Genomic DNA, 134,193 nt, shown 5'->3' on the forward strand with positions numbered 1-134,193 from the left:
AAATAAAACATCGCGGCAATTTAACAAAAATACCACGGCAACTTAAAAATGAAACACCACGGCAAATTAGTATTGAAACACCACGGCAAATTAATAATGGAACACCACGGCAAATTACAGAATGCCACGGCGGAAGTGAGTTACCACGGCGGAAGTGAAACCTTTGGAATCTTCGATTTTTTCTGAGGTAAGTAATTATTTGTGCATTGATGTAAATATTATATTTATTTATTTAACTGCAGCAGTTTACGTGTTTATTGCACTCTTCTTGAACTTTCTAGCGGGCTAGACCATAGGCCTTATTACAAGGTAGGCCTAGGCCCTATAACATTCTACAATGTTTTAATATATTTACAGTAATCTGTTTTTTATATAACAAGTTTTTTTTACAGTAGACCTAGCTACTACTGTAGGCCTAAGGCTTAGGCCTTAGGCTAGTAGTGGGCATAGCTAGGCCTAGTGCAATAAACACGTAAATGCTGCAGTTAAATAAATTAATATAATAATATTTACTTCAATGCACAAATAATTACTTACCTCAGAAAAAATCGAAGATTCCAAAGGTTTCACTTCCGCCGTGGTAACTCACTTCCGCCGTGGCATTCTGTAATTTGCCGTGGTGTTTCATTACTAATTTGCCGTGGTGTTTCAATACTAATTTGCCGTGGTGTTTTATTTTTAAGTTGCCGTGGTATTTTTGTTAAATTGCCGCGATGTTTTATTTTTAATTTGCCGTGATGTTTTATTTTTAATTTGCCGTGGCTTTTTTCAAATTGCCGTGGCTTTTTTCAAATTGCCGTGGCTTTTTTTGAAAGTTGCCGTGATATTTTTTGAAAGTTGCCGTGACACTTATAGGCCACCGTAGTTCTACCTATATTTATTTACAGCAATTTGTTGAGGAAATTAAATATATCAATAGAAATATGTGATATTGATACAGTTGAGTAGCCTACGTATCGGCTGGTAGCCCTAGAAAAAAATAATAATCAGATGCTATAATGTAAACCACAGTACATACCATAGATATTATAGTGTAATATATTAATATATTCACTATAATCCTCTATGATGATGACCACTAGCCTATACTTCATAGCCACACATAAATACTGTAGGTAACCGCAGCGTTCCATTTTTTATGTACGTCGGAAGGCTATATACTTTATGCATGCTGACTGCCGTGATCTATAAACAATATAGGTACGCGGTTGTCTGGCGGTGTCCTTTGTATACGAATCGCTGTATGAGTACGGTACACGCGTCAATATCATGTTAAATCATGTAAATCAATTTAAAGTATCCTGTAACTATCTTTAATGTTCTACTTCAATCAATTTTAAATCATATTATTGCTGCCAAAGCAAAGTTAGTTTATGTAGTTACATTTATTCTTGTTTTAGAACAATTTATTCATGCAAATATAATAATCACAATTGGGTTCGCGTTTTCCACTTGTTTTGGTCATTCAATTGGTTCTCTCTGTTGAGGAAATTAAATATATCAATAGAAATATGTGATATTGATACAGTTGAGTAGGTAGCGCACAGTGGTAAACTAAATCCTATTTATTATCACTGTGCGCGAGTGCAATAAAAATGGGTATGGTAGCGCACAGTGGTAAACTAAATCCTATTTATTATCACTGTGCGCGAGTGCAACCAAAATGGGTATGGCAGCGCACAGTGGTAAACTAAATCCTATTTATTATCACTGTGCGCGAGTGCAATCAAAATGGGTATGGTAGCGCACAGTGGTAAACTAAATCATATTTATTATCACTGTGCGCGAGTGCAACCAAAATGGGTATCGTAGTGCACAGTGCTGACAATGACAATGACAATGATTCTTTATTTCTTTATCGACCCTTTTTCAGGGTATGAAAGAACATTCTTTCAATGTTATACAGAAACAAACTAAACACTTCCAGACATAAATATTTGGTCTTAATAAATAATTGATATATCGAAAAACCAACATCTAACTAAAACAAATACAAAATGTTATGAATAAATTTAGCTAAGTTTGATAGTTTTTTTTTTTGATCTGGTATTAAGTAATTGGTGCATTTTGGTTCTATTTGGACGGGTGATATAATACTTTTGAATGTAAATTTGGCGCATGGGAACAAGTAAGGGGCAAATAAATAAATAGTGGTATTCGTCTCCAGTCTCGTTTAGGTTACATAAAGTACATTTTGTTTCGTGTTCATTACTGTATCTTTTAGAGATTGGAAGTCGATGATTCCCACATCTGAACCTGCAGAGATCAATCCTTTCATTATCTTTTAGTAAAATTAATGACTGTTCGAATACTAAAACATCCTTAAAATATCTATAATTATCACACACTGAATTAGAAAAAACATCATGACGCCATTCCTGTTTTGAGATGTCACTCAATCGGAGATTAATACTCTTTGCTAACCATTTTTTATTAAAATTATCGAAATCATTCCACATTTGGGGCATACCACAATTGTTGAGTACATTTTGAATTTTGCTAGTCCATTGTGAGAGATAAATACCTTGATCATGTAATTTTTTTAGCAACCCCGAACATAATATTTGACAATTTGCTTTGTTTGCTACTTATGATGCGTACCCAAAACTGTAACATTCTTTTATCAATTACTAATTTAATATTTACTCTACCGACTTCACCAAAAACCATGCAATTTGCAGTGGATTTATTAAGTTTGAGAATATGCTTTAAAAATGTTCTGTAAAAGACCTCGATCTAATCAAGCTTTTGGAATCCCCAAACTTCGCAACCATATACCAAAATTGGCAAAACAAGCTGGTCAAACAGTTCACACACAATGTCTAACGGAAGATTTAATTGTTTGGCTTTTGTTAACATACTGTACATTGCTCTTTTGGCTTGTGTTACTTGCTTGTCAATAGCTTTATTAAATTTGCCATTAAAATTAAAGGTTGTCCCTAAATAAATGTAATCATCTACAATCTCAATTTGTTCATCACCAAACATAAACATGGGTTTATTTCTAACTTTACTTCTAGAAAAAATAATAATTTTTGATTTTGTCGTGTTAACTGTGAGGTTCCACATACCACAATAGTTATGAATAGCTTTTAATGCTTTCTGAAGTTCTGTGGGACTTTCTGCCATAACAATTCTATCATCCGCATACAATAAAACATACAATTTGAGGAAAACTTCTACATCATCATCACTTAAAACCTTGTTGAATTCTTTTGATAGGTAATCTAGACCTTTATAGTAACGACTGACAAAAAATTCGAAATCATTAAGGTAAATCGCAAACAAAAGTGGTGACAAGTTTTCCCCTTGTCGTACTCCAATATTACATGGGAAACAATCGGAAATTAAACCATTCAATTTGACACAAGACTTGGCCGTTGCATACATATTATAAATAACAGTAATACTTTACCGTTTATGCCACATGAAATTAATTTGCTCCACAAAAACGATCTGTCAACTAAATCCTATTTATTATCACTGTGCGCGAGAGCAACCGAAATGGGTATGATAGCGCACAGTGCTAAACTAAATCATTTTTATTATCACTGTGTGCGAGTGCAACCAAAATGGGTATGGTAGCGCACAGTGCTAAACTAAATCATATTTATTATCACTGTGCGCGAGTGCAACCAAAATGGGTATGGTAGCGCACAGTGCTAAACTAAATCCTATTTATTATCACTGTGCGCGAGTGCAACCAAAATAGGTATGATAGCGCACAGTGCTAAACTAAATCATTCTTATTATCACTGTGCGCGAGTGCAACCAAAATGGGTATGGTAGCGCACAGTGGTAAACTAAATCATATTCATTATCACTGTGCGCGAGTGCAACCAAAATGGGTATGGTAGCGCACAGTGCTAAACTAAATCATATTTATTATCACTGTGCGCGAGTGCAATCAAAATGGGTATGATAGCGCACAGTGCTAAACTAAATCCTATTTATTATCACTGTGCGCGAGTGCAACCAAAATGGGTATGGTAGCGCACAGTGCTAAACTAAATCATAATTATTATCACTGTGCGCGAGTGCAACCAAAATGGGTATGGTAGCGCACAGTGGTAAACTAAATCATATTTATTATCACTGTGCGCGAGTGCAACCAAAATGGGTATGGTAGCTCACAGTGCTAAACTAAATCCTATTTATTATCACTGTGCGCGAGTGCAACCAAAATGGGTATTTTAGCGCACAGTGCTAACCTAAATCATTTTTATTATCACTGTGTGCGAGTGCAACCAAAATGGGTATGGTAGCGCACAGTGGTAAACTAAATCATATTTATTATCATTATGCGCGAGTGCAACCAAAATGGGTATGGTAGCGCACAGTGCTAAACTAAATGCTATTTATTATCACTGTGCGCGAGTGCAACCAAAATAGGTATGGCAGCGCACAGTGGTAAACTAAATCCTATTTATTATCACTGTGCGCGAGTGCAATCAAAATGGGTATGGTAGCGCACAGTGCTAAATTAAATCATATTTATTATCACTGTGCGCGAGTGCAACCAATATGGGTATTTTAGCGCACAGTGCTAAACTAAATCATTTTTATTATCACTGTGTGCGAGTGCAACCAAAATGGGTATGGTAGCGCACAGTGCTAAACTAAATCATATTTATTATCACTGTGCGCGAGTGCAACCAAAATGGGTATGGTAGCGCACAGTGCTAAACTAAATCATATTTATTATCACTGTGCGCGAGTGCAACCAAAATGGGTATGATAGCGCACAGTGCTAAACTAAATCATATTTATTATCACTGTGCGCGAGTGCAACCAAAATGGGTATGGTAGCGCACAGTGGTAAACTAAATCATATTTATTATCACTGTGCGCGAGTGCAACCAAAATGGGTATGGTAGCGCACAGTGGTAAACTAAATCATATTTATTATCACTGTGCGCGAGTGCAACCAAAATGCGTATGGTAGCGCACAGTGCTAAACTAAATCCTATTTATTATCACTGTGCGCGAGTGCAACCAAAATGGGAATAGTAGCGCACAGTGCTAAACTAAATCATATTTATTATTACTGTGCGCTAGTGCAACCAATATGGGTATGGTAGCGCACAGTGCTAAACTAAATCCTATTTATTATCACTGTGCGCGAGTGCAACCAAAATGAGTATGATAGCGCACAGTGCAAAACTAAATCTATGATGCGTACCCAAAACTGTAACATTCTTTTATCACTTACTAATTTAATATTTACTCTACCGACTTCACCAAAAACCATGCAATTTGCAGTGGATTTATTAAGTTTGAGAATATGTTTTAAAAATGTTCTGTAAAAGACCTCGATCTGATCAAGCTTTTGGAATCCCCAAACTTCGCAACCATATACCAAAATTGGCAAAACGAGCTGGTCAAACAGTTCACACACAATGTCTAACGGAAGATTTAATTGTTTGGCCTTTGTTAACATACTGTACATTGCTCTTTTGGCTTGTGTTACTTGCTTGTCAATAGCTTTATTAAATTTGCCATTAAAATTAAAGGTTGTCCCTAAATAAATGTAATCATCTACAATCTCAATTTGTTCATCACCAAACATAAACATGGGTTTATTTCTAACTTTACTTCTAGAAAAAATAATAATTTTTGATTTTGTCGTGTTAACTGTGAGGTTCCACATACCACAATAGTTATGAATAGCTTTTAATGCTTTCTGAAGTTCTGTGGGACTTTCTGCCATAACAATTGTATCATCCGCATACAATAAAACATACAATTTGAGGAAAACTTCTACATCATCATCACTTAAAACCTTGTTGAATTCTTTTGATAGGTAATCTAGACCTTTATAGTAACGACTGACAAAAAATTCGAAATCATTAAGGTAAATCGCAAACAAAAGTGGTGACAAGTTTTCCCCTTGTCGTACTCCAATATTACATTGGAAACAATCGGAAATTAAACCATTCAATTTGACACAAGACTTGGCCGTTGCATACATATTATAAATAACAGTAATACTTTACCGTTTATGCCACATGAAATTAATTTGCTCCACAAAAACGATCTGTCAACTAAATCATATTTATTATCACTGTGCGCGAGTGCAACCAAAATGGGTATGGTAGCGCACAGTGCTAAACTAAATGCTATTTATTATCACTGTGCGAGAGTGCAACCAAAATGGGTATTTTAGCGCACGGTGCTAAACTAAATCCTATTTATTATCACTGTGCGCGAGTGCAACCAAAATGGGAATAGTAGCGCACAGTGCTAAACTAAATCCTATTTATTATCACTGTGCGCGAGTGCAACCAAAATGTGTGTGATAGCGCACAGTGCTAAACTAAATCATATTTATTATCACTGTGCGCGAGTGCAACCAAAATGGGTATGGGAGCGCACAGTGGTAAACTAAATCATATTTATTATCACTGTGCGCGAGTGCAACCAAAATAGGTATGGCAGCGCACAGTGGTAAACTAAATCCTATTTATTATCACTGTGCGCGAGTGCAATCAAAATGGGTATGGTAGCGCACAGTGCTAAATTAAATCATATTTATTATCACTGTGCGCGAGTGCAACCAAAATGGGTATTTTAGCGCACAGTGCTAAACTAAATCATTTTTATTATCACTGTGTGCGAGTGCAACCAAAATGGGTATAGTAGCGCACAGTGGTAAACTAAATCATATTTATTATCATTATGCGCGAGTGCAACCAAAATGGGTATGGTAGCGCACAGTGCTAAACTAAATGCTATTTATTATCACTGTGTGAGAGTGCAACCAAAATGGGTATTTTAGCGCACGGTGCTAAACTAAATTATATTTATTATCACTGTGCGCGAGTGCAACCAAAATAGGTATGGTAGCGCACAGTGCTAAACTAAATCATATTTATTATCACTGTGCGCGAGTGCAACCAAAATGGGTATGGTAGCGCACAGTGGTAAACTAAATCATATTTATTATCACTGTGCGCGAGTGCAACCAAAATGGGTATGGTAGCGCACAGTGCTAAACTAAATCCTATTAATTATCACTGTGCGCGAGTGCAACCAAAATGGGTATTTTAGCGCACAGTGCTAAACTAAATCATATTTATTATCACTATGCGCGAGTGCAACCAAAATAGGTATGGCAGCGCACAGTGGTAAACTAAATCCTATTTATTATCACTGTGCGCGAGTGCAATCAAAATGGGTATGGTAGCGCACAGTGCTAAATTAAATCATATTTATTATCACTGTGCGCGAGTGCAACCAAAATGGGTATTTTAGCGCACAGTGCTAAACTAAATCATTTTTATTATCACTGTGTGCGAGTGCAACCAAAATGGGTATGGTAGCGCACAGTGCAAAACTAAATCATATTTATTATCACTGTGCGCGAGTGCAACCAAAATGGGTATGGTAGCGCACAGTGCTAAACTAAATCCTATTTATTATCACTGTGCGCGAGTGCAACCAAAATGGGTAGGATAGCGCACAGTGCTAAACTAAATCATATTTATTATCACTGTGCGCGAGTGCAATCAAAATGGGTATGGTAGCGCACAGTGGTAAACTAAATCATATTTATTATCACTGTGCGCGAGTGCAACCAAAATGCGTATGGTAGCGCACAGTGCTAAACTAAATCCTATTTATTATCACTGTGCGCGAGTGCAACCAAAATGGAATAGTAGCGCACAGTGCTAAACTAAATCATATTTATTATTACTGTGCGCTAGTGCAACCAATATGGGTATGGTAGCGCACAGTGCTAAACGAAATCCTATTTATTATCACTGTGCGCGAGTGCAACCAAAATGGGTATGATAGCGCACAGTGCAAAACTAAATCCTATTTATTATCACTATTCGCGAGTGCAACCAAAATGGGTATGGTAGCGCACAGTGCTAAACTAAATCCTATTTATTATCACTGTGCGCGAGTGCAACCAAAATGGGTATGGTAGCGCACAGTGCTAAACTAAATCATATTTATTATCACTGTGCGCAAGTGCAACCAAAATAGGTATGGTAGCGCACAGTGGTAAACTAAATCCTATTTATTATCACTGTGCGCGAGTGCAAACAAAATGGGTATGGTAGCGCACAGTGCTAAACTAAATCCTATTTATTATTACTGTGCGCGAGTGCAACCAAAATGAGTATGGTAGCGCACAGTGGTAAACTAAATCCTATTTATTATCACTGTGCGAGAGTGCAAACAAAATGGGTATGGTAGCGCACAGTGCTAAACTAAATCCTATTTATTATCACTGTGCGCGAGTGCAACCAAAATGATTATGGTAGCGTACAGCGCTAAACTAAATCCTATTTATTATCACTGTGTGCGAGTGCAACCAAAATGGGTATGATAGCGAACAGTGGTAAACTAAATCATATTTATTATCACTGTGCGCGAGTGCAACCAAAATGGGTATGATAGCGCACAGTGCTAAACTAAATCATTTTTATTATCACTGTGTGCGAGTGCAACCAAAATGGGTATGGTAGCGCACAGTGCTAAACTAAATCATATTTATTATCACTGTGCGCGAGTGCAACCAAAATGGGTATGGTAGCGCACAGTGCTAAACTAAATCATATTTATTATCACTGTGCGCGAGTGCAACCAAAATGGGTATGATAGCGCAAAGTGCTAAACTAAATCATTTTTATTATAACTGTGTGCGAGTGCAACCAAAATGGGTATGGTAGCGCACAGTGCTAAACTAAATCATATTTATTATCACTGTGCGCGAGTGCAACCAAAATGGGTATGGTAGCGCACAGTGCTAAACTAAATCCTATATATTATCACTGTGCGCGAGTGCAACCAAAATGGGTATGATAGCGCACAGTGCTAAACTAAATCGTATTTATTATCACTGTGCGCGAGTGCAACCAAAATGGGTATTTTAGCGCACAGTGCTAAACTAAAGCATTTTTATTATCACTGTGCGCGAGTGCAACCAAAATGGGTATGGTAGCGCACAGTGCTTAACTAAATCCTATTTATTATCACTGTGCGCGAGTGCAACCAAAATGGGTATTTTAGCGCACAGTGGTAAACTAAATCATATTTATTGTCACTGTGCGCGAGTGCAACCAAAATGGGTATGATAGCGCACAGTGCTAAACTAAATCATTTTTATTATCACTGTGTGCGAGTGCAACCAAAATGGGTATGGTAGCGCACAGTGCTAAACTAAATCATATTTATTATCACTGTGCGCGAGTGCAACCAAAATGGGTATGGTAGCGCACAGTGCTAAACTAAATCATATTTATTATCACTGTGCGCGAGTGCAACCAAAATGGGTATGATAGCGCACAGTGCTAAACTAAATCATATTTATTATCACTGTGCGCGAGTGCAACCAAAATGGGTATGGTAGCGCACAGTGGTAAACTAAATCATATTTATTATCACTGTGTGCGAGTGCAACCAAAATGGGTATGGTAGCGCACAGTGCTAAACTAAATCATATTTATTATCACTGTGCGCGAGTGCAACCAAAATGGGTATGGTAGCGCACAGTGCTAAACTAAATCCTATATATTATCACTGTGCGCGAGTGCAACCAAAATGGGTATGATAGCGCACAGTGCTAAACTAAATCGTATTTATTATCACTGTGCGCGAGTGCAACCAAAATGGGTATTTTAGCGCACAGTGCTAAACTAAAGCATTTTTATTATCACTGTGCGCGAGTGCAACCAAAATGGGTATGGTAGCGCACAGTGCTTAACTAAATCCTATTTATTATCACTGTGCGCGAGTGCAACCAAAATGGGTATTTTAGCGCACAGTGGTAAACTAAATCATATTTATTATCACTGTGCGCGAGTGCAACCAAAATGGGTATGATAGCGCACAGTGCTAAACTAAATCATTTTTATTATCACTGTGTGCGAGTGCAACCAAAATGGGTATGGTAGCGCACAGTGCTAAACTAAATCATATTTATTATCACTGTGCGCGAGTGCAACCAAAATGGGTATGGTAGCGCACAGTGCTAAACTAAATCATATTTATTATCACTGTGCGCGAGTGCAACCAAAATGGGTATGATAGCGCACAGTGCTAAACTAAATCATATTTATTATCACTGTGCGCGAGTGCAACCAAAATGGGTATGGTAGCGCACAGTGGTAAACTAAATCATATTTATTATCACTGTGCGCGAGTGCAACCAAAATGGGTATGGTAGCGCACAGTGGTAACTAAATCATATTTATTATCACTGTGCGCGAGTGCAACCAAAATGGGTATGATAGCGCACAGTGCTAAACTAAATCCTATTTATTATCACTGTGCGCGAGTGCAACCAAAATGGGTATGGTAGCGCACAGTGCTAAACTAAATAATAATTATTATCACTGTGCGCGAGTGCAACCAAAATGGGTATGGTAGCGCACAGTGGTAAACTAAATCATATTTATTATCACTGTGCGCGAGTGCAACCAAAATGGGTATGATAGCGCACAGTGCTAAACTAAATCATTTTTATTATCACTGTGTGCGAGTGCAACAAAAATGGGTATGGTAGCGCACAGTGCTAAACTAAATCATATTTATTATCACTGTGCGCGAGTGCAACCAAAATGGGTATGGTAGCGCACAGTGCTAAACTAAATCATATTTATTATCACTGTGCGCGAGTGCAACCAAAATGGGTATGATAGCGCACAGTGCTAAACTAAATCATATTTATTATCACTGTGCGCGAGTGCAACCAAAATGGGTATGGTAGCGCACAGTGGTAAACTAAATAATATTTATTATCACTGTGCGCGAGTGCAACCAAAATGGGTATGGTAGCGCACAGTGGTAACTAAATCATATTTATTATCACTGTGCGCGAGTGCAACCAAAATGGGTATGGTAGCGCACAGTGCTAAACTAAATCGTATTTATTATCACTGTGCGCGAGTGCAACCAAAATGGGTATTTTAGCGCACAGTTCTAAACTAAAGCATTTTTATTATCACTGTGCGCGAGTGCAACCAAAATGGGTATTTTAGCGCACAGTGCTAAACTAAATCATATTTATTATCACTATGCGCGAGTGCAACCAAAATAGGTATGGCAGCGCACAGTGGTAAACTAAATCCTATTTATTATCACTGTGCGCGAGTGCAATCAAAATGGGTATGGTAGCGCACAGTGCTAAATTAAATCATATTTATTATCACTGTGCGCGAGTGCAACCAAAATGGGTATTTTAGCGCACAGTGCTAAACTAAATCATTTTTATTATCACTATGTGCGAGTGCAACCAAAATGGGTATGGTAGCGCACAGTGCAAAACTAAATCATATTTATTATCACTGTGCGCGAGTGCAACCAAAATGGGTATGGTAGCGCACAGTGCTAAACTAAATCCTATTTATTATCACTGTGCGCGAGTGCAACCAAAATGGGTATGATAGCGCACAGTGCTAAACTAAATCATATTTATTATCACTGTGCGCGAGTGCAATCAAAATGGGTATGGTAGCGCACAGTGGTAAACTAAATCATATTTATTATCACTGTGCGCGAGTGCAACCAAAATGCGTATGGTAGCGCACAGTGCTAAACTAAATCCTATTTATTATCACTGTGCGCGAGTGCAACCAAAATGGAATAGTAGCGCACAGTGCTAAACTAAATCATATTTATTATTACTGTGCGCTAGTGCAACCAATATGGGTATGGTAGCGCACAGTGCTAAACGAAATCCTATTTATTATCACTGTGCGCGAGTGCAACCAAAATGGGTATGATAGCGCACAGTGCAAAACTAAATCCTATTTATTATCACTATTCGCGAGTGCAACCAAAATGGGTATGGTAGCGCACAGTGCTAAACTAAATCCTATTTATTATCACTGTGCGCGAGTGCAACCAAAATGGGTATGGTAGCGCACAGTGCTAAACTAAATCATATTTATTATCACTGTGCGCGAGTGCAACCAAAATAGGTATGGTAGGGCACAGTGGTAAACTAAATCCTATTTATTATCACTGTGCGCGAGTGCAAAAAAATGGGTATGGTAGCGCACAGTGCTAAACTAAATCCTATTTATTATTACTGTGCGCGAGTGCAACCAAAATGAGTATGGTAGCGCACAGTGGTAAACTAAATCCTATTTATTATCACTGTGCGAGAGTGCAAACAAAATGGGTATGGTAGCGCACAGTGCTAAACTAAATCCTATTTATTATCACTGTGCGCGAGTGCAACCAAAATGATTATGGTAGCGTACAGCGCTAAACTAAATCCTATTTATTATCACTGTGTGCGAGTGCAACCAAAATGGGTATGATAGCGAACAGTGGTAAACTAAATCATATTTATTATCACTGTGCGCGAGTGCAACCAAAATGGGTATGATAGCGCACAGTGCTAAACTAAATCATTTTTATTATCACTGTGTGCGAGTGCAACCAAAATGGGTATGGTAGCGCACAGTGCTAAACTAAATCATATTTATTATCACTGTGCGCGAGTGCAACCAAAATGGGTATGGTAGCGCACAGTGCTAAACTAAATCATATTTATTATCACTGTGCGCGAGTGCAACCAAAATGGATATGATAGCGCAAAGTGCTAAACTAAATCATTTTTATTATCACTGTGTGCGAGTGCAACCAAAATGGGTTTGGTAGCGCACAGTGCTAAACTAAATCATATTTATTATCACTGTGCGCGAGTGCAACCAAAATGGGTATGGTAGCGCACAGTGCTAAACTAAATCCTATATATTATCACTGTGCGCGAGTGCAACCAAAATGGGTATGATAGCGCACAGTGCTAAACTAAATCGTATTTATTATCACTGTGCGCGAGTGCAACCAAAATGGGTATTTTAGCGCACAGTGCTAAACTAAAGCATTTTTATTATCACTGTGCGCGAGTGCAACCAAAATGGGTATGGTAGCGCACAGTGCTTAACTAAATCCTATTTATTATCACTGTGCGCGAGTGCAACCAAAATGGGTATTTTCGCGCACAGTGGTAAACTAAATCATATTTATTATCACTGTGCGCGAGTGCAACCAAAATGGGTATGATAGCGCACAGTGCTAAACTAAATCATTTTTATTATCACTGTGTGCGAGTGCAACCAAAATGGGTATGGTAGCGCACAGTGCTAAACTAAATCATATTTATTATCACTGTGCGCGAGTGCAACCAAAATGGGTATGGTAGCGCACAGTGCTAAACTAAATCATATTTATTATCACTGTGCGCGAGTGCAACCAAAATGGGTATGATAGCGCACAGTGCTAAACTAAATCATATTTATTATCACTGTGCGCGAGTGCAACCAAAATGGGTATGGTAGCGCACAGTGGTAAACTAAATCATATTTATTATCACTGTGCGCGAGTGCAACCAAAATGGGTATGGTAGCGCACAGTGGTAACTAAATCATATTTATTATCACTGTGCGCGAGTGCAACCAAAATGGGTATGATAGCGCACAGTGCTAAACTAAATCCTATTTATTATCACTGTGCGCGAGTGCAACCAAAATGGGTATGGTAGCGCACAGTGCTAAACTAAATAATAATTATTATCACTGTGCGCGAGTGCAACCAAAATGGGTATGGTAGCGCACAGTGGTAAACTAAATCATATTTATTATCACTGTGCGCGAGTGCAACCAAAATGGGTATGATAGCTCACAGTGCTAAACTAAATCATTTTTATTATCACTGTGTGCGAGTGCAACAAAAATGGGTATGGTAGCGCACAGTGCTAAACTAAATCATATTTATTATCACTGTGCGCGAGTGCAACCAAAATGGGTATGGTAGCGCACAGTGCTAAACTAAATCATATTTATTATCACTGTGCGCGAGTGCAACCAAAATGGGTATGATAGCGCACAGTGCTAAACTAAATCATATTTATTATCACTGTGCGCGAGTGCAACCAAAATGGGTATGGTAGCGCACAGTGGTAAACTAAATAATATTTATTATCACTGTGCGCGAGTGCAACCAAAATGGGTATGGTAGCGCACAGTGGTAACTAAATCATATTTATTATCACTGTGCGCGAGTGCAACCAAAATGGGTATGGTAGCGCACAGTGCTAAACTAAATCGTATTTATTATCACTGTGCGCGAGTGCAACCAAAATGGGTATTTTAGCGCACAGTTCTAAACTAAAGCATTTTTATTATCACTGTGCGCGAGTGCAACCAAAATGGGTATGATAGCGCACAGTGCAAAACTAAATCCTATTTATTATCACTATTCGCGAGTGCAACCAAAATGGGTATGGTAGCGCACAGTGCTAAACCAAATCCTATTTATTATCACTGTGCGCGAGTGCAACCAAAATGGGTATGGTAGCACACAGTGCTAAACTAAATCCTATTTATTATCACTGTGCGCGAGTGCAAACAAAATGGGTATGGTAGCGCACAGTGCTAAACTAAATCCTATTTATTATTACTGTGCGCGAGTGCAACCAAACTGAGTATGGTAGCGCACAGTGGTAAACTAAATCCTATTTATTATCACTGTGCGTGACTGCAACCAAAATGAGTATGGTAGCGTACAGTGCTAAACTAAATCCTATTTATTATCACTGTGCGCGAGTGCAACCAAAATGGGTATGATAGCGTACAGTGCTAAACTAAATCCTATTTATTATCACTTTGCGCGAGTGCAACCAAAATGGGTATGATAGCGAACAGTGGTAAACTAAATCATATTTATTATCACTGTGCGCGAGTGCAACCAAAATGGGTATGGTAGCGCACAGTGGTAAACTAAATCATATTTATTATCACTGTGCGCGAGTGCAACCAAAATGGGTATGGTAGCGCACAGTGGTAAACTAAATCCTATTTATTATCACTGTGCGCGAGTGCAACCAAAATGGGTATAGTAGCGCACAGTGCTAAACTAAATCATTTTTATTATCACTGTGCGCGAGTGCAACCAAAATGGGTATGGTAGCGCACAGTGCTAAACTAAATCATATTTATTATCACTGTGCGCGAGTGCAACCAAAATAGGTATGGTAGCGCACAGTGCTAAACTAAATCATATTTATTATCACTGTGCGCGAGTGCAATCAAAATGGGTATGGTAGCGCACAGTGCTAAACTAATTCATATTTATTATCACTGTGCGCGAGTGCAACCAAAATGGGTATGGCAGCGCACAGTGGTAAACTAAATCCTAATTATTATCACTGTGCGCGAGTGCAATCAAAATGGGTATGGTAGCGCACAGTGGTAAACTAAATCATATTTATTATCACTGTGCGCGAGTGCAATCAAAATGGGTATGGCAGCGCACAGTGCAAAACTAATTCATATTTATTATCACTGTGCGCGAGTGCAATCAAAATGGGTATGGTAGCGCACAGTGCTAAACTAATTCATATTTATTATCACTGTGCGCGAGTGCAACCAAAATAGGTATGGCAGCGCACAGTGGTAAACTAAATCCTATTTATTATCACTGTGCGCGAGTGCAATCAAAATGGGTATGGTAGCGCACAGTGCTAAATTAAATCATATTTATTATCACTGTGCCCGAGTGCAACCAAAATGGGTATTTTAGCGCACAGTGCTAAACTAAATCATTTTTATTATCACTGTGTGCGAGTGCAACCAAAATGGGTATGGTAGCGCACAGTGCTAAACTAAATCATATTTATTATCACTGTGCGCGAGTGCAACCAAAATGGGTATGGTAGCGCACAGTGCTAAACTAAATCCTATTTATTATCACTGTGCGCGAGTGCAACCAAAATGGGTATGATAGCGCACAGTGCTAAACTAAATCATATTTATTATCACTGTGCGCGAGTGCAACCAAAATGGGTATGGTAGCGCACAGTGCTACACTAAATCATATTTATTATCACTGTGCGCGAGTGCAACCAAAATGGGTATGGTAGCGCACAGTGCTAAACTAAATCCTATTTATTATCACTGTGCGCGAGTGCAACCAAAATGGGTATGATAGCGCACAGTGCTAAACTAAATCATATTTATTATCACTGTGCGCGAGTGCAACCAAAATGGGTATGGTAGCGCACAGTGCTAAACTAAATCCTATTTATTATCACTGTGCGCGAGTGCAACCAAAATGGGAATAGTAGCGCACAGTGGTAAACTAAATCATATTTATTATTACTGTGCGCTAGTGCAACCAATATGGGTATGGTAGCGCACTGTGCAAAACTAAATCATTTTTATTATCACTGTGCGCGAGTGCAACCAAAATGGGTATGGTAGCGCACAGTGCTAAACTAAATCATATTTATTATCACTGTGCGCGAGTGCAACCAAAATGGGTATGGTAGCGCACAGTGGTAAACTAAATCATATTTATTATCACTATGCGCGAGTGCAACCAAAATGGGTATGGTAGCGCACAGTGCTAAACTAAATGCTATTTATTATCACTGTGCGAGAGTGCAACCAAAATGGGTATTTTAGCGTACGGTGCTAAACTAAATCATATTTATTATCACTGTGCGCGAGTGCAACCAAAATGGGTATGGTAGCGCACAGTGCTAAACTAAATGCTATTTATTATCACTGTGCGAGAGTGCAACCAAAATGGGTATTTTAGCGCACGGTGCTAAACTAAATCCTATTTATTATCACTGTGCGCGAGTGCAACCAAAATGGGAATAGTAGCGCACAGTGCTAAACTAAATCCTATTTATTATCACTGTGCGCGAGTGCAACCAAAATGTGTGTGATAGCGCACAGTGCTAAACTAAATCATATTTATTATCACTGTGTGCGAGTGCAATCAAAATGGGTATGGTAGCGCACAGTGCTAAACTAAATCATATTTATTATCACTGTGCGCGAGTGCAACCAAAATGGGTATGGTAGCGCACAGTGGTAAACTAAATCATATTTATTATCACTGTGCGCGAGTGCAACTTAAATGGGTATGGCAGCGCACAGTGGTAAACTAAATCCTATTAATTATCACTGTGCGCGAGTGCAACCAAAATGGGTATTTTAGCGCACAGTTTTAAACTAAATCCTATTTATTATCACTGTGCGCGAGTGCAATCAAAATGGGTATGGTAGCGCACAGTGCTAAATTAAATCATATTTATTATCACTGTGCGCGAGTGCAACCAAAATGGGTATTTTAGCGCACAGTGCTAAACTAAATCATTTTTATTATCACTGTGTGCGAGTGCAACCAAAATGGGTATAGTAGCGCACAGTGGTAAACTAAATCATATTTATTATCATTATGCGCGAGTGCAACCAAAATGGGTATGGTAGCGCACAGTGCTAAACTAAATGCTATTTATTATCACTGTGTGAGAGTGCAACCAAAATGGGTATTTTAGCGCACGGTGCTAAACTAAATTATATTTATTATCACTGTGCGCGAGTGCAACCAAAATAGGTATGGTAGCGCACAGTGCTAAACTAAATCATATTTATTATCACTGTGCGCGAGTGCAACCAAAATGGGTATGGTAGCGCACAGTGGTAAACTAAATCATATTTATTATCACTGTGCGCGAGTGCAACCAAAATGGGTATGGTAGCGCACAGTGGTAAACTAAATCCTATTAATTATCACTGTGCGCGAGTGCAACCAAAATGGGTATTTTAGCGCACAGTGCTAAACTAAATCATATTTATTATCACTATGCGCGAGTGCAACCAAAATAGGTATGGCAGCACACAGTGGTAAACTAAATCCTATTTATTATCACTGTGCGCGAGTGCAATCAAAATGGGTATGGTAGCGCACAGTGCTAAACTAAATCATATTTATTATCACTGTGCGCGAGTGCAACCAAAATGGAATAGTAGCGCACAGTGCTAAACTAAATCATATTTATTATTACTGTGCGCTAGTGCAACCAATATGGGTATGGTAGCGCACAGTGCTAAACAAAATCATATTTATTATTACTGTGCGCTAGTGCAACCAATATGGGTATGGTAGCGCACAGTGCTAAACGAAATCCTTTTTATTATCACTGTGCGCGAGTGCAACCAAAATGGGTATGATAGCGCACAGTGCAAAACTAAATCCTATTTATTATCACTATTCGCGAGTGCAACCAAAATGGGTATGGTAGCGCACAGTGCTAAACTAAATCCTATTTATTATCACTGTGCGCGAGTGCAACCAAAATGGGTATGGTAGCGCACAGTGCTAAACTAAATCATATTTATTATCACTGTGCGCGAGTGCAACCAAAATAGGTATGGTAGCGCACAGTGGTAAACTAAATCCTATTTATTATCACTGTGCGCGAGTGCAAACAAAATGGGTATGGTAGCGCACAGTGCTAAACTAAATCCTATTTATTATTACTGTGCGCGAGTGCAACCAAAATGAGTATGGTAGCGCACAGTGGTAAACTAAATCCTATTTATTATCACTGTGCGAGAGTGCAAACAAAATGGGTATGGTAGCGCACAGTGCTAAACTAAATCCTATTTATTATCACTGTGCGCGAGTGCAACCAAAATGATTATGGTAGCGTACAGCGCTAAACTAAATCCTATTTATTATCACTGTGTGCGAGTGCAACCAAAATGGGTATGATAGCGAACAGTGGTAAACTAAATCATATTTATTATCACTGTGCGCGAGTGCAACCAAAATGGGTATGGTAGCGCACAGTGGTAAACTAAATCATATTTATTATCACTGTGCGCGAGTGCAACCAAAATGGGTATGGTAGCGCACAGTGCTAAACTAAATCCTATTTATTATCACTGTGCGTGAGTGCAACCAAAATGGGTATGGTAGCGCACAGTGCTAAACTAAATCATTTTTATTATCACTGTGCGCGAGTGCAACCAAAATGGATATGGTAGCGCACAGTGCTAAACTAAATCATATTTATTATCACTGTGCGCGAGTGCAACCAAAATAGGTACGGCAGCGCACAGTGGTAAATTAAATCCTAATTATTATCACTGTGCGCGAGTGCAATCAAAATGGGTATGGTAGAGCACAGTGCTAAACTAAATCATATTTATTATCACTGTGCGCGAGTGCAACCAAAATAGGTATGGCAGCGCACAGTGGTAAACTAAATCCTATTTATTATCACTGTGCGCGAGTGCAATCAAAATGGGTATGGTAGCGCACAGAGCTAAATTAAATCATATTTATTATCACTGTGCGCGAGTGCAACCAAAATGGGTATTTTAGCGCACAGTGCTAAACTAAATCATTTTTATTATCACTGTGTGCGAGTGCAACCAAAATGGGTATGGTAGCGCACAGTGCTAAAATAAATCATATTTATTATCACTGTGCGCGAGTGCAACCAAAATGGATATTTTAGCGCACAGTGCTAAACTAAATCATATTTATTATCACTGTGCGCGAGTGCAACCATAATAGGTATGACAGCGCACAGTGGTAAACTAAATCCTATTTATTATCACTGTGCGCGAGTGCAACCAAAATGGGTATTTTAGCGCACAGTGCTAAACTAAATCATTTTTATTATCACTGTGTGCGAGTGCAACCAAAATGGGTATAGTAGCGCACAGTGGTAAACTAAATCATATTTATTATCATTATGCGCGAGTGCAACCAAAATGGGTATGGTAGCGCACAGTGCTAAACTAAATCCTATTTATTATCACTGTGCGTGAGTGCAACCAAAATGGGTATGGTAGCGCACAGTGCTAAACTAAATCATTTTTATTATCACTGTGCGCGAGTGCAACCAAAATGGATATGGTAGCGCACAGTGCTAAACTAAATCATATTTATTATCACTGTGCGCGAGTGCAACCAAAATAGGTACGGCAGCGCACAGTGGTAAATTAAATCCTAATTATTATCACTGTGCGCGAGTGCAATCAAAATGGGTATGGTAGAGCACAGTGCTAAACTAAATCATATTTATTATCACTGTGCGCGAGTGCAACCAAAATAGGTATGGCAGCGCACAGTGGTAAACTAAATCCTATTTATTATCACTGTGCGCGAGTGCAATCAAAATGGGTATGGTAGCGCACAGAGCTAAATTAAATCATATTTATTATCACTGTGCGCGAGTGCAACCAAAATGGGTATTTTAGCGCACAGTGCTAAACTAAATCATTTTTATTATCACTGTGTGCGAGTGCAACCAAAATGGGTATGGTAGCGCACAGTGCTAAAATAAATCATATTTATTATCACTGTGCGCGAGTGCAACCAAAATGGATATTTTAGCGCACAGTGCTAAACTAAATCATATTTATTATCACTGTGCGCGAGTGCAACCATAATAGGTATGACAGCGCACAGTGGTAAACTAAATCCTATTTATTATCACTGTGCGCGAGTGCAACCAAAATGGGTATTTTAGCGCACAGTGCTAAACTAAATCATTTTTATTATCACTGTGTGCGAGTGCAACCAAAATGGGTATAGTAGCGCACAGTGGTAAACTAAATCATATTTATTATCATTATGCGCGAGTGCAACCAAAATGGGTATGGTAGCGCACAGTGCTAAACTAAATGCTATTTATTATCACTGTGTGAGAGTGCAACCAAAATGGGTATTTTAGCGCACGGTGCTAAACTAAATTATATTTATTATCACTGTGCGCGAGTGCAACCAAAATAGGTATGGTAGCGCACAGTGCTAAACTAAATCATATTTATTTTCACTGTGCGCGAGTGCAACCAAAATGGGTATGGTAGCGCACAGTGGTAAACTAAATCATATTTATTATCACTGTGCGCGAGTGCAACCAAAATGGGTATGGTAGCGCACAGTGGTAAACTAAATCCTATTAATTATCACTGTGCGCGAGTGCAACCAAAATGGGTATTTTAGCGCACAGTGCTAAACTAAATCATATTTATTATCACTATGCGCGAGTGCAACCAAAATAGGTATGGCAGCACACAGTGGTAAACTAAATCCTATTTATTATCACTGTGCGCGAGTGCAATCAAAATGGGTATGGTAGCGCACAGTGCTAAACTAAATCATATTTATTATCACTGTGCGCGAGTGCAACCAAAATGGAATAGTAGCGCACAGTGCTAAACTAAATCATATTTATTATTACTGTGCGCTAGTGCAACCAATATGGGTATGGTAGCGCACAGTGCTAAACAAAATCATATTTATTATTACTGTGCGCTAGTGCAACCAATATGGGTATGGTGTCGCACAGTGCTAAACGAAATCCTATTTATTATCACTGTGCGCGAGTGCAACCAAAATGGGTATGATAGCGCACAGTGCAAAACTAAATCCTATTTATTATCACTATTCGCGAGTGCAACCAAAATGGGTATGGTAGCGCACAGTGCTAAACTAAATCCTATTTATTATCACTGTGCGCGAGTGCAACCAAAATGGGTATGGTAGCGCACATTGCTAAACTAAATCATATTTATTATCACTGTGCGCGAGTGCAACCAAAATAGGTATGGTAGCGCACAGTGGTAAACTAAATCCTATTTATTATCACTGTGCGCGAGTGCAAACAAAATGGGTATGGTAGCGCACAGTGCTAAACTAAATCCTATTTATTATTACTGTGCGCGAGTGCAACCAAAATGAGTATGGTAGCGCACAGTGGTAAACTAAATCCTATTTATTATCACTGTGCGAGAGTGCAAACAAAATGGGTATGGTAGCGCACAGTGCTAAACTAAATCCTATTTATTATCACTGTGCGCGAGTGCAACCAAAATGATTATGGTAGCGTACAGCGCTAAACTAAATCCTATTTATTATCACTGTATGCGAGTGCAACCAAAATGGGTATGATAGCGAACAGTGGTAAACTAAATCATATTTATTATTACTGTGCGCGAGTGCAACCAAAATGGGTATGGTAGCGCACAGTGGTAAACTAAATCATATTTATTATCACTGTGCGCGAGTGCAACCAAAATGGGTATGGTAGCGCACAGTGCTAAACTAAATCCTATTTATTATCACTGTGCGTGAGTGCAACCAAATTGGGTATGGTAGCGCACAGTGCTAAACTAAATCATTTTTATTATCACTGTGCGCGAGTGCAACCAAAATGGGTATGGTAGCGCACAGTGCTAAACTAAATCATATTTATTATCACTGTGCGCGAGTGCAACCAAAATAGGTACGGCAGCGCACAGTGGTAAATTAAATCCTAATTATTATCACTGTGCGCGAGTGCAATCAAAATGGGTATGGTAGAGCACAGTGCTAAACTAAATCATATTTATTATCACTGTGCGCGAGTGCAACCAAAATAGGTATGGCAGCGCACAGTGGTAAACTAAATCCTATTTATTATCACTGTGCGCGAGTGCAATCAAAATGGGTATGGTAGCGCACAGAGCTAAATTAAATCATATTTATTATCACTGTGCGCGAGTGCAACCAAAATGGGTATTTTAGCGCACAGTGCTAAACTAAATCATTTTTATTATCACTGTGTGCGAGTGCAACCAAAATGGGTATGGTAGCGCACAGTGCTAAAATAAATCATATTTATTATCCCTGTGCGCGAGTGCAACCAAAATGGATATTTTAGCGCACAGTGCTAAACTAAATCATATTTATTATCACTGTGCGCGAGTGCAACCATAATAAGTATGACAGTGCACAGTGGTAAACTAAATCCTATTTATTATCACTGTGCGCGAGTGCAATCAAAATGGGTATGGTACCGCACAGTGCTAAATTAAATCATATTTATTATCACTGTGCGCGAGTGCAACCAAAATGGGTATTTTAGCGCACAGTGCTAAACTAAATCATTTTTATTATCACTGTGTGCGAGTGCAACCAAAATGGGTATGGTAGCGCACAGTGCTAAACTAAATCATATTTATTATCACTGTGCGCGAGTGCAACCAAAATGGGTATGGTAGCGCACAGTGCTAAACTAAATCCTATTTATTATCACTGTGCGCGAGTGCAACCAAAATGGGTATGGTAGCACACAGTGGTAAACTAAATCATATTTATTATCACTGTGCGCGAGTGCAACCAAAATGGGTATGGTAGCGCACAGTGGTAAACTAAATCATATTTATTATCACTGTGCGCGAGTGCAACCAAAATGGGTATGGTAGCGCACAGTGCTAAACTAAATCATATTTATTATCACTGTGCGCGAGTGCAACCAAAATAGGTATGGTAGCGCACAGTGGTAAACTAAATCCTATTTATTATCACTGTGCGCGAGTGCAAACAAAATGGGTATGGTAGCGCACAGTGCTAAACTAAATCCTATTTATTATTACTGTGCGCGAGTGCAACCAAAATGAGTATGGTAGCGCACAGTGGTAAACTAAATCCTATTTATTATCACTGTGCGAGAGTGCAAACAAAATGGGTATAGTAGCGCACAGTGCTAAACTAAATCCTATTTATTATCACTGTGCGCGAGTGCAACCAAAATGATTATGGTAGCGTACAGCGCTAAACTAAATCCTATTTATTATCACTGTGTGCGAGTGCAACCAAAATGGGTATGATAGCGAACAGTGGTAAACTAAATCATATTTATTATCACTGTGCGCGAGTGCAACCAAAATGGGTATGGTAGCGCACAGTGGTAAACTAAATCATATTTATTATCACTGTGCGCGAGTGCAACCAAAATGGGTATGGTAGCGCACAGTGCTAAACTAAATCCTATTTATTATCACTGTGCGTGAGTGCAACCAAAATGGGTATGGTAGCGCACAGTGCTAAACTAAATCATTTTTATTATCACTGTGCGCGAGTGCAACCAAAATGGGTATGGTAGCGCACAGTGCTAAACTAAATCATATTTATTATCACTGTGCGCGAGTGCAACCAAAATAGGTATGGCAGCGCACAGTGGTAAATTAAATCCTAATTATTATCACTGTGCGCGAGTGCAATCAAAATGGGTATGGTAGAGCACAGTGCTAAACTAAATCATATTTATTATCACTGTGCGCGAGTGCAACCAAAATAGGTATGGCAGCGCACAGTGGTAAACTAAATCCTATTTATTATCACTTTGCGCGAGTGCAATCAAAATGGGTATGGTAGCGCACAGAGCTAAATTAAATCATATTTATTATCACTGTGCGCGAGTGCAACCAAAATGGGTATTTTAGCGCACAGTGCTAAACTAAATCATTTTTATTATCACTGTGTGCGAGTGCAACCAAAATGGGTATGGTAGCGCACAGTGCTAAAATAAATCATATTTATTATCACTGTGCGCGAGTGCAACCAAAATGGATAATTTAGCGCACAGTGCTAAACTAAATCATATTTATTATCACTGTGCGCGAGTGCAACCATAATAGGTATGACAGCGCATAGTGGTAAACTAAATCCTATTTATTATCACTGTGCGCGAGTGCAATCAAAATGGGTATGGTACCGCACTGTGCTAAATTAAATCATATTTATTATCACTGTGCGCGAGTGCAACCAAAATGGGTATTTTAGCGCACAGTGCTAAACTAAATCATTTTTATTATCACTGTGTGCGAGTGCAACCAAAATGGGTATGGTAGCGCACAGTGCTAAACTAAATCATATTTATTATCACTGTGCGCGAGTGCAACCAAAATGGGTATGGTAGCGCACAGTGCTAAACTAAATCCTATTTATTATCACTGTGCGCGAGTGCAACCAAAATGGGTATGGTAGCGCACAGTGGTAAACTAAATCATATTTATTATCACTGTGCGCGAGTGCAACCAAAATGGGTATGGTAGCGCACAGTGGTAAACTAAATCATATTTATTATCACTGTGCGCGAGTGCAACCAAAATGGGTATGGTAGCGCACAGTGCTAAACTAAATCCTATTTATTATCACTGTGCGCGAGTGCAACCAAAATTGAAATAGTAGCGCACAGTGCTAAACTAAATCCTATTTATTATCACTGTGCGCGAGTGCAATCAAAATGGGTATGGTAGCGCACAGTGCTAAACTAAATGCTATTTATTATCACTGTGCGAGAGTGCAACCAAAATGGGTATTTTAGCGCACGGTGCTAAACTAAATCCTATTTATTATCACTGTGCGCGAGTGCAACCAAAATGGGAATAGTAGCGCACAGTGCTAAACTAAATCCTATTTATTATCACTGTGCGCGAGTGCAACCAAAATGGGTGTGATAGCGCACAGTGCTAAACTAAATCATATTTATTATCACTGTGCGCGAGTGCAACCAAAATGGGTATGGGAGCGCACAGTGGTAAACTAAATCATATTTATTATCACTGTGCGCGAGTGCAACCAAAATGGGTATGGTAGCGCTCAGTGCTAAACTAAATCCTATTTATTATCACTGAGCGCGAGTGCAACCAAAATAAGTATGGTAGCGTACAGTGCTAAACTAAATCCTATTTATTATCACTGTGCGCGAGTGCAACCAAAATGGGTAAGATAGCGCACAGTGGTAAACTAAATCATATTTATTATCACTGTGCGCGAGTGCAACCAAAATGGGTATGGTAGCGCACAGTGGTAAACTAAATCATATTTATTATCACTGTGCGCGAGTGCAACCAAAATGGGTATGGTAGCGCACAGTGCTAAACTAAATCATATTTATTATCACTGTGCGCGAGTGCAACCAAAATGGGTATGGTAGCGCATAGTGCTAAACTAAATACTATTTATTATCACTGTGCGCGAGTGCAACCAAAATGGATATTTTAGCGCACAGTGCTAAACTAAATCATATTTATTATCACTGTGCGCGAGTGCAACCATAATAGGTATGACAGCGCACAGTGGTAAACTAAATCCTATTTATTATCACTGTGCGCGAGTGCAATCAAAATGGGTATGGTACCGCACAGTGCTAAATTAAATCATATTTATTATCACTGTGCGCGAGTGCAACCAAAATGGGTATTTTAGCGCACAGTGCTAAACTAAATCATTTTTATTATCACTGTGTGCGAGTGCAACCAAAATGGGTATGGTAGCGCACAGTGCTAAACTAAATCATATTTATTATCACTGTGCGCGAGTGCAACCAAAATGGGTATGGTAGCGCACAGTGCTAAACTAAATCCTATTTATTATCACTGTGCGCGAGTGCAACCAAAATGGGTATGATAGCGCACAGTGCTAAACTAAATAATATTTATTATCACTGTGCGCGAGTGCAACCAAAATGGGTATGGTAGCGCACAGTGGTAAACTAAATCATATTTATTATCACTGTGCGCGAGTGCAACCAAAATGGGTATGGTAGCGCACAGTGGTAAACTAAATCATATTTATTATCACTGTGCGCGAGTGCAACCAAAATGGGTATGGTAGCGCACAGTGCTAAACTAAATCCTATTTATTATCACTGTGCGCGAGTGCAACCAAAATGGGAATAGTAGCGCACAGTGCTAAACTAAATCCTATTTATTATCACTGTGCGCGAGTGCAATCAAAATGGGTATGGTAGCGCACAGTGCTAAACTAAATCATATTTATTATCACTGTGCGCGAGTGCAACCAAAATGGGTATGATAGCGCACAGTGCTAAACTAAATCCTATTTATTATCACAGTGCGCGAGTGCAACCAAAATAGGTATGGTAGCGCACAGTGGTAAACTAAATCCTATTTATTATCACTGTGCGCGAGTGCAAACAAAATGGGTATGGTAGCGCACAGTGCTAAACTAAATCCTATTTATTATCACTGTGCGCGAGTGCAACCAAAATGGGAATAGTAGCGCACAGTGTTAAACTAAATCATATTTATTATTACTGTGCGCTAGTGCAACCAAAATGGGTATTGTAGCGCACAGTGCTAAACTAAATCCTATTTATTATCACTGTGCGCGAGTGCAACCAAATGGGTTTAATAGCGCACAGTGCAAAACTAAATCCTATTTATTATCACTGTGCGCGGTGCAACCAAAATGAGTATGGTAGCGTACAGTGCTAAAACTAAATCATATTTATTACCATACCCATTTTGGTTGCACTCTCGCACAGTGATAATAAATGCAATCAAAATGGGTATGGTAGCGCACTGTGCTAAACTAAATCATATTTATTATCACTGTGCGCGAGTGCAACCATAATAGGTATGACAGCGCACAGTGGTAAACTAAATCCTATTTATTATCACTGTGCGCGAGTGCAATCAAAATGGGTATGGTACTGCACAGTGCTAAATTAAATCATATTTATTATCACTGTGCGCGAGTGCAACCAAAATGGGTATTTTAGCGCACAGTGCTAAACTAAATCATTTTTATTATCACTGTGTGCGAGTGCAACCAAAATGGGTATGGTAGCGCACAGTGCTAAACTAAATCATATTTATTATCACTGTGCGCGAGTGCAACCAAAATGGGTATGGTAGCGCACAGTGCTAAACTAAATCCTATTTATTATCACTGTGCGCGAGTGCAACCAAAATGGGTATGATAGCGCACAGTGCTAAACTAAATAATATTTATTATCACTGTGCGCGAGTGCAACCAAAATGGGTATGGTAGCGCACAGTGGTAAACTAAATCATATTTATTATCACTGTGCGCGAGTGCAACCAAAATGGGTATGGTAGCGCACAGTGGTAAACTAAATCACATTTATTATCACTGTGCGCGAGTGCAACCAAAATGGGTATGGTAGCGCACAGTGCTAAACTAAATCCTATTTATTATCACTGTGCGCGAGTGCAACCAAAATGGGAATAGTAGCGCACAGTGCTAAACTAAATCCTATTTATTATCACTGTGCGCGAGTGCAATCAAAATGGGTATGGTAGCGCACAGTGCTAAACTAAATCATATTTATTATCACTGTGCGCGAGTGCAACCAAAATGGGTATGATAGCGCACAGTGCTAAACTAAATCCTATTTATTATCACAGTGCGCGAGTGCAACCAAAATAGGTATGGTAGGGCACAGTGGTAAACTAAATCCTATTTATTATCACTGTGCGCGAGTGCAAACAAAATGGGTATGGTAGCGCACAGTGCTAAACTAAATCCTATTTATTATCACTGTGCGCGAGTGCAACCAAAATGGGAATAGTAGCGCACAGTGTTAAACTAAATCATATTTATTATTACTGTGCGCTAGTGCAACCAAAATGGGTATTGTAGCGCACAGTGCTAAACTAAATCCTATTTATTATCACTGTGCGCGAGTGCAACCAAATGGGTTTAATAGCGCACAGTGCAAAACTAAATCCTATTTATTATCACTGTGCGCGGTGCAACCAAAATGAGTATGGTAGCGTACAGTGCCAAAACTAAATCATATTTATTACCATACCTTTTTTGGTTGCATTCGCGCAAAGTGATAATAAATAGGATTTAGTTTAGCACTGTGCGCTACCATACCCATTTTGGTTGCATTCGAGCACAGTGATAATACATATGATTTAGTTTAGCACTGTGCGCTACAATACCCATTTTGATTGCACTCGCGCACAGTGATAATAAATATGATATAGTTTAGCACAGTGCGCTACCATACCCATTTTGATTGCATTTATTATCACTGTGCGAGAGTGCAACCAAAATGGGTATTTTAGCGCACGGTGCTAAACTAAATCATATTTATTATCACTGTGCGCGAGTGCAACCAAAATAGGTATGGTAGAGCACAGTGGTAAACTAAATCCTATTTATTATCACTGTGCGCGAGTGCAATCAAAATGGGCATTGTAGCGCACAGTGCTAAACTAAATCATATTTATTATCACTGTGCGCGGTGCAACCAAAATAGGTATGACAGCGCACAGTGGTAAACTAAATCTTATTTATTATCACTGTGCGCGAGTGCAATCAAAATGGCTACCGCACAGTGCTAAACTAAATCCTATTTATTATCACTGTGCGCGAGTGCAACCAAAATGGGTTTGATAGCGCACAGTGCAAAACTAAATCCTATTTATTATCACTGTGCGCGAGTGCAACCAAAATGGGTATGATAGCGCACAGTGGTAAACTAAATCCTCTTTATTATAACTGTGCGTGAGTGCAATCAAAATGGGTATGGTAGCGCACAGTGCTAAACTAAATCATATTTATTATCACTGTGCGCGAGTGCAACCAAAATGGGCATGGTAGCGCACAGTGCTAAACTAAATCCTATTTATTATCACTGTGCGCGAGTGCAACCAAAATGGGTATGGTAGCGCACAGTGCTAAACTAAATCATATTTATTATCACTGTGCGCGAGTGCAACCAAAATGGGTATGGTAGAGCACAGTGCTAAACAAAATCATATCTATTATTACTGTGCGCGAGTGCAACCAAAATGGGTATGGTAGCGCACAGTGGTAAACTGAATCATATTTATTATCACTGTGCGCGAGGGCAACCAAAATAGGTATGGTAGGGCACAGTGGTAAACTAAATCCTATTTATTATCACTGTGCGCGAGTGCAATCAAAATGGGAAAAGTAGCGCATAGTGCTAAACTAAATCATATTTATTATCACTGTGCTCGAATGCAACCAAAATGGGTATGGTAGCGCACAGTGCTAAACTAAATCCTATTTATTATCACTTTGCGCGAATGCAACCAAAATAGGTATGGTAGCGCACAGTGCTAAACTAAATCATATTTATTATCACTGTGCGCGAGTGCAACCAAAATGGGTATGGTAGCGCACAGTGCTAAACTAAATCATATTTATTATCACACTGTGCGCGAGTGCAACAAAAATGGGTATGGTAGCGCACAGTGCTAAACTAAATCCTATTTATTATCACTTTGCGCGAATGCAACCAAAATAGGTATGGTAGCGCACAGTGCTAAACTAAATCATATTTATTATCACTGTGCGCGAGTGCAACCAAAATGGGTATGGTAGCGCACAGTGCTAAACTAAATCATATTTATTATCACACTGTGCGCGAGTGCAACAAAAATGGGTATGATAGCGCACAGTGGTAAACTAAATCATATTTATTATCACTATGCGCGAGTGCAACCAAAATGTATATGGTAGCGCACAGTGCTAAACTAAATCCTATTTATTATCACTGTGCGCGAGTGCAACCAAAATGGGTATGGTAGCGCACAGTGCTAAACTAAATCATATTTATTGTCACTGTGCGCGAGTGCAACCAAAATGGGTATTTTAGCGCACAGTGGTAAACTATATCATATTTATTATCACTGTGCGCGAGTGCAACCAAAATGGGTATGGTAGAGCACAGTGCTAAACTAAATCATATTTATTATCACTGTGCTCGAGTGCAACCAAAATGGGTATGATAGCGCACAGTGCTAAACTAAATCCTATTTATTATCACAGTGCGCGAGTGCAACCAAAATAGGTATGGTAGCGCACAGTGGTAAACTAAATCCTATTTATTATCACTATGCGCGAATGCAACCAAAATGGGTTTGATAGCGCACAGTGCAAAACTAAATCCTATTTATTATCACTGTGCGCGACTGCAACCAAAATGGGTATGATAGCGCACAGTGGTAAACTAAATCCTATTTATTATAACTGTGCGCGAGTGCAATCAAAATGGGTATGGTAGCGGACAGTGCTAAACTAAATCATATTTATTATCACTGTGCGCGAGTGCAACCAAAATGGGCATGGTAGCGCACAGTGCTAAAATAAATCCTATTTATTATCACTGTGCGCGAGTGCAACCAAAATGGGTATGGTAGCGCACAGTGCTAAACTAAATCATATTTATTATCACTGTGCGCGAGTTCAACCAAAATGGGTATGGTAGAGCACAGTGCTAAACTAAATCATATTTATTATCACTGTGCGCGAGTGCAACCAAAATGGGTATGATAGCGCACAGTGCTAAACTAAATCATATTTATTATCACTGTGCGCGAGTGCAACCAAAATGGGTATGGTAGCGCACAGTGCTAAACTAAATCCTATTTATTATCACTGTGCGCGAGTGCAATCAAAATGGGAATAGTAGCGCTCAGTGCTAAACTAAATCATATTTATTATTACTGTGCGCTAGTGCAACCAAAATGGGTATGGTAGCGCACAGTGCTAAACTAAATCCTATTTATTATCACTGTGCGCGAGTGCAACCAAAATGGGTTTGATAGCGAACAGTGTAAAACTAAATCCTATTTATTATCACTGTGCGCGAGTGCAACCAAAATGGGTATGATAGCGCACAGTGGTAAACTAAATCCTATTTATTATAACTGTGCGCGAGTGCAATCAAAATGGGTATGGTAGCGCACAGTGCTAAACTAAATCATATTTATTATCACTGTGCGCGAGTGCAACCAAAATGGGCATGGTAGCGCACAGTGCTAAACTAAATCATATCTATTATCACTGTGCGCGAGTGCAACCAAAATGGGTATGGTAGCGCACAGTGGTAAACTGAATCATATTTATTATCACTGTGCGCGAGGGCAACCAAAATAGGTATGGTAGCGCACAGTGGTAAACTAAATCCTATTTATTATCACAGTGCGCGAGTGCAACCAAAATAGGTATGGTAGCGCACAGTGGTAAACTAAATCCTATTTATTATCACTGTGCGCGAGTGCAACCAAAATGGGTTTGATAGCGCACAGTGCAAAACTAAATCCTATTTATTATCACTGTGCGCGAGTGTAACCAAAATGGGTATGATAGCGCACAGTGGTAAACTAAATCCTATTTATTATAACTGTGCGCGAGTGCAATCAAAAATGGGTATGGTAGCGCACAGTGCTAAACTAAATCATATTTATTATCACTGTGCGCGAGTGCAACCAAAATGGCCATGGTAGCGCACAGTGGTAAACTAAATCCTATTTATTATCACAGTGCGCGAGTGCAATCAAAATGGGTATGGTAGCGCACAGTGCTAAACTAAATCATATTTATTATCAATGTGCGCGAGTGCAACCAAAATGGGAATAGTAGCGCACAGTGCTAAACTAAATCATATTTATTATCACTGTGCTCGAATGCAACCAAAATGGGTATGGTAGCTCACAGTGCTAAACTAAATCCTATTTATTATCACTTTGCGCGAATGCAACCAAAATAGGTATGGTAGCGCACAGTGCTAAACTAAATCATATTTATTATCACTGTGCGCGAGTGCAACCAAAATGGGTATGGTAGCGCACAGTGCTAAACTAAATCATATTTATTATCACTGTGCGCGAGTGCAACCAAAATGGGTATGATAGCGCACAGTGGTAAACTAAATCATATTTATTATCACTATGCGCGAGTGCAACCAAAATGGATATGGTAGCGCACAGTGCTAAACTAAATCCTATTTATTATCACTGTGTGCAAGTGCAACCAAAATGGGTATGGTAGCGCAAAGTGCTAAACTAAATCATATTTATTGTCACTGTGCGCGAGTGCAACCAAAATGGGTATTTTAGCGCACAGTGGTAAACTATATCATATTTATTATCACTGTGCGCGAGTGCAACCAAAATGGGTATGGTAGAGCACAGTGCTAAACTAAATCATATTTATTATTACTGTGCGCGAGTGCAACCAAAATGGGTATGATAGCGCACAGTGCTAAACTAAATCCTATTTATTATCACAGTGCGCGAGTGCAACCAAAATAGGTATGGTAGCGCACAGTGGTAAACTAAATCCTATTTATTATCACTGTGCGCGAGTGCAACCAAAATGGGTATGGTAGAGCACAGTGCAAAACTAAATCATATTTATTATTACTTTGCGCGAGTGCAACCAAAATGGGTATGATAGCGCACAGTGCAAAACTAAATCCTATTTATTATCACTGTGCGCGAGTGTAACCAAAATGGGTATGATAGCGCACAGTGGTAAACTAAATCCTATTTATTATAACTGTGCGCGAGTGCAATCAAAAATGGGTATGGTAGCGCACAGTGCTAAACTAAATCATATTTATTATCACTGTGCGCGAGTGCAACCAAAATGGCCATGGTAGCGCACAGTGGTAAACTAAATCATATTTATTATCACTGTGCGCGAGTGCAACCAAAATGGGTATGATAGCGCACAGTGCTAAACTAAATCATATTTATTATCACTGTGCGCGAGTGCAACCAAAATGGGTATGGTAGCGCACAGTGCTAAACTAAATCCTATTTATTATCACTGTGCGCGAGTGCAATCAAAATGGGAATAGTAGCGCACAGTGCTAAACTAAATCATATTTATTATTACTGTGCGCTAGTGCAACCAAAATGGGTATGGTAGCGCACAGTGCTAAACTAAATCCTATTTATTATCACTGTGCGCGAGTGCAACCAAAATGGGTTTGATAGCGAACAGTGCAAAACTAAATCCTATTTATTATCACTGTGCGCGAGTGCAACCAAAATGGGTATGATAGCGCACAGTGGTAAACTAAATCCTATTTATTATAACTGTGCGCGAGTGTAATCAAAATGGGTATGGTAGCGCACAGTGCTAAACTAAATCATATTTATTATCACTGTGCGCGAGTGCAACCAAAATGGGCATGGTAGCGCACAGTGCTAAACTAAATAATATCTATTATCACTGTGCGCGAGTGCAACCAAAATGGGTATGGTAGCGCACAGTGGTAAACTGAATCATATTTATTATCACTGTGCGCGAGGGCAACCAAAATAGGTATGGTAGTGCACAGTGGTAAACTAAATCCTATTTATTATCACAGTGCGCGAGTGCAACCAAAATAGGTATGGTAGCGCACAGTGGTAAACTAAATCCTATTTATTATCACTGTGCGCGAGTGCAACCAAAATGGGTTTGATAGCGCACAGTGCAAAACTAAATCCTATTTATTATCACTGTGCGCGAGTGTAACCAAAATGGGTATGATAGCGCACAGTGGTAAACTAAATCATATTTATTATCACTGTGCGTGAGTGCAACCAAAATGGGTATGATAGCGCACAGTGCTAAACTAAATCATATTTATTATCACTGTGCGCGAGTGCAACCAAAATGGGTATGGTAGCGCACAGTGCTAAACTAAATCCTATTTATTATCACTGTGCGCGAGTGCAATCAAAATGGGAATAGTAGCGCACAGTGCTAAACTAAATCATATTTATTATTACTGTGCGCTAGTGCAACCAAAATGGGTATGGTAGCGCACAGTGCTAAACTAAATCCTATTTATTATCACTGTGCGCGAGTGCAACCAAAATGGGTTTGATAGCGAACAGTGCAAAACTAAATCCTATTTATTATCACTGTGCGCGAGTGCAACCAAAATGGGTATGATAGCGCACAGTGGTAAACTAAATCCTATTTATTATAACTGTGCGCGAGTGCAATCAAAATGGGTATGGTAGCGCACAGTGCTAAACTAAATCATATTTATTATCACTGTGCGCGAGTGCAACCAAAATGGGCATGGTAGCACACAGTGCTAAACTAAATCATATCTATTATCACTGTGCGCGAGTGCAACCAAAATGGGTATGGTAGCGCACAGTGGTAAACTGAATCATATTTATTATCACTGTGCGCGAGGGCAACCAAAATAGGTATGGTAGCGCACAGTGGTAAACTAAATCCTATTTATTATCACAGTGCGCGAGTGCAACCAAAATAGGTATGGTAGCGCACAGTGGTAAACTAAATCCTATTTATTATCACTGTGCGCGAGTGCAACCAAAATGGGTTTGATAGCGCACAGTGCAAAACTAAATCCTATTTATTATCACTGTGCGCGAGTGTAACCAAAATGGGTATGATAGCGCACAGTGGTAAACTAAATCCTATTTATTATAACTGTGCGCGAGTGCAATCAAAAATGGGTATGGTAGCGCACAGTGCTAAACTAAATCATATTTATTATCACTGTGCGCGAGTGCAACCAAAATGGCCATGGTAGCGCACAGTGGTAAACTAAATCCTATTTATTATCACAGTGCGCGAGTGCAATCAAAATGGGTATGGTAGCGCACAGTGCTAAACTAAATCATATTTATTATCAATGTGCGCGAGTGCAACCAAAATGGGAATAGTAGCGCACAGTGCTAAACTAAATCATATTTATTATCACTTTGCGCGAATGCAACCAAAATAGGTATGGTAGCGCACAGTGCTAAACTAAATCATATTTATTATCACTGTGCGCGAGTGCAACCAAAATGGGTATGGTAGCGCACAGTGCTAAACTAAATCATATTTATTATCACTGTGCGCGAGTGCAACCAAAATGGGTATGATAGCGCACAGTGGTAAACTAAATCATATTTATTATCACTATGCGCGAGTGCAACCAAAATGGATATGGTAGCGCACAGTGCTAAACTAAATCCTATTTATTATCACTGTGTGCGAGTGCAACCAAAATGGGTATGGTAGCGCAAAGTGCTAAACTAAATCATATTTATTGTCACTGTGCGCGAGTGCAACCAAAATGGGTATTTTAGCGCACAGTGGTAAACTATATCATATTTATTATCACTGTGCGCGAGTGCAACCAAAATGGGTATAGTAGAGCACAGTGCTAAACTAAATCATATTTATTATTACTGTGCGCGAGTGCAACCAAAATGGGTATGATAGCGCACAGTGCTAAACTAAATCCTATTTATTATCACAGTGCGCGAGTGCAACCAAAATAGGTATGGTAGCGCACAGTGGTAAACTAAATCCTATTTATTATCACTGTGCGCGAGTGCAACCAAAATGGGTATGGTAGAGCACAGTGCTAAACTAAATCATATTTATTATTACTTTGCGCGAGTGCAACCAAAATGGGTATGATAGCGCACAGTGCAAAACTAAATCCTATTTATTATCACTGTGCGCGAGTGTAACCAAAATGGGTATGATAGCGCACAGTGGTAAACTAAATCCTATTTATTATAACTGTGCGCGAGTGCAATCAAAAATGGGTATGGTAGCGCACAGTGCTAAACTAAATCATATTTATTATCACTGTGCGCGAGTGCAACCAAAATGGCCATGGTAGCGCACAGTGGTAAACTAAATCATATTTATTATCACTGTGCGCGAGTGCAACCAAAATGGGTATGATAGCGCACAGTGCTAAACTAAATCATATTTATTATCACTGTGCGCGAGTGCAACCAAAATGGGTATGGTAGCGCACAGTGCTAAACTAAATCCTATTTATTATCACTGTGCGCGAGTGCAATCAAAATGGGAATAGTAGCGCACAGTGCTAAACTAAATCATATTTATTATTACTGTGCGCTAGTGCAACCAAAATGGGTATGGTAGCGCACAGTGCTAAACTAAATCCTATTTATCATCACTGTGCGCGAGTGCAACCAAAATGGGTTTGATAGCGAACAGTGCAAAACTAAATCCTATTTATTATCACTGTGCGCGAGTGCAACCAAAATGGGTATGATAGCGCACAGTGGTAAACTAAATCCTATTTATTATAACTGTGCGCGAGTGCAATCAAAATGGGTATGGTAGCGCACAGTGCTAAACTAAATCATATTTATTATCACTGTGCGCGAGTGCAACCAAAATGGGCATGGTAGCGCACAGTGCTAAACTAAATAATATCTATTATCACTGTGCGCGAGTGCAACCAAAATGGGTATGGTAGCGCACAGTGGTAAACTGAATCATATTTATTATCACTGTGCGCGAGGGCAACCAAAATAGGTATGGTAGTGCACAGTGGTAAACTAAATCCTATTTATTATCACAGTGCGCGAGTGCAACCAAAATAGGTATGGTAGCGCACAGTGGTAAACTAAATCCTATTTATTATCACTGTGCGCGAGTGCAACCAAAATGGGTTTGATAGCGCACAGTGCAAAACTAAATCCTATTTATTATCACTGTGCGCGAGTGTAACCAAAATGGGTATGATAGCGCACAGTGGTAAACTAAATCCTATTTATTATAACTGTGCGCGAGTGCAATCAAAAATGGGTATGGTAGCGCACAGTGCTAAACTAAATCATTTTTATTATCACTGTGCGCGAGTGTAACCAAAATGGGTATGATAGCGCACAGTGGTAAACTAAATCCTATTTATTATAACTGTGCGCGAGAGCAATCAAAAATGGGTATGGTAGCGCACAGTGCTAAACTAAATCATATTTATTATCACTGTGCGCGAGTGCAACCAAAATGGCCATGGTAGCGCACAGTGGTAAACTAAATCCTATTTATTATCACAGTGCGCGAGTGCAATCAAAATGGGTATGGTAGCGCACAGTGCTAAACTAAATCATATTTATTATCAATGTGCGCGAGTGCAACCAAAATGGGAATAGTAGCGCACAGTGCTAAACTAAATCATATTTATTATCACTGTGCTCGAATGCAACCAAAATGGGTATGGTAGCTCACAGTGCTAAACTAAATCCTAATTATTATCACTTTGCGCGAATGCAACCAAAATAGGTATGGTAGCGCACAGTGCTAAACTAAATCATATTTATTATCACTGTGCGCGAGTGCAACCAAAATGGGTATGGTAGCGCACAGTGCTAAACTAAATCATATTTATTATCACTGTGCGCGAGTGCAACCAAAATGGGTATGATAGCGCACAGTGGTAAACTAAATCATATTTATTATCACTATGCGCGAGTGCAACCAAAATGGATATGGTAGCGCACAGTGCTAAACTAAATCCTATTTATTATCACTGTGTGCGAGTGCAACCAAAATGGGTATGGTAGCGCACAGTGCTAAACTAAATCATATTTATTGTCACTGTACGCGAGTGCAACCAAAATGGGTATTTTAGCGCACAGTGGTAAACTATATCATATTTATTATCACTGTGCGCGAGTGCAACCAAAATGGGTATGGTAGAGCACAGTGCTAAACTAAATCATATTTATTATTACTGTGCGCGAGTGCAACCAAAATGGGTATGATAGCGCACAGTGCTAAACTAAATCCTATTTATTATCACAGTGCGCGAGTGCAACCAAAATAGGTATGGTAGCGCACAGTGGTAAACTAAATCCTATTTATTATCACTGTGCGCGAGTGCAACCAAAATGGGTATGGTAGAGCACAGTGCTAAACTAAATCATATTTATTATTACTTTGCGCGAGTGCAACCAAAATTGGTATGATAGCGCACAGTGCTAAACTAAATCATATTTATTGTCACTGTGCGCGAGTGCAACCAAAATGGGTATTTTAGCGCACAGTGGTAAACTATATCATATTTATTATCACTGTGCGCGAGTGCAACCAAAATGGGTATGGTAGAGCACAGTGCTAAACTAAATCATATTTATTATTACTGTGCGCGAGTGCAACCAAAATGGGTATGGTAGCACACAGTGCTAAACTAAATCATATTTATTGTCACTGTGCGCGAGTGGAACCAAAATGGGTATTTTAGCGCACAGTGGTAAACTATATCATATTTATTATCACTGTGCGCGAGTGCAACCAAAATGGGTATGGTAGAGCACAGTGCTAAACTAAATCATATTTATTATTACTTTGCGCGAGTGCAACCAAAATGGGTATGATAGCGCACAGTGCTAAACTAAATCCTATTTATTATCACAGTGCGCGAGTGCAACCAAAATAGGTATGGTAGCGCACAGTGGTAAACTAAATCCTATTTATTATCACTGTGCGCGAGTGCAACCAAAATGGGTTTGATAGCGCACAGTGCAAAACTAAATCCTATTTATTATCACTGTGCGCGAGTGCAACCAAAATGGGTATGATAGCGCACAGTGGTAAACTAAATCGTTCGTTCGTTCGTTCGTTTTTATTTCACAATGCATCAAACTTAATATTTTTACATAATAAGTATTAAATAAAAAAAATGCAAAGCCTGGAAAAGACCAAATAAGCTCAATATAGAGCTTTAAGCCTGGTTTCATCAGTACAAAATACACTAATAATTGTATCAATTACAATAGACAATAATTAAAATATTAATTAAAGTAGTAGAAATAATATTATATATATATATATATATATATATATATATATTTGTTTTTAATACACAATTACGCTACAGGACAATACAAACACAACAAGAGGACAAACGTAAAGGGTATAGTATATGTACTATCATATATACTTGCAGGAGGTGAGACGACAAAAAAAATCCTATTTATTATAACTGTGCGCGAGTGCAATCAAAATGGGTATGGTAGCGCACAGTGCTAAACTAAATCATATTTATTATCACTGTGCGCGAGTGCAACCAAAATGGGCATGGTAGCGCACAGTGGTAAACTAAATCCTATTTATTATCACTGTGCGCGGGTGCAATCAAAATGGGTATGGTAGCGCACAGTGCTAAACTAAATCATATTTATTATCAATGTGCGCGAGTGCAACCAAAATGGGAATAGTAGCGCACAGTGCGAAACTAAATCATATTTATTATCACTGTGCGCGAGTGCAACCAAAATGGGTATGATAGCGCACAGTGGTAAACTAAATCCTCTTTATTATAACTGTGCGCGAGTGCAATCAAAATGGGTATGGTAGCGCACAGTGCTAAACTAAATCATATTTATTATTACTGTGCGCGAGTGCAACCAAAATGGGCATGGTAGCGCACAGTGCTAAACTAAATCCTATTTATTATCACTGTGCGCGAGTGCAACCAAAATGGGTATGGTAGCGCACAGTGCTAAACTAAATCATATTTATTATCACTGTGCGCGAGTGCAACCAAAATGGGTATGGTAGAGCACAGTGCTAAACTAAATCATATCTATTATTACTGTGCGCGAGTGCAACCAAAATGGGTATGGTAGCGCACAGTGGTAAACTGAATCATATTTATTATCACTGTGCGCGAGGGCAACCAAAATAGGTATGGTAGGGCACAGTGGTAAACTAAATCCTATTTATTATCACTGTGCGCGAGTGCAATCAAAATGGGTATGGTAGCGCACAGTGCTAAACTAAATCATATTTATTATCAATGTGCGCGAGTGCAACCAAAATGGGAATAGTAGCGCATAGTGCTAAACTAAATCATATTTATTATCACTGTGCTCGAATGCAACCAAAATGGGTATGGTAGCGCACAGTGCTAAACTAAATCCTATTTATTATCACATTGCGCGAATGCAACCAAAATAGGTATGGTAGCGCACAGTGCTAAACTAAATCATATTTATTATCACTGTGCGCGAGTGCAACCAAAATGGGTATGGTAGCGCACAGTGCTAAACTAAATCATATTTATTATCACTGTGCGCGAGTGCAACCAAAATGGGTATGATAGCGCACAGTGGTAAACTAAATCATATTTATTATCACTATGCGCGAGTGCAACCAAAATGGATATGGTAGCGCACAGTGCTAAACTAAATCCTATTTATTATCACTGTGCGCGAGTGCAACCAAAATGGGTATGGTAGCGCACAGTGCTAAACTAAATCATATTTATTGTCACTGTGCGCGAGTGCAACCAAAATGGGTATTTTAGCGCACAGTGGTAAACTATATCATATTTATTATCACTGTGCGCGAGTGCAACCAAAATGGGTATGGTAGAGCACAGTGCTAAACTAAAACATATTTATTATCACTGTGCGCGAGTGCAACCAAAATGGGTATGATAGCGCACAGTGCTAAACTAAATCCTATTTATTATCACAGTGCGCGAGTGCAACCAAAATAGGTATGGTAGCGCACAGTGGTAAACTAAATCCTATTTATTATCACTGTGCGCGAATGCAACCAAAATGGGTTTGATAGCGCACAGTGCAAAACTAAATCCTATTTATTATCACTGTGCGCGACTGCAACCAAAATGGGTATGATAGCGCACAGTGGTAAACTAAATCCTATTTATTATAACTGTGCGCGAGTGCAATCAAAATGGGTATGGTAGCGGACAGTGCTAAACTAAATCATATTTATTATCACTGTGCGCGAGTGCAACCAAAATGGGCATGGTAGCGCACAGTGCTAAACTAAATCCTATTTATTATCACTGTGCGCGAGTGCAACCAAAATGGGTATGGTAGCGCACAGTGCTAAACAAAATCATATTTATTATCACTGTGCGCGAGTTCAACCAAAATGGGTATGGTAGAGCACAGTGCTAAACTAAATCATATTTATTATCACTGTGCGCGAGTGCAACCAAAATGGGTATGATAGCGCACAGTGCTAAACTAAATCCTATTTATTATCACAGTGCGCGAGTGCAACCAAAATAGGTATGGTAGCGCACAGTGGTAAACTAAATCCTATTTATTATCACTGTGCGCGAGTGCAACCAAAATGGGTTTGATAGCGCACAGTGCAAAACTAAATCCTATTTATTATCACTGTGCGCGAGTGTAACCAAAATGGGTATGATAGCGCACAGTGGTAAACTAAATCCTATTTATTATAACTGTGCGCGAGTGCAATCAAAAATGGGTATGGTAGCGCACAGTGCTAAACTAAATCATTTTTATTATCACTGTGCGCGAGTGTAACCAAAATGGGTATGATAGCGCACAGTGGTAAACTAAATCCTATTTATTATAACTGTGCGCGAGAGCAATCAAAAATGGGTATGGTAGCGCACAGTGCTAAACTAAATCATATTTATTATCACTGTGCGCGAGTGCAACCAAAATGGCCATGGTAGCGCACAGTGGTAAACTAAATCCTATTTATTATCACAGTGCGCGAGTGCAATCAAAATGGGTATGGTAGCGCACAGTGCTAAACTAAATCATATTTATTATCAATGTGCGCGAGTGCAACCAAAATGGGAATAGTAGCGCACAGTGCTAAACTAAATCATATTTATTATCACTGTGCTCGAATGCAACCAAAATGGGTATGGTAGCTCACAGTGCTAAACTAAATCCTATTTATTATCACTTTGCGCGAATGCAACCAAAATAGGTATGGTAGCGCACAGTGCTAAACTAAATCATATTTATTATCACTGTGCGTGAGTGCAACCAAAATGGGTATGGTAGCGCACAGTGCTAAACTAAATCATATTTATTATCACTGTGCGCGAGTGCAACCAAAATGGGTATGATAGCGCACAGTGGTAAACTAAATCATATTTATTATCACTATGCACGAGTGCAACCAAAATGGATATGGTAGCGCACAGTGCTAAACTAAATCCTATTTATTATCACTGTGTGCGAGTGCAACCAAAATGGGTATGGTAGCGCACAGTGCTAAACTAAATCATATTTATTGTCACTGTGCGCGAGTGCAACCAAAATGGGTATTTTAGCGCACAGTGGTAAACTATATCATATTTATTATCACTGTGCGCGAGTGCAACCAAAATGGGTATGGTAGAGCACAGTGCTAAACTAAATCATATTTATTATTACTGTGCGCGAGTGCAACCAAAATGGGTATGATAGCGCACAGTGCTAAACTAAATCCTATTTATTATCACAGTGCGCGAGTGCAACCAAAATAGGTATGGTAGCGCACAGTGGTAAACTAAATCCTATTTATTATCACTGTGCGCGAGTGCAACCAAAATGGGTATGGTAGAGCACAGTGCTAAACTAAATCATATTTATTATTACTTTGCGCGAGTGCAACCAAAATGGGTATGATAGCGCACAGTGCTAAACTAAATCATATTTATTGTCACTGTGCGCGAGTGCAACCAAAATGGGTATTTTAGCGCACAGTGGTAAACTATATCATATTTATTATCACTGTGCGCGAGTGCAACCAAAATGGGTATGGTAGAGCACAGTGCTAAACTAAATCATATTTATTATTACTGTGCGCGAGTGCAACCAAAATGGATATGGTAGCACACAGTGCTAAACTAAATCATATTTATTGTCACTGTGCGCGAGTGGAACCAAAATGGGTATTTTAGCGCACAGTGGTAAACTATATCATATTTATTATCACTGTGCGCGAGTGCAACCAAAATGGGTATGGTAGAGCACAGTGCTAAACTAAATCATATTTATTATTACTTTGCGCGAGTGCAACCAAAATGGGTATGATAGCGCACAGTGCTAAACTAAATCCTATTTATTATCACAGTGCGCGAGTGCAACCAAAATAGGTATGGTAGCGCACAGTGGTAAACTAAATCCTATTTATTATCACTGTGCGCGAGTGCAACCAAAATGGGTTTGATAGCGCACAGTGCAAAACTAAATCCTATTTATTATCACTGTGCGCGAGTGCAACCAAAATGGGTATGATAGCGCACAGTGGTAAACTAAATCGTTCGTTCGTTCGTTCGTTTTTATTTCACAATGCATCAAACTTAATATTTTTACATAATAAGTATTAAATAAAAAAAATGCAAAGCCTGGAAAAGACCAAATAAGCTCAATATAGAGCTTTAAGCCTGGTTTCACCAGTACAAAATACACTAATAATTGTATCAATTACAATAGACAATAATTAAAATATTAATTAAAGTAGTAGAAATAATATTATATATATATATATATATATATATTTTTTTTAATACACAATTACGCTACAGGACAATACAAACACAACAAGAGGACAAACGTAAAGGGTATAGTATATGTACTATCATATATACTTGCAGGAGGTGAGACGACAAAAAAAATCCTATTTATTATAACTGTGCGCGAGTGCAATCAAAATGGGTATGGTAGCGCACAGTGCTAAACTAAATCATATTTATTATCACTGTGCGCGAGTGCAACCAAAATGGGCATGGTAGCGCACAGTGGTAAACTAAATCCTATTTATTATCACTGTGCGCGAGTGCAATCAAAATGGGTATGGTAGCGCACAGTGCTAAACTAAATCATATTTATTATCAATGTGCACGAGTGCAACCAAAATGGGAATAGTAGCGCACAGTGCGAAACTAAATCATATTTATTATCACTGTGCGCGAGTGCAACCAAAATGGGTATGATAGCGCACAGTGGTAAACTAAATCCTCTTTATTATAACTGTGCGCGAGTGCAATCAAAATGGGTATGGTAGCGCACAGTGCTAAACTAAATCATATTTATTATCACTGTGCGCGAGTGCAACCAAAATGGGCATGGTAGCGCACAGTGCTAAACTAAATCCTATTTATTATCACTGTGCGCGAGTGCAACCAAAATGGGTATGGTAGCGCACAGTGCTAAACTAAATCATATTTATTATCACTGTGCGCGAGTGCAACCAAAATGGGTATGGTAGAGCACAGTACAGTGCTAAACTAAATCATATCTATTATTACTGTGCGCGAGTGCAACCAAAATGGGTATGGTAGCGCACAGTGGTAAACTGAATCATATTTATTATCACTGTGCGCGAGGGCAACCAAAATAGGTATGGTAGGGCACAGTGGTAAACTAAATCCTATTTATTATCACTGTGCGCGAGTGCAATCAAAATGGGTATGGTAGCGCACAGTGCTAAACTAAATCATATTTATTATCAATGTGCGCGAGTGCAACCAAAATGGGAATAGTAGCGCATAGTGCTAAACTAAATCATATTTATTATCACTGTGCTCGAATGCAACCAAAATGGGTATGGTAGCGCACAGTGCTAAACTAAATCCTATTTATTATCACATTGCGCGAATGCAACCAAAATAGGTATGGTAGCGCACAGTGCTAAACTAAATCATATTTATTATCACTGTGCGCGAGTGCAACCAAAATGGGTATGGTAGCGCACAGTGCTAAACTAAATCATATTTATTATCACTGTGCGCGAGTGCAACCAAAATGGGTATGATAGCGCACAGTGGTAAACTAAATCATATTTATTATCACTATGCGCGAGTGCAACCAAAATGGATATGGTAGCGCACAGTGCTAAACTAAATCCTATTTATTATCACTGTGCGCGAGTGCAACCAAAATGGGTATGGTAGCGCACAGTGCTAAACTAAATCATATTTATTGTCACTGTGCGCGAGTGCAACCAAAATGGGTATTTTAGCGCACAGTGGTAAACTATATCATATTTATTATCACTGTGCGCGAGTGCAACCAAAATGGGTATGGTAGAGCACAGTGCTAAACTAAAACATATTTATTATCACTGTGCGCGAGTGCAACCAAAATGGGTATGATAGCGCACAGTGCTAAACTAAATCCTATTTATTATCACAGTGCGCGAGTGCAACCAAAATAGGTATGGTAGCGCACAGTGGTAAACTAAATCCTATTTATTATCACTGTGCGCGAATGCAACCAAAATGGGTTTGATAGCGCACAGTGCAAAACTAAATCCTATTTATTATCACTGTGCGCGACTGCAACCAAAATGGGTATGATAGCGCACAGTGGTAAACTAAATCCTATTTATTATAACTGTGCGCGAGTGCAATCAAAATGGGTATGGTAGCGGACAGTGCTAAACTAAATCATATTTATTATCACTGTGCGCGAGTGCAACCAAAATGGGCATGGTAGCGCACAGTGCTAAACTAAATCCTATTTATTATCACTGTGCGCGAGTGCAACCAAAATGGGTATGGTAGCGCACAGTGCTAAACTAAATCATATTTATTATCACTGTGCGCGAGTTCAACCAAAATGGGTATGGTAGAGCACAGTGCTAAACTAAATCATATTTATTATCACTGTGCGCGAGTGCAACCAAAATGGGTATGATAGCGCACAGTGCTAAACTAAATCATATTTATTATCACTGTGCGCGAGTGCAACCAAAATGGGTATGGTAGCGCACAGTGCTAAACTAAATCCTATTTATTATCACTGTGCGCGAGTGCAATCAAAATGGGAATAGTAGCGCACAGTGCTAAACTAAATCATATTTATTATTACTGTGCGCTAGTGCAACCAAAATGGGTATGGTAGCGCACAGTGCTAAACTAAATCCTATTTATTATCACTGTGCGCGAGTGCAACCAAAATGGGTTTGATAGCGAACAGTGCAAAACTAAATCCTATTTATTATCACTGTGCGCGAGTGCAACCAAAATGGGTATGATAGCGCACAGTGGTAAACTAAATCCTATTTATTATAACTGTGCGCGAGTGCAATCAAAATGGGTATGGTAGCGCACAGTGCTAAACTAAATCATATTTATTATCACTGTGCGCGAGTGCAACCAAAATGGGCATGGTAGCGCACAGTGCTAAACTAAATCATATCTATTATCACTGTGCGCGAGTGCAACCAAAATGGGTATGGTAGCGCACAGTGGTAAACTGAATCATATTTATTATCACTGTGCGCGAGGGCAACCAAAATAGGTATGGTAGCGCACAGTGGTAAACTAAATCCTATTTATTATCACAGTGCGCGAGTGCAACCAAAATAGGTATGGTAGCGCACAGTGGTAAACTAAATCCTATTTATTATCACTGTGCGCGAGTGCAACCAAAATGGGTTTGATCGCGCACAGTGCAAAACTAAATCCTATTTATTATCACTGTGCGCGAGTGTAACCAAAATGGGTATGATAGCGCACAGTGGTAAACTAAATCCTATTTATTATAACTGTGCGCGAGTGCAATCAAAAATGGGTATGGTAGCGCACAGTGCTAAACTAAATCATATTTATTATCACTGTGCGCGAGTGCAACCAAAATGGCCATGGTAGCGCACAGTGGTAAACTAAATCCTATTTATTATCACAGTGCGCGAGTGCAATCAAAATGGGTATGGTAGCGCACAGTGCTAAACTAAATCATATTTATTATCAATGTGCGCGAGTGCAACCAAAATGGGAATAGTAGCGCACAGTGCTAAACTAAATCATATTTATTATCACTGTGCTCGAATGCAACCAAAATGGGTATGGTAGCTCACAGTGCTAAACTAAATCCTATTTATTATCACTTTGCGCGAATGCAACCAAAATAGGTATGGTAGCGCACAGTGCTAAACTAAATCATATTTATTATCACTGTGCGCGAGTGCAACCAAAATGGGTATGGTAGCGCACAGTGCTAAACTAAATCATATTTATTATCACTGTGCGCGAGTGCAACCAAAATGGGTATGATAGCGCACAGTGGTAAACTAAATCATATTTATTATCACTATGCGTGAGTGCAACCAAAATGGATATGGTAGCGCACAGTGCTAAACTAAATCCTATTTATTATCACTGTGTGCGAGTGCAACCAAAATGGGTATGGTAGCGCACAGTGCTAAACTAAATCATATTTATTGTCACTGTGCGCGAGTGCAACCAAAATGGGTATTTTAGCGCACAGTGGTAAACTATATCATATTTATTATCACTGTGCGCGAGTGCAACCAAAATGGGTATGGTAGAGCACAGTGCTAAACTAAATCATATTTATTATTACTGTGCGCGAGTGCAACCAAAATGGGTATGATAGCGCACAGTGCTAAACTAAATCCTATTTATTATCACAGTGCGCGAGTGCAACCAAAATAGGTATGGTAGCGCACAGTGGTAAACTAAATCCTATTTATTATCACTGTGCGCGAGTGCAACCAAAATGGGTATGGTAGAGCACAGTGCTAAACTAAATCATATTTATTATTACTTTGCGCGAGTGCAACCAAAATGGGTATGATAGCGCACAGTGCAAAACTAAATCCTATTTATTATCACTGTGCGCGAGTGCAACCAAAATGGCCATGGTAGCGCACAGTGGTAAACTAAATCATATTTATTATCACTGTGCGCGAGTGCAACCAAAATGGGTATGATAGCGCACAGTGCTAAACTAAATCATATTTATTATCACTGTGCGCGAGTGCAACCAAAATGGGTATGGTAGCGCACAGTGCTAAACTAAATCCTATTTATTATCACTGTGCGCGAGTGCAATCAAAATGGGAATAGTAGCGCACAGTGCTAAACTATATCATATTTATTATCACTGTGCGCTAGTGCAACCAAAATGGGTATGGTAGAGCACAGTGCTAAACTAAATCATATTTATTATTACTGTGCGCGAGTGCAACCAAAATGGGTATGATAGCGCACAGTGCTAAACTAAATCCTATTTATTATCACAGTGCGCGAGTGCAACCAAAATAGGTATGGTAGCGCACAGTGGTAAACTAAATCCTATTTATTATCACTGTGCGCGAGTGCAACCAAAATGGGTATGGTAGAGCACAGTGCTAAACTAAATCATATTTATTATTACTTTGCGCGAGTGCAACCAAAATGGGTATGATAGCGCACAGTGCAAAACTAAATCCTATTTATTATCACTGTGCGCGAGTGCAACCAAAATGGCCATGGTAGCGCACAGTGGTAAACTAAATCATATTTATTATCACTGTGCGCGAGTGCAACCAAAATGGGTATGATAGCGCACAGTGCTAAACTAAATCATATTTATTATCACTGTGCGCGAGTGCAACCAAAATGGGTATGGTAGCGCACAGTGCTAAACTAAATCCTATTTATTATCACTGTGCGCGAGTGCAATCAAAATGGGAATAGTAGCGCACAGTGCTAAACTAAATCATATTTATTATTACTGTGCGCTAGTGCAACCAAAATGGGTATGGTAGCGCACAGTGCTAAACTAAATCCTATTTATTATCACTGTGCGCGAGTGCAACCAAAATGGGTTTGATAGCGAACAGTGCAAAACTAAATCCTATTTATTATCACTGTGCGCGAGTGCAACCAAAATGGGTATGATAGCGCACAGTGGTAAACTAAATCCTATTTATTATAACTGTGCGCGAGTGCAATCAAAATGGGTATGGTAGCGCACAGTGCTAAACTAAATCATATTTATTATCACTGTGCGCGAGTGCAACCAAAATGGGCATGGTAGCGCACAGTGCTAAACTAAATCATATCTATTATCACTGTGCGCGAGTGCAACCAAAATGGGTATGGTAGCGCACAGTGGTAAACTGAATCATATTTATTATCACTGTGCGCGAGGGCAACCAAAATAGGTATGGTAGTGCACAGTGGTAAACTAAATCCTATTTATTATCACAGTGCGCGAGTGCAACCAAAATAGGTATGGTAGCGCACAGTGGTAAACTAAATCCTATTTATTATCACTGTGCGCGAGTGCAACCAAAATGGGTTTGATAGCGCACAGTGCAAAACTAAATCCTATTTATTATCACTGTGCGCGAGTGTAACCAAAATGTGTATGATAGCGCACAGTGGTAAACTAAATCCTATTTATTATAACTGTGCGCGAGTGCAATCAAAAATGGGTATGGTAGCGCACAGTGCTAAACTAAATCATATTTATTATCACTGTGCGCGAGTGTAACCAAAATGGGTATGATAGCGCACAGTGGTAAACTAAATCCTATTTATTATAACTGTGCGCGAGTGCAATCAAAAATGGGTATGGTAGCGCACAGTGGTAAACTAAATCATATTTATTATCACTGTGCGCGAGTGCAACCAAAATGGCCATGGTAGCGCACAGTGGTAAACTAAATCCTATTTATTATCACAGTGCGCGAGTGCAATCAAAATGGGTATGGTAGCGCACAGTGCTAAACTAAATCATATTTATTATCAATGTGCGCGAGTGCAACCAAAATGGGAATAGTAGCGCACAGTGCTAAACTAAATATTATTTATTATCACTGTGCTCGAATGCAACCAAAATGGGTATGGTAGCTCACAGTGCTAAACTAAATCCTATTTATTATCACTTTGCGCGAATGCAACCAAAATAGGTATGGTAGCGCACAGTGCTAAACTAAATCATATTTATTATCACTGTGCGCGAGTGCAACCAAAATGGGTATGGTAGCGCACAGTGCTAAACTAAATCATATTTATTATCACTGTGCGCGAGTGCAACCAAAATGGGTATGATAGCGCACAGTGGTAAACTAAATCATATTTATTATCACTATGCGCGAGTGCAACCAAAATGGATATGGTAGCGCACAGTGCTAAACTAAATCCTATTTATTATCACTGTGTGCGAGTGCAACCAAAATGGGTATGGTAGCGCACAGTGCTAAACTAAATCATATTTATTGTCACTGTGCGCGAGTGCAACCAAAATGGGTATTTTAGCGCACAGTGGTAAACTATATCATATTTATTATCACTGTGCGCGAGTGCAACCAAAATGGGTATGGTAGAGCACAGTGCTAAACTAAATCATATTTATTATTACTGTGCGCGAGTGCAACCAAAATGGGTATGATAGCGCACAGTGCTAAACTAAATCCTATTTATTATCACAGTGCGCGAGTGCAACCAAAATAGGTATGGTAGCGCACAGTGGTAAACTAAATCCTATTTATTATCACTGTGCGCGAGTGCAACCAAAATGGGTATGGTAGAGCACAGTGCTAAACTAAATCATATTTATTATTACTTTGCGCGAGTGCAACCAAAATGGGTATGATAGCGCACAGTGCTAAACTAAATCATATTTATTGTCACTGTGCGCGAGTGCAACCAAAATGGGTATTTTAGCGCACAGTGGTAAACTATATCATATTTATTATCACTGTGCGCGAGTGCAACCAAAATGGGTATGGTAGAGCACAGTGCTAAACTAAATCATATTTATTATTACTGTGCGCGAGTGCAACCAAAATGGGTATGGTAGCGCACAGTGCTAAACTAAATCATATTTATTGTCACTGTGCGCGAGTGGAACCAAAATGGGTATTTTAGCGCACAGTGGTAAACTATATCATATTTATTATCACTGTGCGCGAGTGCAACCAAAATGGGTATGGTAGAGCACAGTGCTAAACTAAATCATATTTATTATTACTTTGCGCGAGTGCAACCAAAATGGGTATGATAGCGCACAGTGCTAAACTAAATCCTATTTATTATCACAGTGCGCGAGTGCAACCAAAATAGGTATGGTAGCGCACAGTGGTAAACTAAATCCTATTTATTATCACTGTGCGCGAGTGCAACCAAAATGGGTTTGATAGCGCACAGTGCAAAACTAAATCCTATTTATTATCACTGTGCGCGAGTGCAACCAAAATGGGTATGATAGCGCACAGTGGTAAACTAAATCGTTCGTTCGTTCGTTCGTTTTTATTTCACATTGCATCAAACTTAATATTTTTACATAATAAGTATTAAATAAAAAAAATGCAAAGCCTGGAAAAGACCAAATAAGCTCAATATAGAGCTTTAAGCCTGGTTTCACCAGTACAAAATACACTAATAATTGTATCAATTACAATAGACAATAATTAAAATATTAATTAAAGTAGTAGAAATAATATTATATATATATATATATATATTTTTTTTTTTATACACAATTACGCTACAGGACAATACAAACACAACAAGAGGACAAACGTAAAGGGTATAGTATATGTACTATCATATATACTTGCAGGAGGTGAGACGAAAAAAAAAATCCTATTTATTATAACTGTGCGCGAGTGCAATCAAAATGGGTATGGTAGCGCACAGTGCTAAACTAAATCATATTTATTATCACTGTGCGCGAGTGCAACCAAAATGGGCATGGTAGCGCACAGTGGTAAACTAAATCCTATTTATTATCACTGTGCGCGAGTGCAATCAAAATGGGTATGGTAGCGCACAGTGCTAAACTAAATCATATTTATTATCAATGTGCGCGAGTGCAACCAAAATGGGAATAGTAGCGCACAGTGCGAAACTAAATCAAATTTATTATCACTGTGCTCGAATGCAACCAAAATGGGTATGGTAGCTCACAGTGCTAAACTAAATCCTATTTATTATCACTTTGCGCGAATGCAACCAAAATAGGTATGGTAGCGCACAGTGCTAAACTAAATCATATTTATTGTCACTGTGCGCGAGTGCAACCAAAATGGGTATTTTAGCGCACAGTGGTAAACTATATCATATTTATTATCACTGTGCGCGAGTGCAACCAAAATGGGTATGGTAGAGCACAGTGCTAAACTAAATCATATTTATTATCACTGTGCGCGAGTGCAACCAAAATGGGTATGATAGCGCACAGTGCTAAACTAAATCCTATTTATTATCACAGTGCGCGAGTGCAACCAAAATAGGTATGGTAGCGCACAGTTGGTAAACTAAATCCTATTTATTATCACTGTGCGCGAGTGCAAACAAAATGGGTATGGTAGCGCACAGTGCTAAACTAAATCCTATTTATTATCACTGTGCGCGAGTGCAACCAAAATGGGAATAGTAGCGCACAGTGCTAAACTAAATCATATTTATTATTACTGTGCGCTAGTGCAACCAAAATGGGTATGGTAGCGCACAGTGCTAAACTAAATCCTATTTATTATCACTGTGCGCGAGTGCAACCAAAATGGGTTTGATAGCGCACAGTGCAAAACTAAATCCTATTTATTATCACTGTGCGCGGTGCAACCAAAATGGGTATGATAGCACACAGTGCAAAACTAAATCCTATTTATTATCACTGTGCGCGGTTCAACCAAAATGGGTATGATAGCGCACAGTGGTAAACTATATCATATTTATTATCACTGTGCGCGAGTGCAACCAAAATGGGTATGGTAGCGCACAGTGCTAAACTAAATCCTATTTATTAACACTGTGCGCGAATGCAACCAAAATGGGTATGGTAGCTCACAGTGCTAAACTAAATCCTATTTATTATCACTTTGCGCGAATGCAACCAAAATAGGTATGGTAGCGCACAGTGGTAAACTAAATCCTATTTATTATCACTGTGCGCGAGTGCAAATAAAATGGGTATGGTAGCGCACAGTGCTAAACTAAATCCTACTAAATCCCACTGTGCGCTACTATTCCCATTTTGGTTGCACTCGCGCACATTGATAATAAATATGATTTAGTTTAGCACTGTGCGCTACCATACCCATTTTGATTGCACTCGCGCACAGTGATAATAAATAGGATTTAGTTTACCACTGTGCGCTACCATGCCCATTTTGGTTGCACTCGCGCACAGTGATAATAAATATGATTTAGTTTAGCACTGTGCGCTACCATACCCATTTTGATTGCACTCGCGCACAGTTATAATAAATAGGATTTAGTTTACCACTGTGCGCTAACATACCCATTTTGGTTGCACTCGCGCACAGTGATAATAAATAGGATTTAGTTTTGCACTGTGCGCTATCAAACCCATTTTGGTTGCACTCGCGCACAGTGATAATAAATAGGATTTAGTTTACCACTGTGCGCTACCATACCTATTTTGGTTGCACTCGCGCACTGTGATAATAAATAGGATTTAGTTTAGCACTGTGCGCTATCATACCCATTTTGGTTGCACTCGCGCAAAGTAATAATAAATATGATTTAGTTTAGCACTGTGCTCTACCATACCCATTTTGGTTGCACTCGCGCACAGTGATAATAAATATGATATAGTTTACCAATGTGCGCTAAAATACCCATTTTGGTTGCACTCGCGCACAGTGACAATAAATATGATTTAGTTTAGCACTGTGCGCTACCATACCCATTTTGGTTGCACTCGCGCACAGTAATAATAAATATGATTTAGTTTAGCACTGTGCTCTACCATACCCATTTTGGTTGCACTCGCGCACAGTGATAATAAATATGATATAGTTTACCACTGTGCGCTAAAATACCCATTTTGGTTGCACTCGCGCACAGTGACAATAAATATGATTTAGTTTAGCACTCTGCGCTATCAAACCCATTTTGGTTGCACTCGCGCACAGTGATAATAAATAGGATTTAGTTTACCACTGTGCGCTACCATACCTATTTTGGTTGCACTCGCGCACTGTGATAATAAATAGGATTTAGTTTAGCACTGTGCGCTATCATACCCATTTTGGTTGCACTCGCGCACAGTAATAATAAATATGATTTAGTTTAGCACTGTGCTCTACCATACCCATTTTGGTTGCACTCGCGCACAGTGATAATAAATATGATTTAGTTTACCACTGTGCGCTAAAATACCCATTTTGGTTGCACTCGCGCACAGTGACAATAAATATGATTTAGTTTAGCACTGTGCGCTACCATACCTATTTTGGTTGCATTCGCGCAAAGTGATAATAAATAGGATTTAGTTTAGCACTGTGAGCTACCATACCCATTTTGGTTGCATTCGAGCACAGTGATAATAAATATGATTTAGTTTACCACTGTGCGCTGCCATACCTGTTTTGGTTGCACTCGCGCACAGTGATAATAAATATGATATAGTTTACCACTGTGCGCTAAAATACCCATTTTGGTTGCACTCGCACAGTGACAATAAATATGATTTAGTTTAGCACTGTGCGCTACCATACCTATTTTGGTTGCATTCGCGCAAAGTGATAATAAATAGGATTTAGTTTAGCACTGTGAGCTACCATAACCATTTTGGTTGCATTCGAGCACAGTGATAATAAATATGATTTAGTTTAGCACTGTGCGCTACTATTCCCATTTTGGTTGCACTCGCGCACATTGATAATAAATATGATTTAGTTTAGCACTGTGCGCTACCATACCCATTTTGATTGCACTCGCGCACAGTGAAAATAAATAGGATTTAGTTTACCACTGTGCGCTACCATGCCCATTTTGGTTGCACTCGCGCACAGTGATAATAAATATGATTTAGTTTAGCACTGTGCGCTACCATACCCATTTTGATTGCACTCGCGCACAGTTATAATAAATAGGATTTAGTTTACCACTGTGTGCTATCATACCCATTTTGGTTGCACTCGCGCACAGTGATAATAAATAGGATTTAGTTTTGCACTGTGCGCTATCAAACCCATTTTGGTTGCACTCGCGCACAGTGATAATAAATAGGATTTAGTTTACCACTGTGCGCTACCATACCTATTTTGGTTGCACTCGCGCACTGTGATAATAAATAGGATTTAGTTTAGCACTGTGCGCTATCATACCCATTTTGGTTGCACTCGCGCAAAGTAATAATAAATATGATCTAGTTTAGCACTGTGCTCTACCATACCCATTTTGGTTGCACTCGCGCACAGTGATAATAAATATGATATAGTTTACCACTGTGCGCTAAAATACCCATTTTGGTTGCACTCGCGCACAGTGACAATAAATATGATTTAGTTTAGCACTGTGCGCTACCATACCCATTTTGGTTGCACTCGCGCACAGTAATAATAAATATGATTTAGTTTAGCACTGTGCTCTACCATACCCATTTTGGTTGCACTCGCGCACAGTGATAATAAATATGATATAGTTTACCACTGTGCGCTAAAATACCCATTTTGGTTGCACTCGCGCACAGTGACAATAAATATGATTTAGTTTATGCGCGAGTGCAAATAAAATGGGTATGGTAGCGCACAGTGCTAAACTAAATCCTATTTATTATCACTGTGCGCGAGTGCAACCAATATGGGTATGGTAGCGTACAGTGCTAAACTAAATCATATTTACTATCACTGTGCGCGAGTGCAACCAAAATGGGTATGATAGCGCACAGTGCTAAACTAAATCCTATTTATTAGCACGGTGCGCGAGTGCAACCAAAATGGGTATGGTAGCGCACAGTGCTAAACTAAATCATATTTATTATCACTGTGCGCGAGTGCAACCAAAATGGGTATGGTAGCGCACAGTGGTAAACTAAATCATATTTATTATCACTGTGCGCGAGTGCAACCAAAATGGGTATAGTAGCGCACAGTGCTAAACTAAATCCTATTTAATATCACTGTGCGCGAGTGCAACAAAATGGGTATTTTAGCGCACAGTGCAAAACTAAATCATTTTTATTATCACTGTGCGCGAGTGCAACCAAAATGGGTATGGTAGCGCACAGTGCTAAACTAAATCATATTTATTATAACTGTGCGCGAGTGCAACCAAAATGGGTATGGTAGCGCACAGTGGTAAACTAAATCATATTTATTATCACTATGCGTGAATGCAACCAAAATGGGTATGGTAGCGCACAGTGCTAAACTAAATGCTTTTTATTATCACTGTGCGAGAGTGCAACCAAAATGGGTATTTTAGCGCACGGTGCTAAAATAAATCATATTTATTATCACTGTGCGCGAGTGCAACCAAAATAGGTATGGTAGCGCACAGTGGTAAACTAAATCTTATTTATTATCACTGTGCGCGAGTGCAATCAAAATGGGTATTGTAGCGCACAGTGCTAAACTAAATCATATTTATTATCACTGTGCGCGGTGCAACCAAAATGGGTATGGTAGCGCACAGTGCTAAACTAAATCCTATTTATTATCACTGTGCGCGAGTGCAACCAAAATGGGTATGGTAGCGCACAGTGCTAAACTAAATCATATTTATTATCACTGTGCGCGAGTGCAATCAAAATGGGTATGGTAGCGCACAGTGCTAAACTAAATCATATTTATTATCACTGTGCTCGAATGCAACCAAAATGGGTATGGTAGCGCACAGTGCTAAACTAAATCATATTTATTATCACTGTGCGCGAGTGCAACCAAAATAGGTATGGCAGCGCACAGTGGTAAACTAAATCATATTTATTATCACTGTGTTCGAATGCAACCAAAATGGGTATGGTAGCTCACAGTGCTAAACTAAATCCTATTTATTATCACTTTGCGCGAATGCAACCAAAATAGGTATGGTAGCGCACAGTGCTAAACTAAATCATATTTATTGTCACTGTGCGCGAGTGCAACCAAAATGGGTATTTTAGCGCACAGTGGTAAACTAAATCATATTTATTATCACTGTGCGCGAGTGCAACCAAAATGGGTATGGTAGAGCACAGTGCTAAACTAAATCATATTTATTATTACTGTGCGCGAGTGCAACCAAAATGGGTATGATAGCGCACAGTGCTAAACTAAATCCTATTTATTATCACAGTGCGCGAGTGCAACCAAAATAGGTATGGTAGCGCACAGTGGTAAACTAAATCCTATTTATTATCACTGTGCGCGAGTGCAACCAAAATGGGTTTGATAGCGCAGAGTGCTAAACTAAATCATATTTATTGTCACTGTGCGCGAGTGCAACCAAAATGGGTATTTTAGCGCACAGTGGTAAACTATATCATATTTATTATCACTGTGCACGAGTGCAACCAAAATGGGTATGGTAGAGCACAGTGCTAAACTAAATCATATTTATTATTACTGTGCGCGAGTGCAACCAAAATGGGTATGGTAGCGCACAGTGCTAAACTAAATCATATTTATTGTCACTGTGCGCGAGTGCAACCAAAATGGGTATTTTAGCGCACAGTGGTAAACTATATCATATTTATTATCACTGTGCGCGAGTGCAACCAAAATGGGTATGGTAGAGCACAGTGCTAAACTAAATCATATTTATTATTACTTTGCGCGAGTGCAACCAAAATGGGTATATGATAGCGCACAGTGCTAAACTAAATCCTATTTATTATCACAGTGCGCGAGTGCAACCAAAATAGGTATGGTAGCGCACAGTGGTAAACTAAATCCTATTTATTATCACTGTGCGCGAGTGCAACCAAAATGGGTTTGATAGCGCACAGTGCAAAACTAAATCCTATTTATTATCACTGTGCGCGAGTGCAACCAAAATGGGTATGATAGCGCACAGTGGTAAACTAAATCCTATTTATTATAACTGTGCGCGAGTGCAATCAAAATGGGTATTGTAGCGCACAGTGCTAAACTAAATCATATTTATTATCACTGTGCGCGAGTGCAACCAAAATGGGCATGGTAGCGCACAGTGGTAAACTAAATCCTATTTATTATCACTGTGCGCGAGTGCAATCAAAATGGGTATGGTAGCGCACAGTGCTAAACTAAATCATATTTATTATCAATGTGCGCGAGTGCAACCAAAATGGGAATAGTAGCGCACAGTGCTAAACTAAATCATATTTATTATCACTGTGCTCGAATGCAACCAAAATGGGTATGGTAGCTCACAGTGCTAAACTAAATCCTATTTATTATCACTTTGCGCGAATGCAACCAAAATAGGTATGGTAGCGCACAGTGCTAAACTAAATCATATTTATTGTCACTGTGCGCGAGTGCAACCAAAATGGGTATTTTAGCGCACAGTGGTAAACTATATCATATTTATTATCACTGTGCGCGAGTGCAACCAAAATGGGTATGGTAGAGCACAGTGCTAAACTAAATCATATTTATTATCACTGTGCGCGAGTGCAACCAAAATGGGTATGATAGCGCACAGTGCTAAACTAAATCCTATTTATTATCACAGTGCGCGAGTGCAACCAAAATAGGTATGGTAGCGCACAGTTGGTAAACTAAATCCTATTTATTATCACTGTGCGCGAGTGCAAACAAAATGGGTATGGTAGCGCACAGTGCTAAACTAAATCCTATTTATTATCACTGTGCGCGAGTGCAACCAAAATGGGAATAGTAGCGCACAGTGCTAAACTAAATCATATTTATTATTACTGTGCGCTAGTGCAACCAAAATGGGTATGGTAGCGCACAGTGCTAAACTAAATCCTATTTATTATCACTGTGCGCGAGTGCAACCAAAATGGGTTTGATAGCGCACAGTGCAAAACTAAATCCTATTTATTATCACTGTGCGCGGTGCAACCAAAATGGGTATGATAGCACACAGTGCAAAACTAAATCCTATTTATTATCACTGTGCGCGGTTCAACCAAAATGGGTATGATAGCGCACAGTGGTAAACTATATCATATTTATTATCACTGTGCGCGAGTGCAACCAAAATGGGTATGGTAGCGCACAGTGCTAAACTAAATCCTATTTATTAACACTGTGCGCGAGTGCAACCAAAATGGGTATGGTAGCGCACAGTGCAAAACTAAATCCTATTTATTATCACTGTGCGCGGTGCAACCAAAATGGGTATGATAGCACACAGTGCAAAACTAAATCCTATTTATTATCACTGTGCGCGGTTCAACCAAAATGGGTATGATAGCGCACAGTGGTAAACTATATCATATTTATTATCACTGTGCGCGAGTGCAACCAAAATGGGTATGGTAGCGCACAGTGGTAAACTAAATCCTATTTATTATCACTGTGCGCGAGTGCAACCAAAATGGGTATGGTAGCGCACAGTGGTAAACTAAATCCTATTTATTATAACTGTGCGCGAGTGCAATCAAAATGGGTATTGTAGCGCACAGTGCTAAACTAAATCATATTTATTATCACTTTGCGCGAGTGCAACCAAAATGGGCATGGTAGCGCACAGTGGTAAACTAAATCCTATTTATTATCACTGTGCGCGAGTGCAATCAAAATGGGTATGGTAGCGCACAGTGCTAAACTAAATCATATTTATTATCAATGTGCGCGAGTGCAACCAAAATGGGAATAGTAGCGCACAGTGCTAAACTAAATCATATTTATTATCACTGTGCTCGAATGCAACCAAAATGGGTATGGTAGCTCACAGTTCTAAACTAAATCCTATTTATTATCACTTTGCGCGAATGCAACCAAAATAGGTATGGTAGCGCACAGTGCTAAACTAAATCATATTTATTGTCACTGTGCGCGAGTGCAACCAAAATGGGTATTTTAGCGCACAGTGGTAAACTATATCATATTTATTATCACTGTGCGCGAGTGCAACCAAAATGGGTATGGTAGAGCACAGTGCTAAACTAAATCATATTTATTATCACTGTGCGCGAGTGCAACCAAAATGGGTATGATAGCGCACAGTGCTAAACTAAATCCTATTTATTATCACAGTGCGCGAGTGCAACCAAAATAGGTATGGTAGCGCACAGTTGGTAAACTAAATCCTATTTATTATCACTGTGCGCGTGTGCAAACAAAATGGGTATGGTAGCGCACAGTGCTAAACTAAATCCTATTTATTATCACTGTGCGCGAGTGCAACCAAAATGGGAATAGTAGCGCACAGTGCTAAACTAAATCATATTTATTATTACTGTGCGCTAGTGCAACCAAAATGGGTATGGTAGCGCACAGTGCTAAACTAAATCCTATTTATTATCACTGTGCGCGAGTGCAACCAAAATGGGTTTGATAGCGCACAGTGCAAAACTAAATCCTATTTATTATCACTGTGCGCGGTGCAACCAAAATGGGTATGATAGCACACAGTGCAAAACTAAATCCTATTTATTATCACTGTGCGCGGTTCAACCAAAATGGGTATGATAGCGCACAGTGGTAAACTATATCATATTTATTATCACTGTGCGCGAGTGCAACCAAAATGGGTATGGTAGCGCACAGTGCTAAACTAAATCCTATTTATTAACACTGTGCGCGAGTGCAACCAAAATGGGTATGGTAGCGCACAGTGCAAAACTAAATCCTATTTATTATCACTGTGCGCGGTGCAACCAAAATGGGTATGATAGCACACAGTGCAAAACTAAATCCTATTTATTATCACTGTGCGCGGTTCAACCAAAATGGGTATGATAGCGCACAGTGGTAAACTATATCATATTTATTATCACTGTGCGCGAGTGCAACCAAAATGGGTATGGTAGCGCACAGTGGTAAACTAAATCCTATTTATTATCACTGTGCGCGAGTGCAAATAAAATGGGTATGGTAGCGCACAGTGCTAAACTAAATCCTATTTATTATCACTGTGCGCGAGTGCAACCAATATGGGTATGGTAGCGTACAGTGCTAAACTAAATCATATTTACTATCACTGTGCGCGAGTGCAACCAAAATGGGTATGATAGCGCACAGTGCTAAACTAAATCCTATTTATTATCACTGTGCGCGAGTGCAACCAAAATGGGTATGGTAGCGCACAGTGCTAAACTAAATCATATTTATTATCACTGTGCGCGAGTGCAACCAAAATGGGTATGGTAGCGCACAGTGTTAAACTAAATCCTATTTATTATCACTGTGCGCGAGTGCAACCAAAATGAGAATAGTAGCGCACAGTGCTAAACCAAATCCTATTTATTATCAATGTGCGCGAGTGCAACCAAAATGGGAATAGTAGCGCACAGTGCTAAACTAAATCTTATTTATTATCACTGTGCGCGAGTGCAACCAAAATGAGTATGGTAGCGCATAGTGCTAAACTAAATCCTATTTATTATCACTGTGCGCGAGTGCAACCAAAATGGGTATGGTAGCGCACAGTGCTAAACTAATTCCTATTTATTATCACTGTGCTCGAGTGCAACCAAAATGGGTATGGTAGCGCACAGTGCTAAACTAAATCAGTAACGGAATGCATCTAACCCATTCAGGCTTAGTTATTTATCTGGGTAAGCGATTCATGAGCAAATCTTTAACTTACCTCCGCCAAGGAGGTTATTTTGACACATGTGAGCACGATAAACAAATACAAGAAAACAAGTATTGGTTGTAAAGTTATTTAATTTGAATGGCAAGTCATCGTTGCAACATGCACGTAAAAGGAGAACATAAAAAAGGAACATTGGGATGCTCTGAAAGGGCCAATACACATGTCTCAAAATCGTAATTGAAAACAAATTAGAGAGGGAGTGGAGGGAGGGAAGTAAAAATTATTTTACTTAGCCAAAAACTGGCGTGGTAATCTGTTGACAGCGTGAGGTGAAGAGGATGAGATGCTCACGCTGTCAAAAGATGATTGCGAGGGCGCCCCGCAATCACGTGATTTTGACACATGTGAGCACGATAAACAAATACAAGAAAACAAGTATTGGTTGTAAAGTTATTTAATTTGAATGGCAAGTCATCGTTGCAACATGCACGTAAAAGGAGAACATAAAAAAGGAACATTGGGATGCTCTGAAAGGGCCAACACAGTAGGCAACGAAGGGGCCAACGAAGCAGCCCAAATTAAGTGCAGGTAGAACCGATGACAAGCCATTCAGATCAAATCGAAACAATGAAGCATGATGGTGCAACATATGTTGACACCCAGAACGTATAGAAACTATCTACATAGTCTACCTGGAGCAACATGTGTTGACTCCAGTACCCGGTTGACCGTTAACGTTTGATAGGTGGAGCAACCAAATATTGATGTCGAAAAACGGAGAAAACACCTACATTAGTCAACCTGGAACAACATGTGTTGACTCCAGTACGTGTTTAAACATTTTAATTAGGTAGGCAGTGCAACCAAATGTTGACACCAAAAAACGTATAGAAACAATCTACATTAGTCTGCCTGGGGCAACATGTGTTGACTCCAGTACGCGTTTGAGAATTGAGTTTAATAAACGGTGCAACCATGTTGACAAAGAAAACATAAATAACTTATTAGTCTACCTGGAGCAACATGTGTTGACTCTTATTAAACATATGATTATAATTGGCGGTGCAACCTATGCTGTCACCGAAAGAAAACACAAATGAAATAAGTAAAACGATATACTGAAAAAATAAGTATCAAACTTTGTTTAAGCTTGACGCTTAATACCCAGTCATGCTTAGGAAATATGCCAACCAGCCAGCACCCATGTTTACAACGCTGTATTTGACAAAGTTATGTGGTTTGGTCTGATGTACCGCTTGAAAGCACTACTCGACCATCGTCCAAAAGTCATAATGTCTTGGTGAGAGTGTCCAAGTTGGTGAAGGTCGGTAGCTCGACCGATTCTGAAACAATGAGTGTTAAACTGTGTATGTTCCAGATTAGCATGGCGAGCTAATTGTTTAAGCGATGAGGAAAACATTTTCCTATTTACTGGTGTTCCATTTTCAAGCAGAAAGAACGGACCTGCCTTCTGTGGTCGCATTTTGACGTAGCGTTGCAATGCTCTCACTGGGCATATTGAGCTTCCGGATTTTTGGTGCAAGACGAAAGGAGGTGAGGAACGCTTAGAGTGTTTGAAAGATTTGAAGTTTATTTGCACTTTAGTGGCATGTACTGTGATATCAGTTAGCATTAGTGTGTGTTCTGCGGCCTTGGAGACTACTGCTTCACTGGCTCTGAGGCATGCGAAGTAACATATTATGAACAAGGCTCTGTAGAGGATGAATTCGTATTTGGATTTCAAGCTACCTCGCATATGTCCAATTAGCGTTACAAGAATGTCGGAGGTGACCGGCAGTCTGATCGGTTTGGATGGAGAGATCGTTTTTTGTTTCGCTACTCCTCTGCATAAAATGCTGACTGCTGGATTTGCGGTAGGGTCTTCCATAAATGATGCCCTGTGCACGAATGACACTGCGCTAAGGTAGTTTCGAATCGTGGAAATCGCCAGTGCATTTTTAGTCAGCTTACTTACATAGAGAACAATTGTCTGTGGAGTCGCTGGTAGCGGAAGGCTTAGTGATTTCCTGAATTGGTTAAAATGGTGCCATTTGCTTTTATAGTTACTAGCGGTTCCTTTGCTTAATGAGTTCCACATTAGCTCTCGTGTGAGGATCTTGAGTTGTTTAGTGGTTCGAAGTTGATTGGTTGTAAGTGCTTTGGTATCTTTAGCGGTGTGCGGTTCATACTGTGCTCCTTTAGCATGGCCTCCGTTTCCTGAAAACGAGAAAGAGCGTCACATATCCTGTTTTGCTTTCCAGGGATGTGCCTGGCTGTAAACTGAATGTTGTTAAGTAGTAACAAAAGGACGATAGCGCGAACCACTCTCATGACCTTTTCGTTTGATGACGATTTTTTGTTAAGCACATATACATCAGCTAGGTTATCACAGTGGAAAACTACATGGGTGTTGGCTAGCTGTGTTGCAAAAATCGAAAGCATGACATAGATGGGGTAAATTTCGAGAACCATGATGTCGAACATTTTCCAAGATTCCGGCCAGCGGCCTTGAATCCAGAACTTTTGGAAGGTCGCACCAAATGCGGTTTTTGAGGCATCAGAGTAGAAATGTAAACGCTGCGAGTCAAATTTTTGTGGGGGTGAAAAAATAGTAACGCCATTGTGTTTGCTAAGAAAGTCGGCCCAAATTTGAAGATCCTCCTTTGCTGAGTCAGAAAGGTGAATAGTTGAAAAGGGGTTAGTTAGACCGGCCGTTAGGGCATATAGCCTTCTTAGGAACGCCCGTCCAGAGGGTATAACGCAGGTGGCAAATTGTAGCTTTCCAATGAGAGATTGAAGGGCTCTCAAAGTAGTTGAGTGAAGTGTGAGGAAGTTTTGAACGTCAACGGAGTAACGTAATAATTTTTCAGGTGGGAGCCTAGCTTCCATTTTTTGTGAATCAAGTTCAATACCAAGGAAAGAAATTGTGGTGGTGGGCGAAATTGTTTTGTGCGGTGCTAGAGGTATGCCTACGCGGTCAGCGAGCGCCTTGAATGTGTTCAAGGATTTCGCACACAGTTGTTGTGTGTCTTCAATGAAGAGGAAGTCATCTAGCATTTTCACGTTATTGGGCCGTTGTAACTTTTTTGTAAGGATATATTTCACGCCGTCCGAAAACTTATTGAATGTTTGACACGAAGATCCGCCGCCCTGGGGAAGCATTTTATCGTAGTAATACTGGCCTAACCACGTGAAACCCGTAAGGTGGTATTGAGTGGGATGTAAAGGTATTAGTCTGTATGCGTCACTGATGTCCGTCTTAGCCATGAATGCCGGGTGATTGCATTTGTTTATTATGTCAATTGCGTTGGCAATTGTTTCGTAATGAACTGTTTTAGAAATCTCAGGGATGTTGTAATTGACAGAGTTTGTGTCGTAGGGATAAGATAGGTTGTGGAGGATACGAAATTTTCCGGGTACGGATTTTTCTCTTAGGTTAAGGGGTGAGGCTTTAAAATGGTCAAATGGTGGGTGGGTGAATGGTCCAGCTATGCGTCCCAGAGATATCTCTTTTGTCAGTTTTTTGGAGAAGGTTTCGGGGTTGTTGATGATAGCTGGGGAGTTATTTGCTGTAAAAGCAGCCTCAGGCCCGTTAAATTCAAGGTAGAAACCATGTGTGAAACCTTGGGTTAAGTAAGCGTGGTGTTTGTAACCAGATAGGAGTGCGCTTAATTTAGAGGGAATTATTGGAGAAGGCAGAACATCGCTATTTTTTTGCTTGTGGGGGCCCTGATGATTGGCGAGTTTGGGGTGGTGGATGGGACTCAGTGTGTGGGCGGTTTACGCCGCGTATAGGTTGTTGAAAGCTGTTTTGTTGGTTTTGTTGGTTAGTTTGCTGACCGTATGCCTGTCGTTGGGTGAAGTTGTTTTGGTGCGATGGTGTTCGGTTACATTTGTGGATTGGATGGGATCCCGAGCACTGAAAACAGGAGTGGCGATATTGACAGTTTGTCTGGGCACATCTAGTGAATTTGTTATGATAGGAGATACAAAAGCCGAGTGGGACACGAAAATTGTTCCGAAACCGAGTGGACGCTCCACGGTTGGATGGGTTAGAGGTTTGTGGTGTGCTCGTTGCGTCAAGTTTATGAAGGAGGTCGGCTCGAACCGATGACCAAGAGCAAAGTGTGTACTCCCTAGCCATTCGAAATTGTCGGCCGTAAAAGTACCATGAATTTGGATGAGTGCGCATGAGGTCTTTAATATACTTAAAATAAGTAAAGATGTCCTGTGTGTGTTGCGGGTGTTTACTCAAATAAATTGTCGCGAAGTCGCAAAAGGCCTGATGCCAGTTGTGTTCGTTTAAGATGCGGCGTTTGGGCTTAGGCACAAGTTCGAATGTACCAGTGAACGTTAGCGTGAATGCTTCCGCTGCGCTGTTTGAGTCGAGCAGGTCGTGCAGCTCGATGAATTTGTGGGAGATTATTTTCTCCTTAAGTTTTTCTGAGACAATTGCCCCGGCCTTAATCCCCCCGGAAAACTCCAAGGGATTTGAAATTGCGCTACCCTCGGCTAATTTAAAAGGAAAATGTTGCTTGTCTTGGTCCTCAAACGCAAAAATTGACGAGGTAGAAGGACTGTGGGCTTCGGCATTGTTGACTGGCGGGATGGTGTCTCCGTGTAAGGGATTTGGCTGGGGGGTTTCAGAAAGGGGGGTGCCGGGATGTTCGTCCTGATTGTTCGGCTTACCGGCCTTAATCTCAGCCACGGATGTTACAAGGGTTTCGACGATATGCCTCATGTCTTTTAGTTCTTTATTTATGTCAAGTTCAGGTACTGGCACAGGTGTAGTTTTTTTCTTTTTTGGTGCCGTCTTTTTTGGCCTCTGGCTAGTTCTTTTCCGTCCTGACATGGTGTATCTGTAAGAAAATCTTTGTGCAATGAAGACGGAAAGAAGTGTGTGTGGACGGATATCATCAAGTTGCAGAGGGCGGCTCTGCAATAATGTAAATGAAGTGATTCAAGATGGGAAACAAAGAGTCAGCATTGGGTTAGTGAAAGAACCAGCACGAGTCATTTAATGAAATGCTGTACTTAGAGGAGGGTGATATAAGACACCGCCGTATGGGGTGGTAGTAGGAGAACCAGCATGAGTCATATAATGAATGCTGTACTTGTGATAGTATTAAGGGGACCAGCATGAGTCATATAATGAATGCTGTACTTAAGAGCATGAGTGATAACACACCGCCGTATGTAGGGGTGGTTAATGAACCAGCATAATTAATTTATGTGGTGGTAGTAGGGGAACCAGCATGAGTCATATAATGAATGCTGTACTTGGGGAACCAGCATGAGTCATGTAATGAATGCTGTACTTAAGAGGATGAGTGACAAAACACCGCCGTATGAGGTAAAGTAAATAAAAGTCATTTATGTGGTGGTGGTAGTAGGGGGACCAGCATGAGTCATAATGAATGCTGTACTTGGGGAACCAGCATGAGTCATAAGATGAATGCTCTACTTAGAGGAAGGGTGACTAGACACCATCAAATTTTTGGGGTGTGCAAAGAAACCAGCATGAGTCATATAATGAATGTTGTACTAACTATAAACCATTCAGATGCGTGCAATATATTTGCCAGTTTAGCGTAGCATATCAAAGAAAAAGAAACAACAAGTTATTATTTATTTCAGTTGAATGTAATTACAATGGTTAAATAGTTTCGATTAAGCATGAATGGTGTCAACAATGTATTGCCTGGCAGCTTATACTAACCTTGATGAGAGGTTTTTGTTTTGTTTATTCGTTTTAATTATGTATTTATTTATTTTTTCTCCAAAATCCGGTTCCGGTTTGTCCACAGTGACTGCAGTAGGGAAAATAACAGATAATAATATTGTTGTTATTTAATGGCATGAGTTAGCATAAGAGGCTCCGTGCATTAAAGCAGACCTTAGGGACGCCTTATATCTTTTTCGTCCATTTGTGGAGTTGGGATGGAGACCATCATTTGACCACAGAGAAATGGGGTTGGCCCAGAAGCCGGGATGGGTATGGTAGTGAAGGCCATGAGTTTTGCGGCAGAACTCGCGTAGGAAACCGTTGAAATCGTGAATGCGCTCGTTAAACAAGGGAGGGGGGGAGGTGGCCAGTGTGAGATAATCGGAACGTCTGTGAGCAGAGGGTAGTCCGAATTGGTGTCCAGACGGGAAAAATATGGGTCAAAAGAATTTCGAAGAGATAGTTTGCCGCCGACCAAGCATCCGAATCAACGAGGTCATTTGATCCGAGGTCGATTATCAAGATATCTGGCTTGAATGTTGCCAATCGATTTACAAAATTAGTTAGGTCGTTTATCTTTAGGCCGGGCACACCCCAAAGAACAGTATTATCGTAGTGATGGCTGATTCGGAAGTCAGACAAAGGTCGATGTGGACCAAGTATGGAGCCGGAAGAATTACCCAAGCCGTGATGGAAAGCGAGGCTGTCGCTCAAACCGGAAACAAATGAGTGGCCTAGGACACACCCAGACAACATAATTACAACAAAGTACGAAAATTCGAAAAATGGGGGTAAGATAAGGTGTGAGATAAATTTCAGTCAAAGTATATTGTGTGATGACACAAATCCTATCAGTGTATGAGGATAAAAGGGACTGGTAAAATGTAAAAGTAAAAATTATTTTACTTAGCCAAAAACTGGCGTGGTAATCTGTTGACAGCGTGAGGTGAAGAGGATGAGATGCTCACGCTGTCAAAAGATGATTGCGAGGGCGCCCCGCAATCACGTGATGTTTTCACCCCTGTATGTTTGTGTGTTTGTGTGTGTGTGTGTGTGTGTGTGTTTGTGTGTCTGTGAACAGCCTGGAGGCCACAGTTCTTATCCGATTCTCACCAAATTTGGCAACAATGATCTATGCCCCAAAAGCTCGGACGAGTTCGAATTTGAGGGGAAAAGGTCATAGGTCAAGGTCACAACTAACTAAAAACTATTTTACTGCCTAGAGACCACAGTTTTTATCCGATTCTCACCAAACTTAGCCACAATGATCAATGACACATCATATAATTGCGGTTAAATTTTGAAGGGTCAGGGTCAAAGATCAAGGTCCACAAAAAACAAAACAAAAAGAAACCTAAGTGGGACTTCAACCAGCGATCTCAACTGTGAGAGGCTGGATACATAACCATTACACCACACTGCCCTCCACAACTTTGTAGTGTGCAGTTAACATATTTAGACTTAGAACTAAAAAATATTCAGGGGGCATTTTATGTAGGGGAATTTTACAGTAGGCGGAGGTTTGTACTCTCGGAGTACCATCTAGTTATTATTATTATTAGTTCAGTTTGACGAGTTACTTTTAATTATTTTTGTAGGCCTACAAAAGAAGTTTAAAGGATTTGCTTTTCATGCTTGGTAAAGAAACTCGACAATCCGCACGTACTAATATTAAGCGCTATCGTTGATGAAGTTATTCTTGCACAATGCAAATATATTTGTAATGTGCCGGAAAAAATTAATGATTCGTCTACATTTTTTATTTGTGATAAGATATAAAATTGTTTTAAAAAAAACACAACTAGTATGTAAAAATCAATCCTTGAATTTATTCAAGCATTTGACAAAATATGAGACATAAATATTGTTGATAATATAACTATAAATAATTCTTGTTTTAAAATGTAATATAACATTCAATTGTTCAAGTAATATTGGCTGGTAAAAAATAGTTCATTTTAGCTGTACTTGATTAGTGTTTATAGCATAAAAACGCTGAGAGGAACCTGCGGCGTGAAGTAGTGGGAAGACTTTCTGCAAAACTGGCATCACTGGCATCATTTGCACTGTGATCTGTATGCTCGGACACTGTGGCTGTTTCATGGCGTCTGGTGTTCCGGAAGCGTTGTCGAAGTTCACGGAAGAGACGTCGGAAAAATTCTGTTTGTGCTGGTACATTATCTGCAGATTCCTGGTTATCAGTTGCCTTGTCAATGTGGTCTTCTGCATCCTTGTTTTCCATGACGGTACTTTCCAAAAGTAACGACATTGACGCTGTATGCGATGATGTTAGGGACGTATACTCCTTGACATAATTTGGGTCAATCGTAGTAGAGTCATCGACGAACGCAGTCTTTACAAGAAAACAAAAGAAATGGTTAAGTTATCTTAATCGCCATAATTACTAGTTTTCTAATTCTGGTTGGAAGGAACAGACTGATCATTTAGTTATTTCAATGCACTCTAATTATTTCTAATAGGTCTAAATAATTATATTTAAACTGTACAGTGGTAGGTAACCTAGAATCATGCTGTACCTGCATAGGGTTCTGGGTCATCATAGATGTACCAGCTCTTGTTTCGGTGTTGGCAAGTTTAGTTTTAGGAAGAGACAAGGTGTACACACATCTGGTTCTTGGAATCTTGCTTGGCTTTTTCTTTGACCTTAGGGCGACTCCAGATGTTTTCTTATGATGCAGAGCACGCTTAACCTTTGACCTGACTACCAAATTGACACCGTCTCCATGTGCCTGTACCTTTCCACGAAGTCTAAGTACTGTTTTTAGTTCTTGAATAACAGGCCAAAATGGGTCGCTGACAGTGTTCTTTATGGTTCGAACGGCATTTTCGTTGGTGATGATATTAACGCTGTATGCGATGATATCAGAGACATACTCCTTCACGGCAATAATACTGAACTCATTCATATTGTGATCAGTCTTTAAAAATACACACAAATGAAAATAAAATTAGAATGAAATGCGCATTGGGCTTCTAACGAAAATTATTTACGATGGTATTCTCTTTCCGTGTGTTTGAATGTTTTGTTATAGTATAGGCCTACTTCTTCTAATTAAAAACATATAACATAGGCCCTACCTTTGCATTTAACTTAGAACATTCTACCTCTGACTGCATTGTCAATTCACTAACATCGACGTCGCCTTGTTCCTGCGCTTTACCACGGAACATTACTTTCAATTCTTGTATAACAGGCCAAAAGGTGTCCCTGAGAACTTTCTCTGTAAATGTAAATGCTTTACTTTGATGATCGGCAATACAATACAAAGAGACCATTACAATTTGTTTTGTTTTTTTGGCCTATTTAATTTTAGTGCGTCGGGCTCTTATCAGTTGATCTCAATCTGCTCCCTAACACAGTGGTGTTTAATTAACCATGTTGGGTCGTTCCACTTTACTAGGAGGTAACTTTCAGACAGTTAACAAAAGTTTTTAATAAAAGAAAACAAAAAAATACAATAGGTACAAAAGAACAATGTTAGAGTGCTAAGAACTATTTATCAGGAGACTACTCCATTTAAAATAACTATGGTACATTAACAATAAGTATTGTGTAGAAAAAAAGCCCAAAAGGGCGGAGGCTGATACAGAAGGTAATAATAGAATATCATACTGAACTACGCCCGATAGGTAATCTGTTCCATAGGCATAGTGCGTACACTTAATCTGTTAAATATATTATTATTTAAATTATTTCTATTTTTGTAGCAATCTTCAAATATTGCACAAACAAATAAAAGTAATAATAATAATTTTAGTAGAACCAATGGTATGGTATACCAACTCCCTGTGTATACAATTCATTGAAAAATCACCAAAACAAATTTAAAGTGCAGTATAACGGTATGTAGATGCTAACTAGTACAATATGAATATATTATATATTACATAGAGATACTAATAATATAATATTAATTTGACATTAGAAAACAGAAATTGAAACCATATAGGTCAAATTCAACGTTTTGTGCTACAATCCTTTTCCTATTAGTAAAATGGACGAGTCCGCCAATTCGGCAAAACCACGCTGGTGGTTTTCAAATAAACCAAGTGTTTTAAAACTACTTATATAAAAAATCCTGTTGCCTTATCTTAAATACATTTACATATTACAAATAAGGAATAATAACTCTTAACTTTCGTGAAAAAATAAAGCGTTTTGGATAAGTAGTTTTTCAGCAACTGTAATTTTAGTTTTAACGTTACGTTCTGACTGCTCAGGAAAGCTTGGACGACTTCGAAAATTTTCGCCTATCCTTTAACACTAGCCGGTCACTGACAAACCAAAACACTGCTTCAAAAAAGGGGCTGTGCCGACGAAGTGTCTGAACCATTCACATTTTACTTTAGGTCATTAGAAAGCTTGATTGATTAGCTTTTGCATGGTGGAACAGCCAATATCATTGGATAACTAGGTCAAACGTTATGAACGTTTTTGTAAAGATCTCAACAAATTGGCAAAACAAGCCTATTCTTTAACACAGGGCAATTTTCAAATCGTCTAACTTTAAAAATCAATGCCGACGACGTTTTAAGTTTTTTTAAATTAAAAATAACATGACATCGTAGGTACTTAATTAGGCATTACAATGTCGAAACAGCCATAAAAATCGGTCAATTAATAACAAAGTTACATTGAAAAAACCTTAAAAAAATAGCTGTTTTTCGGTGATTTCGTGCCGTTTAGCGGAAATCGCCCGGATTTTTGGGTACATAAAACAAATTGTAATGTACCTACTATCCACCCGACAAAAAAACAGTACTCGGCAAATGAAAACCATGATCATCAGTACGCGTTGAAAAAAATAATAAAGACTATATCCCTCTTTTAACACGGTTTTTGATGATTTCTTTACTTACCAGTATTCGTATTCACACTATTCACTTGCTTCATTGTTTGTTTTATAATTTATTTGATAATAATAATTAATAATCGAAAAATTTCGGATTTTATCGCCAATAAATTTCATACACAGTTGATGTATCAAGCTGTAGATGATTTGTGTTGATATGTTGCCATAGCTGTTGTGCTGGATACCTGGCGCGCATAATTCTACCGCACAACGATGAACGCACGGTCATGCGCATTGGGCTGCTGCGTCACTCAGTTGTTAAAAATTAAGGTCATCGGTGAAAAAAAAGATAACTACCCAGTTTGTTAATTTCATTTTAATATTTATTTGGTCTATTTGAGTATATACATAAAAAAAAAATGAAATTGGGGAGACCAGGGTCAACCTAAGTGAACTTAATCACTGTAGTTGAGCCGGTTGACCAAACCCCAAAGTCAGTTTACACATAAAAGACATAAAGACAAAATACAGTAACAGCGAATCAAAATGAACATGAACTTTTCTAATGAAGGTTGCAGCATCTGTCAACGGTCTGGGAAGAGTGCTGTATCTTCTCATACTATCAATTTCTGAAGTATCGCAGGAAAATTTAGTAATACCATGTCATGTATATCACATGTGGTGCCTGTATCATGTAAAGTTATGTTAAGGGTTAGGTTAAACTACTAGATACACGTGAAACATGTGATGTTGTATTACCAAATATTCCTATATGGTGGAAATAGATACAGTACCGAGAATCAGCTGCCATTGTTAAGATGAGGTCTTTTATTAATTTTATAAAATACATTTGTTTTTAGTCGCGTGCAACGCGACTCTACAGCTCACTATATCGGTCGGTTGGTTGGTCGGTCGGTTGGTCGGTAAACACTAACTTGAGCACGCGACTGTAGCCATAGGCCTTGTTGTAGTAGTAGTCTTTGATGGCCTATGGTAGCGCACAGTGCTTAACTAAATCCTATTTATTATCACTGTGCGCGAGTGCAACCAAAATGGGTATGGTAGCGCACAGTGCTAAACTAAATCCTATTTATTATCGCTGAGCGCGAGTGCAACAAAAACGGGTATGGTAGCGCACAGTGCTTAACTAAATCCTATTTATTTTCACTGTGCGAGTGCAACCAAGATGGGTATTTTAGCGCACAGTGCTAAAGTAAATCCTATTTATTATCACTGTGCGCGAGTGCAACCAAAATAGGTATGATAGCGCACAGTGCAAAACTAAATCCTATTTATTATCATTGTGTGCGAGTGCAACCAAAATGGGTATGGCAGCGCACAGTGCTAAACTAAATCCTATTTATTATCACTGTGCGCGAGTGCAACCAAAATAGGTATGATAGCGCACAGTGCAAAACTAAATCCTATTTATTATCATTGTGTGCGAGTGCAACCAAAATGGGTATGGCAGCGCACAGTGCTAAACTAAATCATATTTATTATCACTGTTCGCGAGTGCAACCAAAATGGGAATAGTAGCACAGTGTTAAACTAAATCCTATTTATTATTACTGTGCGTGTGCGCGAGTGCAACCAAAATGGATATGGTAGCGCACAGTGCTAAACTAAATCATATTTATTCTCACTGTGCGCGAGTGCAACCAAAATTGGAATAGTAGCGCAGAGTGCTAAACTAAATCATATTTATTATCACTGTGCGCGAGTGCAACCAAAATGGGTATGGTAGCGCATAGTGCTAAACTAAATCATATTTATTATCACTGTGCGCGAGTGCAACCAAAATGGGTATGGTAGCGCACAGTGCTAAACTAAATCCTATTTATTATCACTGTGGGCGAGTGCAACCAAAATGGGTATTTTAGCGCACAGTGCAAAACTAAATCATTTTTATTATCATTGTGCGCGAGTGCAACCAAAATGGGTATGGTAGCGCACAGTGCTAAACTAAATCCTATTTATTATCATTGTGTGCGAGTGCAACCAAAATGGGTATGGCAGCGCACAGTGCTAAACTAAATCTTATTTATTATCACTGTGCGAGAGTGCAACCAAATTAGGTATGATAGCGCACAGTGCAAAACTAAATCCTATTTATTATCATTGTGTGCGAGTGCAACCAAAATGGGTATGGCAGCGCACAGTGCTAAACTAAATCATATTTATTATCACTGTGCTCGAGTGCAACCAAAATGGGAATAGTAGCACAGTGTTAAACTAAATCCTATTTATTATCACTGTGCGCGAGTGCAACCAAAATGGGAATAGTAGCGCACAGTGCTAAACTAAATCCTATTTATTATCACTGTGCGCGAGTGCAACCAAAATGGGAATAGTAGCGCACAGTGCTAAACTAAATCCTATTTATTATCACTGTGCGCGAGTGCAACCAAAATGGGTATGGTAGTGCATAGTGCTAAACTAAATCCTATTTATTATCAATGTGCGCGAGCGCAACAAAAATGGGTATGGTAGCGCACAGTGCTAAACTAAATCAATTTATTATCACTGTGCGCGAGTGCAACCAAAATGGGTATGGTAGCGCACAGTGGTAAACTAAATCATATTTATTATCACTGTGCGCGAGTGCAACCAAAATAGGTATGGTAGCGCACAGTGCTAAACTAAATCATTTTTATTATCACTGTGCGCGAGTGCAACCAAAATGGGTTTGGTAGCGCACAGTGCTAAACTAAATCATATTTATTATCACTGTGCGCGAGTGCAACCAAAATGGGTATGGTAGCGCACAGTGCTAAACAAAATCATATTTAATATCACTGTGCGCGAGTGCAACCAAAATGGGTATGGTAGCGCACAGTGCTAAACTAAATCATATTTATTATCACTGTGCGCGAGTGCAACCAAAATGGGTATGGTAGCGCACAGTGCTAAACTAAATCCTATTTATTATCACTGTGGGCGAGCGCAACCAAAATGGGTATTTTAGCGCACAGTGCAAAACTAAATCATTTTTATTATCATTGTGCGCGAGTGCAACCAAAATGGGTATGGTAGCGCACAGTGCTAAACTAGATCATATTTATTATCACTAGACTGTGCGCGAGTGCAACCAATATGGGTATGGTAGCGCACAGTGGTAAACTAAATCATATTTATTATCACTATGCACGAGTGCAACCAAAATGGGTATGGTAGCGCACAGTGCTAAACTAAATGCTATTTATTATCACTGTGCGAGAGTGCAACCAAAATGGGTATGACAGCGCACAGTGGTAAACTAAATCCTACTTATTATCACTGTGTGCGAGTGCAACCAAAATGGGAATAGTAGCGCACAGTGCTAAACTAAATCCTATTTATTATCACTGTGTGCGAGTGCAACCAAAATGGGAATAGTAGCGCACAGTGCTAAACTAAATCCTATTTATTATCACTGTGCGCGAGCGCAACCAAAATGGGTATGGTAGTGCATAGTGCTAAACTAAATCCTATTTATTATCAATGTGCGCGAGCGCAACCAAAATGGGTATGGTAGCGCACAGTGCTAAACTAAATCAATTTATTATCACTGTGCGCGAGTGCAACCAAAATGGGTATGGTAGCGCACAGTGGTAAACTAAATCATATTTATTATCACTGTGCGCGAGTGCAACCAAAATAGGTATTTTAGCGCACAGTGCAAAACTAAATCATTTTTATTATCATTGTGCGCGAGTGCAACCAAAATGGGTATGGTAGCGCACAGTGCTAAACTAGATCATATTTATTATCACTAGACTGTGCGCGAGTGCAACCAATATGGGTATGGTAGCGCACAGTGGTAAACTAAATCATATTTATTATCACTATGCACGAGTGCAACCAAAATGGGTATGGTAGCGCACAGTGCTAAACTAAATGCTATTTATTATCACTGTGCGAGAGTGCAACCAAAATGGGTATGACAGCGCACAGTGGTAAACTAAATCCTACTTATTATCACTGTGCGCGAGTGCAATCAAAATGGGTATGGTAGCGCACAGTGCTAAACTAAATCATATTTATTTTCACTGTGCGCGAGTGCAACCAAAATGGGTATCGTAGCGCACAGTGCTAACCTAAATCCTATTTATTATCACTGTGCGCGAGTGCAACTAACATGGGTATGGTAGCGCACAGTGCTAAACTAAATCATATTTATTATCACTGTGCGCGAGTGTAACCAAAATGGGTATGGTAGCGCACAGTGCTAAACTAAATCATATTTATTATCACTGTGCGCGAGTGCAACCAAAATGGGTATGGTAGCGCACAGTGGTAAACCAAATCATATTTATTATCACTGTGCGCGAGTGCAACCAAAATGGGTATGGTAGCGCACAGTGCTAAACTAAATGCTATTTATTATCACTGTGAGAGAGTGCAACCAAAATGGGTATTTTAGCGCACGGTGCTAAACTAAGTCATATTTATTATCACTTTGAGCGAGTGCAACCAAAATAGGATTGGTAGCGCACAGTGGTAAACTAAATCCTATTTATTATCACTTTGCGCGAGTGCAATCAAAATGGGTATGGTAGCGCACAGTGCTAAACTAAATCATATTTATTATCACTGTGCGCGAGTGCAACCAAAATGGGTATTGTAGCGCACAGTGCTAAACTAAATCATATTTATTATCACTGTGCGCGAGTGCAACCAAAATCGGTATGATAGCGCACAGTGCTAAACTACATCCTATTTATTATCACTGTGGGCGAGTGCAACCAAAATGGGTATGGTAGCGCACAGTGCTAAACTAAATCCTATTTATTATCACTGTGCGCGAGTGCAATCAAAATGGGTATGGTAGCGCACATAGTGCTAAACTAAATAATATTTATTATCACTGTGCGCGAGTGCAACCAAATTGGGTATGGTAGCGCACAGTGCTTAACTAAATCTCATTTATTATCACTGTGCGCGAGTGCAACCAAAATGGGTATGGTAGCGCACAGTGCTAAACTAAATCCTATTTATTATCACTGTGCGCGAGTGCAACTAAAATAGATATGGTAGCGCACAGTGCTAAACTAAATCATATTTATTATCACTGTGCGTGAGTGCAACGAAAATGGGTATGGTAGCGCACATAGTACTAAACTAAATCATATTTATTATCACTGTGCGCGAGTGCAACCAAAATGGGTATGGTAGCGCACAGTGCTTAACTAAATCATATTTATTATCACTGTGCGCGAGTGCAACCAAAATGGGTATGGCAGCGCACAGTGCTAAACTAAATCCTATTTATTATCACTGTGCGCGAGTGCAACCAAAATGGGAATAGTAGCGCACAGTACTAAACTAAATCATATTTATTATCACAATGCGCGAGTGCAACCAAAATGGGTATGGTAGCGCACAGTGCTAAACTAAATGCTATTTATTATCACTGTGCGAGAGTGCAACCAAAATGGGTATGACAGCGCACAGTGGTAAACTAAATCCTACTTATTATCACTGTGCGCGAGTGCAATCAAAATGGGTATGGTAGCGCACAGTGCTAAACTAAATCATATTTATTTTCACTGTGCGCGAGTGCAACCAAAATGGGTATCGTAGCGCACAGTGCTAACCTAAATCCTATTTATTATCACTGTGCGCGAGTGCAACTAACATGGGTATGGTAGCGCACAGTGCTAAACTAAATCATATTTATTATCACTGTGCGCGAGTGTAACCAAAATGGGTATGGTAGCGCACAGTGCTAAACTAAATCATATTTATTATCACTGTGCGCGAGTGCAACCAAAATGGGTATGGTAGCGCACAGTGGTAAACCAAATCATATTTATTATCACTGTGCGCGAGTGCAACCAAAATGGGTATGGTAGCGCACAGTGCTAAACTAAATGCTATTTATTATCACTGTGAGAGAGTGCAACCAAAATGGGTATTTTAGCGCACGGTGCTAAACTAAGTCATATTTATTATCACTTTTAGCGAGTGCAACCAAAATAGGATTGGTAGCGCACAGTGGTAAACTAAATCCTATTTATTATCACTGTGCGCGAGTGCAATCAAAATGGGTATGGTAGCGCACAGTGCTAAACTAAATCATATTTATTATCACTGTGCGCGAGTGCAACCAAAATGGGTATTGTAGCGCACAGTGCTAAACTAAATCATATTTATTATCACTGTGCGCGAGTGCAACCAAAATCGGTATGATAGCGCACAGTGCTAAACTACATCCTATTTATTATCACTGTGGGCGAGTGCAACCAAAATGGGTATGGTAGCGCACAGTGCTAAACTAAATCCTATTTATTATCACTGTGCGCGAGTGCAATCAAAATGGGTATGGTAGCGCACATAGTGCTAAACTAAATCATATTTATTATCACTGTGCGCGAGTGCAACCAAATTGGGTATGGTAGCGCACAGTGCTTAACTAAATCTCATTTATTATCACTGTGCGCGAGTGCAACCAAAATGGGTATGGTAGCGCACAGTGCTAAACTAAATCCTATTTATTATCACTGTGCGCGAGTGCAACTAAAATGGATATGGTAGCGCACAGTGCTAAACTAAATCATATTTATTATCACTGTGCGTGAGTGCAACGAAAATGGGTATGGTAGCGCACATAGTACTAAACTAAATCATATTTATTATCACTGTGCGCGAGTGCAACCAAAATGGGTATGGTAGCGCACAGTGCTTAACTAAATCATATTTATTATCACTGTGCGCGAGTGCAACCAAAATGGGTATGGCAGCGCACAGTGCTAAACTAAATCCTATTTTTTATCACTGTGCGCGAGTGCAACCAAAATGGGAATAGTAGCGCACAGTACTAAACTAAATCATATTTATTATCACAATGCGCGAGTGCAACCAAAATGGGTATGGTAGCGCACAGTGCTAAACTAAATCCTATTTATTATCACTGTGCGCGAGTGCAACCAAAATGGGTATGGTCGCGCACAGTGGTAAACTAAATCATATTTATTATCACTATGCGCGAGTGCAACCAAAATGGGTAAGGTAGCGCACAGTGCTAAACTAAATCCTATTTATTATCACTGTGTGCGAGTGCAACCAAAATGGGTATGGTAGGGCACAGTGCTAAACTAAATCATATTTATTATCACTGTGCGCGAGTGCAACCAAAATGGGTATGATAGCGCACAGTGGTAAACTAAATCATATTTATTTTCACTATGCGCGAGTGCAACAAAAATGGGTATGGTAGCGCACAGTGCTAAACTAAATGCTATTTATTATCACTGTGCGAGAGTGCAACCAAAATGGGTATTTTAGCGCACAGTACTAAACTAAATCATATTTATTATCACTGTGCGCGAGTGCAACCAAAATAGGTATGGTAGCGAACAGTGGTAAACTAAATCCTATTTATTATCACTGTGCGAGAGTGCAATCAAAATGGGTATGGTAGCGCACAGTGCTAAACTAAATCATATTTATTATCACTGTGCGCGAGTATAACCAAAATGGGTATTTTAGCGCACAGTGCTAAACTAAATCATATTTATTATCACTGTGCGCGAGTGCAACCAAAATAGGTATGGCAGCGCACAGTGGTAAACTAAATCCTAATTATTATCACTGTGCGCGAGTGCAATCAAAATGGGTATGGTAGCGAACAGTGCTAAACTAAATCATATTTATTATCACTGTGCGCGAGTGCAACCAAAATGGGTATGGTAGCGCACATAGTGCTAAACTAAATCATATTTATTATCACTGTCCGCGAGTGCAACCAAAATAGGTATGATAGCGCACAGTGCTAAACTAAATCATAATTATTATTACTGTGCGCGAGTGCAACCAAAATGGGTATGGTAGCGCACAGTGCTAAACTAAATCGTATTTATTATCACTGTGCGCGAGTGCAACCAAAATGGGTATGGTAGCGCACAGTGGTAAACTAAATCCTATTTATTATCACTGTGCGCGAGTGCAACCAAAATGAGTATTTTAGCGCACAGTGCTAAACTAAATCATTTTTATTATCACTGTTCGCGAGTGCAACCAAAATGGGTATGGTAGCGCACAGTGGTAAATAAATCATATTTATCATCACTGTGCAAGAGTGCAACCAAAATGGGTATTTTAGCGCACAGTGCAAAACTAAATCATATTTATTATCACTGTGCGCGAGTGCATTCAAAATGGGTATGGTAGCGCACAGTGCTAAACTAAATCATATTTATTGTCACTGTGCGCGAGTCGAGTGCAACCAAAATGGGTATGGTAGCGCACAGTGCTAAACTAAATCCTATTTATTATCACTGTGCGCGAGTGCAACCAATTGGGAATAGTAGCGCACAGTGCTAAACTATATCATATTTATTATTACCGAGTGCTAGTGCAACCAAAATGGATATGGTAGCGCACAGTGCTAAACTAAATCCTATTTATTATCACTGTGCGCGAGTGCAACCAAAATCGGTATGATAGCGCACAGTGCAAAACTAAATCCTATTTATTATCACTGTGCGCGAGTGCAACCAAAATGGGTATGGTAGCGCACAGTGCTAAACTAAATCCTATTTATTATCACTGTGCGCGAGTGCAACCAAAATGGGAATGGTAGCGCACATAGTGCTAAACTAAATCCTATTTATTATCACTGTGCGCGAGTGCAACCAAAATGGGTATGGTAGCGCACAGTGCTTAACTAAATCCTATTTATTATCACTGTGCGCGAGTGCAACCAAAATGGGTATGGTAGTGCACATAGTGCTAAACTAAATCATATTTATTATCACTGTGCGCGAGTGCAACCAAAATGGGTATGGTAGCGCACAGTGCTTAACTAAATCCTATTTATTATCACTGTGTGCGAGTGCAACCAAAATGGGTATGGTAGCGCACAGTGCTTAACTAAATCCTATTTATTATCACTGTGTGCGAGTGCAACCAAAATGGATATGGTAGCGCACAGTGCTAAACTAAATCCTATTTATTATCACTGTGTGCGAGTGCAACCAAAATGGATATGGTAGCGCACAGTGCTAAACTAAATCCTATTTATTATCACTGTGCGCGAGTGCAACCAAATTGGGAATAGTAGCGCACAGTGCTAAACTAAATCATATTTATTATTACTGTGCGCTAGTGCAACCCAAATGGGCATGGTAGCGCACAGTGCTAAACTAAATCGTATTTATTATCACTGTGCGCGAGTGCAACCAAAATGGGTATGGTAGCGCACAGTGGTAAACTAAATCATATTTATTATCACTGTGCGCGAGTGCAAAAAAAATGGGTATGGTAGCGCACAGAGCTAAACTAAATCCTATTTATTATCACTGTGCGCGAGTGCAACCAAAATGAGTATTTTAGCGCACAGTGCTAAACTAAATCATTTTTATTATCACTGTTCGCGAGTGCAACCAAAATGGGTATGGTAGCGCACAGTGGTAAACTAAATCATATTTATCATCACTGTGCAAGAGTGCAACCAAAATGGGTATTTTAGCGCACGGTGCTAAACTAAATCATATTTATTATCACTGTGCGCGAGTGCATTCAAAATGGGTATGGTAGCGCACAGTGCTAAACTAAATCATATTTATTATCACTGTGCGCGAGTGCAACCAAAATGAGTCTTATAGCGCACAGTGCTAAACTAAATCCTATTTATTATCACTGTGCGCGAGTGCAACCAAAATGGGTATCGTAGCGCACAGTGCTAAACTAAATCCTATTTATTATCACTGTGCGCGAGTGCAACCAAAATGGGTATGGTAGCGCACAGTGCTTAACTAAATCCTATTTATTATCACTGTGCGCGAGTGCAACAAAGATGGGTATGGTAGCGCACAGTGCTAAACTAAATCCTATTTATTATTACTGAGTGCTAGTGCAACCAAAATGGATATGGCAGCGCACAGTGCTAAACTAAATCCTATTTATTATCACTGTGCGCGAGTGCAACCAAAATGGGAATAGTAGCGCACAGTGCTAAACTAAATCATATTTATTATTACTGAGTGCTAGTGCAACCAAAATGGATATGGCAGCGCACAGTGCTAAACTAAATCCTATTTATTATCACTGTGCGCGAGTGCAACCAAAATGGGTATGGTAGCGCACATAGTGCTAAACTAAATCATATTTATTATCACTGTGCGCGAGTGCAACCAAAATGGGTATCGTAGCGCACAGTGCTAAACTAAATCCTATTTATTATCACTGTGCGCGAGTGCAACAAAAATGGGTAGGGTAGCGCACAGTGTTAAACTAAATCATATTTATTATCACTGTGCGCGAGTGCAACCAAAATGAGTAAGATAGCGCACAGTGCTAAACTAAATACTATTTATTATCACTGTGCGCGAGTGCAACCAAAATGGGTATGGTTGCGCACAGTGCTAAACTAAATCCTTTTTATTATCACTGTGCGCTAGTGCAACAAAAATGGGTATGGTAGCGCACAGTACCTAACTAAATCCTATTTATTACCACTGTGCGCGAGTGCAACCAAAATGGGAATAGTAGCGTACAGTGCTAAACTAAATCCTTTTTATTATCACTGTGCGCGAGTGCAACCAAAATGGGAATAGTAGCGCACAGTGCTAAACTAAATCATATTTATTATTACTGAGTGCTAGTGCAACCAAAATGGATATGGCAGCGCACAGTGCTAAACTAAATCCTATTTATTATCACTGTGCGCGAGTGCAACCAAAATGGGTATGGTAGCGCACATAGTGCTAAACTAAATCATATTTATTATCACTGTGCGCGAGTGCAACCAAAATGGGTATCGTAGCGCACAGTGCTAAACTAAATCATATTTATTATCACTGTGCGCGAGTGCAACAAAAATGGGTATGGTAGCGCACAGTGTTAAACTTAATCATATTTATTATCACTGTGCGCGAGTGCAACCAAAATGAGTAAGATAGCGCACAGTGCTAAACTAAATACTATTTATTATCACTGTGCGCGAGTGCAACCAAAATGGGTATGCTTGCGCACTGTGCTAAACTAAATCCTATTTATTATCACTGTGCGCTAGTGCAACAAAAATGGGTATGGTAGCGCACAGTACCTAACTAAATCCTATTTATTACCACTGTGCGCGAGTGCAACCAAAATGGGAATAGTAGCGTACAGTGCTAAACTAAATCCTATTTATTATCACTGTGCGCGAGTGCAACCAAAATGAGTATGATAGCGCACAGTGCTAAACTAAATCAGTAACGGAATGCATCTAACCCATTCAGGCTTAGTTATTTATCTGGGTAAGCGATTCATGAGCAAATCTTTAACTTTAAGCCTACGGTTTATAGGGAAGTAGCTTACCGAAGTAAATAACACCAATTAGGATCTTCCTTTAAAATCCAATTATTATTATTATTATTAGTTCAGTTTGACGAGTTACTTTTAATTATTTTTGTAGGCCTACAAAAGAAGTTTAAATGATTTGCTTTTCATGCTTGGTAAAGAAACTCGACAATCCGCACGTACTAATATTAAGCGCTATCGTTGATGAAGTTATTCTTGCACAATGCAAATATATTTGTAATGTGCGGGAAAAAATTAATGATTCGTCTACATTTTTTATTTGTGATAAGATATAAAACTTTAAAAAAAAAAACAGTATGTAAAAATCAATCCTTGAATTTATTCAAGCATTTGACAAAATATGAGACATATATATTGTTGATAACATAACTATAAATAATTCTTGTTTTAAAATGTAATGTAATATAACATTCAATTGTTATATTACTTTAATTGTTATATTGACTGGTAAAAAATAGTTCATTTTAGCTGTACTTGATTAGTGTTTGTAGCATAAAAACGCTGAGAGGAACCTGCGGCGTGAAGTAGTGGGAACACTTTCTGCAACACTGCCATTACTGGCATCATTTGCACTGTTATCTGTATGCTCGGCCACTGTGGCAGTTTCATGGCGTCTGGTGTTCCGGAAGCGTTGTCGAAGTTCACGGAAGAGACGTCGGAAAAATCCTGTTTGTCGTGGTACATTATCTGCAGATTCCTGGTTATCAGTTGCCTTGTCAATGTGGTCTTCTGCATCCTTGTTTTCCATGACGGTACTTTCCGGAAGTAACGACATTGACGCTGTATTCGATGATGTTGGGGACGTATACTCCTTGACATAATTTGGGTCAATCGTGAAGGTAGTGGAGTCATCGACGAACGCAGTCTTTACAAGAAAACAAAAGAAATGGTTAAGTTATCTTAATCGCCATAATTACTAGTTTTCTAATTCTGATTGGAAGGAACAGACTGATCATTTAGTTATTTCAATGCACTCTAATTATTTCTAATAGGTCTAAATGTTTATAATTAAACTGTACAGTGGTAGGTAACCTAGAATCATGCTGTACCTGCATAGGGTTCTGGGTCATCATAGATGTACCAGCTCTTGTTTCGGTGTTGGCAAGTTTAGTTTTAGGAAGAGACAAGGTGTACACACATCTGGTTCTTGGAATCTTGCTTGGCCTTTTCTTTGACCTTAGGGCGACTGCAGATGTTTTCTTATGGTGCAGCGCACGCTTAACCTTTGACCTGACTACCAAATTGACACCGTCTCCATGTGCCTGTACCTTTCCACGAAGTCTAAGTACTGTTTTTAGTTCTTGAATAACAGGCCAAAATGGGTCGCTGACAGTTTTCTTTATGGTTCGAACGGCATTTTCGTTGGCGATGATGTTAACGCTGTATGCGATGATATCAGAGACATACTCCTTCACGGCAATAATACTGAACTCATTCATATTGTGATCAGTCTTTAAAAATACACACAAATGAAAATAAAATTAGAATGAAATGCGCATTGGGCTTTTAACGAAAATTATTACGATGGTATTCTCTTCCCGTGTGTTTGAATGTTTTGTTATAGTATACTTCTTCTAATTAAAAACATATAACATGGGCCCTACCTTTGCATTTAACTTAGAACATTCTACCTCTGACTGCACTGTCAATTCACTAACATCGACGTCGCCTTGTTCCTGTGCTTTACCACGGAACATTACTTTCAATTCTTGTATAACAGGCCAAAAGGTGTCCCTGAGAACTTTGTCTGTAAATGAAAATGCTTTACTTTGATGATCGGCAATACAATACAAAGAGACTACCTACTATCCACCCGACAAAAAAACAGTACTCGGCAAATGAAAACCATGATCATCAGTACGCGTTGAAAAAAATAATAAAGACTATATCTCTCTTTTAACACGGTTTTTGATGATTTCTTTACTCACCAGTATTCGTTGTCACTTGCTTCATTGTTTGTTTTATAATTTATTTGATAATAATAATTAATAATCGAAAAATTTCGGATTTTATCGCCAAGAAATTTCATACACAGTTGATGTATCAAGCTGTAGATGATTTGTGTTGATATGTTGCCATAGCTGTTGTGCTGGATACCTAGCGCGCATAATTCTACCGCACAACGATGAACGCACGGTCATGCGCATTGGGCTGCTGCGTCACTCAGTTGTTAAAAATTAAGGTCATCGGTGAAAAAAAAGATAACTACCCAGTTTGTTAATTTCATTTCAATATTTATTTGGTCTATTTGAGTATATACATAAAAAAAATGAAATTGGGGAGACCAGGGTCAACCTAAGTGAACTTAATCACTGTAGTTGAGCCGGTTGACCCAACCCCAAAGTCAGTTTACACATAAAAGACATAAAGACAAAATATATGAAAAAATGAATGAATATGAAGTTTTCTAATGAAGGTTGCAGCATCTGTCAACGGTCTGGGAAGAGTGCTGTATCTTCTCATACTATCAATTTCTATAGTATCGCAGGAAAATTTAGTAATACCATGTCATGTATATCACATGTGGTGCCTGTATCATGTAAAGTTATGTTAAGGGTTAGGTTAAACTACTAGATACACGTGAAACATGTGATGTTGTATTACCAAATATTCCTATATGGTGGAAATAGATACAGTACCGAGAATCAGTTGCCACTTTTAAGATGAGGTCTTTTATTAATTTTATGAAATACATTTGTTTTTAGTCGCGTGCAACGCGACTCTACAGCTCACTATATCGGTCGGTTGGTTGGTCGGTCGGTTGGTCGGTAAACACTAACTTGAGCACGCGACTGTAGCCATAGGCCTTATTGTAGTAGTAGTGTTAGTAGTCTGTCTTTGATGGCCTATGGTAGCACACAGTGCTTAACTAAATCCTATTTACTATCACTGTGCGCGAGTACAGTGCAACCAAAATGGCTATGGTAGCGCACAGTGCTAAACTAAATCCTTTTTATTATCACTGTGCGCGAGTGCAACAAACATGGGTATGGTAGCGCACAGTGCTAAACTAAATCATATTTATTATTACTGTGCGCTAGTGCAACCAAAATGGGTATGGTAGCGCACAGTGCTAAACTAAATCCTATTTATTATCACTGTGCGCGAGTACAACCAAAATGGGTATGATAGCGCACAGTGCAAAACTAAATCCTATTTATTATCACTGTGTGCGAGTGCAACCAAAATGGGTATGGCAGCGCACAGTGCTAAACTAAATCATATTTATTATCACTGTGCGCGAGTGCAACCAAAATGAGAATAGTAGCACAGTGTTAAACTAAATCCTATTTATTATCACTGTGCGCGAGTGCAACCAAAATGAGAATAGTAGCGTACAGTGCTAAACTAAATACTATTTATTATCACTGTGCGCGAGTGCAACCAAAATGAGAATAGTAGCGTACAGTGCTAAACTAAATCCTATTTATTATCACTGTGCGCGAGTGCACCCAAAATGGGTATGGTAGCGCATAGTGCTAAACTAAATCATATTTATTATCACTGTGCGCGAGTGCAACAAAAATGGGTATGGTAGCGCACAGTGCTAAACTAAATCCTATTTATTATCACTGTGCGCGAGTGCAACCAAAATGGGTATGGTAGCGCACACAGTGCTAAACTAAATCCTATTTATTATCACTGTGCGCGAGTTCACCCAAAATGGGTATTGTATTAGCGTACAGTGCTAAACTAAATCATATTTATTATCACTGTGCGCGAGTGCAAGCAAAATGGAAATAGTAGCGCACAATGCTAAACTAAATCCTATGTATTATCACTGTGCGCGAGTGCAACCAAAATGAGAATAGTAGCGCACAGTGCTAAACTAAATCCTATGTATTATCACTGTGTGCGAGTGCACCCAAAATGGGTATGGTAGCGCACAGTGCTAAACTAAATCCTATTTATTATCACTGTGCGCGAGTGTAACCAAAATGAGTATGGTAGCGCACAGTGCTAAACTAAATCGTATTTATTATCACTGTGCGCGAGTGCAACCAAAATGGGTATGGTAGCGCACAGTGGTAAACTAAATCATATTTATTATCACTGTGCGCGAGTGCAACAAAAATGGGTATGGTTGCGCACAGTGGTAAACTAAATCATATTTATTATCACTGTGCGCGAGTGCAACCAAAATGGGTATGGTAGCGCACAGTGGTAAACTAAATCATATTTATTATCACTGTGCGCGAGTGCAACCAAAATGGGTATGGTAGCGCACAGTGCAAAACTAAATCCTATTTATTATCACTGTGCGCGAGTGCAACCAAAATGGGTATGGTAGCGCACAGTGGTAAACTAAATCCTATTTATTATCACTGTGCGCGAGTGCACCCAATATGGGTATTGTAGGGTACAGTGGTAAACTAAATCATATTTATTATTACTCTGCGCGAGTGCAACCAAAATGGGTATGGTAGCGCACAGTGCTAAACTAAATCATATTTATTATCACTGTGCGCGAGTGCAACCAAAATGGGTATGGTAGCGCACAGTGGTAAACTAAATCATATTTATTATCACTGTGCGCGAGTGCAACCAAAATGGGTATGGTGTAGCGCACAGTGGTAAACTAAATCATATTTATTATCACTGTGCGCGAGTGCAACCAAAATGGGTATGGTAGCGCACAGTGCAAAACTAAATCCTATTTATTATCACTGTGCGCGAGTGCAACCAAAATGGGTATGGTAGCGCACAGTGGTAAACTAAAACCTATTTATTATCACTGTGCGCGAGTGCACCCAAAATGGGTATTGTAGCGTACAGTGGTAAACTAAATCATATTTATTATCACTGTGCGCGAGTGCAACCAAAATGGGTATGGTAGCGCACAGTGCTAAACTAAATCATATTTATTATCACTGTGCGCGAGTGCAACCAAAATGGGTATGGTAGCGCACAGTGCTAAACTAAACCATATTTATTATCACTGTGCGCGAGTGCAACCAATATGGGTATGGTAGCGCACAGTGGTAAACTAAATCATATTTATTATCACTGTGCGCGAGTGCAACCAAAATGGGTATGGTAGCGCACAGTGGTAAACTAAATCATATTTATTATCACTGTGCGCGAGTGCAACCAAAATGGGTATGGTAGCGCACAGTGCAAAACTAAATCCTATTTATTATAACTGTGCGCGAGTGCAACCAAAATGGGTATGGTAGCGCACAGTGGTAAACTAAATCCTATTTATTATCACTGTGCGCGAGTGCACCCAAAATGGGTATTGTAGCGTACAGTGGTAAACTAAATCATATTTATTATTACTGTGCGCGAGTGCAACCAAAATGGGTATGGTAGCGCACAGTGCTAAACTAAATCATATTTATTATCACTGTGCGCGAGTGCAACCAAAATGGGTATGGTAGCGCACAGTGGTAAACTAAATCATATTTATTATCACTGTGCGCGAGTGCAACCAAAATGATATGGTGTAGCGCACAGTGGTAAACTAAATCATATTTATTATCACTGTGCGCGAGTGCAACCAAAATGGGTATGGTAGCGCACAGTGCTAAACTAAATCATATTTATTATCACTGTGCGCGAGTGCAACCAAAATGAGAATAGTAGCACAGTGTTAAACTAAATCCTATTTATTATCACTGTGCGCGAGTGCAACCAAAATGAGAATAGTAGCGTACAGTGCTAAACTAAATACTATTTATTATCACTGTGCGCGAGTGCAACCAAAATGAGAATAGTAGCGTACAGTGCTAAACTAAATCCTATTTATTATCACTGTGCGCGAGTGCACCCAAAATGGGTATGGTAGCGCATAGTGCTAAACTAAATCATATTTATTAACACTGTGCGCGAGTGCAACAAAAATGGGTATGGTAGCGCACAGTGCTAAACTAAATCCTATTTATTATCACTGTGCGCGAGTGCAACCAAAATGGGTATGGTAGCGCACAGTGCTAAACTAAATCCTATTTATTATCACTGTGCGCGAGTTCACCCAAAATGGGTATTGTAGCGTACAGTGCTAAACTAAATCATATTTATTATCACTGTGCGCGAGTGCAAGCAAAATGGAAATAGTAGCGCACAATGCTAAACTAAATCCTATGTATTATCACTGTGCGCGAGTGCAACCAAAATGAGAATAGTAGCGCACAGTGCTAAACTAAATCCTATGTATTATCACTGTGTGCGAGTGCACCCAAAATGGGTATGGTAGCGCACAGTGCTAAACTAAATCCTATTTATTATCACTGTGCGCGAGTGTAACCAAAATGAGTATGGTAGCGCACAGTGCTAAACTAAATCGTATTTATTATCACTGTGCGCGAGTGCAACCAAAATGGGTATGGTAGCGCACAGTGGTAACCTAATTCATATTTATTATCACTGTGCGCGAGTGCAACAAAAATGGGTATGGTTGCGCACAGTGGTAAACTAAATCATATTTATTATCACTGTGCGCGAGTGCAACCAAAATGGGTATGGTAGCGCACAGTGGTAAACTAAATCATATTTATTATCACTGTGCGCGAGTGCAACCAAAATGGGTATGGTAGCGCACAGTGCAAAACTAAATCCTATTTATTATCACTGTGCGCGAGTGCAACCAAAATGGGTATGGTAGCGCACAGTGGTAAACTAAATCCTATTTATTATCACTGTGCGCGAGTGCACCCAATATGGGTATTGTAGGGTACAGTGGTAAACTAAATCATATTTATTATTACTGTGCGCGAGTGCAACCAAAATGGGTATGGTAGCGCACAGTGCTAAACTAAATCATATTTATTATCACTGTGCGCGAGTGCAACCAAAATGGGTATGGTAGCGCACAGTGGTAAACTAAATCATATTTATTATCACTGTGCGCGAGTGCAACCAAAATGGGTATGGTGTAGCGCACAGTGGTAAACTAAATCATATTTATTATCACTGTGCGCGAGTGCAACCAAAATGGGTATGGTAGCGCACAGTGCAAAACTAAATCCTATTTATTATCACTGTGCGCGAGTGCAACCAAAATTGGTATGGTAGCGCACAGTGGTAAACTAAAACCTATTTATTATCACTGTGCGCGAGTGCACCCAAAATGGGTATTGTAGCGTACAGTGGTAAACTAAATCATATTTATTATCACTGTGCGCGAGTGCAACCAAAATGGGTATGGTAGCGCACAGTGCTAAACTAAATCATATTTATTATCACTGTGCGCGAGTGCAACCAAAATGGGTATGGTAGCGCACAGTGCTAAACTAAACCATATTTATTATCACTGTGCGCGAGTGCAACCAATATGGGTATGGTAGCGCACAGTGGTAAACTAAATCATATTTATTATCACTGTGCGCGAGTGCAACCAAAATGGGTATGGTAGCGCACAGTGGTAAACTAAATCATATTTATTATCACTGTGCGCGAGTGCAACCAAAATGGGTATGGTAGCGCACTGTGCAAAACTAAATGCTATTTATTATAACTGTGCGCGAGTGCAACCAAAATGGGTATGGTAGCGCACAGTGGTAAACTAAATCCTATTTATTATCACTGTGCGCGAGTGCACCCAAAATGGGTATTGTAGCGTACAGTGGTAAACTAAATCATATTTATTATTACTGTGCGCGAGTGCAACCAAAATGGGTATGGTAGCGCACAGTGCTAAACTAAATCATATTTATTATCACTGTGCGCGAGTGCAACCAAAATGGGTATGGTAGCGCACAGTGGTAAACTAAATCATATTTATTATCACTGTGCGCGAGTGCAACCAAAATGATATGGTGTAGCGCACAGTGGTAAACTAAATCATATTTATTATCACTGTGCGCGAGTGCAACCAAAATGGGTATGGTAGCGCACAGTGCAAAACTAAATCCTATTTATTATCACTGTGCGCGAGTGCAACCAAAATGGGTATGGTAGCGCACAGTGGTAAACTAAATCCTATTTATTATCACTGTGCGCGAGTGCACCCAAAATGGGTATTGTAGCGTACAGTGGTAAACTAAATCATATTTATTATCACTGTGCGCGAGTGCAACCAAAATGGGTATGGTAGCGCACAGTGCTAAACTAAATCATATTTATTATCACTGTGCGCGAGTGCACCCAAAATGGGTATTGTAGCGTACAGTGCTAAACTAAATCATATTTATTATCACTGTGCGCGAGTGCAAGCAAAATGGAAATAGTAGCGCACAATGCTAAACTTAATCCTATGTATTATCACTGTGCGCGAGTGCAACCAAAATGAGAATAGTAGCGCACAGTGATAAACTAAATCCTATGTATTATCACTGTGTGCGAGTGCACCCAAAATGGGTATGGTAGCGCACAGTGCTAAACTAAATCCTATTTATTATCACTGTGCGCGAGTGTAACCAAAATGAGTATGGTAGCGCACAGTGCTAAACTAAATCGTATTTATTATCACTGTGCGCGAGTGCAACCAAAATGGGTATGGTAGCGCACAGTGGTAAACTAAATCATATTTATTGTCACTGTGCGCGAGTGCAACAAAAATGGGTATGGTTGCGCACAGTGGTAAACTAAATCATATTTATTATCACTGTGCGCGAGTGCAACCAAAATGGGTATGGTAGCGCACAGTGGTAAACTAAATCATATTTATTATCACTGTGCGCGAGTGCAACCAAAATGGGTATGGTAGCGCACAGTGCAAAACTAAATCCTATTTATTATCACTGTGCGCGAGTGCAACCAAAATGGGTATGGTAGCGCACAGTGGTAAACTAAATCCTATTTATTATCACTGTGTGCGAGTGCACCCAAAATGGGTATTGTAGGGTACAGTGGTAAACTAAAGCATATTTATTATTACTGTGTGCGAGTGCAACCAAAATGGGTATGGTAGCGCACAGTGCTAAACTAAATCATATTTATTATCACTGTGCGCGAGTGCAACCAAAATGGGTATGGTAGCGCACAGTGGTAAACTAAATCATATTTATTATCACTGTGCGCGAGTGCAACCAAAATGGGTATGGTGTAGCGCACAGTGGTAAACTAAATCATATTTATTATCACTGTGCGCGAGTGCAACCAAAATGGGTATGGTAGCGCACAGTGCAAAACTAAATCCTATTTATTATCACTGTGCGCGAGTGCAACCAAAATGGGTATGGTAGCGCACAGTGGTAAACTAAAACCTATTTATTATCCCTGTGCGCGAGTGCACCCAAAATGGGTATTGTAGCGTACAGTGGTAAACTAAATCATATTTATTATCACTGTGCGCGAGTGCAACCAAAATGGGTATGGTAGCGCACAGTGTTAAACTAAATCATATTTATTATCACTGTGCGCGAGTGCAACCAAAATGGGTATGGTAGCGCACAGTGCTAAACTAAACCATATTTATTATCACTGTGCGCGAGTGCAACCAAAATGGGTATGGTAGCGCACAGTGGTAAACTAAATCATATTTATTATCACTGTGCGCGAGTGCAACCAAAATGGGTATGGTAGCGCACAGTGCAAAACTAAATCCTATTTATTATTACTGTGCGCGAGTGCAACCAAAATGGGTATGGTAGCGCACAGTGGTAAACTAAATCCTATTTATTATCACTGTGCGCGAGTGCACCCAAAATGGGTATTGTAGCGTACAGTGGTAAACTAAATCATATTTATTATTACTGTGCGCGAGTGCAACCAAAATGGGTATGGTAGCGCACAGTGCTAAACTAAATCATATTTATTATCACTGTGCGCGAGTGCAACCAAAATGGGTATGGTAGCGCACAGTGGTAAACTAAATCATATTTATTATCACTGTGCGCGAGTGCAACCAAAATGGGTATGGTGTAGCGCACAGTGGTAAACTAAATCCTATTTATTATCACTGTGCGCGAGTGCACCCAAAATGGGTATTGTAGCGTACAGTGGTAAACTAAATCATATTTATTATCACTGTGCGCGAGTGCAACCAAAATGGGTATGGTAGCGCACAGTGCTAAACTAAATCATATTTATTATCACTGTGCGCGAGTGCAACCAAAATGGGTATGGTAGCGCACAGTGCTAAACTAAACCATATTTATTATCACTGTGCGCGAGTGCAACCAAAATGGGTATGGTAGCGCACAGTGGTAAACTAAATCATATTTATTATCACTGTGCGCGAGTGCAACCAAAATGGGTATGGTAGGGCACAGTGCTAAACTAAATCATATTTATTATCACTGTGCGCGAGTGCAACCAAAATGGGTATGGTAGCGCACAGTGGTAAACTAAATCATATTTATTATCACTGTGCGCGAGTGCAACCAAAATGGGTATGGTAGCGCACAGTGGTAAACTAAATCATATTTATTATCACTGTGCGCGAGTGCAACCAAAATGGGTATGGTAGCGCACAGTGCTAAACTAAATCATATTTATTATCACTGTGCGCGAGTGCAACAAAAATGGGTATGGTAGCGCACAGTGCTAAACTAAATCCTATTTATTATCACTGTGCGCGAGTGCAACCAAAATGGGTATGGTAGCGCACAGTGCTAAACTAAATCCTATTTATTATCACTGTGCACGAGTGCACCCAAAATGGGCATTGTAGCGTACAGTGGTAAACTAAATCATATTTATTATCACTGTGCGCGAGTGCAACCAAAATGGGTATGGTAGCGCACAGTGGTAAACTAAATCATATTTATTATCACTGTGCGCGAGTGCAACCAAAATGGATATGGTAGGGCACAGTGCTAAACTAAATCATATTTATTATCACTGTGCGCGAGTGCAACCAAAATGGGTATGGTAGCGCACAGTGGTAAACTAAATCATATTTATTATCACTGTGCGCGAGTGCAACCAAATTGGGTATGGTAGCGCACAGTGGTAAACTAAATCATATTTATTATCACTGTGCGCGAGTGCAACCAAAATGGGTATGGTAGCGCACAGTGCAAAACTAAATCCTATTTATTATCACTGTGCGCGAGTGCACCCAAAATGGGTATTGTAGCACACAGTGCTAAACTAAATACTATTTATTATCACTGTGCGCGAGTGCAACCAAAATGGGTATTGTAGCGTACAGTGCTAAACTAAATCCTATTTATTATCACTGTGCGCGAGTGCAACACAAATGGGTATGGTAGCGGATAGTGCTAAACTAAATCCTATTTATTATCACTGTGCGCGAGTGCACCCAAAATGGGTATGATAGCGCACAGTGCTAAACTAAATCGTATTTATTATCACTGTGCGCGAGTGCAACAAAAATGGGTATGGTAGCGCACAGTACCTAACTAAGTCGTATTTATTATCACTGTGCGCGAGTGCTACAAAAATGGGTATGGTAGCGCACAGTGCTAAACTAAATCCTATTTATTATCACTGTGCGCGAGTGCAACCAAAATGGGTATGGTAGCGCACAGTGCTAAACTAAATCCTATTTATTATCACTGTGCGCGAGTGCAACCAAAATGGGTATGGTAGCGCACAGTGCTAAACTAAATCCTATTTATTATCACTGTGCGCGAGTGCACCCAAAATGGGTATGGTAGCGCACAGTGCTAAACTATATCCTATTTATTATCACTGTGCGCGAGTGCAACCAAAATGGATATGATAGCGCACAGTGTTAAACTAAATCATATTTATTATTACTGTGCGCGAGTGCAACCAAAATGGGTATGGTAGCGCACAGTGCTAAACTAAATCCTATTTATTATCACTGTGCGCGAGTGCAACCAAAATGGGTATGATAGCGCACTGTGTTAAACTAAATCATATTTATTATCACTGTGCGCGAGTGCAAGCAAAATGGAAATAGTAGCGCACAGTGCTAAACTAAATCCTATGTATTATCACTGTGCGCGAGTGCAACCAAAATGAGAATAGTAGCGCACAGTGCTAAACTAAATCCTATGTATTATCACTGTACGCGAGTGCACCCAAAATGGGTATGGTAGCGCACAGTGCTAAACTAAATCGAATTTATTATCACTGTGCGCGAGTGCAACCAAAATGGGTATGGTAGCGCACAGTGGTAAACTAAATCATATTTATTATCACTGTGCGCGAGTGCACCCAAAATGAGTATGGTAGCGCACAGTGCTAAACTAAATCGTATTTATTATCACTGTGCGCGAGTGCACCAAAATGGGTATGGTAGCGCACAGTGGTAAACTAAATCATATTTATTATCACTGTGCGCGAGTGCAACCAAAATGGGTATGGTAGCACACAGTGGTAAACTAAATCATATTTATTATCACTGTGCGCGAGTGCAACCAAAATGGGTATGGTAGCGCACAGTGCTAAACTAAATCATATTTATTATCACTGTGCGCGAGTGCAACCAAAATGGGTATGGTAGCGCACAGTGCTAAACTAAATCGTATTTATTATCACTGTGCGCGAGTGCAACCAAAATGGGTATGGTAGCGCACAGTGCTAAACTAAATCATATTTATTATCACTGTGCGCGAGTGCAACCAAAATGGGTATGGTAGCGCACAGTGGTAAACTAAATCCTATTTATTATCACTGTGTGCGAGTGCACCCAAAATGGGTATTGTAGGGTACAGTGGTAAACTAAAGCATATTTATTATTACTGTGTGCGAGTGCAACCAAAATGGGTATGGTAGCGCACAGTGCTAAACTAAATCATATTTATTATCACTGTGCGCGAGTGCAACCAAAATGGGTATGGTAGCGCACAGTGGTAAACTAAATCATATTTATTATCACTGTGCGCGAGTGCAACCAAAATGGGTATGGTGTAGCGCACAGTGGTAAACTAAATCATATTTATTATCACTGTGCGCGAGTGCAACCAAAATGGGTATGGTAGCGCACAGTGCAAAACTAAATCCTATTTATTATCACTGTGCGCGAGTGCAACCAAAATGGGTATGGTAGCGCACAGTGGTAAACTAAAACCTATTTATTATCACTGTGCGCGAGTGCACCCAAAATGGGTATTGTAGCGTACAGTGGTAAACTAAATCATATTTATTATCACTGTGCGCGAGTGCAACCAAAATGGGTATGGTAGCGCACAGTGTTAAACTAAATCATATTTATTATCACTGTGCGCGAGTGCAACCAAAATGGGTATGGTAGCGCACAGTGCTAAACTAAACCATATTTATTATCACTGTGCGCGAGTGCAACCAAAATGGGTATGGTAGCGCACAGTGGTAAACTAAATCATATTTATTATCACTGTGCGCGAGTGCAACCAAAATGGGTATGGTAGCGCACAGTGCAAAACTAAATCCTATTTATTATTACTGTGCGCGAGTGCAACCAAAATGGGTATGGTAGCGCACAGTGGTAAACTAAATCCTATTTATTATCACTGTGCGCGAGTGCACCCAAAATGGGTAATGTAGCGTACAGTGGTAAACTAAATCATATTTATTATTACTGTGCGCGAGTGCAACCAAAATGGGTATGGTAGCGCACAGTGCTAAACTAAATCATATTTATTATCACTGTGCGCGAGTGCAACCAAAATGGGTATGGTAGCGCACAGTGGTAAACTAAATCATATTTATTATCACTGTGCGCGAGTGCAACCAAAATGGGTATGGTGTAGCGCACAGTGGTAAACTAAATCCTATTTATTATCACTGTGCGCGAGTGCACCCAAAATGGGTATTGTAGCGTACAGTGGTAAACTAAATCATATTTATTATCACTGTGCGCGAGTGCAACCAAAATGGGTATGGTAGCGCACAGTGCTAAACTAAATCATATTTATTATCACTGTGCGCGAGTGCAACCAAAATGGGTATGGTAGCGCACAGTGCTAAACTAAACCATATTTATTATCACTGTGCGCGAGTGCAACCAAAATGGGTATGGTAGCGCACAGTGGTAAACTAAATCATATTTATTATCACTGTGCGCGAGTGCAACCAAAATGGGTATGGTAGGGCACAGTGCTAAACTAAATCATATTTATTATCACTGTGCGCGAGTGCAACCAAAATGGGTATGGTAGCGCACAGTGGTAAACTAAATCATATTTATTATCACTGTGCGCGAGTGCAACCAAAATGGGTATGGTAGCGCACAGTGGTAAACTAAATCATATTTATTATCACTGTGCGCGAGTGCAACCAAAATGGGTATGGTAGCGCACAGTGCTAAACTAAATCATATTTATTATCACTGTGCGCGAGTGCAACAAAAATGGGTATGGTAGCGCACAGTGCTAAACTAAATCCTATTTATTATCACTGTGCGCGAGTGCAACCAAAATGGGTATGGTAGCGCACAGTGCTAAACTAAATCCTATTTATTATCACTGTGCACGAGTGCACCCAAAATGGGCATTGTAGCGTACAGTGGTAAACTAAATCATATTTATTATCACTGTGCGCGAGTGCAACCAAAATGGGTATGGTAGCGCACAGTGGTAAACTAAATCATATTTATTATCACTGTGCGCGAGTGCAACCAAAATGGATATGGTAGGGCACAGTGCTAAACTAAATCATATTTATTATCACTGTGCGCGAGTGCAACCAAAATGGGTATGGTAGCGCACAGTGGTAAACTAAATCATATTTATTATCACTGTGCGCGAGTGCAACCAAAATGGGTATGGTAGCGCACAGTGGTAAACTAAATCATATTTATTATCACTGTGCGCGAGTGCAACCAAAATGGGTATGGTAGCGCACAGTGCAAAACTAAATCCTATTTATTATCACTGTGCGCGAGTGCACCCAAAATGGGTATTGTAGCACACAGTGCTAAACTAAATACTATTTATTATCACTGTGCGCGAGTGCAACCAAAATGGGTATTGTAGCGTACAGTGCTAAACTAAATCCTATTTATTATCACTGTGCGCGAGTGCAACACAAATGGGTATGGTAGCGGATAGTGCTAAACTAAATCCTATTTATTATCACTGTGCGCGAGTGCACCCAAAATGGGTATGATAGCGCACAGTGCTAAACTAAATCGTATTTATTATCACTGTGCGCGAGTGCAACAAAAATGGGTATGGTAGCGCACAGTACCTAACTAAGTCGTATTTATTATCACTGTGCGCGAGTGCACCCAAAATGGGTATTGTAGCGTACAGTGGTAAACTAAATCATATTTATTATCACTGTGCGCGAGTGCAACCAAAATGGGTATGGTAGCGCACAGTGCTAAACTAAATCATATTTATTATCACTGTGCGCGAGTGCAACCAAAATGGGTATGGTAGCGCACAGTGCTAAACTAAACCATATTTATTATCACTGTGCGCGAGTGCAACCAAAATGGGTATGGTAGCGCACAGTGGTAAACTAAATCATATTTATTATCACTGTGCGCGAGTGCAACCAAAATGGGTATGGTAGGGCACAGTGCTAAACTAAATCATATTTATTATCACTGTGCGCGAGTGCAACCAAAATGGGTATGGTAGCGCACAGTGGTAAACTAAATCATATTTATTATCACTGTGCGCGAGTGCAACCAAAATGGGTATGGTAGCGCACAGTGGTAAACTAAATCATATTTATTATCACTGTGCGCGAGTGCAACCAAAATGGGTATGGTAGCGCACAGTGCTAAACTAAATCATATTTATTATCACTGTGCGCGAGTGCAACAAAAATGGGTATGGTAGCGCACAGTGCTAAACTAAATCCTATTTATTATCACTGTGCGCGAGTGCAACCAAAATGGGTATGGTAGCGCACAGTGCTAAACTAAATCCTATTTATTATCACTGTGCACGAGTGCACCCAAAATGGGCATTGTAGCGTACAGTGGTAAACTAAATCATATTTATTATCACTGTGCGCGAGTGCAACCAAAATGGGTATGGTAGCGCACAGTGGTAAACTAAATCATATTTATTATCACTGTGCGCGAGTGCAACCAAAATGGATATGGTAGGGCACAGTGCTAAACTAAATCATATTTATTATCACTGTGCGCGAGTGCAACCAAAATGGGTATGGTAGCGCACAGTGGTAAACTAAATCATATTTATTATCACTGTGCGCGAGTGCAACCAAAATGGGTATGGTAGCGCACAGTGGTAAACTAAATCATATTTATTATCACTGTGCGCGAGTGCAACCAAAATGGGTATGGTAGCGCACAGTGCAAAACTAAATCCTATTTATTATCACTGTGCGCGAGTGCACCCAAAATGGGTATTGTAGCACACAGTGCTAAACTAAATACTATTTATTATCACTGTGCGCGAGTGCAACCAAAATGGGTATTGTAGCGTACAGTGCTAAACTAAATCCTATTTATTATCACTGTGCGCGAGTGCAACACAAATGGGTATGGTAGCGGATAGTGCTAAACTAAATCCTATTTATTATCACTGTGCGCGAGTGCACCCAAAATGGGTATGATAGCGCACAGTGCTAAACTAAATCGTATTTATTATCACTGTGCGCGAGTGCAACAAAAATGGGTATGGTAGCGCACAGTACCTAACTAAGTCGTATTTATTATCACTGTGCGCGAGTGCTACAAAAATGGGTATGGTAGCGCACAGTGCTAAACTAAATCCTATTTATTATCACTGTGCGCGAGTGCAACCAAAATGGGTATGGTAGCGCACAGTGCTAAACTAAATCCTATTTATTATCACTGTGCGCGAGTGCAACCAAAATGGGTATGGTAGCGCACAGTGCTAAACTAAATCCTATTTATTATCACTGTGCGCGAGTGCACCCAAAATGGGTATGGTAGCGCACAGTGCTAAACTATATCCTATTTATTATCACTGTGCGCGAGTGCAACCAAAATGGATATGATAGCGCACAGTGTTAAACTAAATCATATTTATTATTACTGTGCGCGAGTGCAACCAAAATGGGTATGGTAGCGCACAGTGCTAAACTAAATCCTATTTATTATCACTGTGCGCGAGTGCAACCAAAATGGGTATGATAGCGCACTGTGTTAAACTAAATCATATTTATTATCACTGTGCGCGAGTGCAAGCAAAATGGAAATAGTAGCGCACAGTGCTAAACTAAATCCTATGTATTATCACTGTGCGCGAGTGCAACCAAAATGAGAATAGTAGCGCACAGTGCTAAACTAAATCCTATGTATTATCACTGTGCGCGAGTGCACCCAAAATGGGTATGGTAGCGCACAGTGCTAAACTAAATCGAATTTATTATCACTGTGCGCGAGTGCAACCAAAATGGGTATGGTAGCGCACAGTGGTAAACTAAATCATATTTATTATCACTGTGCGCGAGTGCACCCAAAATGAGTATGGTAGCGCACAGTGCTAAACTAAATCGTATTTATTATCACTGTGCGCGAGTGCACCAAAATGGGTATGGTAGCGCACAGTGGTAAACTAAATCATATTTATTATCACTGTGCGCGAGTGCAACCAAAATGGGTATGGTAGCACACAGTGGTAAACTAAATCATATTTATTATCACTGTGCGCGAGTGCAACCAAAATGGGTATGGTAGCGCACAGTGCTAAACTAAATCATATTTATTATCACTGTGCGCGAGTGCAACCAAAATGGGTATGGTAGCGCACAGTGCTAAACTAAATCGTATTTATTATCACTGTGCGCGAGTGCAACCAAAATGGGTATGGTAGCGCACAGTGCTAAACTAAATCATATTTATTATCACTGTGCGCGAGTGCAACCAAAATGGGTATGGTAGCGCACAGTGGTAAACTAAATCACATTTATTATCACTGTGCGCGAGTGCACCTAAAATGAGTATGGTAGCGCACAGTGCTAAACTAAATCGTATTTATTATCACTGTGCGCGAGTGCACCAAAATGGGTATGGTAGCGCACAGTGGTAAACTAAATCATATTTATTATCACTGTGCGCGAGTGCAACCAAAATGGGTATGGTAGCACACAGTGGTAAACTAAATCATATTTATTATCACTGTGCGCGAGTGCAACCAAAATGGGTATGGTAGCGCACAGTGCTAAACTAAATCCTATGTATTATCACTGTGCGCGAGTGCACCCAAAATGGGTATGGTAGCGCACAGTGCTAAACTAAATCGTATTTATTATCACTGTGCGCGAGTGCAACCAAAATGGGTATGGTGTAGCGCACAGTGCTAAACTAAATCATATTTATTATCACTGTGCGCGAGTGCAACCAAAATGGGTATGGTAGCGCACAGTGGTAAACTAAATCATATTTATTATCACTGTGCGCGAGTGCACCCAAAATGGGTATGGTAGCGCACAGTGCTAAACTAAATCGTATTTATTATCACTGTGCGCGAGTGCAACCAAAATGGGTATGGTAGCGCACAGTGGTAAACTAAATCATATTTATTATCACTGTGCGCGACTGCAACCAAAATGGGTATGGTAGCGCACAGTGGTAAACTAAATTATATTTATTATCACTGTGCGCGAGTGCAACCAAAATGGGTATGGTAGCGCACAGTGGTAAACTAAATCATATTTATTATCACTGTGCGCGAGTGCAACCAAAATGGGTATGGTAGCGCACAGTGCAAAACTAAATCCTATTTATTATCACTGTGCGCGAGTGCAACCAAAATGGGTATGGTAGCACAGTGCTAAACTAAATCCTATGTATTATCACTGTGCGCGAGTGCAACCCAAATGGGTATGGTAGCGTACAGTGCTAAACTAAATCCTATTTATTATCACTGTGCGCGAGTGCACCCAAAATGGGTATTGTAGCGTACAGTGGTAAACTAAATCATATTTATTATCACTGTACGCGAGTGCAACCAAAATGGGTATGGTAGCGCACAGTGCTAAACTAAATCATATTTATTATCACTGTGCGCGAGTGCAACCAAAATGGGTATGATAGCGCACAATGTTAAACTAAATCATATTTATTATCACTGTGCGCGAGTGCAAGCAAAATGGAAATAGTAGCGCACAGTGCTAAACTAAATCCTATGTATTATCACTGTGCGCGAGTGCAACCAAAATGAGAATAGTAGCGCACAGTGCTAAACTAAATCCTATGTATTATCACTGTGCGCGAGTGCACCCAAAATGGGTATGGTAGCGCACAGTGCTAAACTAAATCGTATTTATTATCACTGTGCGCGAGTGCAACCAAAATGGGTATGGTGTAGCGCACAGTGCTAAACTAAATCATATTTATTATCACTGTGCGCGAGTGCAACCAAAATGGGTATGGTAGCGCACAGTGGTAAACTAAATCATATTTATTATCACTGTGCGCGAGTGCACCCAAAATGAGTATGGTAGCGCACAGTGCTAAACTAAATCGTATTTATTATCACTGTGCGCGAGTGCAACCAAAATGGGTATGGTAGCGCACAGTGGTAAACTAAATCATATTATATTATCACTGTGCGCGAGTGCAACCAAAATGGGTATGGTGTAGCGCACAGTGCTAAACTAAATCATATTTATTATCACTGTGCGCGAGTGCAACCAAAATGGGTATGGTAGCGCACAGTGGTAAACTAAATCATATTTATTATCACTGTGCGCGAGTGCACCCAAAATGGGTATGATAGCGCACAGTGCTAAACTAAATCGTATTTATTATCACTGTGCGCGAGTGCAACAAATATGTGTATGGTAGCGCACAGTACCTAACTAAATCGTATTTATTATCACTGTGCGCGAGTGCAACAAAAATGGGTATGGTAGCGCACAGTGCTAAACTAAATCCTATTTATTATCACTGTGCGCGAGTGCAACCAATATGGGTATGGTAGCGCACAGTGCTAAACTAAATCCTATTTATTATCACTGTGCGCGAGTGCAACCAAAATGGGTATGGTAGCGCACAGTGCTAAACTAAATCCTATTTATTATCACTGTGCGCGAGTGCACCCAAAATGGGTATGGTAGCGCACAGTGCTAAACTATATCCTATTTATTATCACTGTGCGCGAGTGCAACCAAAATGGATATGATAGCGCACAGTGTTAAACTAAATCATATTTATTATTACTGTGCGCGAGTGCAACCAAAATGGGTATGGTAGCGCACAGTGCTAAACTAAATCCTATTTATTATCACTGTGCGCGAGTGCAACCAAAATGGGTATGATAGCGCACTGTGTTAAACTAAATCATATTTGAAAATCGGTGAATCTATAATCACCCCATCCAGTAAGATTAAAAATCTTGGTATCATGCTTGATAACCAACTCTCTATGAAAAATCATGTTAGTACATTGCGTAGTAGGGTAAACTTCCATCTTCGTAATTTGAGTAGGATTCGGTGTTTCATAGACCGCTCTACTTGTACACATGCAGTAAGATCTTTAATTCTTTCCCGACTGGACTATGGCAACTCTTTGCTCGGTGGATTGGCTGTTTCAGACGTCCGACGTTTGCAAACACTGCAAAATAGCGCTGCACGTCTTATTTTGCAAGCTAGCAAGCGCACCACTGCGTCTCCTCTCATTGGGGAGCTGCATTGGTTGCCTGTCCAGCAGAGAATTGAATTCAAGATCTTAGTGCATGTGTACAACTGTCTGTATGGCTCAGCACCTGGTTATTTACAGGACCTTATAAACAAACACCATTCTGGTCGGCATGGACTTCGATCTACCCAAGACCATACCCGTCTTGCCATCCCCAAGACCAAGAGGTCGTTTGGCGATAAGTGTTTTTCTGTCTTCGGTCCTAGATTGTGGAATAACTTACCATCTTATATTCGTGAAGCCATAAATGTGCAATATTTCAAGAAAATGTTAAAAACCTATCTCTTTCCTAAATAATGTTTATGATATTACGGTAACTTTTTGTATAGGCCCTCATAGTTTTTATATATATATATTTTTGTATTTTCATTCCATTTTCTATTTTTTGTATTTTGTAAGTTTTGTTGAGTATATAGTATTTTCTATTGTACAGCGCTTTGGTCACTTGGAAAAGCGCTATATAAATCCAAAATTAAATTAAAAAAAATTAAATAAATAAATTTATTATCACTGTGCGCGAGTGCAAGCAAAATGGAAATAGTAGCGCACAGTGCTAAACTAAATCCTATGTATTATCACTGTGCGCGAGTGCAACCAAAATGAGAATAGTAGCGCACAGTGCTAAACTAAATCCTATGTATTATCACTGTGCGCGAGTGCACCCAAAATGGGTATGGTAGCGCACAGTGCTAAACTAAATCGTATTTATTATCACTGTGCGCGAGTGCAACCAAAATGGGTATGGTAGCGCACAGTGGTAAACTAAATCATATTTATTATCACTGTGCGCGAGTGCACCCAAAATGAGTATGGTAGCGCACAGTGCTAAACTAAATCGTATTTATTATCACTGTGCGCGAGTGCACCAAAATGGGTATGGTAGCGCACAGTGGTAAACTAAATCATATTTATTATCACTGTGCGCGAGTGCAACCAAAATGGGTATGGTAGCACACAGTGGTAAACTAAATCATATTTATTATCACTGTGCGCGAGTGCAACCAAAATGGGTATGGTAGCGCACAGTGCTAAACTAAATCATATTTATTATCACTGTGCGCGAGTGCAACCAAAATGGGTATGGTAGCGCACAGTGCTAAACTAAATCGTATTTATTATCACTGTGCGCGAGTGCAACCAAAATGGGTATGGTAGCGCACAGTGCTAAACTAAATCATATTTATTATCACTGTGCGCGAGTGCAACCAAAAAGGGTATGGTAGCGCACAGTGGTAAACTAAATCATATTTATTATCACTGTGCGCGAGTGCACCCAAAATGAGTATGGTAGCGCACAGTGCTAAACTAAATCCTATTTATTATCACTGTGCGCGAGTGCACCAAAATGGGTATGGTAGCGCACAGTGGTAAACTAAATCATATTTATTATCACTGTGCGTGAGTGCAACCAAAATGGGTATGGTAGCACACAGTGGTAAACTAAATCATATTTATTATCACTGTGCGCGAGTGCAACCAAAATGGGTATGGTAGCGCACAGTGCTAAACTAAATCCTATGTATTATCACTGTGCGCGAGTGCAACCAAAATGAGAATAGTAGCGCACAGTGCTAAACTAAATCCTATGTATTATCACTGTGCGCGAGTGCACCCAAGATGGGTATGGTAGCGCACAGTGCTAAACTAAATCGTATTTATTATCACTGTGCGCGAGTGCAACCAAAATGGGTATGGTGTAGCGCACAGTGCTAAACTAAATCATATTTATTATCACTGTGCGCGAGTGCAACCAAAATGGGTATGGTAGCGCACAGTGGTAAACTAAATCATATTTATTATCACTGTGCGCGAGTGCACCCAAAATGAGTATGGTAGCGCACAGTGCTAAACTAAATCGTATTTATTATCACTGTGCGCGAGTGCAACCAAAATGGGTATGGTAGCGCACAGTGGTAAACTAAATCATATTTATTATCACTGTGCGCGACTGCAACCAAAATGGGTATGGTAGCGCACAGTGGTAAACTGAATTATATTTATTATCACTGTGCGCGAGTGCAACCAAAATGGGTATGGTAGCGCACAGTGGTAAACTAAATCATATTTATTATCACTGTGCGCGAGTGCAACCAAAATGGGTATGGTAGCGCACAGTGCAAAACTAAATCCTATTTATTATCACTGTGCGCGAGTGCAACCAAAATGGGTATGGTAGCACAGTGCTAAACTAAATCCTATGTATTATCACTGTGCGCGAGTGCAACCAAAATGGGTATGGTAGCGTACAGTGCTAAACTAAATCCTATTTATTATCACTGTGCGCGAGTGCACCCAAAATGGGTATTGTAGCATACAGTGGTAAACTAAATCATATTTATTATCACTGTGCGCGAGTGCAACCAAAATGGGTATGGTAGCGCACAGTGCTAAACTAAATCATATTTATTATCACTGTGCGCGAGTGCAACCAAAATGGGTATGATAGCGCACAATGTTAAACTAAATCATATTTATTATCACTGTGCGCGAGTGCAAGCAAAATGGAAATAGTAGCGCACAGTGCTAAACTAAATCCTATGTATTATCACTGTGCGCGAGTGCAACCAAAATGAGAATAGTAGCGCACAGTGCTAAACTAAATCCTATGTATTATCACTGTGCGCGAGTGCACCCAAAATGGGCATGGTAGCGCACAGTGCTAAACTAAATCGTATTTATTATCACTGTGCGCGAGTGCAACCAAAATGGGTATTGTGTAGCGCACAGTGCTAAACTAAATCATATTTATTATCACTGTGCGCGAGTGCAACCAAAATGGGTATGGTAGCGCACAGTGGTAAACTAAATCATATTTATTATCACTGTGCGCGAGTGCACCCAAAATGAGTATGGTAGCGCACAGTGCTAAACTAAATCGTATTTATTATCACTGTGCGCGAGTGCAACTAAAATGGGTATGGTAGCGCACAGTGGTAAACTAAATCATATTTATTATCACTGTGCGCGACTGCAACCAAAATGGGTATGGTAGCGCACAGTGGTAAACTAAATTATATTTATTATCACTGTGCGCGAGTGCAACCAAAATGGGTATGGTAGCGCACAGTGGTAAACTAAATCATATTTATTATCACTGTGCGCGAGTGCAACCAAAATGGGTATGGTAGCGCACAGTGCAAAACTAAATCCTATTTATTATCACTGTGCGCGAGTGCAACCAAAATGGGTATGGTAGCACAGTGCTAAACTAAATCCTATGTATTATCACTGTGCGCGAGTGCAACCAAAATGGGTATGGTAGCGTACAGTGCTAAACTAAATCCTATTTATTATCACTGTGCGCGAGTGCACCCAAAATGGGTATTGTAGCGTACAGTGGTAAACTAAATCATATTTATTATCACTGTGCGCGAGTGCAACCAAAATGGGTATGGTAGCGCACAGTGGTAAACTAAATCATATTTATTATCACTGTGCGCGAGTGCAACCAAAATGGGTATGGTAGCGCACAGTGGTAAACTAAATCATATTTATTATCACTGTGCGCGAGTGCAACCAAAATGGGTATGGTAGCGCACAGCGCAAAACTAAATCCTATTTATTATCACTGTGCGCGAGTGCACCCAAAATGGGTATTGTAGCGCACAGTGCTAAACTAAATACTATTTATTATCACTGTGCGCGAGTGCAACCAAAATGGGTATTGTAGCGTACAGTGCTAAACTAAATCCTATTTATTATCACTGTGCGCGAGTGCAACAAAAATGGGTATGGTAGCGCATAGTGCTAAACTAAATCCTATTTATTATCACTGTGCGCGAGTGCACCCAAAATGGGTATGGTAGCGCACAGTGGTAAACTAAATCATATTTATTATCACTGTGCGCGACTGCAACCAAAATGGGTATGGTAGCGCACAGTGGTAAACTAAATTATATTTATTATCACTGTGCGCGAGTGCAACCAAAAAGGGTATGGTAGCGCACAGTGGTAAACTAAATCATATTTATTATCACTGTGCGCGAGTGCAACCAAAATGGGTATGGTAGCGCACATTGCAAAACTAAATCCTATTTATTATCACTGTGCGCGAGTGCAACCAAAATGGGTATGGTAGCGCACAGTGGTAAACTAAATCATATTTATTATCACTGTGCGCGAGTGCAACCAAAATGGGTATGGTAGCGCACAGCGCAAAACTAAATCTTATTTATTATCACTGTGCGCGAGTGCACCCAAAATGGGTATTGTAGCGCACAGTGCTAAACTAAATACTATTTATTATCACTGTGCGCGAGTGCAACCAAAATGGGTATTGTAGCGTACAGTGCTAAACTAAATCCTATTTATTATCACTGTGCGCGAGTGCAACAAAAATGGGTATGGTAGCGCATAGTGCTAAACTAAATCCTATTTATTATCACTGTGCGCGAGTGCACCCAAAATGGGTATGATAGCGCACAGTGCTAAACTAAATCGTATTTATTATCACTGTGCGCGAGTGCAACAAAAATGGGTATGGTAGCGGACAGTGCTAAACTAAATCCTATTTATTATCACTTTGCGCGAGTGCAACCAAAATGGGTATGGTAGCGCACAGTGCTAAACTAAATCCTATTTATTATCACTGTGCGCGAGTGCAACCAAAATGGGTATGGTAGCGCACAGTGCTAAACTAAATCCTATTTATTATCACTGTGCGCGAGTGCACTCAAAATGGGTATGGTAGCGCACAGTGCTAAACTAAATCCTATTTATTATCACTGTGCGCGAGTGCAACCAAAATGGATATGATAGCGCACAGTGTTAAACTAAATCATATTTATTATCACTGTGCGCGAGTGAAACAAAAATGGGTATGGTAGCGCACAGTGCTAAACTAAATCCTATTTATTATCACTGTGCGCGAGTGCAACCAAAATGGGTATGGTAGCGCACAGTGCTAAACTAAATCCTATTTATTATCACTGTCCGCGAGTGCAACCAAAATGGGTATGGTAGCGCACAGTGCTAAACTAAATCCTATTTATTATCACTGTGCGCGAGTGCACCCAAAATGGGTATGGTAGCGCACAGTGCTAAACTATATCCTATTTATTATCACTGTGCGCGAGTGCAACCAAAATGGGTATGGTAGCGCACAGTGCTAAACTAAATCCTATTTATTATCACTGTGCGCGAGTGCAACCAAAATGGGTATGATAGCGCACAGTGTTAAACTAAATCATATTTATTATTACTGTGCGCGAGTGCAACCAAAATGGGTATGGTAGCGCACAGTGCTAAACTAAATCCTATTTATTATCACTGTGCGCGAGTGCAACCAAAATGGGTATGATAGCGCACTGTGTTAAACTAAATCATATTTATTATCACTGTGCGCGAGTGCAAGCAAAATGGAAATAGTAGCGCACAGTGCTAAAATGGGTATGGTAGCGTACAGTGCTAAACTAAATCCTATTTATTATCACTGTGCGCGAGTGCACCCAAAATGGGTATTGTAGCGTACAGTGGTAAACTAAATCATATTTATTATCACTGTGCGCGAGTGCAACCAAAATGGGTATGGTAGCGCACAGTGGTAAACTAAATCATATTTATTATCACTGTGCGCGAGTGCAACCAAAATGGGTATGGTAGCGCACAGTGGTAAACTAAATCATATTTATTATCACTGTGCGCGAGTGCAACCAAAATGGGTATGGTAGCGCACAGCGCAAAACTAAATCCTATTTATTATCACTGTGCGCGAGTGCACCCAAAATGGGTATTGTAGCGCACAGTGCTAAACTAAATACTATTTATTATCACTACGCGCGAGTGCAACCAAAATGGGTATTGTAGCGTACAGTGCTAAACTAAATCCTATTTATTATCACTGTGCGCGAGTGCAACAAAAATGGGTATGGTAGCGCATAGTGCTAAACTAAATCCTATTTATTATCACTGTGCGCGAGTGCACCCAAAATGGGTATGATAGCGCACAGTGCTAAACTAAATCGTATTTATTATCACTGTGCGCGAGTGCAACAAAAATGGGTATGGTAGCGCACAGTACCTAACTAAATCGTATTTATTATCACTGTGCGCGAGTGCAACAAAAATGGGTATGGTAGCGCACAGTGCTAAACTAAATCCTATTTATTATCACTGTGCGCGAGTGCAACCAAAATGGGTATGGTAGCGCACAGTGCTAAACTAAATCCTATTTATTATCACTGTGCGCGAGTGCACCCAAAATGGGTATGGTAGCGCACAGTGCTAAACTAAATCCTATTTATTATCACTGTGCGCGAGTGCAACCAAAATGGATATGATAGCGCACAGTGTTAAACTAAATCATATTTATTATCACTGTGCGCGAGTGCAACAAAAATGGGTATGGTAGCGCACAGTGCTAAACTAAATCCTATTTATTATCACTGTGCGCGAGTGCAACCAAAATGGGTATGGTAGCGCACAGTGCTAAACTAAATCCTATTTATTATCACTGTCCGCGAGTGCAACCAAAATGGGTATGGTAGCGCACAGTGCTAAACTAAATCCTATTTATTATCACTGTGCGCGAGTGCACCCAAAATGGGTATGGTAGCGCACAGTGCTAAACTATATCCTATTTATTATCACTGTGCGCGAGTGCAACCAAAATGGATATGATAGCGCACAGTGTTAAACTAAATCATATTTATTATCACTGTGCGCGAGTGCAACCAAAATGGGTATGGTAGCGCACAGTGCTAAACTAAATCCTATTTATTATCACTGTGCGCGAGTGCAACCAAAATGGGTATGATAGCGCACTGTGTTAAACTAAATCATATTTATTATCACTGTGCGCGAGTGCAAGCAAAATGGAAATAGTAGCGCACAGTGCTAAACTAAATCCTATGTATTATCACTGTGCGCGAGTGCAACCAAAATGAGAATAGTAGCGCACAGTGCTAAACTAAATCCTATGTATTATCACTGTGCGCGAGTGCACCCGAAATGGGTATGGTAGCGCACAGTGCTAAACTAAATCGTATTTATTATCAATGTGCGCGAGTGCAACCAAAATGGGTATGGTAGCGCACAGTGCTAAACTAAATCATATTTATTATCACTGTGCGCGAGTGCAACCAAAATGGGTATGGTAGCGCACAGTGCTAAACTAAATCATATTTATTATCACTGTGCGCGAGTGCACCCAAAATGAGTATGGTAGCGCACAGTGCTAAACTAAATCGTATTTATTATCACTGTGCGCGAGTGCACCACAATGGGTATGGTAGCGCACAGTGGTAAACTAAATCATATTTATTATCACTGTGCGCGAGTGCAACCAAAATGGGTATGGTAGCACACAGTGGTAAACTAAATCATATTTATTATCACTGTGCGCGAGTGCACCCAAAATGAGTATGGTAGCGCACAGTGCTAAACTAAATCGTATTTATTATCACTGTGCGCGAGTGCACCAAAATGGGTATGGTAGCGCACAGTGCTAAACTAAATCATATTTATTATCACTGTGCGAGAGTGCAACCAAAATGGGTATGGTAGCGCACAGTGCTAAACTAAATCGTATTTATTCATTCATTCATTCATTCATAATAACATTTATTTCTTATCATTTCAAAGTAAACAAAATAACAATTTAAATATAAATAATTAAGAGGCAAAACCCAGAAAGTAATAACATTTGGAGGTTTCCCTCCAAAAAAACTTGTGACGGGTAGCCAGTTAAAAAGTTATAATCATATTGGAGTTTAAACAAACGGAAACAAAACAAGACAACGACAAGTTAATAATAATATAATACTATGGAAGCACAGAAAAATCAGAATAAATATGTTGTTTTATTATTATTAGTTATTTATGGAGTAGAATTTGTTTAAGTTTAAAAGAAAATTTATTTTTTGAAGGTGCCAATTTAAATTCGTCGGGGAGATCATTAAATAATTTGGTGCCACTATAACGGATATTATGTTGCATTAATGTTAATTTGGTAACAGGAGGATCTAGTTTTATGGGTATGAATACTATTATTTTTTATAAAGCTGCAAGAAAGTTTAGTTGGAAGTAGACAGTTGACATGTTCATAGACGAAGGTGCATTGTTGGAGGATATTGATGTTTTGGACAGTTAATAATTTAAGGTCAGAGAAAAGCTCACTAGTGTGATCACTGTGCGCGAGTGCAACCAAAATGGGTATGGTAGCGCACAGTGCTAAACTAAATCATATTTATTATCACTGTGCGCGAGTGCAACCAAAATGGGTATGGTAGCGCACACTGGTAAACTAAATCATATTTATTATCACTGTGCGCGAGTGCACCCAAAATGAGTATGGTAGCGCACAGTGGTAAACTAAATCATATTTATTATCACTGTGCGCGAGTGCAACCAAAATGGGTATGGTAGCACACAGTGGTAAACTAAATCATATTTATTATCACTGTGCGCGAGTGCAACCAAAATGGGTATGGTAGCGCACAGTGGTAAACTAAATCATATTTATTATCACTGTGCGCGACTGCAACCAAAATGGGTATGGTAGCGCACAGTGGTAAACTAAATTATATTTATTATCACTGTGCGCGAATGCAACCAAAATGGGTATGGTAGCGCACAGTGGTAAACTAAATCATATTTATTATCACTGTGCTCGAGTGCAACCAAAATGGGTATGGTAGCGCACAGTGCAAAACTAAATCCTATTTATTATCACTGTGCGCGAGTGCAACCAAAATGGGTATGGTAGCACAGTGCTAAACTAAATCCTATGTATTATCACTGTGCGCGAGTGCAACCAAAAAGGGTATGGTAGCGTACAGTGCTAAACTAAATCCTATTTATTATCACTGTGCGCGAGTGCACCCAAAATGGGTATTGTAGCGTACAGTGGTAAACTAAATCATATTTATTATCACTGTGCGCGAGTGCAACCAAAATGGGTATGGTAGCGCACAGTGGTAAACTAAATCATATTTATTATTACTGTGCGCGAGTGCAACCAAAATGGGTATGGTAGCGCACAGTGGTAAACTAAATACTATTTATTATCACTGTGCGCGAGTGCAACCAAAATGGGTATTGTAGCGTACAGTGCTAAACTAAATCCTATTTATTATCACTGTGCGCGAGTGCAACAAAAATGGGTATGGTAGCGCATAGTGCTAAACTAAATCCTATTTATTATCACTGTGCGCGAGTGCACCCAAAATGGGTATGATAGCGCACAGTGCTAAACTAAATCGTATTTATTATCACTGTGCGCGAGTGCAACAAAAATGGGTATGGTAGCGCACAGTACCTAACTAAATCGTATTTATTATCACTGTGCGCGAGTGCAACAAAAATGGGTATGGTAGCGCACAGTGCTAAACTAAATCCTATTTATTATCACTTTGCGCGAGTGCAACCAAAATGGGTATGGTAGCGCACAGTGCTAAACTAAATCCTATTTATTATCACTGTGCGCGAGTGCAACCAAAATGGGTATGGTAGCGCACAGTGCTAAACTAAATCCTATTTATTATCACTGTGCGCGAGTGCACCCACAATGGGTATGGTAGCGCACAGTGCTAAACTAAATCCTATTTATTATCACTGTGCGCGAGTGCAACCAAAATGGATATGATAGCGCACAGTGTTAAACTAAATCATATTTATTATCACTGTGCGCGAGTGCAACAAAAATGGGTATGGTAGCGCACAGTGCTAAACTAAATCCTATTTATTATCACTGTGCGCGAGTGCAACCAAAATGGGTATGGTAGCGCACAGTGCTAAACTAAATCCTATTTATTATCACTGTCCGCGAGTGCAACCAAAATGGGTATGGTAGCGCACAGTGCTAAACTAAATCCTATTTATTATCACTGTGCGCGAGTGCACCCAAAATGGGTATGGTAGCGCACAGTGCTAAACTATATCCTATTTATTATCACTGTGCGCGAGTGCAACCAAAATGGGTATGGTAGCGCACAGTGCTAAACTAAATCCTATTTATTATCACTGTGCGCGAGTGCAACCAAAATGGGTATGATAGCGCACAGTGCTAAACTAAATCCTATTTATTATCACTGTGAGCGAGTGCAACCAAAATAGGTATGATAGCGCACTGTGTTCAACTAAATCATATTTATTATCACTGTGCGCGAGTGCAAGCAAAATGGAAATAGTAGCGCACAGTGCTAAAATGGGTATGGTAGCGTACAGTGCTAAACTAAATCCTATTTATTATCACTGTGCGCGAGTGCACCCAAAATGGGTATTGTAGCGTACAGTGGTAAACTAAATCATATTTATTATCACTGTGCGCGAGTGCAACCAAAATGGGTATGGTAGCGCACAGTGGTAAACTAAATCATATTTATTATCACTGTGCGCGAGTGCAACCAAAATGGGTATGGTAGCGCACAGTGGTAAACTAAATCATATTTTCTATCACTGTGCGCGAGTGCAACCAAAATGGGAATGGTAGCGCACAGTGCAAAACTAAATCCTATTTATTATCACTGTGCGCGAGTGCAACCAAAATGGGTATGGTAGCGCACAGTGCTAAACTAAATCCTATTTATTATCACTGTGCGCGAGTGCACTTAAAATGGGTATTGTAGCGTACAGTGGTAAACTAAATCCTATTTATTATCATTGTGCGCGAGTGCAACCAAAATGGGTTTGGTAGCGCACAGTGCTAAACTAAATCATATTTATTATCACTGTGCGCGAGTGCAACCAAAATGGGTATGGTAGCGCACAGTGCTAAACTAAATCATATTTATTATCACTGTGCGCGAGTGCACCCAAAATGGGTATGGTAGCGCACAGTGCTAAACTAAATCATATTTATTATCACTGTGCGCGAGTGCAACCAAAATGGGTATGGTAGCGCACAGTGCTAAACTAAATCCTATTTTTTATCACTGTGCGCGAGTGTAACCAAAATGGGAATAGTAGCACAGTGTTAAACTAAATCCTATTTATTATCACTGTGCGCGAGTGCAACCAAAATGGGTATAATAGCGCACAGTGTTAAACTAAATCATATTTATTATCACTGTGCGCGAGTGCAAGCAAAATGGAAATAGTAGCGCACAGTGCTAAACTAAATCCTATTTATTATCACTGTGCGCGAGTGCAACCAAAATGAGAATAGTAGCGCACAGTGCTAAACTAAATCCTATGTATTATCACTGTGCGCGAGTGCACCCAAAATGGGTATGGTAGCGCACAGTGCTAAACTAAATCGTATTTATTATCACTGTGCGCGAGTGCAACCAAAATGGGTATGGTGTAGCGCACAGTGCTAAACTAAATCATATTTATTATCACTGTGCGCGAGTGCAACCAAAATGGGTATGGTAGCGCACAGTGGTAAACTAAATCATATTTATTATCACTGTGCGTGAGTGCACCCAAAATGAGTATGGTAGCGCACAGTGCTAAACTAAATCGTATTTATTATCACTGTGCGCGAGTGCAACCAAAATGGGTATGGTAGCGCACAGTGGTAAACTAAATCATATTTATTATCACTGTGCGCGACTGCAACCAAAATGGGTATGGTAGCGCACAGTGGTAAACTAAATTATATTTATTATCACTGTGCGCGACTGCAACCAAAATGGGTATGGTAGCGCACAGTGGTAAACTAAATCATATTTATTATCACTGTGCGCGAGTGCAACCAAAATGGGTATGGTAGCGCACAGTGCAAAACTAAATCCTATTTATTATCACTGTGCGCGAGTGCAACCAAAATGGGTATGGTAGCACAGTGCTAAACTAAATCCTATGTATTATCACTGTGCGCGAGTGCAACCAAAATGGGTATGGTAGCGTACAGTGCTAAACTAAATCCTATTTATTATCACTGTGCGCGAGTGCACCCAAAATGGGTATTGTAGCGTACAGTGGTAAACTAAATCATATTTATTATCACTGTGCGCGAGTGCAACCAAAATGGGTATGGTAGCGCACAGTGGTAAACTAAATCATATTTATTATCACTGTGCGCGAGTGCAACCAAAATGGGTGTGGTAGCGCACAGTGGTAAACTAAATCATATTTATTATCACTGTGCGCGAGTGCAACCAAAATGGGTATGGTAGCGCACAGTGCAAAACTAAATCCTATTTATTATCACTGTGCGCGAGTGCACCCAAAATGGGTATTGTAGCGCACAGTGCTAAACTAAATACTATTTATTATCACTGTGCGCGAGTGCAACCAAAATGGGTATTGTAGCGTACAGTGCTAAACTAAATCCTATTTATTATCACTGTGCGCGAGTGCAACAAAAATGGGTATGGTAGCGCATAGTGCTAAACTAAATCCTATTTATTATCACTGTGCGCGAGTGCACCCAAAATGGGTATGATAGCGCACAGTGCTAAACTAAATCGTATTTATTATCACTGTGCGCGAGTGCAACAAAAATGGGTATGGTAGCGCACTGTGTTAAACTAAATCATATTTATTATCACTGTGCGCGAGTGCAAGCAAAATGGAAATAGTAGCGAACAGTGCTAAACTAAATCCTATGTATTATCACTGTGCGCGAGTGCAACCAAAATGAGAATAGTAGCGCACAGTGCTAAACTAAATCCTATGTATTATCACTGTGCGCGAGTGCACCCAAAATGGGTATGGTAGCGCACAGTGGTAAACTAAATCATATTTATTATCACTGTGCGCGAGTGCACCCAAAATGAGTATGGTAGCGCACAGTGCTAAACTAAATCCTATTTATTATCACTGTGCGCGAGTGCAACAAAAATGGGTATGGTAGCGCATAGTGCTAAACTAAATCCTATTTATTATCACTGTGCTCGAGTGCACCCAAAATGGGTATGATAGCGCACAGTGCTAAACTAAATCGTATTTATTATCACTGTGCGCGAGTGCAACAAAAATGGGTATGGTAGCGCACTGTGTTAAACTAAATCATATTTATTATCACTGTGCGCGAGTGCAAGCAAAATGGAAATAGTAGCGAACAGTGCTAAACTAAATCCTATGTATTATCACTGTGCGCGAGTGCAACCAAAATGAGAATAGTAGCGCACTGTGCTAAACTAAATCCTATGTATTATCACTGTGCGCGAGTGCACCCAAAATGGGTATGGTAGCGCACAGTGGTAAACTAAATCATATTTATTATCACTGTGCGCGAGTGCACCCAAAATGAGTATGGTAGCGCACAGTGCTAAACTAAATCGTATTTTTTATCACTGTGCGCGAGTGCACCAAAATGGGTATGGTAGCGCACAGTGGTAAACTAAATCATATTAATTATCACTGTGCGCGAGTGCAACCAAAATGGGTATGGTAGCACACAGTGGTAAACTAAATCATATTTATTATCACTGTGCGCGAGTGCAACCAAAATGGGTATGGTAGCGCACAGTGGTAAACTAAATCATATTTATTATCACTGTGAGCGAGTGCAACCAAAATGGGTTTGGTAGCGCACAGTGCAAAACTAAATCCTATTTATTATCACTGTGCGCGAGTGCAACCAAAATGGGTATGGTAGCACAGTGCTAAACTAAATCCTATGTATTATCACTGTGCGCGAGTGCAACCAAAATGGGTATGGTAGCGTACAGTGCTAAACTAAATCCTATTTATTATCACTGTGCGCGAGTGCACCCAAAATGGGTATTGTAGCGTACAGTGGCAAACTAAATCATATTTATTATCACTGTGCGCGAGTGCAACCAAAATGGGTATGGTAGCGCACAGTGCTAAACTAAATCATATTTATTATCACTGTGCGCGAGTGCAACCAAAATGGGTATGGTAGCGCACAGTGGTAAACTAAATCATATTTATTATCACTGTGCGCGAGTGCAACCAAAATGGGTATGGTAGCGCACAGTGGTAAACTAAATCATATTTTCTATCACTGTGCGCGAGTGCAACCAAAATGGGAATGGTAGCGCACAGTGCAAAACTAAATCCTATTTATTATCACTGTGCGCGAGTGCAACCAAAATGGGTATGGTAGCGCACAGTGCTAAACTAAATCCTATTTATTATCACTGTGCGCGAGTGCACTTAAAATGGGTATTGTAGCGTACAGTGGTAAACTAAATCCTATTTATTATCACTGTGCGCGAGTGCAACCAAAATGGGTATGGTAGCGCACAGTGCTAAACTAAATCATATTTATTATCACTGTGCGCGAGTGCAACCAAAATGGGTATGGTAGCGCACAGTGCTAAACTAAATCATATTTATTATCACTGTGCGAGAGTGCACCCAAAATGGGTATGGTAGCGCACAGTGCTAAACTAAATCATATTTATTATCACTGTGCGCGAGTGCAACCAAAATGGGTATGGTAGCGCACAGTGCTAAACTAAATCCTATTTTTTATCACTGTGCGCGAGTGTAACCAAAATGGGAATAGTAGCACAGTGTTAAACTAAATCCTATTTATTATCACTGTGCGCGAGTGCAACCAAAATGGCAATAGTAGCGTACGGTGCTAAACTAAATCTTATTTGTTATCACTGTGCGCGAGTGCAACCAAATTGGGAATAGTAGCGTACAGTGCTAAACTAAATCCTATTTATTATCACTGTGCGCGAGTGCAACCAAAATGGGTATGGTAGCGTACAGTGGTAAACTAAATCCTATTTTATATCACTGTGCGCGAGTGCACCCAAAATGGGTATGGTAGCGTACAGTGCTAAACTAAATCCTATTTATTATCACTGTGCGCGAGTGCACCCAAAATGGGTATTGTAGCGTACAGTGGTAAACTAAATCATATTTATTATCACTGTGCGCGAGTGCAACCAAAATGGGTATGGTAGCGCACAGTGGTAAACTAAATCATATTTATTATCACTGTGCGCGAATGCAACCAAAATGGGTATGGTAGCGCACAGTGGTAAATTAAATCATATTTATTATCACTGTGCGTGAGTGCAACCAAAATGGGTATGGTAGAGCACAGTGGTAAACTAAATCATATTTATTATCACTGTGCGCGAGTGCAACCAAAATGGGTATGGTAGCGCACAGTGGTAAACTAAATCATATTTATTATCACTGTGCGCGAGTGCAACCAAAATGGGTATGGTAGCGCACAGTGCAAAACTAAATCCTATTTATTATCACTGTGCGCGAGTGCACCCAAAATGGGTATGATAGCGCACAGTGCTAAACTAAATCGTATTTATTATCACTGTGCGCGAGTGCAACAAAAATGGGTATGGTAGCGCACAGTACCTAACTAAATCGTATTTACTATCACTGTGCGCGAGTGCAACAAAAATGGGTATGGTAGCGCACAGTGCTAAACTAAATCCTATTTATTATCACTGTGCGCGAGTGCAACCAAAATGGGTATGGTAGCGCACAGTGCTAAACTAAATCCTATTTATTATCACTGTGCGCGAGTGCAACCAAAATGGGTATGGTAGCGCACAGTGCTAAACTAAATCCTATTTATTATCACTGTGCGCGAGTGCACCCAAAATGGGTATGGAGCGCACAGTGCTAAACTAAATCCTATTTATTATCACTGTGCGCGAGTGCAACCAAAATGGATATGATAGCGCACAGTGTTAAACTAAATCATATTTATTATCACTGTGCGCGAGTGCAACCAAAATGGGTATGGTAGCGCACAGTGCTAAACTAAATCCTATTTATTATCACTGTGCGCGAGTGCACCCAAAATGGGTATGATAGCGCACAGTGCTAAACTAAATCGTATTTATTATCACTGTGCGCGAGTGCACCCAAAATGGGTATTGTAGCGTACAGTGGTAAACTAAATCATATTTATTATCACTGTGCGCGAGTGCAACCAAAATGGGTATGGTAGCGCACAGTGCTAAACTAAATCATATTTATTATCACTGTGCGCGAGTGCAACCAAAATGGGTATGGTAGCGCACAGTGGTAAACTAAATCATATTTATTATCACTGTGCGCGAGTGCACCAAAAATGAGTATGGTAGCGCACAGTGCTAAACTAAATCGTATTTATTATCACTGTGCGCGAGTGCAACCAAAATGGGTATGGTAGCGCACAGTGGTAAACTAAATAATATATATTATCACTGTGCGCGACTGCAACCAAAATGGGTATGGTAGCGCACAGTGGTAAACTAAATTATATTTATTATCACTGTGCGCGAGTGCAACCAAAATGGGTATAGTAGCGCACAGTGGTAAACTAAATCATATTTATTATCACTGTGCGCGAGTGCAACCAAAATGGGTATGGTAGCGCACAGTGCAAAACTAAATCCTATTTATTATCACTGTGCGCGAGTGCAACCAAAATGGGTATGGTAGCACAGTGCTAAACTAAATCCTATGTATTATCACTGTGCGCGAGTGCAACCAAAATGGGTATGGTAGCGTACAGTGCTAAACTAAATCCTATTTATTATTACTGTGCGCGAGTGCACCCAAAATGGGTATTGTAGCGTACAGTGGTAAACTAAATCATATTTATTATCACTGCGCGCGAGTGCAACCAAAATGGGTATGGTAGCGCACAGTGGTAAATTAAATCATATTTATTATCACTGTGCGCGAGTGCAACCAAAATGGGTATGGTAGCGCACAGTGGTAAACTAAATCATATTTATTATCACTGTGCGCGAGTGCAACCAAAATGGGTATGGTAGCGCACAGTGCAAAACTAAATCCTATTTATTATCACTGTGCGCGAGTGCACCCAAAATGGGTATTGTAGCGCACAGTGCTAAACTAAATACTATTTATTATCACTGTGCGCGAGTGCAACCAAAATGGGTATTGTAGCGTACAGTGCTAAACTAAATCCTATTTATTATCACTGTGCGCGAGTGCAACAAAAATGGGTATGGTAGCGCATAGTGCTAAACTAAATCCTATTTATTATCACTGTGCGCGAGTGCACCCAAAATGGGTATGATAGCGCACAGTGCTAAACTAAATCGTATTTATTATCACTGTGCGCGAGTGCAACAAAAATGGGTATGGTAGCGCACAGTACCTAACTAAATCGTATTTATTATCACTCTGCGCGAGTGCAACAAAAATGGGTATGGTAGCGCACAGTGCTAAACTAAATCCTATTTATTATCACTGTGCGCGAGTGCAACCAAAATGGGTATGGTAGCGCACAGTGCTAAACTAAATCCTATTTATTATCACTGTGCGCGAGTGCAACCAAAATGGGTATGGTAGCGCACAGTGCTAAACTAAATCCTATTTATTATCACTGTGCGCGAGTGCACCCAAAATGGGTATGGTAGCGCACAGTGCTAAACTAAATCCTATTTATTATCACTGTGCGCGAGTGCAACCAAAATGGATATGATAGCGCACAGTGTTAAACTAAATCATATTTATTATCACTGTGCGCGAGTGCAACCAAAATGGGTATGGTAGCGCACAGTGCTAAACTAAATCCTATGTATTATCACTGTGCGCAAGTGCACCCAAAATGGGTATGATAGCGCACAGTGCTAAACTAAATCGTATTTATTATCACTGTGCGCGAGTGCAACAAAAATGGGTATGGTAGCGCACAGTACCTAACTAAATCGTATTTATTATCACTGTGCGCGAGTGCAACAAAAATGGGTATGGTAGCGCACAGTGCTAAACTAAATCCTATTTATTATCACTGTGCGCGAGTGCAACCAAAATGGGTATGGTAGCGCACAGTGCTAAACTAAATCCTATTTATTATCACTGTGCGCGAGTGCAACCAAAATGGGTATGGTAGCGCACAGTGCTAAACTAAATCCTATTTATTATCACTGTGCGCGAGTGCACCCAAAATGGGTATGGTAGCGCACAGTGCTAAACTAAATCCTATTTATTACCACTGTGCGCGAGTGCAACCAAAATGGATATGATAGCGCACAGTGTTAAACTAAATCATATTTATTATCACTGTGCGCGAGTGCAACCAAAATGGGTATGGTAGCGCACAGTGCTAAACTAAATCCTATTTATTATCACTGTGCGCGAGTGCAACCAAAATGGGTATGATAGCGCACTGTGTTAAACTAAATCATATTTATTATCACTGTGCGCGAGTGCAAGCAAAATGGAAATAGTAGCGAACAGTGCTAAACTAAATCCTATGTATTATCACTGTGCGCGAGTGCAACAAAACTGAGAATAGTAGCGCACAGTGCTAAACTAAATCCTATGTATTATCACTGTGCGCGAGTTCACCCAAAATGGGTATGGTAGCGCACAGTGCTAAACTAAATCCTATTTATTATCACTGTGCGCGAGTGCAACCAAAATGGGTATGGTAGCGCACAGTGCTAAACTAAAACATATTTATTATCACTGTGCGCGAGTGCAACCAAAATGGGTATGGTAGCGCACAGTGGTAAACTAAATCATATTTATTATCACTGTGCGCGAGTGCACCCAAAATGAGTATGGTAGCGCACAGTGCTAAACTAAATCGTATTTATTATCACTGTGCGCGAGTGCACCAAAATGGGTATGGTAGCGCACAGTGGTAAACTAAATCATATTTATTATCACTGTGCGCGAGTGCAACCAAAATGGGTATGGTAGCACACAGTGGTAAACTAAATCATATTTATTATCACTGTGCGCGAGTGCAACCAAAATGGGTATGGTAGCGCACAGTGGTAAACTAAATCATATTTATTATCACTGTGAGCGAGTGCAACCAAAATGGGTTTGGTAGCGCACAGTGCAAAACTAAATCCTATTTATTATCACTGTGCGCGAGTGCAACCAAAATGGGTATGGTAGCACAGTGCTAAACTAAATCCTATGTATTATCACTGTGCGCGAGTGCAACCAAAATGGGTATGGTAGCGTACAGTGCTAAACTAAAACATATTTATTATCACTGTGCGCGAGTGCAACCAAAATGGGTATGGTAGCGCACAGTGGTAAACTAAATCATATTTATTATCACTGTGCGCGAGTGCACCCAAAATGAGTATGGTAGCGCACAGTGCTAAACTAAATCGTATTTATTATCACTGTGCGCGAGTGCACCAAAATGGGTATGGTAGCGCACAGTGGTAAACTAAATCATATTTATTATCACTGTGCGCGAGTGCAACCAAAATGGGTATGGTAGCACACAGTGGTAAACTAAATCATATTTATTATCACTGTGCGCGAGTGCAACCAAAATGGGTATGGTAGCGCACAGTGGTAAACTAAATCATATTTATTATCACTGTGAGCGAGCGCAACCAAAATGGGTTTGGTAGCGCACAGTGCAAAACTAAATCCTATTTATTATCACTGTGCGCGAGTGCAACCAAAATGGGTATGGTAGCACAGTGCTAAACTAAATCCTATGTATTATCACTGTGCGCGAGTGCAACCAAAATGGGTATGGGTGCGTACAGTGCTAAACTAAATCCTATTTATTATCACTGTGCGCGAGTGCAACCAAAATGGGTATGGTAGCACAGTGCTAAACTAAATCATATTTATTATCACTGTGCGCGAGTGCAACCAAAATGGGTATGGTAGCGCACAGTGGTAAACTAAATCATATTTTCTATCACTGTGCGCGAGTGCAACCAAAATGGGAATGGTAGCGCACAGTGCAAAACTAAATCCTATTTATTATCACTGTGCGCGAGTGCAACCAAAATGGGTATGGTAGCGCACAGTGCTAAACTAAATCCTATTTATTATCACTGTGCGCGAGTGCACTTAAAATGGGTATTGTAGCGTACAGTGGTAAACTAAATCCTATTTATTATCACTGTGCGCGAGTGCAACCAAAATGGGTATGGTAGCGCACAGTGCTAAACTAAATCATATTTATTATCACTGTGCGCGAGTGCAACCAAAATGGGTATGGTAGCGCACAGTGCTAAACTAAATCATATTTATTATCACTGTGCGCGAGTGCACCCAAAATGGGTATGGTAGCGCACAGTGCTAAACTAAATCATATTTATTATCACTGTGCGCGAGTGCAACCAAAATGGGTATGGTAGCGCACAGTGCTAAACTAAATCCTATTTTTTATCACTGTGCGCGAGTGTAACCAAAATGGGAATAGTAGCACAGTGTTAAACTAAATCCTATTTATTATCACTGTGCGCGAGTGCAACCAAAATGGGAATAGTAGCGTACAGTGCTAAACTAAATCTTATTTATTATCACAGTGCGCGAGTGCAACCAAAATGGGAATAGTAGCGTACAGTGCTAAACTAAATCCTATTTATTATCACTGTGCGCGAGTGCAACCAAAATGGGTATGGTAGCGTACAGTGGTAAACTAAATCCTATTTATTATCACTGTGCGCGAGTGCACCCAAAATGGGTATGGTAGCGCACAGTGCTAAACTAAATCATATTTATTATCACTGTGCGCGAGTGCAACCAAAATGAGAATAGTAGCACAGTGCTAAACTAAATCCTATTTATTATCACTGTGCGCGAGTGCCACACAAATGAGAATAGTAGCACAGTGCTAAACTAAAACATATTTATTATCACTGTGCGCGAGTGCAACCAAAATGGGTATGGTAGCGCACAGTGGTAAACTAAATCATATTTATTATCACTGTGCGCGAGTGCATCCAAAATGAGTATGGTAGCGCACAGTGCTAAACTAAATCGTATTTATTATCACTGTGCGCGAGTGCACCAAAATGGGTATGGTAGCGCACAGTGGTAAACTAAATCATATTTATTATCACTGTGCGCGAGTGCAACCAAAATGGGTATGGTAGCACACAGTGGTAAACTAAATCATATTTATTATCACTGTGCGCGAGTGCAACCAAAATGGGTATGGTAGCGCACAGTGGTAAACTAAATCATATTTATTAACACTGTGAGCGAGTGCAACCAAAATGGGTTTGGTAGCGCACAGTGCAAAACTAAATCCTATTTATTATCACTGTGCGCGAGTGCAACCAAAATGGGTATGGTAGCACAGTGCTAAACTAAATCCTATGTATTATCACTGTGCGCGAGTGCAACCAAAATGGGTATGGTAGCGTACAGTGCTAAACTAAATCCTATTTATTATCACTGTGCGCGAGTGCAACCAAAATGGGTATGGTAGCACAGTGCTAAACTAAATCATATTTATTATCACTGTGCGCGAGTGCAACCAAAATGGGTATGGTAGCGCACAGTGGTAAACTAAATCATATTTTCTATCACTGTGCGCGAGTGCAACCAAAATGGGAATGGTAGCGCACAGTGCAAAACTAAATCCTATTTATTATCACTGTGCGCGAGTGCAACCAAAATGGGTATGGTAGCGCACAGTGCTAAACTAAATCCTATTTATTATCACTGTGCGCGAGTGCACTTAAAATGGGTATTGTAGCGTACAGTGGTAAACTAAATCCTATTTATTATCACTGTGCGCGAGTGCAACCAAAATGGGTATGGTAGCGCACAGTGCTAAACTAAATCATATTTATTATCACTGTGCGCGAGTGCAACCAAAATGGGTATGGTAGCGCACAGTGCTAACCTAAATCATATTTATTATCACTGTGCGCGAGTGCACCCAAAATGGGTATGGTAGCGCACAGTGCTAAACTAAATCATATTTATTATCACTGTGCGCGAGTGCAACCAAAATGGGTATGGTAGCGCACAGTGCTAAACTAAATCCTATTTTTTATCACTGTGCGCGAGTGTAACCAAATGGGAATAGTAGCACAGTGTTAAACTAAATCCTATTTATTATCACTGTGCGCGAGTGCAACCAAAATGGGAATAGTAGCGTACAGTGCTAAACTAAATCTTATTTATTATCACAGTGCGCGAGTGCAACCAAAATGGGAATAGTAGCGTACAGTGCTAAACTAAATCCTATTTATTATCACTGTGCGCGAGTGCAACCAAAATGGGTATGGTAGCGTACAGTGGTAAACTAAATCCTATTTATTATCACTGTGCGCGAGTGCACCCAAAATGGGTATGGTAGCGCACAGTGCTAAACTAAATCATATTTATTATCACTGTGCGCGAGTGCAACCAAAATGAGAATAGTAGCACAGTGCTAAACTAAATCCTATTTATTATCACTGTGCGCGAGTGCCACAAAAATGAGAATAGTAGCACAGTGCTAAACTAAATCCTATTTATTATCACTGTGCGCGAGTGCAACCAAAATGGGTATGGTAGCGCACAGTGGTAAACTAAATCATATTTATTATCACTGTGAGCGAGTGCAACCAAAATGGGTTTGGTAGCGCACAGTGTAAAACTAAATCCTATTTATTATCACTGTGCGCGAGTGCAACCAAAATGGGTATGGTAGCACAGTGCTAAACTAAATCCTATGTATTATCACTGTGCGCGAGTGCAACCAAAATGGGTATGGTAGCGTACAGTGCTAAACTAAAACATATTTATTATCACTGTGCGCGAGTGCAACCAAAATGGGTATGGTAGCGCACAGTGGTAAACTAAATCATATTTATTATCACTGTGCGCGAGTGCACCCAAAATGAGTATGGTAGCGCACAGTGCTAAACTAAATCGTATTTATTATCACTGTGCGCGAGTGCACCAAAATGGGTATGGTAGCGCACAGTGGTAAACTAAATCATATTTATTATCACTGTGCGCGAGTGCAACCAAAATGGGTATGGTAGCACACAGTGGTAAACTAAATCATATTTATTATCACTGTGCGCGAGTGCAACCAAAATGGGTATGGTAGCGCACAGTGGTAAACTAAATCATATTTATTATCACTGTGAGCGAGTGCAACCAAAATGGGTTTGGTAGCGCACAGTGCAAAACTAAATCCTATTTATTATCACTGTGCGCGAGTGCAACCAAAATGGGTATGGTAGCACAGTGCTAAACTAAATCCTATGTATTATCACTGTGCGCGAGTGCAACCAAAATGGGTATGGTAGCGTACAGTGCTAAACTAAATCCTATTTATTATCACTGTGCGCGAGTGCAACCAAAATGGGTATGGTAGCACAGTGCTAAACTAAATCATATTTATTATCACTGTTCGCGAGTGCAACCAAAATGGGTATGGTAGCGCACAGTGGTAAACTAAATCATATTTTCTATCACTGTGCGCGAGTGCAACCAAAATGGGAATGGTAGCGCACAGTGCAAAACTAAATCCTATTTATTATCACTGTGCGCGAGTGCAACCAAAATGGGTATGGTAGCGCACAGTGCTAAACTAAATCCTATTTATTATCACTGTGCGCGAGTGCACTTAAAATGGGTATTGTAGCGTACAGTGGTAAACTAAATCCTATTTATTTTCACTGTGCGCGAGTGCAACCAAAATGGGTATGGTAGCGCACAGTGCTTAACTAAATCATATTTATTATCACTGTGCGCGAGTGCAACCAAAATGGGTATGGTAGCGCACAGTGCTAAACTAAATCATATTTATTATCACTGTGCGCGAGTGCACCCAAAATGGGTATGGTAGCGCACAGTGCTAAACTAAATCATATTTATTATCACTGTGCGCGAGTGCAACTAAAATGGGTATGGTAGCGCACAGTGCTAAATTAAATCCTATTTTTTATCACTGTGCGCGAGTGTAACCAAAATGGGAATAGTAGCACAGTGTTAAACTAAATCCTATTTATTATCACTGTGCGCGAGTGCAACCAAAATGGGAATAGTAGCGTACAGTGCTAAACTAAATCTTATTTATTATCACAGTGCGCGAGTGCAACCAAAATGGGAATAGTAGCGTACAGTGCTAAACTAAATCCTATTTATTATCACTGTGCGCGAGTGCAACCAAAATGGGTATGGTAGCGTACAGTGGTAAACTAAATCCTATTTATTATCACTGTGCGCGAGTGCACCCAAAATGGGTATGGTAGCGCACAGTGCTAAACTAAATCATATTTATTATCACTGTGCGCGAGTGCAACCAAAATGAGAATAGTAGCACAGTGCTAAACTAAATCCTATTTATTATCACTGTGCGCGAGTGCCACAAAAATGAGAATAGTAGCACAGTGCTAAACTAAATCCTATTTATTATCACTGTGCGCGAGTGCAACAAAAATGGGTATGGTAGCGCATAGTGCTAAACTAAATCCTATTTATTATCACTGTGCGCGAGTGCACCCAAAATGGATATGATAGCGCACAGTGCTAAACTAAATCGTAATTATTATCACTGTGCGCGAGTGCAACAAAAATAGGTATGGTAGCGCACAGTACCTAACTAAATCGTATTTATTATCACTGTGCGCGAGTGCAACAAAAATGGGTATGGTAGCGCACAGTGCTAAACTAAATCCTATTTATTATCACTGTGCGCGAGTGCAACCAAAATGGGTATGGTAGCGCACAGTGCTAAACTAAATCCTATTTATTATCACTGTGCGCGAGTGCAACCAAAATGGGTATGGTAGCGCACAGTGCTAAACTAAATCCTATTTATTATCACTGTGCGCGAGTGCAACCAAAATGGGTATGGTAGCGCACAGTGCTAAACTAAATCCTATTTATTATCACTGTGCGCGAGTGCACCCAAAATGGGTATGGTAGCGCACAGTGCTAAACTAAATCCTATTTATTATCACTGTGCGCGAGTGCAACCAAAATGGATATGATAGCGCACAGTGTTAAACTAAATCATATTTATTATCACTGTGCGCGAGTGCAACCAAAATGGGTATGGTAGCGCACAGTGCTAAACTAAATCCTATGTATTATCACTGTGCGCGAGTGCACCCAAAATGGGTATGATAGCGCACAGTGCTAAACTAAATCGTATTTATTATCACTGTGCGCGAGTGCAACAAAAATGGGGATGGTAGCGCACAGTACCTAACTAAATCGTATTTATTATCACTGTGCGCGAGTGCAACAAAAATGGGTATGGTAGCGCACAGTGCTAAACTAAATCCTATTTATTATCACTGTGCGCGAGTGCAACCAAAATGGGTATGGTAGCGCACAGTGCTAAACTAAATCCTATTTATTATCACTGTGCGCGAGTGCAACCAAAATGGGTATGGTAGCGCACAGTGCTAAACTAAATCCTATTTATTATCACTGTGCGCGAGTGCACCCAAAATAGGTAGGGTAGCGCACAGTGCTAAACTAAATCCTATTTATTATCACTGTGCGCGAGTGCAACCAAAATAGATATGATAGCGCACAGTGTTAAACTAAATCATATTTATTATCACTGTGCGCGAGTGCAACCAAAATGGGTATGGTAGCGCACAGTGCTAAACTAAATCCTATTTATTATCACTGTGCGCGAGTGCAACCAAAATGGGTATGATAGCGCACTGTGTTAAACTAAATCATATTTATTATCACTGTGCGCGAGTGCAAGCAAAATGGAAATAGTAGCGAACAGTGCTAAACTAAATCCTATGTATTATCACTGTGCGCGAGTGCAACAAAAATGAGAATAGTAGCGCACAGTGCTAAACTAAATCCTATGTATTATCACTGTGCGCGAGTGCACCCAAAATGGGTATGGTAGCGCACAGTGCTAAACTAAATCCTATTTATTATCACTGTACGCGAGTGCAACCAAAATGGGTATGGTAGCGCACAGTGCTAAACTAAAACATATTTATTATCACTGTGCGCGAGTGCAACCAAAATGGGTATGGTAGCGCACAGTGGTAAACTAAATCATATTTATTATCACTGTGCGCGAGTGCAACCAAAATGGATATGATAGCGCACAGTGTTAAACTAAATCATATTTATTATCACTGTGCGCGAGTGCAACCAAAATGGGTATGGTAGCGCACAGTGCTAAACTAAATCCTATGTATTATCACTGTGCGCGAGTGCACCCAAAATGGGTATGATAGCGCACAGTGCTAAACTAAATCGTATTTATTATCACTGTGCGCGAGTGCAACAAAAATGGGTATGGTAGCGCACAGTACCTAACTAAATCGTATTTATTATCACTGTGCGCGAGTGCAACAAAAATGGGTATGGTAGCGCACAGTGCTAAACTAAATCCTATTTATTATCACTGTGCGCGAGTGCAACCAAAATGGGTATGGTAGCGCACAGTGCTAAACTAAATCCTATTTATTATCACTGTGCGCGAGTGCAACCAAAATGGGTATGGTAGCGCACAGTGCTAAACTAAATCCTATTTATTATCACTGTGCGCGAGTGCACCCAAAATAGGTAGGGTAGCGCACAGTGCTAAACTAAATCCTATTTATTATCACTGTGCGCGAGTGCAACCAAAATGGATATGATAGCGCACAGTGTTAAACTAAATCATATTTATTATCACTGTGCGCGAGTGCAACCAAAATGGGTATGGTAGCGCACAGTGCTAAACTAAATCCTATTTATTATCACTGTGCGCGAGTGCAACCAAAATGGGTATGATAGCGCACTGTGTTAAACTAAATCATATTTATTATCACTGTGCGCGAGTGCAAGCAAAATGGAAATAGTAGCGAACAGTGCTAAACTAAATCCTATGTATTATCACTGTGCGCGAGTGCAACAAAAATGAGAATAGTAGCGCACAGTGCTAAACTAAATCCTATGTATTATCACTGTGCGCGAGTGCACCCAAAATGGGTATGGTAGCGCACAGTGCTAAACTAAATCCTATTTATTATCACTGTGCGCGAGTGCAACCAAAATGGGTATGGTAGCGCACAGTGCTAAACTAAAACATATTTATTATCACTGTGCGCGAGTGCAACCAAAATGGGTATGGTAGCGCACAGTGGTAAACTAAATCATATTTATTATCACTGTGCGCGAGTGCTCCCAAAATGAGTATGGTAGCGCACAGTGCTAAACTAAATCGTATTTATTATCACTGTGCGCGAGTGCACCAAAATGGGTATGGTAGCGCACAGTGGTAAACTAAATCATATTTATTATCACTGTGCGCGAGTGCAACCAAAATGGGTATGGTAGCACACAGTGGTAAACTAAATCATATTTATTATCACTGTGCGCGAGTGCAACCAAAATGGGTATGGTAGCGCACAGTGGTAAACTAAATCATATTTATTATCACTGTGAGCGAGTGCAACCAAAATGGGTTTGGTAGCGCACAGTGCAAAACTAAATCCTATTTATTATCACTGTGCGCGAGTGCAACCAAAATGGGTATGGTAGCGCACAGTGCTAAACTAAATCCTATTTATTATCACTGTGCGCGAGTGCAACCAAAATGGGTATGGTAGCACAGTGCTAAACTAAATCCTATGTATTATCACTGTGCGCGAGTGCAACCAAAATGGTTATGGTAGCGTACAGTGCTAAACTAAATCCTATTTATTATCACTGTGCGCGAGTGCAACCAAAATGGGTATGGTAGCGCACAGTGCAAAACTAAATCCTATTTATTATCACTGTGCGCGAGTGCAACCAAAATGGGTATGGTAGCACAGTGCTAAACTAAATCCTATGTATTATCACTGTGCGCGAGTGCAACCAAAATGGGTATGGTAGCGTACAGTGCTAAACTAAATCCTATTTATTATCACTGTGCGCGAGTGCAACCAAAATGGGTATGGTAGCGCACAGTGCAAAACTAAATCCTATTTATTATCACTGTGCGCGAGTGCAACCAAAATGGGTATGGTAGCACAGTGCTAAACTAAATCCTATGTATTATCACTGTGCGCGAGTGCAACCAAAATGGGTATGGTAGCGTACAGTGCTAAACTAAATCCTATTTATTATTACTGTGCGCGAGTGCACCCAAAATGGGTATTGTAGCGTACAGTGGTAAACTAAATCATATTTATTATCACTGTGCGCGAGTGCAACCAAAATGGGTATGGTAGCGCACAGTGGTAAACTAAATCATATTTATTATCACTGTGCGCGAGTGCAACCAAAATGGGTATGGTAGCGCACAGTGGTAAACTAAATCATATTTATTATCACTGTGCGCGAGTGCAACCAAAATGGGTATGGTAGCGCACAGTGCAAAACTAAATCCTATTTATTATCACTGTGCGCGAGTGCACCCAAAATGGGTATTGTAGCGCACAGTGCTAAACTAAATACTATTTATTATCACTGTGCGCGAGTGCAACCAAAATGGGTATTGTAGCGTACAGTGCTAAACTAAATCCTATTTATTATCACTGTGCGCGAGTGCAACAAAAATGGGTATGGTAGCGCATAGTGCTAAACTCAATCCTATTTATTATCACTGTGCGCGAGTGCACCCAAAATGGGTATGATAGCGCACAGTGCTAAACTAAATCGTATTTATTATCACTGTGCGCGAGTGCAACAAAAATGGGTATGGTAGCGCACAGTACCTAACTAAATCGTATTTATTATCACTGTGCGCGAGTGCAACAAAAATGGGTATGGTAGCGCACAGTGCTAAACTAAATCCTATTTATTATCACTGTGCGCGAGTGCAACCAAAATGGGTATGGTAGCGCACAGTGCTAAACTAAATCCTATTTATTATCACTGTGCGCGAGTGCAACCAAAATGGGTATGGTAGCGCATAGTGCTAAACTAAATCCTATTTATTATCACTGTGCGCGAGTGCACCCAAAATGGGTATGGTAGCGCACAGTGCTAAACTAAATCCTATTTATTATCACTGTGCGCGAGTGCAACCAAAATGGATATGATAGCGCACAGTGTTAAACTAAATCATATTTATTATCACTGTGCGCGAGTGCAACCAAAATGGGTATGGTAGCGCACTGTTCTAAACTAAATCCTATGTATTATCACTGTGCGCGAGTGCACCCAAAATGGGTATTATAGCGCACAGTGCTAAACTAAATCGTATGTATTATCACTGTGCGCGAGTGCAACAAAAATGGGTATGGTAGCGCACAGTACCTAACTAAATCGTATTTATTATCACTGTGCGCGAGTGCAACAAAAATGGGTATGGTAGCGCACAGTGCTAAACTAAATCCTATTTATTATCACTGTGCGCGAGTGCAACCAAAATGGGTATGGTAGCGCACAGTGCTAAACTAAATCCTATTTATTATCACTGTGGGCGAGTGCAACCAAAATGGGTATGGTAGCGCACAGTGCTAAACTAAATCCTATTTATTATCACTGTGCGCGAGTGCACCCAAAATGGGTATGGTAGCGCACAGTGCTAAACTAAATCCTATTTATTATCACTGTGCGCGAGTGCAACCAAAATGGATATGATAGCGCACAGTGTTAAACTAAATCATATTTATTATCACTGTGCGCGAGTGCAACCAAAATGGGTATGGTAGCGCACAGTGCTAAACTAAATCCTATTTATTATCACTGTGCGCGAGTGCAACCAAAATGGGTATGATAGCGCACTGTGTTAAACTAAATCATATTTATTATCACTGTGCGCGAGTGCAAGCAAAATGGAAATAGTAGCGAACAGTGCTAAACTAAATCCTATGTATTATCACTGTGCGCGAGTGCAACAAAAATGAGAATAGTAGCGCACAGTGCTAAACTAAATCCTATGTATTATCACTGTGCGCGAGTGCACCCAAAATGGGTATGGTAGCGCACAGTGCTAAACTAAATCCTATTTATTATCACTGTGCGCGAGTGCAACCAAAATGGGTATGGTAGCGCACAGTGCTAAACTAAAACATATTTATTATCACTGTGTGCGAGTGCAACCAAAATGGGTATGGTAGCGCACAGTGGTAAACTAAATCATATTTATTATCACTGTGCGCGAGTGCACCCAAAATGAGTATGGTAGCGCACAGTGCTAAACTAAATCGTATTTATTATCACTGTGCGCGAGTGCACCAAAATGGGTATGGTAGCGCACAGTGGTAAACTAAATCATATTTATTATCACTGTGCGCGAGTGCAACCAAAATGGGTATGGTAGCGCACAGTGGTAAACTAAATCATATTTATTATCACTGTGAGCGAGTGCAACCAAAATGGGTTTGGTAGCGCACAGTGCAAAACTAAATCCTATTTATTATCACTGTGCGCGAGTGCAACCAAAATGGGTATGGTAGCACAGTGCTAAACTAAATCCTATGTATTATCACTGTGCGCGAGTGCAACCAAAATGGGTATGGTAGCGTACAGTGCTAAACTAAATCCTATTTATTATCACTGTGCGCGAGTGCAACCAAAATGGGTATGGTAGCGCACAGTGGTAAACTAAATCATATTTATTATCACTGTGCGCGAGTGCAACCAAAATGGGTATGGTAGCGCACAGTGGTAAACTAAATCATATTTTCTATCACTGTGCGCGAGTGCAACCAAAATGGGAATGGTAGCGCACAGTGCAAAACTAAATCCTATTTATTATCACTGTGCGCGAGTGCAACCAAAATGGGTATGGTAGCGCACAGTGGTAAACTAAATCCTATTTATTATCACTGTGCGCGAGTGCACTTAAAATGGGTATTGTAGCGTACAGTGGTAAACTAAATCCTATTTATTATCACTGTGCGCGAGTGCAACCAAAATGGGTATGGTAGCGCACAGTGCTAAACTAAATCATATTTATTATCACTGTGCGCGAGTGCAACCAAAATGGGTATGGTAGCGCACAGTGCTAAACTAAATCATATTTATTATCACTGTGCGCGAGTGCACCCAAAATGGGTATGGTAGCGCACAGTGCTAAACTAAATCATATTTATTATCACTGTGCGCGAGTGCAACCAAAATGGGTATGGTAGCGCACAGTGCTAAACTAAATCCTATTTTTTATCACTGTGCGCGAGTGTAACCAAAATGGGAATAGTAGCACAGTGTTAAACTAAATCCTATTTATTATCACTGTGCGCGAGTGCAACCAAAATGGGAATAGTAGCGTACGGTGCTAAACTAAATCTTATTTGTTATCACTGTGCGCGAGTGCAACCAAAATGGGTATGGTAGCGCATAGTGCTAAACTAAATCCTATTTATTATCACTGTGCGTGAGTGCAACCAAAATGGGTATGGTAGCGCACAGTGCTAAACTAAATCCTATTTAATATCACTGTGCGCGAGTGCAACCAAAATGGGTATGGTAGCGCACAGTGGTAAACTAAATCATATTTTCTATCACTGTGCGCGAGTGCAACCAAAATGGGAATGGTAGCGCACAGTGCAAAACTAAATCCTATTTATTATCACTGTGCGCGAGTGCAACCAAAATGGGTATGGTAGCGCACAGTGCTAAACTAAATCCTATTTATTATCACTGTGCGCGAGTGCACTTAAAATGGGTATTGTAGCGTACAGTGGTAAAC

The 134,193-nt window shown here is 39.9% G+C and overlaps 2 protein-coding genes and 1 pseudogene across 2 annotated transcripts; all 3 read right to left on the reverse strand.

Annotated features, from left to right (window-relative positions):
• Positions 1-2,736: 2,736 nt before the first annotated feature.
• Positions 2,737-60,932, reverse strand: LOC144845671 (uncharacterized; annotated as a pseudogene).
• Positions 60,933-61,915: 983 nt separating this feature from the next.
• Positions 61,916-67,515, reverse strand: LOC144844717 (uncharacterized). Its single transcript, XM_078701749.1, has 2 exons — positions 67,485-67,515; positions 61,916-63,070 (listed from the first exon to the last, which is right to left on the reverse strand). Exon 2 carries the CDS (start codon positions 62,949-62,951, stop codon positions 62,061-62,063), a length of 891 nt encoding a protein of 296 aa, XP_078557875.1. The 5' UTR covers positions 62,952-63,070; positions 67,485-67,515; the 3' UTR covers positions 61,916-62,060.
• A 15,644-nt stretch (positions 67,516-83,159) lies between these two features.
• LOC144845672 (uncharacterized) lies at positions 83,160-84,378 on the reverse strand. Its single transcript, XM_078703099.1, has 3 exons — positions 84,286-84,378; positions 83,731-84,132; positions 83,160-83,546 (listed from the first exon to the last, which is right to left on the reverse strand). The coding sequence occupies exons 1-3, from the start codon at positions 84,376-84,378 to the stop codon at positions 83,160-83,162; spliced, it is 882 nt and encodes a 293-aa protein (XP_078559225.1).
• Positions 84,379-134,193: the final 49,815 nt, after the last annotated feature.

This window comes from Antedon bifida, chromosome 6, assembly GCF_963402885.1.
Source record: "Antedon bifida chromosome 6, ecAntBifi1.1, whole genome shotgun sequence".
Taxonomy (NCBI): Eukaryota; Metazoa; Echinodermata; class Crinoidea; order Comatulida; family Antedonidae; genus Antedon; species Antedon bifida.

Bases quoted from the DNA above. Each gene is read 5' to 3' on its own strand.
- LOC144844717 (XM_078701749.1), bottom strand. From the start codon at position 62,951: ATGTGGAACTCATTAAGCAAAGGAACCGCTAGTAACTATAAAAGCAAA.
- LOC144845672 (XM_078703099.1), bottom strand. From the start codon at position 84,378: ATGTTCCGTGGTAAAGCACAGGAACAAGGCGACGTCGATGTTAGTGAA. The intron at 84,133-84,285 runs GTAGGGCCCATG...GTATTTTTAAAG, and splicing joins GTTCTAAGTTAAATGCAAAG to ACTGATCACAATATGAATGA. The intron at 83,547-83,730 runs GTACAGCATGAT...TTTCTTGTAAAG, and splicing joins TGACCCAGAACCCTATGCAG to ACTGCGTTCGTCGATGACTC.